Raw genomic sequence first — 144,179 nt, 5'->3', positions numbered from 1 at the left:
GCTTAAATAGATGCTAATCTCAATAGGCAATATATGATGGCAATTGGCAATAGATTCTTTGACTAGACAGAGGGGGAAATTTCACATCAATTGAACTTGTTAGGCACTATAACTAGATGTTGATCAAGAGGCAATAGATGATGGACATGCCAACAAAAAGGGGTGGCAAAATGAAAGAAACCTGTGATTGTTGAGATGGGCATGAGCATATTGAGAGGACAGAAGCTTCAACATTTATTTATGCAGAGGCATTCAATGCATCTATCCTTTGGATTGAACTACAATGAAGGTAATCGATGGGGACAAACACCTCTAGGGGCATGCACTAGGAAGAAGCCTATCATCAAGCACCTTTGGGAATTCAGTTATGATGCTTGGGTCCATACCCACAACAACACAAAGACTAAGCCAGATTCAAGGAGTAAAAATGCATTTTCATTGACTATGGCAAAGAATTGAAGGCCTATAGGTGATTTGATTCTATGACTTGGAATTTGATAATTAGTTGAGATGTGATCTTCCAAACTACCAACTTCTAAGCATCACTGAGATCACACTTAGTGAAGATTTAAATCTAGTTCTAGTGCTAGACCTGAATTCAAGATCACATGCTAGAGAGTCAAATTGGAACCCTAGGAAGTGAGAAGCTCTAGTAGCTGAGAAGAGGAGATTGATGTGATATAGGAAAACATTGGAAGACTTCTAAAATGGTGACATCTTGGAACCAAGTGGATATACAAGGTCAAGCACAAGTTTGATCGAAACACGACAAGTATAATGCATGACTGATGGGTAGTGGATTTGCACAAATGGAACATATCAATTATAATGAGACATTTGCTCCCACAAGGTGAAGGAGACAATCTAGATGGGGATGACATTGGCTAAAAAGCAAAAAGTCATAAAAAGGTAAATGAATGGTAATTTAAAATCAATTGATACATTACAAGACAACAACATGGAAAATGTTTGGCAGTGTTACAAAAACAATGTTCTTGACCTCACCATCAAGGCAAAGTCACAATTTCTAGAGTATGGATTTCTCATCAAAAACTGATGCATCTTTTTATGCATTACACATGCCCTAATACATAGTCTACATACCCTAATACACACCCTTGAGGAAAGTCATGCAAAGATGTGAATCTATAAACATACTCAAATGTGTCCATGCTTGTCACATTTATAACATCTCATGTTATAAAAATATCTTTCAAAAGGGCACTTGTTTTTTGTTTGAAAGCAAGCTCATTGTTGAGATTTATCTTCTTATGGTCAAGCAAATATTTGCTCCTACCCAAGGAAGATGTCAATCTTTTGCTTCCTTTTCCTAAGTTCCTCTTTGAGGATCCTAGTGGTTAGTATCTTCACACTTGAGATTGTCAATCCAATCCCCAAATGTGATTATCAAGGTGGAGAGAGATTTTTGAGAAAAGTAGTTAACTTGTTGTCTTCATCAATTAATGTATCTATGCTACTTTTTTATCAAAGATAGTGGTGAGATTTTTATTGTCTTGGGTAGTAAAGTCCCCAAGGTGCATTTTGATGTTTACATTTTGTATCTTTATTTACCGTTTTACCATGACCTACTTCATCTTATCCTAATAATCTTCATACATAAGTAATTGGCAAAGAACATATAACATTGTAGAATGTCATAAATGTACCAGGCTTGAGAAGGAAATCTAATAGTTGCAAAGCTATCTTGATGATTGAAGATAAGCTATCATATTCAAGGGAGGTTATTGCATTATCAACAAGGATCATGAAAACAAAATGTTGGAAAAGCTAAATGTAGAGACACTATATAACAAATTGTCATGGGAATCGATGTTGTGCATCATTACTTCTTAAAGATGAAACATATCATTACAGCATGGTGATCTCTAACATGGGTGTTTTGATCATGGTAGCCATGCTATGCTCATTCATACTTAAAGACATAAAATTGATATTAAAAGGTGAAAATTGAAATTAAAAGGAAAAAATTAGTTCATGTGTTGGACATGCACCACTTCAACACTAATCTCATTTATACAACTTGCCTTAAGGGCAACCAATCTTAGGTATAGAGCACTAAAAGGCTAGAGATCATACATAATATTTGTGTACAAATAATGAGATTGCCAAGTATAATTTGTCTTTGATTGATGATTATTAACATAAGGCTCTTGTGTATCTTCTAGATCTCAAAAGGAATGTATTTGAAATGTTCAAAATGTCTAAAACTAAGGTTGGAGACTAAACCAAGAAAAGCTCCTAACAATATGATGGTGAGGATATTGCTCCCATGTTTTCAATAATTTTTGTCAAAATCTAGATGTTAAATTGGAGCTCTCCAACCCTTATGTACCTCAACAAAATTAGATCACCAAACATCAATTGGGCCTTATCTAAGATGTTTTGTTCCATACTCTTAAGTGCAAGGCTAGGGATGGGTTTTGGGGGGTGCCCATGCATGTTGTTAGGTCAAAACTATAGAAGAACACACAAGCGACCACAATAGTGTATTATTGCATCTCGTGCCTCCTTTGGCTTAACTCTTAAAGAAGTCTTTAGTGGAAGGGAACCATATATCTTTCACTTTTGTGTTTGGTATATAAAGCCTTTGTTCATGTTCTTAATGAGAGGTATATGAAGATGGAGTCTAGAAGCTTTGAGTGTATGTTCATGGGATATCAATTGTCACTAAATGTTATAGATTTAAGTGTCCTTAAACGAAGAAAATAATATGAACTCATGCTAGATTTGTTGAGGTGAACAGACTATCTACATCATAGTAACAAGCCCAATCTAACTAATTGAATGCACAGAACTGAGAGTCACCCCCCATGGTGTTAAAAAATATGAGACGTGTGCCCTGCAAAGTATCCAAAAATGCACTTTACTTCATACCATTGAGTGGCCTTTGGAGCTATGCATATATGTGCTCACTTGCGACACTCTATACTCAATGTCAAGATATGTGTTGCATAGGTAAATGATGCACCCTATAACTTGGCTTTATAAAGTGGCATCAAAAGTTTCATATAGTCGACATGATATTTAAATATTACATTCATCTAACATTGGATTGTCGACGCTTTGTGGAGGTTTAGCTACCACGGGTGTGGCGCTTGTCGCACGTGGTTCCTCGTGTACTCGAGCATTTGAGGCAAAGTCCACTTCACGACCAAGCACAAACTTTGCGTATAGCATCTTTACAAAGTATTGGGGAATATTAGAGCAACATTTCTTTGCAAAAATCATCTCCCAGATGGTGGCTGCATTCTCTTTCATGGCTTGGTTATAACACTACAAAATGGGCCATTATCTGTGGTTAGCGGCAACTGCGCTCGGATCCCATATAGCCACTAAATCGTCATTCGAGATGAGGGCCTTTACAACCAGCCACTTCATTCCATTAGGGTTGTGGAAAGGACTAGCAATGGCAATTGCCTTTGTTTGCTCTTTCTTAGGCAATTGCCTTTGTTTGCTTGTAGTGGCATCATCCATGTCCATCATGAACTTCATCGATGGTATCATACATGGATAGCTAAAGCCCACGTTCAATTGGAGTTGAAATTGGCTCACAAATTTTCACTTCAACTCTATGTAAGAGCTCATGTATACACTTGGGCTGTTTCATGACAATGCCCTCTTCTTGGATTGTTTCATGACAATGCCCTCTTGGCCTTGGCATAGCTACACTTTCGAATTGTTTCATTTAACATCTCCCAAACTTACAACTGATCCTATGCGTTTTCTATCATAAAATCATGAATAGCGATTATCAAAAGCTCCTACACAAATAGATCATACAAATGTTCTAGCATTCTTGTCTAGCTCTTGACCTCAAAGTGGTCAAAGTTCACCCACATTTCATGTCCCTAATAGGCCTCATTCCAACAACCAAATCTACATATGAGGCTTCACTAGTCCTTTCATATGTCCAAGGCACAATATGATCTAGACATATGGCTACATGTAGACCCTTCCTTCATTAGTCCTTTCATGTGTGTGCATGTGCGTGTGTGCACGAGTGCATGTGTGTGTTGGCCTTGCACATGCTTTGCTATATTAACTTATAGTCTACTCATTCACATAGATAAAAAGAGATCTGCATACATAGCAATAGATGCTCTTTTAATAATCTATCAAAAAGTAACATTTACAAACATAATATATTAAAAGCTAGTATCTAGCTAAGTACATCATTACTTTGAGTAACAAGAGGGAGCGTTAGTTATGTAGAAAAAATATGTGTAAGTCAATGAATGATGCAAAAGCTAGAGGCTTGCGAAGAGTAGGCATGAATATAAAGGACTCTGTAAGTAACCTCATGTATGCTCTTGCATTAGACTCCATAAGGTTAAAATTTTCAAATGTCCTAGTTTGAGATAGTGGACTAATGATAAACAATCTAGTTTATTTCTTTCAAGCCAGCTTCTTATTTTCTTCTTTAGTGTTTCTCTTATAGGAAAGGATACCTATGGTTTATCTACTCCTTGGACATCCATGCCTTCATTGATATTTTGCCCTTGCCATTGGGTAAGTACTTTGCGTATTCGTTTTTTTGGATATTCTTCATTTTCAAGCTTATTCATGTCCTTGAATGAAAATCATGTGATTCTTTGACTTAGATGGACTACCATCAAGATCTGCATCTTTATCCCTTTGATTCGGATTGATTTTCTAGCTTGCCAGTACCTCAAACTTGTAAAAATTAGGGTTGACCTTCTTTGGGACTTTGTATGGTCCAATCTTCTCTTACTTTAGATTTTTGCATTTGAAGTACCTTTACTTGACTCAAGATTGTTCTTCTTTGTTTTACCTTCTCTTACTTGCATGGTTTTGATATTTGAGGTTTTGATTGTCAAGCTTATCATGGATTTCCTTGAAAATCACTTGCATACCTTCAAATACATTGATAAACAAATGCTCTATGCTCTTCTCCTCTAATGCATAATCACATGCCCACATTGGTACCTTAAATTTGTGCCATACATAATATACAATTGTGACAATCCTATAGAGCATCTTTGGCTACTATTTTGTAAATAACTCTGCTTGTGCTAGATTTGTGTCTGAACACTTGGAATGCCTTCTTGTATAAATCTCAACATATGGCCCAAGCCATATGTATGATAAATGTAAAAGTGTAAGTGCTCTCACATCGTATGACCATGCCAACTTCAATGATGAACCACACATAAGTCAAGGTATGTCAATTTCAGCAGCTTGTACATTTAGAGGGGAATTGTTGTGAAATCAAGCACGAAGTGAGATAGAAAATCATAGGAGGGAGCCCTTGAACACGTGGAGCCCTTGCTAGCGACTCGTAAGGAGGAGCACTTTGACATATTTTGGAATCTCACATTGCTTATTACCATATAAAAAATGTGTACTTGGTAGGTTTTTAGGTTTGATGAAATAAGGCCTTTACTTGGAGGGGTGACGAGGAAGGGAATGAGGAGTCAATAAGGTAAATAGGTGGAAATAATGAGCAAAAAGGCACAAAAGGGGCCAAGAGATGTATGAGTACGTGTAAATTAACACAAGACGCTTGGAGAAGCGTGCACGAAATTTCGCATAGGTTTACCTCAAGGACCTAAAGAAGCTCTGGAGTGTTAGGGACACGCTTGACATCTCCAAGGAATATCATGTTAAAGACATTATGGCATGTGTGCATGTCTTCTTGAATCGTGGGTACATCAATGAGGAAGAGTACAAATGCATAGAATTGGACGTTGAGGAGGAGATTGCGAGTGACCCTCCTAGTAATGAGGATGAGAGTGGGAGTACAAGTGACAACAATACAGAGGAATAGGGAGTTTATTAGAACAAAGTGAAATGCCTCGTTGGAACTCTATTTATGATTATGGATACTCTATGGATATACAGCTCTACAACTATTAAAGCATTTGCTTTTGTTGATCAGTGTGAAATGTGTTCCAAAAGGTGGTTTCCTCTATTTACTATTTTTAAATGGTTGCCAAATAGAGGTTGTATGTCTATTATGTTGAAGGTTAAAATTGTGAAATGGTTAAGATGTTGTGCTATTAATGTCCAGAAGGTGATGTGTATTATTACTATGTCTAGAAGTGATAAGGTTTGAGGTTTTCCGCATAGCAAATCCACATTTGACACACACACAGGAATATTATACGCTCGATGTAAGAGGTTGGTAGAGAGAGAGAGAGAGCATGTGTGCATGAGAGAGAGAGAGTGTGTGTGTGTGTTGTAAAATGGTAGCACTTCCAATACGATGAAGCAACATCTCACAAAACTTTAGAGGTCTCACGGATAGGGATGTTGTGTGCAGAGAATCTATCCTTGATCAATGTATGGCATTCCCGACATCAGTACCTGCCTTTGAGGCACACTAATGCAGAGGCAAGCGGCATATTTGAGATGTTCTTGAGATGAGAATGCATATCGTATTGACTCAGAACATGACGATCAACATCCACGAGATCCCTCCTGCAGCATGATGATCAACATCACTCTCGTTGGCCATGGATGCCTTTTTGTGCAAAACCCTCCTGATCGTCCTTTTGACCAATGAGAGCCTTCAGTGGTTACCTTTGTTGGATCCACGAGCACAAGGCGTGTCAAGATGGGCACATGTCCCATATGCGAGGGTCCAACACTACATAATGGGAGAAAGTAGCCGAAGCGACTTCCCCACGATGTTTATGGTAGTCTCTTGTCACAAGAGGGTTCTTGGTAGCATGTCAAAGCCCAACAGACGGAGTTGGATGGAAGAAACCATGTAATGAGTTCCAAAATTGTAGTCCCATCGTGCATAATGTATACATTGTGTGTTTTAACCCTCGTGTTGACCTTGAGACTATTTTGCAGATATTGGTGTAGCTTTGGTCCTAATGACCTTCGAGAGTGTCAATCTCGAAATATTATGGCTTCTTCCAACCCACCTAAGACTAGCAAGGGTAGTAGGCTACGGAAGAAAAAAGGCACACACTGCCATGGCTGCACTTGCCATTTCTCTGTTTTGCCAGCTCTATCTATTTCAAGATGTGGCATCGATCACGTACTTTCAGATGGAGCATGTGGACAGAAGTGGACACATAGCCCATGGGTTGGGTTATGACGGTGTGTCAAGGACTGATGTGTCATTTGCTCCTTGGCTTTCATGGCAAATGAAGTCCTGGGTTCTCATGATGCTAGTAAGGGGTTTCACTCCACAACAGGTGTGGGATCAATACATTAAAGACTTCCAACAAGGTTTTTCCCTAGAGACCGTGGTAGTTGGGGCCCTTCGCATGTACGGTGGGATTTCAAGGAATTCAAAAACCAATGTTTGTGAAGTATTGCTAGTTTGTGGCTTACAAAGACAACTCATTAATAATTTTGTTGATAGCATGGGTTCTAACCTAACACAAATCATTCGGAGGTTTTAGGAGAATGATCACTTGTGGGACTGCATAAGGATGCCTCTCATGCAATGCAAGAAGTTGGGAGCATTTCAAATACCACTAATCTTGGCACAATCGCGATGGTTGAGAGACTTCATCATGACCTTAGGGGTTACATGACCGTGGTGGAAAACATAGCAGGTACAAATGCATGTCTTTGTCATGTCCTTCACTTGTATGGCAAAGGTGGGTGGGCCACAGGGGATTCACTAGTAGTAATAAGGAGACGTCACCTGCGTGCAATAAATATATGAAAATTCCCCTTATCTAACCCCTATTTACAGGACCTTACCTTATAAAATGTACCTTCCTTCCCTTATATAACCCCCCTTCCTTACACTCACGTGGTACCATATAATAAACCCTAGTGGACCCCCTGGGGGGTGGGCTAACTGAGGGTTATTGTTGGCCATGCTGCAGGAGGGAATGAGTTCCTTCTGTCTCAAGGTATAGCTATGATGACACGAGCTGGAATAGACCTTCAGGTTCTGAAGGCAAGGATGGAGGACCAAACCCTTCATCTTGTCACTATATTCCAAGCTATCGATGATGGTTTTGGAAACTCGATTCAAAAGGCAAGGCCTTTTATAGAGAAACATAGGCGTTGGTCTAAGACCTCAACTCCCATTGGGGCAACCACATCTTATCCATCTCTTGTGGCTATTGGAAAGGCGAGAGACAACCAAGAAGAGTATGCAAGAATACCTAAACGATAAGTCAATGGGTGACCACTGCACTAATACTTGACCGGGAATGTTTAAGCATACTACATGGTGTTGAAACAGAAATCATTGTTTCAAAGACATGCTTAAGTGTATATGTCGTTGCTCTATATGCTTATCTCGTTGCTTTTATGTTCACATGTGGTGTGGTTGCTTTTATGTTAACATTTATATATGTGCATATGTTCATACATTTATATGCCCAGATGTACGAGATTGAATGAGGATGGCATCCAAGCAACAAGTGACGATGAATCAGGCATTCAAACAAACAAGTGCTAGGATTGCCCATTTGTACTTAACGTATAAAGACTCATGGAGAGCAATATTTCTTGTAAACATATGACAATGTAAAATTGCAAGCATAGCTATTACTATTTTTGGAGCACATTTAAAGAGTCTTCCATGTCTCTTGTCTATTTTAACCTTTAAAATTTTTGGGACTTCAAGAGTGTTATAGTTTTTTACATCAAATTTTAAGTGGATTCTTTTGGATTAAATTATAGTAACAAGTCTTTTGCCCTTCCAGATTGGAGTTGTCTTCAAGTCAATGTGGATGATAGGCCACCCTAGTGGAACTTAATACCCAAAAATAACATTAACCAAAGGCACGTCCCGGCCATGCTTTTCCTCCACCTTGTTTTTATGAGGTGGAGGAGGAGGTGGTGGAAAAGGAGGAGTAGGAACGGGAGGTGGTGGAACGTGACCAATTCTAACTTGAGTGGCACGAAGAAAGGGTGTTGGAGGGAGACCATGATCGCGAATGCGATGGCTATCAATTCTTAATTTGCTAGCAAACACCTTTGGGAACTCAGGGGATTTGCGACAATCTAGTTTGAGATATATCTAGATTGTACCACCAGATCGGAGCTTTCTCTCCTCAAACTAAATGATTACACGAAGAAAATAAAGTAACGAATTACAAAATCTTGATTCAATGTACAACCCAACCAAATTTATATACTAGAACATATAAGATAAGAAACCAATATCGTCTACGCGAGACAATAAAAAGGTGCAAATAGCAAGAGGGGAAGGAAATGTGAAACTCACATCCTCCCCGTGATGACACAGTGTATAACTTGGTTGATCCGCCATGTTACAAGTGCCTTGAGCAAGCGGGACTTGCAATAAATTGGTACACCTGTGCAATTCTTCCAAACACCACTTCAATTTCGTCTTCCAAACACAACTTCAATAAGTTCATTTATTTCATGTGTACCAGGTACACACTAGAGAGAGCCGTGGAAGTTTCAAACAAGGAGAAAAGTATTACAGAAGGAGCAAATACCTTGAGAATTTCAGCTTGTTTGAAGTTTACTTTTGTCTTGATAGATTACAATTAAATTGTTTGTATTAAAGAAAAATAATGGTTACATTCAACTAATAGCATAACCCTAAATCCTAAACACATTTAAATGACATTCATCCCTTCCCTTCATTTGAACATAAGTATTTGGACATCGGGGGTCTAAACATAAGCCAATGTACATACACCCTAAAACACATTTGAATTAAACCCTTAAACACATTTGAATATGGCATGTTTCAAGAATATGCCATGGCACATCATCCGGCAGTAATCCCGCATTCTAGCAGCAGTAATCTCCCTGCGCCGCCAGCAGTCCTCCCCATTTCCATCGAGAATCTTCGGTAGTGAACCATGAGTGAGAGATTTATGTACTGTTGTAACGTTTTAATCAGAGAACAGGGGATTGGGGAGAGAGAGAGAGAGGCCATTCGTTACAGCTCATGTATGGAGAGGCAAACGTTGGGCAGCAGGACGCTGGGAGAGGCAAACGTTGGGAGCTGTAAGCACTGTGGAATTGGTGGGTGGCATGCAAAGGGACTGTGTGGAAGAGAGAAACGACTCGTAAGAATTGCCATTGATACTCTGCAGTGCTACTGCAATCCATGTCCACAATCGACGCCTCAATCGACTGAGGCATCTGAAACAATTCACAACATAAACCAGAATACGAAAGATAGAGTTCAGAGTTCTTTTCGTAAAAATTACGTAGAATGTATACATGCTCTTATAGAGCTTGATCTCTCAATCATCGCCTATGATTTAGGCAGCAGGCTTGTGCAATCTTTGAATGCTCAACCTCCCTCCATGTGATACAGGGTGGTGCTTGCAATAAATACGTGCACGATGTCATCACGTGAAGTTCTATCATCCCCCCCTCAAGCACCACCATCTTATATGTGATTCGTTTATGTGATGCCTTCAGAAGAGGATGGATGCAATCCAAGAAGAGATCTCAACATCTGAAATCGTGGACGAGGGAGTGGTTTGGTTAATACATCTGCTGGCATATCAGCTGTGGGAAGATGTTGAACTTGAAGAAGATTGTCCTTCACAAGATCCCTAATATAATGAAAATAGAGAGCAAAATGCTTGGTTCTTGAATGAAGAATTGGATTCTTGGTAAGGGCAATAGTGCTCTGATTATCACACCACAAAATTGTGGGAGTAGATAGAGAGCCAAGGATGTCTTCCAGCAGTCGTCTAATCCACACGATCTCACGAGAAGCAGTAGAAGCTGAAATATACTCAGCTTCAGTAGAGGAGAGTGCCACAACCTTCTGAGCTTTGCTGATCCAGCTGACAGCAGTACCATTAATCAGAAAACAACATCCTGTAATGGATCTACCTGTGCTCTTATCAGTTCCCCAATTAGCATCGGAATAGGCAGCAAAATCAAATGAACTCTGACGTTGAAACAGAAGCCCAAAACTGCGTGTGCCATGAAGATATCTGATGATACGTTTAAGGAGTTGCCAGTGAATAGTGGTAGGAGATGAATTGAATTGAGAGAGAGTGATGACAGCAAAGGCAATATCTGGCCTACAGCACACCATAGTATAAAGAAGACTACCGACCAAACTTCGATAAGGAAATGGTACTGAAGGACTCAATGTAGGTGAAGATGAGTGCAAATGCGAAAGAGCACTAGGATCCATGGGAATAACAGCTGGATTGCAATCAAGCATTCGGTACTTAGATAATAGATCTTGAATGTATTTACCTTGAGACAAGTGAATGCGACCATTAGAACGATCTCGACTTATCTGCATTCCTAGGCAATATCCTAGTTCTCCTAGGTCAACCATATCAAAGTGAGAATGAAGCTGCTGCTTAACTCGTGACATGGTAAAGGTATGATTGCTAAACAAGATGATATCATCAACATATAAAGCTAGGAAGAGCATGTGTGATGACTGTCTGAATAGGTAGAGGTTGGAATCTGCAGATGAAGACACAAAACCTAGACCATGCAAGAAAGAATCAATCTTTTCAAACCAAGACCGGGATGCTTGTTTGAGTCCATAAATGGATTTCTGAAGTCGACAGACTTGATGTGGGGATGTAGAACTTTCATATGCTGGAGGTTGGAGCATATACACTTCTTCACGTAGCTCTCCATGGAGGAATGCAGTCTTCACATCCATTTGATGGATGTCGAGATTTGTCTGAGCAGCATATGCAAGCAGAATCCGTATAGTTGTAAGCTTCACTACAGGGGAGAATGTCTCAAAGTAATCAAGACCAGCCACTTGTGAATATCCCTTTGCAACCAACCGAGCTTTGTACTTGGACAAAGATCCATCTGCATGAAACTTTTTCTTGAATATCCATTTGCATGGAATGGCATTCCGATCATGAGGTAATTCAGTCAAGACCCATGTGGAATTTCGAATGAGAGATGCATACTCCTCGTCCATAGCTTGCTTCCAGCAATGAGATTCTGGTCCATTAAGAGCTTCCTGATGATTGACAGGATCGGGTGCATTGTCAATGTTATCAATGCTGTAATGTACTTGAGCTTGAAACCAAGGACATTCAGCTGCATAGTAATTGCTTGCATTGTCAATGATCTTTGCAGAGGGCCTTCGAGATCGAGGTGGCAGAGTTCGTCGGTCAGATTCTGATGCTGACTCTTCCAGCTCACGATAAACATCATTAAATTCTGCATTCGCATCATCATTTGAGGAATCCGAGAGAGGAAGCGATGAAGAAGCTGATGGCAATGAGTTTTCGGATGACTGAGTAGAAGATGACAATTGAGAAGATGACGAAGTGCTCATATCTCCCATTGTAGCGGAGTCCTCAGAATTCATTACAGCATGTATATCAACAAGATCTTCTGATGAAGGAAGAAGTCGATCTGTTGTATCATCCAAAAAATCATAACTGGAAGTCGAATGAGGATCATTAAGTGTGCCAGGAAAAATTTCTTCTGAAAAAATCACATCAGTGCTGAGAATCATGCATGATTGTATTGGATCCCATAGCTTGTACCCACATCTATCAACAAGATATCCAACAAAAATACACCTTCGACTTCGTGGATCAAACTTGGACACTTGTGGAGATATTACCTTAGCAAAGGCCTGACATCCAAACACTTTAAGAGATGATACATTTGGTCGATGTCCCATCCATAACTCATATGGAGTAGAGTGAGGCATAGATGTTGAAGGAAGACGATTTTGTATGTAAACTGCAGTATGGACAGCTTCTGCCCAGAAGCTTGCATCAAGACTACTCTCAGTAAGCATTGTTCGTGCTGAATTATTTGTGGTTTGATTCTTTCTCTCTGCCAGTCCATTGAGTTGTGGCGTATAAGGTATCGTCAACTCACGTTTGATTCCAGATTGCTTGCAAAAACTTTGAAATTCAGAGCTCAAATATTCTCCACCATTATCAGAGCGAAAAACTTTCATTTTGTTTCCAGTATGTAATTCTGCCATGCTCTTGTATTGAAGAAAACATTGGAATGCTTCAGACTTTTTCTTGAGGAAGTATATCTCTGTCCATCTACTGGCATCATCAATGAAAGTCATATAATAGTGGCTTCCTCCCTTGGACATTACTGGTATCGGCCCACAGAGATCTGAGTGTACTAATGCCAATAATTCCTTAGATCGAGGTACACTGCGGTGAAAAGAACGTCTCTGATGCTTGCCAAAGATGCAAGCTTCACAAGTGCTCATGGTGGGACTGTTATCCAAGCTGAGACCATCAACTAACCCTTCAGAATGGACTTGCTTGATTAGTCTGAAATTGGCATGCCCAAGGCGTTTATGCCAGAGATCCGCATTGCTGTTGCTAGTGGCAATAAGAACTACATGCTTGATTTCAATTGCTTCTGTAAGATAATAGAGTGATTGTCTTCTCATACCTTTGGCAATGATGCTGCCAGTTTCTTCTTGGCGAATGAGGCAAGAATTTGCAGTAAACTCCACTGTCATGCCCATATCTGTCAACCGTGCTATTGAGATCAGATCTCGCTTGAGGTTGGGAACGTATAATACTCCTGATAGTCGAAATGTATCACCAGTAGAAAGTCGGAACTGTATATCACCTACTCCAGCGATCACATGTTCAGAGTCATCTCCCATTTGTACTGTGCGTTGAAACATGCATGGTTTATAGGAAACAAACCAATCATAATGGAAAGTCATATGTTGATTAGCACCGGAGTCAAGAATGAGATTGTCGACAAGATGAATATCACAATGATGATCTTCCTTTGTATGTACATTGTGCATACGTGCCTTTTCATGAGATTGACTGAAACCTCCAGATTTGAGTTCTTTAACCTCCTTCTCTAGATCTGCCAGTTTCTTTCTGCATTCAAATTCAAAATGGCCATCTATGTTGCAATAATGACACTTACCCTTGCGTCTCATGGGCCTGGGATTCATAGATGTTCTCGGTGCTGTATGGGAGATCATTGCATGATCGTTGCTTCTCGGTACTGTGTTAGAGATCAATGCATGATCGTTGCTTGAATTGGCTGTCTTTATAATACCCAAATCGATCCTCATAGTCTCTTCCTCATAGAGAGCATCTGCCGTTTGCTCCCAGCTGAGATTCTTGTTAGTCATCAAGGAACTTCTGAAATTATGCCACGAACTAGGAAGCGACTGATACAACTTGAGCTTCTGTTGCTCAAGGGGTACTTTGTAATCATCTCCTGAACAAGCTAGCTGATTAAAGAGTTCTTTCATCATGCGTATGTGGGTACGCAAATCCTTGCCATCTTCATAATGCAGATTATCAAGCTTATGAAATATATGCAATATTTCAACCTCAGAGTGTTTCTCATACCTCTGAATGAGCCAATCCCAGAGGATCTTGCTTGTGTCGCATGAAGCCTCCAGAATGATCTCCTTTTTCAAGCTTAGCCCAATTGCAGCTAAAGCTTTATCTTCTCTGGCCTGCCACAACTTGGCTTCTCCGTCAGCGTTAGGCTTCAACTCAGTTCCACTCACAATGGCGAAGTATCCTTCACCCTTGAGGTATAACATCATCATGCGTTTCCAAGCATGAAAGCTTGTTCCATCGAAGATAGGAACTAGGCGATGGAGGGAGCTGGACGTAGAGGACGACATGGCTCTGATACCAATGAAACAATTCACAACATAAACCAGAATACGAAAGATAGAGTTCAGAGTTCTTTTCGTAAAAATTACGTAGAATGTATACATGCTCTTATAGAGCTTGATCTCTCAATCATCGCCTATGATTTAGGCAGCAGGCTTGTGCAATCTTTGAATGCTCAACCTCCCTCCATGTGATACAGGGTGGTGCTTGCAATAAATACGTGCACGATGTCATCACGTGAAGTTCTATCAGCATCTACCTTGGAAGGAAGGACAGTCAGCAAATAAGTCGACTACGTCTTCACAGTAACCACCCACAGGACATCAAGAAAGGCGCTCAAGGAGGCAACGTCAGAGCATATAGCAAGTCGGACGCAGCCCTGGACCTGCAGGCTTCACTAAACCAAGCCCTTCCATGCGACAACAAAAATCCTACAGCGTGATTGCAGAGAGCGTACACAAAATAGTCTGCGGTTCCTGGAGGACCGCCTCCACGAGAATCAACGTGACGGATTTCGGTCCTGCAAGAAGATTTGGAAGAGGAGCAGGCCAAGATTCAAATCCGGGAACGGTGAAGAGGGTGGGCCATGTAGTGCCGGCTTTTGCAAAGTACGCCGAGAAAACTGAAGGACGCTCGAGGGCCCTAAAATTCTGCAGGATGCGCTCGAGGCGGGCTGCCACATGTCCACGTGCACGTGGGAGCATAACGATTCTCACTTGCTATGTTTTTTACTTTCCTAAGGTCGTCAAATGTGTCGAGACGTCCAGTTCCCTTTGCTGTATGCGATAGGAATACTTCGATTATGATTGTGCTCAGGTGCTCTGAAACTCCCAGCTCACCCCCCCTAGGGAGATGCAATGAAATGAACTGAAACTAGAGCATGAATATCGTATGATATATTCAAATGGCTCTAAGCACAGTGGTGTGTATCAGCTTGTGCTAGCCTGTGTATATTATTTGCTACGTACAATGAACTATGAATTGTGTACACATTCTCTGTTACGAGGGCCACTGGTCTGTTCTTCCTTCTAGTAGTCATAGATGGTGAAGCCGACAGTTAGCCCTTAAGATCTCACTTGATGCATATAATCTTATTAGGAGAGTCGATTATGCTATTGGTATAAACTTGGATAATGGACCTGCGCACCTACACAAAAATTCGAGTCTCCACGAGGTTGGCCAATGATGGTGCCCTATCCTGAGAGATGGTAGCAACTTTTGGCTGTCATCATTGCCATTATAGTTATAGAACTATTTTTGGCCCGTTCCCATAAGGTAATGTAGATAGTATGGGCTGATAGTCAGTTGGTCAAGCCAGACATCAATTTTTCGGGAAGGAAGAAACTCCACTCTTATAAAAGAGAAGGGAAGTTGAGCAGTTGATTTGTGATTTAAAAAGAGGGTGTTTACTCGTCATAAGAATGAGGCAGGGTATCTTATTTTCTATGCTATGTCGTTCATGATATACTAACGGTCCTATATATCTTCTTTGGGTCATGTGTTTTAAAGATCTATTTGATATCTTATACTTTGGTTCCACATGTTTTAGGAAATCTCCCATGCTCTCCATTTATTAATGAATAGTCCATTCACTTACACATTGATAAGGTGTGTTTTCCTACTGATTTGGATTAGATGAAGGAATAACTTTGGACCTATGGCCTACTAGTCTTGTATCAGTCCACAAGAATTCATCTATATTGCAGGCTTGGGGATTAAGTTTACTGCTCTTTTTATATAATAGTGGACAAGACCTTATGACATTAAAGTGGATAGTATGCCAGAAATAAGTCTTACTTGCAATAACCTTTGCTAGCTGGGTAAATTAAGAAAGACTATGGATGTAATCATTGATTTTGGATTTACAATATTATGAGGTTGATGCTTGGGAAACTTTAATTGGATTTGTTGATACACTAGATTGGCTTTATCAATATTTTTCTATAGAAATACAAAGTTTGAATTTATTAAGAAACTTTTCGATTTGATCCAACAAGTAGTCTTTAGTGTTATATCTTGCATATTTTACAAATGGACATGGATAACAACTGCACACCATTATTGAAGCATGTCTTCCCATTGACAAACTAACTTTCGTTGTTTGTGGTGGATGGTGACAAGTGAACTGGTGAACTTTTTTGCAAGGTTTGCATGATATTTTTCCTGGAGCCTACAGTTGGAGTTCACTCTAGTAGGACTCTATCCTTAGAGAATTGTCCTATACTACTCTTTCTTGACTTCTTACAGCTTTAGTCTTATAACTACAAGATGATTAGAAAGTTGATAGTGCTTGACTTCCAATTTTGGAGTATGTAGTAATGGATGCTCTAGTGTTAGCCTTTGGTGGATTTTTGACAAACTGTTAAAGAAAATAGACCAAATATTATATGTATATTTTTGGGATGCTTTTTGAGTACTGCTCTGACACAATGTGGGATATCTATTGGATGAATTTGTTCTACAGAGCAGGGAATACCTGAATGTATGCATTATACAGCTTTTATCTCTCATGAAGTTATTCTCTCTTTAGATTGGAATTGTCTAATGGATTCTGCATGTTGCAGAAATATGCATTAGTGTAATGTGGGTTACCAACTTGTCTGATTCTGCATCTCATACTGACTCTTCAATATGTTCCAAGCCACAGTTGCCTTAGATGTATCTGGTCACCGAGCATCGACCTCGATGAGGAGCAAGAAGCGGTGGAGGAGGTCGAGCACTCATTTTCCAATAAGAGGTGCAGTTGATCCCAGCAAATCGGCCTACATGTGAGTAGCGGTTGGTGCACCGAGTGCACACTCAGATAGTAGAAATGAAGTTGTAACAGGCAAGGAGGAGATCAAGAGAGTAGTGTGTCGAGTTCTAAACTTCCTCTAAGTTGAGTTGATAGGTTGGGGAGTGTTCATTGCAAGCCAAGGTGGCTTAGTTGTATAAAGTGACTTTGATTCAATGAATGAGCAATTGATTGTCTCCTTGGTTCTACTTATTGCAATACTTCACAGTGTTAAGTGTGTGTAGTAACTCGATATTCTCCTATCATTACATGGTTCTTCCCCGTTAGCTAGCAACAACCTCCGAGTGTTTATTGACACCTGCTCTGCACCCGAGTACCCCTGTCTTAGGATTGAAAGAGCGAGCATTTTCATGAAGTACAACACCGTTTAAACCGAGTGTTTCTAAGTTAGCAAGGTGAGTGATCAAAACCGTCAACATTTTGACTATCTTGCTTGGGGAAGGTCAAGTGAATTGCGAGTTGAGAAGCTATAAGGGTAGGAAATTTAGAGAACCGAGTTGGTAAGCTTAGTGTTAATGGGAAAAAGAAGAGAGTTCATGATAACCCATGATGAAGTAAAGCAATTGTTGGGAATCGTGGATTACTATAGGAAATTTATTCAAGTAACTCTAGGCGAGTGGCATCAACTGGTAGAGTGTTTAAAGACTGGGGTGTGGAATGTAGAAAGTACTCGAATTGCTCTTCAATTGCTTTTTGACTTAAGCAATGGATGACACACGTTCGGAGAGACAAAGAAGATATGTGGCGAGGCATGAAGAATATTTAAACCAGAGGCAGTGGCTACATCCAACTATGTGAGGCAGAGTAGTCTCGAAACCAAAGTTCAATGCCCGAAGGAGGTTGGCAGGTGCAATTGTCCAACAAGAGCGATGAGCATGAGAAGAGAGACTCGGCTATGCTACCCAGGGGAGGAAGTTGACTACTATGAAGAGCCAGAAGGTCAAAACAATGGTGTCGGCGGGCCGAGGCATCCTAGAATATTAGCAGAGGCCCGTCATGGCAAATGGAATATGAGCACTCATCTACAGAGAGTTTGTATTTTGAATGGATGGCCATTTCCTCGGTGAAACAACAAAATGAATGCAAAGACCAACTTAGAGTGCAGAGATAACGTCTTTGGTGATACTCGGCTATCATACCCAAAAGAATACAGCTAGGAAGGTATGAACCTAGAAGATCGGCTACAGTAGATGAATAAAGAATCCATCATCATGAAGACAAGCGTGCTTCTGAGACATCATTGTAGATCCAAGGTGAATGAAGAACAACTAAGGTAGTTTGCTCGAGTTCCTCTCACATCACACAGAGAACTTGCTCGCTCGACAGGTATACATCAAGTTGTACCCTTAAGGCCTAAAGATAGTACCAACCGAGTCAGGAGTCTACAACAACCTTACAATTATGGTGACAAAAGGGGCGGAGTGAGAGAGTCAGTTATTCCAAGCGGTAGACCTACCTACTCAGGTTTTGGGGTGGAAAAGTTCTAGTCTAGCTCCAATATCAAGTAAAGTTCCAAAATTTTAAAGGAACAAATGATACAGATCCTTATAGTCATTTGCAAAGCCTTTTGTGTGTCTGCCATATCCATGGTGCAACCATGGATGACGAGTATATGGACTATTTCCCATGTACCTTAATTAAGAACGCTCAAAGATGGTTCAATCAGTTTTGGATTGGGTATTTCCCCGATTGGTATGCCATGTAAGAAGCTCTCTTGCAAAGGTGCTGACATGAGATTAATGAAGAGGACGTGAGAACAATGTTAAATGAACTGAAGCAGAATAAAGGTGTGTCTATCCAAGACTTTGTACTTAGGATGAGAGATCTTATTAACCAGTTGAGTATAGTTCCAGAGATGACAAGTCTATGCGAGCCTGGTTGATCACAGAATGCACCTAGGTGGAATTGCATAAGCCAGAGATAGTCAATCCAACCAGAATCTATGAGGACCTGCTAAACTGAGCTGTTGCTTTGGAGAAAAGTGAGGGTTCAAAAAACAAAGTAAAGAAGAAGGATACTGAGAGTGACATGTTGGGGAACTGAAGGGAAAGCATGAAGTGAACACAAAATGAGAATGCTTGCTTATAGAATGAAGAAAGGTGAGGTCCTTATGTAGGCACCTCTTACATGATCACTGACATCACTGATGACCTCTAAGCTCCACAATCATCACCAATAACAATCACGCATCTCGAAAGTGAACAATTAGCTCCAAAACCTACACAAGAGTTAAATCTGGGAACACAAGATTACCTAGCCATGGTACTGGTAAGTGCCAATTTGTCTACCGAGCAACTCAGACTGACAAGGGATCTATTTGTCAGTATAAGGATATGTTTGCATGCAGTTACAGAGACTTGAGAGGAGTTCCTCTTGAACTATGTTAGCATAAGATACCTTTTGTTCTAGATGCTAAGCCAATCTGGCAACAAAGGTATAGAATGAATCCCAATTGTTCCAAGCAAGTCAAAGCTGAGTTGGATCAACATTTACAAGCTAGATTTATATATGCCATAGTCCGTACTAGTCAGCTTTTTCCTATTATAGTTGTGCCTAAGAAAAATGAAAAACTCAAGTCTGTGTGAATTATTAGAAAATCAAATGCTCAGACACAGTTCCAGATCCATTTCCCATACCGTTTACTGATGGAATTTTAGATCAAATTGTAGGCCATGAGATGTACTCATTTATGGATGGCTATATTGGGTATAATCAAATTATAGTGGCTCCTGAAGATCAACCAAAGATGCTTTTATTACAAAGCCTGGGTGCTTATGCTACCAAAGTAATGCCTTTTGGATTGAGGAATGCCCCTTCCACTTTTCAAAAGTTAATGGTGAAAACCTTTAGAGATTACCTCACTGAATTCATTGCAATTTACTTAGATGATTTTTGTGTGTATTCCTCGGATGTTGATCATCTAGGATATTAGTGAGAAGGTTTTTATGCGATGCAGACAAGCGGGTCTCTCTTTGAATCCTGCTAAGAGTGTGTTCTATGTCTGAGTTGGTATACTACTCAATCATGTTATTTCTAAGGATCGGATCAGAACCAAGCTAGGTAAACTAAAAGCCATATAGTATATGCATGAATCTCATAACTTATCTCAATAACATTCTTTTTGGGGTTTATCAGTTTCTATCGCAGGCTCATCAAGGACTTTGCTAAGATTGCAATGCCCTTGTATGAATTGACAAAAAAGGATACTAAGTTTGAATGGAATGCCGAGTTGACTATAGTTTTCAATGATCTGAAAAACCAAGCAATGGCTACTCCAATTCTTGAACAACCAAGATTGGATGTCATTTTTCATGTGCATGTGGATGCTTCTGGTTATGCATTGGGTATTATTCTAGTGCAGCTGGATGGTCGATTAGACTATCCAGTATATTATGCTAGTCAGTTACTTACACTAATAAAGTCAAACTATAGCACCACCGAGTGAGAAGCTTTGGGGATGGTTTTCAATGTGCAAAAACTACGGCATTATTTACTAAGGAATCCCTTTGTGTTCTATGTGGACCATTAGGCCTTACTTTATCTTATTAACAAGATTGTCATTCAAGGATGGCTTGTTCATTGAATGCTTCTATTGCAGGAGTTCAATTTCAAGATTATTCATAAACTAGGTAAGATCCATGTGAGTGCTGATTGTTTGTCCACATTACCCACACCCGAGCAAACTCAAGGAGTTGGCATGCACCAAATGCTGATTTGTTTGCAATCGATTATTGTGAGAATGAATATGCCGAGTAGGTAGATTACCTATCTAAAGGCACATTCCCTGACACTATGCCTCGAGATACACATAGGCAACTTGCTCTCAAGATGTGGAAATAGACTCTCATTGGTGGGTAGCTCTATCGACAGTGTGTAGATGGAATTCTTTGCCGATGGGTGTTACCCCCATGAATGTGCTGTCATCTTGCAGGAGGCTCACTCACATCCATCCAGAGGGCACTTTCAAGAAGAGTTAACTGCTTGAAAAGTCTTACAGGGAGACATTAATATTAAAAGATGCTCAAACCAGGTGTACACAGTGCGATGTGTGTCAACGCACTAGATGGTCATTGGCTAATTGATCTATGCCTTTGAAACCCATTAGGCCCTGGGAAGCCTTTCAACATTGGGTTTTGGATTTTGTTGGTCCTTTTAAACCCGCAAAGTTCACTCAAAACAAGTATATACTCATTGCCACTGACAATGCTACAAAGTGGGTAGAAGCTAAGGCACTTCGAGACAACTCGGCTAAGAGCAAAGCTAAGTTTGTCTATGCAAATATTGTATGTTGGTATGGATGTCCTCTACAACTTGTTAGTGATCAAGGTGCACATTTTCTCAATGATGTGATGAAGTTATTTAAAAAGGAATTCAGAATCATGCACAGAGTTTCCATTACTTATTATGCTCATGGTAATGGTGAAGCTGAGTCAACTAACAAGAACTTGAAGCTCATTCTCACAAAGCCAATACAATTTGCTAAAGGTGAATGGGATACTAAGCTCCACTCTGCTTTGTGGGTTCATGTGCAGCCAGATATTCAGCTGATATGCCTCTGATTGACTAGGACAATTTGCATAGGGCTCTTGACTAGGAAAGAGCTAAAATCCAAGAGCCCAAAAAGGTCCCTCGTTGGCTCCTTGACACATTAAAAAACAGCAAACAAGATACTCCTCTGCCAGCCCGTACTAGAGCAGCTGTCCGAAAAGGGCATGCTAGTTTTGTTAATTATGCATTGGTTGCTATAGCATGCAATGAAGAGCCACTATGTCATCAAGATCTTAAATCCAAGAGCCCAAAAAGGTCCCTCGTTGGCTCCTTGACACATTAAAAGACAGCAAACAAGATACTCCTTTGCCAGCCCGTACTAGAGCAGCTGTCCGAAAAGAGCATGCTAGTTTTGTTAATTATGCATTGGTTGCTACAGCATGCAATGAAGAGCCACTATGTCATCAAGATGCCTTTCAGAATGATTGTTGGTTGAAAGCTATGCAAGCTGAATTGGATTCTGTCCATCAGAATAACACTTGGGAGTTGTGTGATTTGCCTCCTGGCAAGAATGCCATTAGAACTAAGTGGGCTTATTGACCCTCCTTGCTCCTTTCCAGAATGGGGCTGGCTCCTTCCTTCAGGGGCCCGGCCCCTTCCTTCATGCCGCTTCCTCTTTCCTTGATTTGAGCTTCCTGGTTGCAGGCTCGACCCTTCTTGCTCCTTTCTTGAAGGGGGCTAGTTTCTCCCTTCAGGCTCCTTTTCCTCGTAGTCAGGCTCGGTCTTTGCCTTCTTCAATTTGAGCTCCTTGTCTTTTGCATTGTTTGCCCAAATGGCAAATTGAGTTGCAGCATCCACTTTCTCATCATAGATAGCTGTAGCAGGTAGTTTCACCATTTTTTACTTCAAAAATATATAAAAGTCTACTATGTTCTATCAATATTGTGAAATTAAATAAACTAGCTCCTGGTTGCAGGCTCGGCCCTTCGTGCTCCTTTTCTGAAGGGGGCTGGTTTCTCCCTTCAGGATCCTTTGCTTCCATTATACAGCTGGGAAAACACATTACCTTTCTAAGTCAGCAAGTTGCACTGTCCCATTGTCAAAAACTTTTACCAACTGATAGGGTCCATTCAACCCCAACTTAAAAGGGTCCATTCAACCCCAACTTAAAATTAGTTTTAATAGGTCCCAACATAGCATTATAGAGTAACATGAGCATTCCCTTCTTTAGATGCTTAGGCACAATATGTCAATCATGCCAGGATTTCCTTTTGCACTGTATCATCATCTGTGACCAGGTAGCTCGGAGGCATAACTCATCCAGGTGGCTTAGCTGATGCAATCATTCCTTGATTGCCTCTGATTCACCTAAATAATGATCGACATCAACTCGAAGACTCAAACAACACATTCCAAGGGAACAGCCGCCTCTAGGCCACAAGACATTCGGTGTAAGGTTTGTAGTTACCTTATAAGCAAGGAACTACAGATGCAGATTCCGATTGACCACATTTGGTCAGGAACTCTACTATTCAGATTCATTTGTACACTCGGTATTCATCATCGTCTTCATCGTTTCCAACATGTATCTGTTGTGTTTTTGTTTTTACACTTCCATCTGTTCCTTTGCACTTCCTGTTCCCTTTCAGCCAATCCGTTCTTCCCCTACAGCTTTCCCCACAACCCTCTTTCTCCATATCCAGCTTCATCGTTTTTATTATGATGGCGGATCGTCAAGTGTGATAAAAGAGGAAGCACAGCTCTCGCATCTGTCCTCCACAACCCATCAAAGATTTCTCTGTCGATGTCCTTACTGGCAGCGTAGCATCGAACTGGCTCCTGAAATTCGCTCAACTACCATGGAAAGACGTCTATGATGAGGTGGCAGAAGAGATTCTAGACTCATACGATGAGGATGACCATATCCTTGTCATCAACGAAACTCATCTCTGGATTACTTCCGAGCTCTTGAAGAAGGCATTTCGAATGAAGCAGCGGTCCGACCCCAAGAAATTGGCAGATGCCAAACGCTATGATACGTTTTTTGAAGCAGGCAGCTACTCAACTTCACAGGGATATCTTATAAACAAATCGAAGTATGAAGGGCTGAAGACGACTTGCAGGTTTTTGTTTGAATTCATCGGACTTAAAAATAGTGTAGGATATGTGTGTCGATAGTACATGGCCTGATTAATCACAATGACGATGGAGGACCAGCTCCCTTTGAACTAGTTTACAATTTTTGAGAGGGATTTTGAAAATCAGCTTCGAGCCATCAACAAGGATCAAACACATTGTAATCTTGGTCCCCACCTGTGCATGCTTTACCATAGGTTGATGTTAGAGCGAGTGCTGTGGTCTGGTGCACTACCATCAGGAGGAGTAGGGACCTCGGGAGCAGGTGGACAGGACGAGGAATAGGAGAAACAGGACGAGAAGGAGGACGAGCAGGAGAAGGAACAGAATGACCAAGCGGGACAGAATCAAGAGCAGAAAGGTGAAGACGAGTAGGACAAGGAACAACAAGATGAACAGGGAGAAGGGGCATGAGAAGAAGACAAAGAATAGCAAGGTGACCAGGGCAATGAGAGATAGGATGAAGAGAAGCCGAAGGGGAACATCGCTGAGGGCACCTCCGAGCAGGATAATCAAGGGGGGAACAACGACGAGGACACCCCTAAGGAACAAGAGAAATCAGAGGGGAACAACCAACATGGCACCTCCAATGCAAAGGAAATGGATGAAGGCGGGGAAACGGTGGATCTAAAACAGAGCAAGAAGGCAAGCTCGTGCACAAAGCCTAGCAACAGGGGGTTCGCTCATCACTCGCCCCTCTTACTTTGTCACCCCCCGCATCTCTTTAGAGCCTAGGACCCATAGAGCCATTTCCTCTCGACCTGCAACTCAGCATCAGGACTGCACTGTTGCAGAGAGTCAGTGGTAGGCGTTGAGAGAGAACATGGTCTATACAGCGCAGTCTTTGAACTATTTGGCCAACCATTGGATTCCCCCCACGTACTAGAGCATAATTTGTTCTTACAGGCTAAGTACTAGGAGGAGGTGACCAGGTTCTTCGAAGAGCAGACGGCCAACCTACATAGGGCCGAAGGTGACCTGGCTGCACAGTCTAGGTCCCTAAAAGAGCAGTTGGAAGGCAAACAGTGCAGCCAAGGTCCCTAAAAGAGCAGTTGGAAGGCAAACAGGCAGTTCATGATGACCTGATCCACTCTCATGCACAGTTGATCTGCAGTGTGAGCTTGAACGTCAAAAGGACCTCATGAGAGTAAGGCCCAGGGCACTATGGTGTCCGTTGTCGCCAAGAACGTGAGCATGCAACGTGCCCTACAGAAGCTGCAACAATAGGTCTCATCTAGCAAGTAGCAGGTGGGGGCGTTGGAACAGGAAAATGTGTGCTTGAGGGACACAGTCGCACAAGAGCAGACACTACATGAGGAGAATGTGCAGCTTCAAGCAAGCTAGAGAAGTGTCAGCACAACTACAACAACTCATCTACTTCCTCTAGGTGCCCGACAAACATCCCAGCAACCTGCCTCACGGACAGCAACACCAGATAACGATGGAGCTTATGAACAAACCGATGGGCTCAAACAATCAATTCCAAGCGAGCGGGTACATACCTCGGGCCACCATCCCTCAATCAAGGGGAGGAAGACACAAACAAAGGGGCCAAAAGGGGGCACGAACCAAAATTTGCTGATGCTGCACTCGAGTCAGGTAACATATACCGAGCATGCGATACAAACGAATTGCAATTTTGATGCGTCAGTGCAGATCCGAGAGTTTTGGCCGAGGTGTCAAATAAGGAGGTGTAGCGTCGATGCCGAACGATCTTAGCTAGATGCGGGTCTCTGGGTTGTTGTGAGGGAATTTTTGCGGGGCATTCCGAGTAGGGAGGAGATGCCCATCCATTAGAGGGTTTATCGGCAGCCAGAAGCGGATGAAGTATTTTACTGGAGCCTCCATGCACCAGGAAATTTTGGAGCCTGTAGAGCCGGTTATTTCAGTATATGATAAGGCAATTTACAACATATTCAAGACAAAAGGTTGATTCTTGCCCGAGTACGGCAGCTGCCCAAGCCTACGATGGCCCAGTTATCTGTCTACTACGGAAAGCTTTTACGGGAACTCGAGCAACTAATCGATAGTCATGTAACGGAGGCTCAGTCTATGTGTAATAACATACGCGATTTGTGTAAGGATCCAGGGATCAATTTTTGAGACGTTGTGTATCGACGTTCCATTTGAAGACCCAAGTCGCCAAAGACTCGACCCCGAACTGGCTTGTTGAACCTCACTGCCCATCCGTGGACATTAGTAGTGTCTATCCTTGGCCATCAAGGGGGTAACATTTTGAGCCACCACATTCCCCTCCTCAACCACCACCCATAGATGAAGCTCGGCCATCTCCACAACTCGTCTTTCTCCGACCGATGAAGGTGTCGACCACCCCGTGGGTTTAATCCGTGAGCATCTGCCTTCGAGCAATGTCTAGTCCCTGCCAATCCCTGAGGACATGGGAAAGGATAGCCGAGATGAGACGTTAGCTTCAGGTTAGGATAACTTGTAAGTGGTCACCGAGCATTGACCTTAGTTAGGAGCAAGAAGCCATGGAGGCAATCGAGCACCCGTTTTATAGCAAAAGGTGCAATTGATTCTGGCAAATCGACCTATAGGTAAGTAGCGGTTAGTGCAAACTCAAATAGAAGGCTGTTATTTAGGTAAAAATGGAGTTCTAATAGGCGAGGAGGAGAACAAAAGAGCAGTGTGACGAGTTCTCTTCCTCTGACCTGAGTTGATACGTTAGAGAGTGTTCATTGCAAACCGAGGCGGCTTATTTTTATTATTATGTTAGCCTTTTTTTTTGCAAAGATAGGAGAATTTTTTGTAATAGTAGGCCAGTGATTTGGTCATGCCAACATGGTTCAAATAAAGTAGAGGTTAGTATGCAAATGAAGGGCAATGTTTTATGAAAAGAACACTTTATGACTAATAGAATATGGGATGAAATGATATGTCCAGAGGAGCATTTTTCCTTGGTCAAGGTGCTATATCATGGTTGTCAAACAAACAGCCAACTGTTTCTTTGTCTTCGACTGAAGCAAAATATAGAGCATTCACTACAGGTGCATGTGAGGCTATATGGCTCAGAAGACTATTTTCAGAAACATATTACTTTGATGAGTCAAAGCCAACAACAATATACTGTGATAATCAATCGGCTCAAGCATTGGCCAAAAATTCAGTATATCACTCCAGGACAAAGCACATTGATGTCAGAGAGCACTTCATCGGAGAAAGAGTGTTACTTGGTGACATCACACTGTAGCATTGTGATAGCAAAGAAAATGTTGCAGACATCTTTACCAAACCACTCGGTAAAGAGCTTTTCAAGAAAGACCGATTAGCTCTTGGTTTGATGCAGAGGAAGGACATTCCCATTAAAGGGGTGTGATGGAATGTAATGCTCAGTCCTTCTTCGATTCCCTAGAATCATCATCTTGAGGGAAGGCCTACTTCATGATGTTGATCTTGAGGGAAGGTGTTGAGAGTTCACGCTCAACATCATGTGATCATGTGTGCACAGCACCATCACGTGATCATATGTGCATAGCACTAACCTTATAGAGTGCTATATTTAGCTAGCCCCGACATCCAAGTGTTAATTGTTGGCACCTATTCTGCACCCGAGCACCCCTATCTTAGGATTGCAAGAGCGAGCATCTTCATGAAGCGCAACACCGGGTTGGGAATTAAACCGAACGTTTCTAAGTTAGTAGGGTAAGTGATCAGAACCGTCAACAATATATTTAGCTTGGTGTGACTTTGGAATAAAAATGCAGGAGGTAAAATTGAAATGACTTGATCATATGGATAGATAAGTTTAGGAAACACACACACACACACACACACACACACACACATGCACACACACACATGTATGCATTGCATGCATGCATATATACCACATACAGACACACATGCATACATCCACATACATATATGTGTTGGTAGGTAGGCATAGGGCTATACCCTAGGTCCAACACTATGGCACTTAGCTTAAAGGGTGTAAATTGGTAGAGGCATTATATGATACATATGGTAGCAACCTTGTGGGTTAATCGTAGATGCTGTGAGTGCACCAAGGCTCAATGTGATACATATGTTCATAGTGGGCATTCCCTTGTAACTCCTTGGCTACATGTGGTAATGGAAATGGAAAATTATCTAAGTGGCTTGGAAGCTCTTGTAATAGGCCCTTTGAGCCTTAACATTGGAGTTGAAAGGCAACATAGTATTGGGTTGCAAGGGTCGTTCATTGATGGAGTTAATGATGGATATAGCAAGAATTGTGAAGGGATTACTTGGTAGTAGTAAGTTAAAGAAGGTGACAAATAGAGGGCTACTGTATAAGTAGGACCTAGGTAATGGCACATGGCAAATGATTTGGCAAATGTAGGTGCAATAACGTGCATTTACTTGTTATGGCGATTAGAGAAGGTCACCTGATTTGCAACTCTCTAATTGGTTGAGGAGTTTTGGTTTATGGGGGGAGGGCATTGGATCCTTTTGCAAGATACTCTCGAATTCTTTAAGGAGTTTTGGTCTCTAGGGAGAGAACACTAGACCCCTTATGGGTATAGATGCACTTTGATTTACAAGATGATGACACGTCGTGGGTTAATGCCACATGATTTGAGTGCATGAGACAATACACAATGGGATTTGGTGCTAGCCCTAGGTCATTTGGTATGAAATGGCTAGGTTCCAATGATTGGGGGACCCCTAGCACATGGCTCTGTATGATCCCCCCCCCATGAATTGTGTTTCCAATGAACCTATCACTCTCTTTGGAAAAATGATAGCTACTACCCATTCCACAAGCACCCATTTTCCCTGCTCATTTGTCCTCCTCTTTCCATTGAGTAAAGTCTTCCACATTTGGCTCCTTAATGCATATACTTGATGCTTGAAGCTAGCGACCTTTATTTTTTAGAACAAACTAAGTGTGAATGTAGGGTTTATGCATTTCGGCTATATTGGACATCATGCTTATTTATATTTGCGAAAGAGGGTTATTTTATGTAGTAGATGGAAATGGCTTTGGGAAAAAGTTCACATGATCGACATTCTTTGGGTACTATGTACCTTATTTGATATTACAAGGTGCATGATTACATAAGATCTAAATGTGATAATGGCCTTTCTTTAAGCGTGAAATTTACAATATGTATAATTGTAATACTAGGGAGGGGAATTAAATTTGATAGCAAATTGCATTTCAATTACACATTGTGATTATTTGCGTTTTCTACATAGTTCTTAAAATACATATTAAAGAAGTAGATGTGCATCATGGAGTTTTACTTTTTAAGCATAGTAGCAAATATGCCCATTGATTTATGGTCATAGTGATGGAAATTCATATGCATAAGGTTTTATTATTGTAATATTTGAAAGAAATCGCCCTCAATTAATTCACATTTTCATATGAGGCTCAATTTCACAATGTGTATTGTTGGTTCACGTCTTAAGTGGAAAAGCATAAGTAGGAGCAAAGTTGATTAGGTTCTTCCATAAGCTAATTATGATATGTAGAGTTAAAATGTTTCCCTTGATCTCATGAGTGGCTTGAAATGTGTTTGTAAGCTAAAAGATGACGTTGACCTCCATAGTTCGTTAATGCTCCAACTTGTTTCATGGCTCTACTCCTTTGAAGCAACATCATCAAAGGTAAATATTCATGGCTTTAATTGATTTCGCCCTCTATTTTCTCATATTGTTCTTCGGTAGCCTATTGTAAATGCCCCTTATTTCATTATATTAATCTAGCTGTATGACTTACCCTAAGGAAAGATCAATTTTGTTTTCATTTTAGAAACTACTTAATTTTTGCATAAAATGAAAACACATGACAAATTTTAGCACTAGGTTGGACAAAATTCTTGTAAGAAGGATGTAAAGAAATGGTCAAACTTGGAAATAGGGTGGAAAGGGGGAGGGGAGGACCCAACTCTAATTGTGCCCTCTCACACCCATGTCACTCTAATAAATAGTATCATGTCTTACATTAGATAGTATGCCTAATAAGAGGCACAAAGTGCGAGCATCATTGCCTTTATTGTTAATGAACCATGAACTCAAAAGGTGGAACAAGGAAAGCAACTCATCGACATGGCTTGCTCAAGAAAAGAAACAAAAGAAAAGGTTACACCTAAAAGATGGGTGCACAAAAAGGGAGACACACCAAGGCATGCATTGTAGCGCGAAAATGAACTAGCAAAACATTGTGATTTGGCATTTAGTAAATCACATTGCCATAATAGACACTTCAATATCAATGATGACCTTATCAAAAGTTAAAACATTTCCATGACCACTATCTTAAGGGCAATGATAGCATTAGTCTCTTTGTCTCCTATTCGTGGTTACTAGTAAGATATGTTTGTCATGATTATGCAACCTATCTAAATATTGCTCAAAGCTCAGGCAAGAAGAGAGATGCAAAATTTAGTATCATGTTGGTCAAGCCACCTCAATTGACAATAAAAAATGTGTGTTGTATTACAAACAATAAGACACTCACCCAAGCATGTACACTAATGACATAGATAGCTTAATTCAAGCAAGTAAATGAATGAAGCAAGCACATCAACATAGCCACTTCACACAATCCAAATTGCGTGCAAGTACAAGCAATGGCATCAAACAACCTCTCTCTCTCATAATATATGGCTCATATTCAAATAAATATACTGAAAAGTAAAATATGGCTTATATTCAAATAAATACTGAAAAGTAAAATATGGCTTATATTCAAAGAAATACTGAAAAGTGAAATACTCATGCAACTACTAAGAGTAAAAGTTTGCAATGAATTCCTTGCTACTCACACCTAAGCTACATGGTGTGTACCTTGTCTTGAGCCTTTCCCCAATTCCCACTCAATAACTATTACTTGTTTATGTCCCTTGCATGAATTGCTCCCATTGATGAGTAGCCTTAGTAGATGCCTTGTTAAATGCTGTAATTGGGAAACTTGTTCATCTCTATGTCATATGCGTGTTAACATGAATCATCAGAATCCTGATAAAAGTTTGGGAGCCTTCTTTGTAGACTTCGTCTTTAGAGTAGAGGTCCTTAGTCTATAATCACAAGGGAATAAATTTTTACATGCTTTGGGGTTGAATATGTACGATGGGTCATTGTTGTAAGCATTCATAATGTGTAGCTGAGGGCCGTAACGAGTCAAATTCACACACAAGATAGTCAACTTTGCTACTATCATACTCCACAATATTTACCCCTTAAAGCCCAAAATGGAAAATTAAAAACCAACAGTGAACTATCTAGCCTTCCTTCCACCACACCCCCACCCCCCCACGCACGCGCACATTTTTTTGTGTGACAGACATGCCACCTTGCTCTCCTAAAGACACAAATTTTAAGACGTCCCTTTGAGCTGTAAATAAACACCACTACTTTTTTTAAGGGCGAGAAGTAAAAAATGCAACTACATAGGCAAGGAGGGTGCTAAAATAAGCACAATCAGTATGGAGTGACCATATTAGTGGTCACTTGTTCACGGATCCATGCCATCCAGAGGTTGATGTTCAGGTTTAAATGTCCTTCCAGGTATAAATAACCTGCAAATGGACCTTCTGCAAACAGTGTTCTCAATCGTAATAATGATGAGTGCAAATAGAAGTTGGTGCCAATAATCAGACAGTCTAGATATTGAGTATACTGTTATACTGAAGTTGTCTGATTATTGGCACCAACTTCAGTATAACAGTATACTCAATATCTAGACTGTCTGATTATTGGCACCAACTTCTGATTATTCAGAAGTTGGTGCCAATAATCAGACAGTCTAGATATTGAGTATACTGTTATACTGAAGTTGGTGCCAATAATTGATTATTGGCACCAACTTCTGATTATTATTGGCACCAACTTCTGATTATTCAGAAGTTGGTGCCAATAATCAGACAGTCTAGATATTGAGTATACTGTTATACTGAAGTTGGTGCCAATAATCAGACAACTTCAGTATAACAGTATACTCAATATCTAGACCAATTGGGAAAAGATGCTTGCTAACATACATAATTGATCAATTAAGTATAGATCATACAGTCATTCTCACAATTAAAACGGGGACTGAAGATAAATCTATTACATTTTTGCTTATGGACCATGCACGGCATCAAAATGTAGAGTTTTTTCGACTCATGCCATCCCGTCAGTGGACACTTGCTAGGAGATTGTAGAGAGCGTCACTGCCTGCTATTGGAGATCTAGATGCACAAGAGGCTACTGATGGCACCCAGGTCCACCCAGCTCATATCTTGGCCAGCATTTGGACGGATATTGTACATGCCGTGACAGCTATTTGGTCTAGGATGCAGGGTTCTTCTAGGTCTAGGAGGACCATTTTCTCAGAATGTGGAGAGGCTGTCCTGGTTCTTCTCTAAATTTTCATTTGTTCAGACTATTTGAGTGGTATTTTAGCACGGGTTTTTCATGCTTTGCATAATATATCTTTGCCTTCAGTTTCTTGTCTCAGCTGTTTCTTTCAGACTTATTTACTCTATTTCAAGACAACAAAAAAAAACACAACTACATAAGCAGGGATATCATTGAGGTCTGGCAGGGTGCTAAAGGAAGCACAATCAACCAATTCTGGAGTATTCGTGCTGCTGAGCCGACTGCTTCGAAATCGGAACTGCGCTCCTATGCGCTCACGGCTAGATTCAAATGCATATCAAGATTCAATGTGATTCAGTCATAGCGTGAATTGTGAATTGATTCATTCATAGTATGAGAGAGGGACAGCAGCTAATAGCAGCGAATAGGATCCCCCCCCTCTCCCTATGCTCATGAGAACTTTGTCTCAAAAATTACATGAACTTTGCAATTGAATGAAAACCCACTAGTCATTGGTCAGAACACGATTGAAAATGAATCTGGGTCCAAATAATTGATCAATTAGGCAAACATAGTACTTTCAAATTATACGTGGACCAGAGATAAATTAATTCAGTTTTCTTATGGACCAAGTGAGGCTTTTACACTCTTGCTCATAAATTACCAACTTAAAACTGATCAACTTTGTATTGGAACTTCAGGAGTCGATGACAACCAACTCCTTTTATTACAATCGTTCCATTGTGTTACATGGCCAAAAACAGCCTCCATCGTGGTCACTGTATAGCTGTTCAACAAATAAATTGCACTAAGCTTATGACTACACCTTGCAAGAATTGGTTCACTGTGTTTCCTGCTTCCCTTCTATCCAATAAGCCTTAAAACGGGCTTCAACTCTTCAACCAATTTAGTTGCTGGCAATATTGCCAGTACACCCTTTACTTCCAATTACAAATTCCAGATACATATATACATACAGAGAAGAGTGATGTTTAATTGGTGCATTACACAGCTGCCTTGCTTGAAGTCGTTCTATTTGTAGAGGTCGTTCCTTGCAGCAGCAATTGTTCTAGTTCCAATGTTCTCCTACCAAAGGATTGAAATCTTTTAAGGCCATATATCAAAATACAAAACGAATCAAAATGTAGAATGTTAAGTAATGAATAACACAAAGCCTAGTTTCTTCACCCATGAGCACCAAGATGACAGAATACACAAAAGCATATGCAGCATGACACAAATGCATACCCATTGGTCTCCTAGAAAGCCTTTGGGAAACTCTGTGATCTGTGAAGCAGGTGTGACCACTGTTTCTCTCACTAATAATTGTGAAGACCAATGCCTCAGTTTAGCTAGCTGCACGGATTATGCTGGCATGCTTCCCTCACTTATGGTCAGAGAAATCCAAATAATGTAAATGACGGTTGTGCTAGCTCACGCTTTGCCACCTTTAAAAACAGCTTTATAAACCACCAGGAAAGGAACAATCTGCCTGCGAACACATTGACCATGCAATATAATAACCTTTAAAACAAACCTATTCTACAAACCCCAAAAAATAAGAAGCATTGAAATAAAAATATACAGCGAAACCCAAAAGATGAAAATGCAGGTTATCACTTACCAAAATTTCAGCATAGAAAGTTATCCTTATGAAGAGTCACAATTATGGCAGGCTGCAAAGAATGCTTTAGTCAGCTGCTTCCATTAGCTTTTAAGACATGTCTCCTGAAAGGCACCCCAAACCACCCTTCTCCTTTCCCCACCCTGAACAGCGATGAGAAATAAAACACCCTTTTGTGAGAGCATGCTTCAGTATTGTAGGTTTAATTATGTATTGACATCTATGTTTCAACTTGAGACTAAGAAAATACCATAAGAGCCATAAGAGAATGCTACGTGGCTAGTTGAAGAACCTGCTATGTAAAAGAGCTGTGGTGTATTGGGTTGCTTCTCTAAACTGTGTGATATTTTCCAATTATTCTCTTCCCCACAGACTCCCTTTACACCTTGAGCATTCATTACTCGTACGACACCAACATCATGTAAGAATGGAGAACCCATATCCATCAAAGTCTGTGACTCTGACCATGCTATATGACGGCTTTCGAGTTTAGTCATGAATAACTCTGGATGAGACTCTGCTTCACTGTTTACATAACTTGTAAGGGAATGCTGCCGGTTATAATAAAATACGACTGCAAAATCAATAATAACGCTTCCAGAACGTTTCCTCAAAATGTGCACATCCTTTATGTCGACGTCAGCCGTTTTTGCAATGCTCTGCCTAAAATCATTTTCAGCTGCATCTGTGAAATCAGAAAGCTTTGCACCTGGAAACGTGAGGCTTGCCTCTACAATGGTCACAGGCCCACATATGTCTGTATCACTCTCACTGAAGCCATCTGCCGCACTATCAGAAACCCACCAGCTTGAAGGGTATCTTTGCTGTAGAAAGTGTTTCAAAGTCTTGGAGTCAACTACTTCATCCCTTATATCAGCTACAGGCATATTCCATGTTGTATGGGCCCTTCTATTTTGAGGGATAAGCTTTTCCAACAGTCTGACAACTTCCATCCCCCTTCTCTTATCTGCACACATAACAGCCAAGCATTCAGCAGCACGGTGCTGCAGAATCATGTCAACACTGTCATCCACCAGTGATGCTAATTTAGAGACAATCCCCAAACGGAGTGCGACATCCACGGTAGTGCTACTAAGATGAGCCAGACGTAGCATAAGCATCAAGCTGCAAAGTCGAGGGTCAGTTCCAGTAAAACCAGCCACTGAAGGAGGGACATCTAGATCAAGTAAAGAGGCTAGAGTATGCATCAACTCTTCAGAACTCATGCAATCTGCAATGTCTGAATGAGTTGCAATGCAATGAAAAAGAAGGATTGCAACTTGAGTAAGACCCCGCCGTTCTCTGCTGCTCCCACCAGTGATAAAATCAAACACTGGGAAAAATATGTCGAAGTTGGAGTGGCGCAAAAGTAAGGGCGGCCGTAATTTAAAAAGTAGAAGTAATGACAACAGCAATCTTCTTCTATCATCAAAGTCAAAGCCTTCAGAATTGAAATTGCTTGTCTGTGCTCCAACAACTATAGTCTTTCGAACTTCCCTCACAAACCGTTCTTCTAGAGGGACACCAAAGTCGAATTCTGGGTTTCGTAGGAATTGGTCTATGTAAAAGCCGCCAAGGTATAGCTCCCGAGAATAATCAACATCTTCAGTATCCCTGTACAGAGGTCTTGCATCATTCTCTATTACAGTGGCTAAGGTCCAGCGCAAGAAGACTGGCTGGCCTTGTGTCATTGCCCATGGTGGAACAACAGACAAACCTTCATTTATAAAACTCTCACGTAGCTGTTCCATTTCATGTTCTATCCTGGACTTCAGGCGCAGCCTGGTTCCCTCGTCCCAAACAAGCCGTGGTGACCAATGATGCCCAACATACACATCGCATGCTTTTGAAGGTTCACGTGCTAGCATAGACAGAAAATCAATGGGAAAGAGCGAAACCATTGTCTTCAAAACTAAGGGATCCATATTATCTTCCATGCCTCGTTCGATGATATGTAAAAGCTCATACATGTCTGTTGCTTCTCCTATTCCTTCCAAAGGGTTCATATGGCGAGGCTCAGTTGCATTTGATCCTGTTCGACAGTATGCAAGGTCCTTGATGAGTTTTGTTCTCCTGCTTATACCGCTGCCAGCTAGCAAAAGTTGACCCAATATCTCAGCAGCCAGTAGTTGGCCAGCCTGGGGTATTTTATGTGGTTCTGCCTCATCTCCATCTGTCGATCTACTTCTCATGAGAACTGGTGTATTAATTTTACAAAACACTGCCAAGAGGGGAAGCAGTAGTCCACAGGAAGAGAAGTAATTTGTGGCTACTATAGTTGCTGGAATGCTCTCACTTAAAAGCAAGACAGCTTCTAATGTTGACATGAATACTCTATTGTTCTGTTTGATAGAGTCTTTTGAAGCTGAATCCCACAGTTGCAGAGCAAGAGAATTCATAACCTTTGACTCAAGAAGTAGATCCTGACAAACTTGACATTCTGCCAAAGCCTTTATGATTGATGCCAACTCAATCTGTACTTGAGGAAGGCTACGCCCCGATAGAACAATCTCTGCCATGAGAGAGAGATTGAAGTGAACAAGGATGTCTTCTCTTCCTGTCTTGGCAGCATGTTTCAAGCACTCCCTTAAAGCAGTCAGTGTACAAAGAGACTTTTCAACTTCCTTAGAACCGAGTCCAATCTCTTCATTCAGAGTCTCAATTCTTGCATGATCAACTAAAAGAGACTTTTCCACTTCCTCAATCTCTTCATTCGTAGTCTCACTTCCTGCATGATCGACTGGCCTTTCTGTGTCCTCAATGGTCTCAGGATCACCTTTTTGATCAAGGGAAAGGTCTGTTATTTCTTCAGTCTCCTCAAACATTGGCATCAAGAGATTACTCTTATGCAGTTCAATGTAACGTTGCATAATATCTATATAAAAATGACCAGGAGGCAGAATGAAGCCTTCCCATGAACTACTGCCGAGCCCTCTTACAAAGAGACCATCAGCAAGGACTTCTTCTGCCAGGCACTCATATTCAAAATTTTGCAGCCATTCAATTTCATCGCCAAGTGATATATCCCCTGTGGCTAGTGCAAGAGTGTGTTGATGTAACCTGTCACACAATCGCTTTAAAAGCTCTGCTCTCACGTTATTTGTCCATATTCCCTCTGGATGTGTAAACTCCGAAGAAGATGCAGCAATAAATTTCTCTGGACCGTCTGCTTGCAACAAGCTTGCGAGGAGAGGCCTCGGGATGAGTTTTGAAATAACTCCACGAATTGCTTGCTGCCTTGGTGAGGGTGAGGAGCCACCTGCTTGCTGCAGTGTACAGACTAGGGACCTGAGAACATCTGCTGAAGAGTACAACAATGCTGACTTTGAATCTTGTGCTTTTAAGACTGAGTCAGCTGGTGGAATGGCCAACAATAGCAAAGGCAAGTACCAACCCTGAAACAGAGGCATCCAAACGAAGCATCAATGAGGCCTCCACATCTGATAGAGAGCATTGAAACTAAGGAGGCTTGCTCAGATAAGAAACAAAAAGTTGCTCCCAAATCAAGCAGAGTTGGTAGTGGACCTGTTTGAGAATTCGATCACAAGAGGATTCATCTTCAGCAAAATGCTTCAGACAATCTAGGGCAGCAAACGATACTGGACTTGGTCCAATTGGTGGTTTAGCTGTTGCATCTCGTGCTCCTGAAATGAGAGACCACCAAAATCCTTTTCTCCATCTGATGTCATCCCGCAGAAGCTCCTTCCCAGCTCTGCCATCCCATCAACAAGACGGAATAAATAGTCAAATTTTATAAGTAGCTATCGTAGTTTGAAATATACGATCTGTTCTCACATTGTAAATAGATTCTTATAAGCAACACACCTTGACGATGCCAATGTTCCTAAAACAAGCAATGCACCTCCAACAGCACACTCCAGGCCTGAGTTATCACTGATTTCTGGAAATGCCCCATCATCTTCAAGTCTTGTACCAAGTGAGAGTACACTCAAAGCAAAGTTCAGAGAGGCCTGAGGCACTCCCACCTCCCTGGTACATTGAAAAACAGTATACAGTAGGAGGCAACAATTACATTTAGGAGGACAACTTCCACATTGTCAAAGAAATTTATGCCCTCATTGATATCAAGCAACCACGAAAGGAAGAGCTAAGATACTCTTATTAAGATGACGAAAGACAGATCACTGCAAGTACAATACAGAAAATAAACTGGTTTGAAGCTAGTCATACGTTTGTGTGCTGCTGCAGTAATGCCTGAGAATTGTAGTTGTTTGCAGTAGAATGTCAATCATAGGAGGAGGCGATTCATCCTTCTGTGCCAAACAGGTCCGAAGTGCAGGAGTTGCTAGATTGATCACCATGGATTCCACGTCACTTGACAATGGAAGCTCAGGGAAACGATCGATCAGATATGCCTGAATCCATGGATTTTCATTCATTTAGGAGGATTTCAAATAAATCCAATATCTAGTAAACCATTTAAAAACTCTGTCAAAATTTTATAACTTTATACATTAGAAATGTCTTTAAAGCAAGGGCAAAGCTCATTGCAACTGGAGTATCAATCATTTTCCTCAACCTGGGCCCGTAGCAGTAGGTGAATTCGAGAAGTTTCTTTCCTCCAAAAGGGACTTGAAGAGGTAGAGGATCCTGAATTCATCAAGCCTGCCATGCATTTTTGCAGATCCTGTCCAGTTTCAAGAAAGGACTTTTGATTACATCTGCAAACAACTTTGTATTTTCTGTATTTTTTTAAATCTATCATTCACACGAGACTTTGAAATGACCATTGCGCTCATGGTCATTTCTCAGTGACCAGAGCTACCATTTCTCAGCTCTGAGCTGAGAAATGATCGTTGCACCAAAATTGGAAACTCAAAAGCTCTCCACATGCCTTTCTGCCAGGAATTGCAGAGAAACCAGGACTCAAGAGACACTATGAACCATGGATATAAGATGAAACAGCCCAGAAATTTAGACAAAGAAAAGAACCTTCTATTAGAAAACTTGAGGGAATGATACAAACCCAGAAATGGTTCTAAATACGAGGCCTTGGGGTGAAAACAGGAACCCAAAAGCTGATGCTGCTACTACATGCAGGTATGTTTCCAAATAAAGGAGAAATTCTTTGGTGATATGTTCACTAAAACACTGAGATAAGAAAGGAAATTCAAAACCCCCACCACAAAGGGCTGATTTTACAAAGAATATTACAAAGATTTAGCCAAATGGCTGAAACAGTGGGTAGGGATATACCAAACTCCCCACAAGAATTAAAAATTTAATAAACTTAGCTAAACAAGTCCTCTTGCATGGAACAAGGACTTTTTGACCTCGGAGTAACACTGCACCTGCTTGGCCTACTTATGCACAAAACTTCACAAATAAAATGTAGACTGAAATCATTTTGTACTTACCACTTGCGTCACTGAGGAGAAGGTTGCAACCATGTAATTGTCACATGCTAATAAACAATGGAAAGAGGTCCGTGACTGAATCTGATGAGAGGAGAAAATGTACAGCCCAAGCCTAGCTTGCTTCACTAGGGAGAGGGAGAAGGCTACAAATTTGTGCATGCTGATAAAGATGGAAAGAGCTCACTGAGTGAACCTGACCCGGGGGGCATGTACAGCCCCAAGCTAGCTTCCTGCTTAACTAGCTAATCCTGTGGGCTGGGCAAGCAATCCTAAGAAGAAACTTTGCCTTCCTGGTTTTTGAATCCATTTCCATGTACTTCCAGCATCACAAAGGAAGTTCATCTCTAAAGAATTCTATAGCATCAAAGATGATCTCGACAAACCACCAAAATGTACAGAACTTCAAGAGCACACACACACCCCCCCCCCCCAAAAAAAAAACCAAACTAGGGCTATCCGTATGAAATTTCTCCTAGAAGAGGGAGAGAGAAAGAGTGTGTGTGTGTGTGTGTGTGTGTGTGCGTGCTGCTGGACTGCATATTAACTTTCAGAAGTCGAATCTTCTAGCATTGAAAGAAGCTGATTGGCATGCACTTCTCTGGCCAGGCCACATTATTTCATCCCATACTATTGTGAGGCATTTAGGGTATCCCATTGGCTGGAATATTACCCCTCAACAACAGCTTAAATGGGTGCTTCAAAAGATTAACAAGAAGCTGGAATACTAGCACTTGTCCACTTGGCCTCTACATGCTCGACTTCGGATAGTGCAGTCCATCATTATGGCATATGTGCAATTTTACTTGCCTCTTCTTCCCTGGTCTATTAAGCACTTGGCTTCCTATATGTCCCAGGCTATGGAGATATTTTGGAAAAGCAAATCTCACAAAAAGGCTTTGCGATTACTTCCCATGCAGTCTGTTTGTTCTCCTAAGACTCATGGGGGACTGAATATACTCAATCTTCAGTTTCATATGTTAGCAAGAAAGAGCACAATGATTGCTGATTTTTTTCAGCAAAAACAGCCATGGGCTATTATGCTAGCAGCTATGTGTGGAAACATGACGTCCCATGCATATGGGCATTGGATTACAGATCACTGGGGAGCAGTCATGACCACATTTCAGGGGAAAATTCCTGGTTGTCCTGTTTCTACTGCTTTTATTCATGATTGGAAGAGAATTCTTTCTAATGCTAAATGGTCAGGTGCTTCTTCCCATCATGGTAATTCTCTTCGCTTGGAAAGCATCCATTGGAGCAAGGTGTTTGAATCGCCTCTTGCTTTACAGGCACCTATTAAAGCATATAATATTATGAAATTGGGCATAAGACTTGTCGGAGACGTTGTGGATCAACATGGTTATGTGCTTTCATTTCCACAAGCTTGCAGGACTTTCCCCTTGGGTCTGCATCATAGACCCATTTGGAGAACACTTACAATTATGTTGCAGCCATTTGTTCCTGTTCCTCCACTGTTTGTACAGGACAGATTACTAGACTGGAATCTGATTTCCTCATCTTCTGCTACCTGTTCACTTTCAATGCATAATCTAGCTTCCTCGATGGTCTACAGATTTCTTCTTCCACCACCATGGATTGATAAGCATGCCAACACTCTTTGGAATTTGGATAGGCCTTTATCTTGGTGGCAATCACAACTCAAGAAAATTTGGAAAGCCAAATTGCCATTGAAACAGAGGCTTTTCCTTTAGAGATGTATAGTGGGAGCTTTTTCTCTTGGGGTGAAATTGACAGCACGTCATATTGCTTCCTCTTCCTGCCCCCATTGCTCTCATCCCCGCGAGACAGTTCCCCACTTGTTATGGTCCTGCCCGCACTCTCGAGTATTGATCACTCATGTCTCTCATTTGCTGCGGCTTCGGTTTCCCTCTATCAGATTCGGGAAACTCTTTTGGATGTTTGGATGCTTCTCATCTCAGATGTCTCCTTTCCTCCTTTTCTTTCACTGGGCTCGTTTTTGGCTACTATGGACCATTTTGACACAAAGATTGCATTCTAGGATGAGACAACAGTTTCCTCAGGCATATGCCTTCTTCAGAATGTCCCTCAAGTAATCTTTATATGATAGTTATGCTACGAAGGACTTGGATCTAGTCTTGAAGTGTTTTCTCACTGTTTTTGAGATCTTCCATTAGGCTCCTTTTGGAGTCTAATGCCATGTACATTGATTTCATGTTAATAATATAGCTACTGGTTTCACCAAAAAAAAAAAAAAAAAGTGTGTGAAGTGTGTGTGTGCTACCTAAAAGTAAGTGTGTGTGTGTGTGTGTGTGAGTGTGTGAGAGGTGTGTGTCTTGATGTGAGAGAGTGCGGCCTCTGCTCTCCAACCTCGCCAAGGATCCCGTACAGGCTCCCCTTCCGTCCGTACAGGCTTCCCTTCCGTACAAGCATCTCCGTACAATCCAGGCCTTTCCGTACAGTCCCGTTGGTATAATCCCCGTACAGTCTCCGTACAATCCAAGCTTTCCGTGCACTCCGTACGATCTCGTATCCTTTTCGTACGATTTTTGGGTCTTTCTCCTATGCATTACCATACAGTTCTCTTCCGTACAATCTCCGTACAATCCAGGCTTTCCGTATACTCCGTACAATCCCATATCCTTTCCGTACGATTTCTGGGTCTTGCTCCTATGCATTACCGTACAGTTCTCTGTCTCCTTTTCTTTCCCTCTATACTTCTCCGTACAGTCTTTCTTGCCTTGCCGTATTTCAATCATGGCTTCAGCTTCGGATGTTTGTACATATGCTCGAAAAGAAAGACCCGCAGATGCCAAGTGCCGTCCTTCACAGCCTGCATCACAAGATGATGAACTTACTATGGAAGCTCAATACGTGTTTGATACACTCAAGGATGACTTTCAACAGTCACGACAGGAATGGGGCAAATCAATTCCAGAGATCACATACAAATTGAAATTGCCATCCCTCGTGAATCCTCTCATGAAGTTATCTCAAACTGCGGTAATAATTTTCTTTCCAGGAAGAATTCCAGCAGCCAGTGATGTTGCCCAGTGGATTAAGTCCATCCTTGGAGGATGCTTTGTAGAGGGAGTATATTTTGCATCTAGAGGCTTTTATGAGGTACATTTATCAGATGCTTTGTGCAAGCAGAGGCTACTTGAACTTTCTCCCCTCTTTTATGGGAAGCAGATGGTACATGCTATGCCCTGGTCCCCAAACAAGGATTATCAAAGTCTTATACGACATCATTGTCCTATATGGGTTGAGGTTGTTAACTTCCCGGATTATATGCATGAAGAATTGCCTGGCTTGGCTGCTTCCTTGGGACGGGTCATTTGTCCTCCACGCCCTATGAGAAACCGTAACAGGTTCTACATTCTCTGGGACACTGATACACCTACCCCTCCTTCTATTGCAGTGGAATTTGAGAGAGTGCAATTGGGAAAAAAGTATTTTCAGTTGAAATGGGATGTGTTTGCAGGAGCTTGTTTTGCTTGCCATAAATTTGGGCATCTAGCCTCTGAATGCCCAATGGTTCTGCATCAGCCCCCTCCCAATGCCTTGCCGCCCCAGACACTAGAAAAGAATGAGAATTTGCAAGCTAAGACAGCAAATAGAAATGGAGCAAAGAATGCCAAACCAATTAATCAAGTGCAATCACTTGCTGGAAAAGGAAAAGATAAAGAAAAAGAGAAGATGAAGGAATCTGCAGGAACTGATCGGGATGGTTTTCAACAGCCTAAGAAGGTAGTTGTATTGAAGCAACGCCCCTTTCAATCTCGTCAATGGGATGCTTCTTCTCCCTCACCAGGACAGGCTTCTACTTCAGCTCCTGTCCTTCAAAATTGGGTGGGGGTTTTGAAGAAGGGCATCCCCATATGTGATTCTGAAGAAGGGGAGAATGCTATTTCTTTCATGGATCATGAGGGAATGCAGCCCATGCAGGCAAAGGCTTTGCCTCTCTGACATCTTGTTCTATCCTTATACTTTACTGTATATACCTCTTTCATGCATTAAACACTTTAGTGCTTTACATACAATGTATAGAGCCTCTGCAATGTCTCAAAGTGGAGGCTTTTATGGAATTATGTACATAAAATGCAGCCAAATATTGTGTGTTTGCAAGAGCATAATCAACACTCTAAGGTTGGTCATCATGATTATTTTGGCGGCTATGACATATACTATGCTGGTACCACCACCTACTCACGTGTATGCATACTGATTAGACATGTTTCTGAAATAGTGGAAATGGATGATGCTCTTACCTTGGAGAGGCCTTTTACTGATACAGAACTTGATAATGCATTGTTCCACCTCAGCAAATACAAGTCCCCTGGCTGGGATGGCCTTACGGTGGAATTTTATATTTCTTTTTGGGATGATTTGAAAGATATCCTCTTGCAAATGATCAATGTTGCCTGGCAAGAAAATCAGTTACCGCACTCTTGGAAGCATGGCATAGTTAAACTTGTGCCCAAAAAGAATAGTACAGTCCATTGTAATGTCCTATGTTCATTTCTTTTTGCCTTTGCTACATTGGTCATCCAAAGATATTTCAGCCTTTATGTCTCAAGCTATGGAGATGTTATGGAGGACAAAAACTGCTGTGAAAGCATTGAGACTGATGAAGATGGAAATGGTGTGCTCTCCTAGGATGCATGGTGGACTTAATATCCTTAATATAAGATATCATGTACTTGCAAGGAAGGCGACTATGCTCCATACTTTTTTCTGCCAACAACAGCCATGGACTTGTATGATAGCATCCATGTGTGTCAACATGAGGACTTCTGCTTATGGTCATTGGACTACAGATCATTGGGAGGGGAGGTTGTCATTGGGAGATTTGTAGGGAAGATACCTGGCTGTCCTTTCTCTACTGCTCTGATACTTGACTGGAAACAAATACTTTCTAAGGTCAAATGGGCTCCTGACAATTGCTCGGGGACAAACTCAATGAAGAAAGAAAGTATTCATTGGAGTGCCATCTTTGACATTCCACTAGCTTTACAGGAACCTACTCGGGCATACAATCTCATGAAATTGGGAATTAGATATATACATGATGTAGTCGATAATCAGGGCTATGTCTTATCTTTTTCTTAGGCCACTGCTTCCTATGCATTGGGAATGCACCATAGGTCGATATGGAAGAAAATTGCTGATTTGTTACATCCTTTTCTACCTGTTCCCCCTATGGTTGACACAGACAAGCTTATGGATTGGCAATTGCAACCCTCTACTACATGCTCTCATCCTGTTCCTCTACCTGCCTTGACCTCCATCAAAGCCTACAGGCTTCTTCAACCTGCTCCATGGATTCAGCAATATGCTAATACTCTGTGGCATATCAGGAAGCCCCTCTCATGGTGGCGGAAGAATCTCCAGATATTATGGAAGTGTAAAATGCCTTTGAAACAAAGACTTTTTCTTTGGAGATGCATAACAGGCACATTGTCAATGGGAGTCACACTTGCCAAACGTCGCATTGCACCATCCACATGTTTACGATGTCAGGCTCCTTCAGAGACTATCCCTCATTTGCTTTGGCACTGCCAGTGTTCTAGGAACCTCCTCGGAAGAATTTCAGATCATCTTCGACTCCGTTTCCCGAGTCACAGATTTGGGAAACATTTCTGGTTGTTTGGCAGATTTATGAGGTCTTTGTCTCAATACTCACTATTTCTCTCTTGGGTGAGATATTGGGCTCTTTCGACAATCTGGAGTGACCATAATTTGGCATACTTGGGTCGGCAGATTCACAAGTCATATGAATCTTTCCGAGCCTCATTGCGGCAATCCTTATATGATGCCTGCCATGAGGGTGATATAGATGCTTCTTGCATAGGGCTTTTCTTTTTATGTTTCTGATCTTTGGGATACTCTCTATTTTGGAGACTTCCCATCTTGTAAATTTATGAGCAAATAAATACAGCACTGGATATTACCAAAAAAAAAGTGTGTGTGCTACCATGTGTGTGTGAGAGAGAGATCCCATGCTAGCCCTCGTGCTCCCATGCTGTAGCTGCTTGTTTCTCCCTCAGGTTTGGCGCCCGTTTTGTGTCCGTACGCTCTGTCAGAAAATTTGATTTTTTTTTTGGTAATGTCAAAAATCCATACAGCCAGGAAAAATCCGTACAGTTTTGTCCGCATAGTCCATACAATTTCGTTTGTACACTTTTGTTGTCAGAAAAAAATTTAAAAAAAAATAAATCGTACTGTCAAAAATCTGCGAGCTTTGGGGTTTGGACCAAAAATGCAGTAAGTTATTTACTGGCTTTATAGAGATAGCAATGCAGCTTGCATTCTCTCTAGGGATATCTCTGATGAGTGGACTCTTCATTGTTCAGTCCGCCAGGGATGCCCTCTCAGTGCTTTACTGTATGCCATTGCTACTCATCCTATGCTGCAATATATTGATCATCTTGTGGCTACAGGATCACTTCATGGCTTGGAATTGGATGCTAATCGCAGCATGGTTGCTTTGTGTTTTTAGAGGATGAGTTTGGGAATGTTCCTGGATTCATCTAGGTATATACCCTTTGAGGTGGGAACTCACTCGCCGACAATAAATTGATTGGGTTTTGGCTAAGCTTCAGAAAAAGCTTGACTATTGGAAACTGGCAACCTGACCTTTGCACGTTCGTCTTCGAATAGTGCAATCCATCCTTGTGGCATATATTCAAATTTATTTGCCATTGATCATGTTCACTGAGGCAGATCTTACATCTTCCATGTCTGTCTTAATGGTAATCTTTTGGCGATCCAAACATGGCAGAAAAAGTCTCAGGCTGCTTTCGATGCATCACATTTGTTCTCCCAAGATGCATGGTGGATTGAACATCATGGATATTCATGTGCATATTCTTGCCCACAGGCGAAAAATGTTGCTGCAATTTCTGCAAGGTGATCAGCCTTGGGCTCTTATGATTAGGACTCTGGTCACTCATATCAGTATTTCTGCGTTTGGTCATTGGCAACTCGATCTATGGGATTTCTTTTTTGGCTGCACTGATGGCACTTTGCCTGGCTGTCCTTTTGTCTCCCCCTTGCTTCTTGACTGAAAGCATGTTCTTTCTCATCTGGAATGGAATGGATGGCAATCTTTGCTTGGGAATTCTTTGAGAGCTGAAAGCATTCACTCGTCGAAAGTCTTTTAGCCTCCCTTGGCTTTACAGGAACCTCGACGTTCCTACTTTGTCTCGTTTAAAGGCATCACCTCGGTTGCTGATGTTATAGATGATACTAGTACTGTGCTCCCCTTTTCTTAAGCAACCACTACATATGGATTGGGCTGTCGTTATCGTCCTTTGTGTTGACAAATTACTTCTATGCTTTCGCCTTTTGTTCCGATTCCTCCTTTGGAACTCCAGGACCGGCTAGAAGATTGGACTTTGACTTCTCCAGGGTCCTCTTCTCGTCCTTTGAGGCTATCTCAGATTACTGTACCTACATTGTATAAAATCCTTTTGCCTCAACCTTGGGTTTCAGAGAGAGGTGATTCTGTTTGGCGAATGCATCGCCCAGCCAAGTGGTGGAGGAAAAGATTACAGCAACTTTGGGCCTATAAAGTACCGCTTCGGCAACAGGTTTTCTTTTGGCTAGTTCTTTTGGGAATGTTTCCATCTAGACAGCTATTAGCTCATCGACACATTGCTCCTGCACTTTGCCACAGATGTTTTGCTTCTTCGGAGACTGTGCCTCACTTGTTTTGGCATTGTTCGTGCTCTCGTGAGTTTTTTTATTTGCTTCGATAGCGCCTGCGAGCGAGATTCCCATTTGTTCTGTTTGGGAAGTTCTTCTGGCTATTTGGGTTTCATCCATCCAGACCGGAGTTTCATCTTTTCTTTGTTTGGGTTTGCTACTGGGCACTATGGACTTTATGGACATATAGGAATTGTAAAGTCTTTGGTGATCCTACTTTCTCTCTGTTTGGCTTTTTTAGGCGTTCTCTACAGCAATCTTTCTTTGATTGCTTGCAGACCCGCTGCATAGATCATGAGGTCTTTTTGGCATATACTGAAATTTTCAGTTGATGTAATTGTAGCACCTTATTTTGAGGTTGCTACCCATATGATATAATCAATCAAAGATTTCACCAAAAAAGAGAGAGAGAGAGAGAGAGAGAGAGAGACAGAGAAAGAGAGAGAGAGAGAGCACTAACAATTCTACGTAAAAAATATGTATAATGTGTTTACACTGGCTGCAACACAAAACGCCAAGTACTCTCTTGCAAAACAACTGTCAATTTTTCCGGAGGGCATCCCACAGGACTCCTGAAATATCCCATATTGATTTGTCAAGTTTAAATCTTCCCATTGCTTTTAAGAAAGAACAAAGATCAAGGAGCCCTGGCCATAAATGAATTATCTAGAGGGCATTATCAAGCTTGCTATAGAAATATATCCAAGGAGACATGTCAAAACATTTATTCCAAAGGGAGAGTAGAAGGGCTACTTGAATGCATGAGTCCATGGTCGTCCATCTCTTAAAATATGAAAAGTTATGCAAAAGGTAATGTGCTAAGTCCAAACTGGACAAATGAAAAATCATCCAAAGTTGAAGAGTAAGCACACACCAGCATAAGGCTGTTTAAAAAGGTAACTGGATCATTGATCTGGTAGTTTGGAAACTGCTCAGTGTCAAGAAGGTTTTCCAAATAGAAAGGAGCTGAGAACACTGAATCTGGTAAGAAAGACGTAAAACATTGGGTCAGCGCAAACATCCAATCAATACCTAAAAATGAAAATCACACCACATTTGTTAGAAAACTTAAGTCGCAGTAAAGCTTGAAAAGATCAGAGCTAGCGTAAACTATCCTGGTAAATGAAAACATAGAAGGTTATCCTTCTGAAAAAAGGACAATATATTACTCTCCAAATTTAAAAAATACAAAATGTGCAGTTTCAAAACCAATGTAATGCATCATGCCACCAGCAACCTTCTAGAGGTTAATGAGTACGGTGTTCAAAGAATTCTTAGGAGATTTTCTTAAGGTATTCTTCGATGACCTCTATGTGCACTCTTTCTTTTCCCCCCACAATGCAAAGACTTCTATGAAGTATGAAAGAAACCCCAAGAGCAAAGCTCATGGCAGAAATACATCATGCAAGGCATGAGAAACATAACACCTCAATTGGGTAAAAGCGTGCTCCTCAAAGCGAGGTAGAAAAGCACCAAAGTGGAGGGCCACCTCTTCATCGGACTGCTAGACCATCTACACATTCATCTTTGCAGACTGCTAAATTATCACACTTAGTACAAATAGCCATGGGACAGCTCCACACCTCATTTCACTAGTTCCGCATTAAGATTGGACGAGAGTTCAAGGCCACATGTCATCGCCATGAGTTGAGACTTTCCAGCCTATGTGATTTGCATGAGGTCAAGAAACAGGTGCTTGAGATGCCCTCAATATAGCGAAATTTGTGGGAGGTACCATCGCCTCTTCGAGCATGGTTAAGTTATTGAACACTGAAACAATGATGCACTGCCTTCTCTGTTTCGCACATCACAATTGTTAGACAGACACTCTAAAAAAGGCTCACGAGTACCTCACTAGAAGCACTTATAGCAGTGGATCACAGACTTCTTCTAGATGGGAGATGACCCACTTAGTGGGAGTCTTGAATAGACAAAAGAAGCCTAACATCTGGATACACCAGACTAGTATGAGCACAACTTCCCAAGAGGAGAAGCTGTCATATTACAGCCAACGAAAAGGGTTATTTGATTTGGAGGATACACCGAATGATAGGTTTAAGATTTCCTCCATTCATTGGTGGGAGAACTATGGGAAGATGCTCCATTGCTGCAAAGTTTGGTCATTCACATACTCAGCCATTGTGCTAGCTTTTGGCTTGTTGAGAGCTTGTGAAGCAATTTTGGAAACATTGCATCTTGAAAGAGGAGCATGCTTGGGGTTCAAAAGGCAAATGATCTTGTATTGTTAATGCAAATTTGCTTGTGTTTTCTTAACAAGTTTAGGGCAGAGTGCACTCTTGAACCATATATTGGATTTCGACCTATGAGGATTATGACAGTGATGCGACAGAGGATGCTCTTGAGCAGGATGATGATGGGGCCCAACAACATGATGATAAGGCCTCTATCACTATGCCATCTTCAAACCTTAAGGGCTGACTCCTTGGCTCTCATTACTTGACTCTCAAGTCAGTTTTTTCCTTTGCTTGTATTTGCATATTTATATGCTCTATGATCTATAGTATTCTGCACGTCTATGGCATTCTGCACATTGCAATCAAGCATCTTCATCAATGTACATTTCAGTTTTCCATGCATTCTTTGTGTGGTTTTAAACGTTTAAAGCTGAAATGGAAGAGCTGTTAAAAGCGATTTTATTTTCATATCCTTTTCCAGGAAAGTTTTTTCTGACAACGCCGACGATGGAATCCGGGAGAGACTGGAATGATTTTACAAGGAGACTAGGCCATGGGGAGAGGACTTCAGTCAGCATTCTACCTGGCAAGACATAAAAAGTAATATATAGAGCCAAAGAAAAATGATGATTGGTGATAGGGGCTTCCAAGAAAGCGGTGAGGATTCCAAATGCACTGTTCCATGAGATTAAAGGTCCCATAGACCATTGCATAAATTTGACGAGGAGGTCACCCCCCTACAAGATGGGTGGGCTAGTTGGGCGGTTAATTCCATTCAACACAGCAGCACAAGCTCCAGTCCCTCACAATACAACGTAGGCAGGCCCTTTACGAGAGCAAGAAGGAACTCAGGAGGTACCTAGCCTCCGCTGAGCGACCCAGGGAGCACGAGTTGGGTTCTCAATGGCTAACAAACATCTACAAGAGTTGTAAGTTAGACCTGTGGGAGATGGAGATCCAATGCGCAGAGTACTCCTATTAATCCCCCACTACAAGATGAGTGTAGGAGGGATATAGGATGACAACACAATTGTTTTAAACCACAGGCTCCAGGTCGGAAGGGTCTCATCTTTGATAGTCGAGCGATGCAGAAGGCCAGATGCACTCGGACCTGCAGAATATCTTGGAGATCACTACCTCCTTTTACCTGCAGCTCTTTCAAGCAGAGGAGAAGACCCCTACGTGCTGGCAGCTCAGGCTGAGGCCTGGGCCGACACGCCCTGGATGGTCACCTCATACATCATGGCCCCTTCAAGGATGAGGAGCTTGAAGCCCTCACAGCTCTCCCTATGCAGAAATTCCAAGGCGAGGAAGGTTTGTCCCTGACATTGTTTTGCTGCTTTTAGAAGCACATTAGCACACCCCGCGCTCAACACTCCATGAGATTTTCAGCTCTAGGTAGCTCGCCTAGCCACTAGCCTGAGGTTGGATATGCCTCATTCTGAAAGGAAGAGACATCCACCAATGGTGCCTGATTGCCCTTTTGGACACAAAGGTCTTAGCTAAGGTCTTGAGCCTAGGGCTCAGTCCACATCTCCCCGACATAATCCATGATACCCATACAGATTTTGTTCAAGAGAAGCACCGTGGATAACATCTTCACTTAGGGGAAGGCATTGGATTGGGCATGAGAGGATCTGCCTCTTGCTATCCTCCCAATGGATTTCAAGAATGCGTATTAGGGTGGACTAGGTTTTCTTAAGAGGGCACCATGTAGGGGGGTACTTCCCTTTATGGAGGCACCTCCAGCTGGGTCCGCGGGGGGACATATGGGAGGCTTGTCACTCTCTGACGCACTGTCCTCCCCCTTAGCCCCATTCCTATTTCTTTCGCAGGTAGAGGCGCCAAGATACGACTCAAAGGAGCCACTTGGGGATGCAGGAGCTGCTCGGTGAGCTCCCCCCCTCTGACAGCGGCAGCTTGTAGGCTGCCCGCGGCTCCTGTTTGCCGCCCTCTGCCCCCTCCCCTTCCTCCTTGCCTTGCCCTCGCCCTCGCTCTGCCTTGCCCCTCCTCCCTCTCCGCTCCACCCTGCCTTCCCCGCTCCACCTCCGCCCCCCGCCTTGCCTTCTCCCGCGCCGCCTCCCCTTGCAGCTCCCCCGCCCCCACTCCACCCCTCCTTCTTCCGCCTCCTTGCCTCCCATTCCCCTCCTTGCCGCCTCGCACCTCCTCCTGCCCTTCTGCCCTCCCACCAGCGCGCCCCTCTCGCCATTCCGCCTCCTCCCCACCTTCTTCTTCTCCTCTTCTCCCACCTCTCCCGCCCTCCTTCCTCTTCTTCATTACTTCCTCCTCCTCCTCCCCCTTGCTCCCTCCTTCCTCTCCTCCCCTGTACTTTCCCTATCGCCCTCTCCTTCTCTCTCCTCCGCTCGCCGTCCTTTCTTTTCCTTTTTTCATTTGCCTCCTTGCAACGGGAGCATTCATGTTTGTTAAGGTGAAAGAAAATCTTGGTGGTGACCTTTGGTCTGGCTAGAGGGCCTCTATGGCAGCACCCTCGACTCCCATAGCCGTCAAGGTTCTTCTTTCCCCAGCTCACAAGCAACAAGTGCATCAGGCAGTTCAGTCCCTCCAGGACAAGGTGCTTGTGGGCAAAATTGTGGGCCTCACGCCTACACGGAGACAGCTATGAGAGTGGATCCAGGCGAGCTTGACATTAGAGGGCGACCACATCCAAGAGATCACCATCTATGGAGAGGCGTTTTCCTCATCTAGCTGAGCTCCCCTAACATCACCTCGACACTTGTGGAGTAGAGCCCCATACTCCTTGGCCCGCACCTTGTCTACCTCTTTCCTTGATATCATGAGTTCACAGTGGAGGACATGGATACGACACACCATGTTCCATGGTTTCCGGTTACACTCCGCTTCCCAAGGCTCCCCAAGGAGTATCAAGCCATCCTCCCTTCCATTGGTTGAGCATTTGGCACAGTGCTTGAGTCCCTGCCAGAGACGTCCGCCTCCGTTCTAGCAGATGATGGAGTCCCCAGGATCAAACTGGTGGTGGAGAGCCCGGAGTCCCTCCCAGAGTTAATCCTTCTCGAGACCCTGGAAGGGGGCACACTTCGCCAAAGGGTGGAGATCTCCGGGTTACCAGGCCAGTGTCTTCGATGCAAACAGATGGGTCACCTTGCCAGAGATTGCCCCCGTGGCCTCCCTCATGCGCCTCCCCCCCCTCCTCCACAGAGTAGGCAGAGTCAATAGGCCCGAGTTAAACGCCCTCTCAGGCTGGAGCAACCGGAGTCTTAGACCCCATGGGTTAAACCCTCGAAAGGGAACTGGACACAGGTTTAAAAAAAAAAGCAACCAAGCAAGCAGGCCTGCAAACGCCGCAGACAGAGGGCCAACCGCAGGGAGAGAGACAAGGTTGACCGAGAGGCCTCGAAAGAGAAACAGCAGGAGCCATCTCCCCCAGTAGTAGGGGCCACTGCCCATCCAACTGATCCTCCAACTTCGAAAGTTCAGCCTCCGCACCCACCCTTGTAGCCGCAGATGCTAGACCAACGAGGACCGTGGAGGAGCCGAGCCAGAGCCCTGGCGAGCCTAATCAGCAGGCGAGGCCTGAGGTCGCCCTTTTCCCTCCTCCTCCCCCTCCCTCCCCCCCAAAAAAAAAACCCCTCTCCCTTCTCTTCACTTCCCCCTCCCTCTCTAGGGTTCCCCCCGCCCCCTCCCCCCCCACGTAACTCCCCCTTCTATGGTCACTCTCACCTCCCGTCCCCCGCCCTTTGTCCCCCGCGTCCCTACCTCTCCCTCTCCCGCCGCCCATTGCCCCCCTCTCCGCTTCAGTAGCAGCTTCTTTCGCTTCGACACCCGTACCATTAGGCAAGGGAACGACGACGCCCCCTTCTGCTTCCTCATCGCAACAGCAGGTCCGCTCAGAGAGGGATCCTGAGGGACGAGGCTCGTCCTCTCGGCCAGCAGCTCCCAACCTCCAGCCTGAGCGTCCCTTACTGCAGGACTTCCAGAGGTTAGGACCCTTGAACTATCTGGAGATTCCGGACTCATACCCTCTACCATTGGAGGTCACACTCATGGTCCTTCAGCCCCGAAAGGGGGGTTTGATCAGTGCAGTGGGATCTCAGACACACCCGTTTGGAGATTTCCATTTGCCTCCACAGGGTTGGAGAAGTGGTCCCCGGAGGTGTTTGATGCTATTTTGGGTAATCAGATTATGCTCATGATGGACGACTGGATGGGACCACAGGGACTAGATCTTTGGTACGTCCATGCCGCGGATGTAAACTTTCAGCTGAGCTTCACACGCGAGGAGCCGGTGTGTGGTTTGGCGCCAAGAGTTATCAGATTGCCGATGGAGGCAAAGGTGGAGTAGGCACACTTCTGGCCTCTCCAGACGTGCGCGGAGTTATTCGGGGTGGAAGCCTCCTTCATTATGAAGTGGGCACGGAAGATCCGTATTGAGCCGGTATCCACCCTAGTACGACGCCGCATAGACACTGACTACTCGCCCTCCAAACCCCCAGCAAAATCACACAAGACAGTTTATCTAGGACAGGCACCCACTCACAAGAGAGCCTTGTTCCCGACTCCCCCGTCCTCATGAGCTTGACCATAGTGAGTTGGAACGTACACGGGCTCCACGACCGTGTTCGTAGCCAACCGCAGTACCTGATGCTCCGACAGATGCTGCAGAGGGCAGTGGTAGGGCGAGTGGACATCCTTATGATTCAGGAGCACATGTTTTCAACAGCAAACATCAGAGGATGCCATCACGTTCTTCTAGGGAGAGGTCCAGAGGAGTAGTCTCCCACAATAGGACGGAGCAAAGGGGTCTCCATCTCAGTCTCACAGACTTTGGCTTCAGAGGTCTATGATCATGGCGAGCTCATTCCAAGATGGGCAGTTTGGATGGGAGTTCAGACGGGAGAGTCCAAGATTGGAATCCTGAACGTGTATGCCCCAGCGTGTAGACAGCACCACCCGGCCTTTTGGAGGACGCTGTCAGAGTGTCTTCTGGATGTCGAATCCTGGATTGTTAGAGGAGACTTCAACCACCCGGAGTTTGGGGAAGAAAACCAGGGCAGCATCTCGTTCTTTGAGATGCCAGCAACAGAGCGTAGTACCTGGGAGCAGTTCATTTTCATGATCAATGGTAGAGACCCGTGGAGAGAGCCAGAGTTCAACAGGACTCCTAGCAGCTTCTCTTCTCCTTTGGACAGAGGAGACACGATGGATTGCTCGAGAGATTAGACCGTTTCTATGTTGGGGACTGGGCATTACACAGAGGTGGCACTACCGGGGTTTTGACAAGTACCACGATGTCTGACCACTCTCCAGTGGTACTTCACTTGGATCAGCCTCACCGAGGTCTCTCCCAGAAGGGGGTCCGCATTCCAGAGGACCTCTTGCAGGACGAGGAGATTCAGCAGGTTGTGGCAGAGATCTGGAAGCTCTCAGAGATGGCACCGAGTGAGGGCTGGGTTGCGTGGGTTGCCAATGCGATTCAGAGGAGCAGTGTGGAGCTACAGACTCACGCCCTTAGGCGGAGGAGGACCCTTCAGGAGCGCGAGCAGGCTTTGGGGAGAGACCTCACCCCCATCAAGAGGCTCAAGGAGCAGGACCTAGTGTCTCAGTGGCTTAGTGACAGATTGGAGAGCGCTCATCTCGAGCTTCAGGACACGGAGCTGCGACGGGCTGAGTTCTCCTACCATTCCTCCTGGGCCCGATGGGTACAGCAGGGGGACATGATGATGAAGCAGTTCTTTCATATCACTGGGCCTCGATCGACCGGCACACTGCTAGAGCGCCTCCGAGACTCGCAGAGCATCATGCACACTGACCCGCACGAGATTCTTGACATGACCACCATATTGTATAGCCAGCTCTTTCAGACAGAGAGGATGACCCCAGCTGGTCTTGTGGCCCGAGAGCTAGTTTGGGATCACGTTCCAACAGTAGTCTCGCGGGACTTATGTAGTAGACTTGAGGAGCCTTTCACATTGAGGAGCTCTAGGAAGCCCTTAAGGCTCTCCCAACCCAGAAGTGCCCAGGGGAGGATGGCTTGACTCCGGCCTTTTTCTGAAACTTCTAGGAGATTATCTCCACCCCTTTGCGTTTAGCTTGCCAGGAGATTTTCGACACGCCTTCTCCCTCAGTCCGTGCAAGGGGGGATCTGTTCGATCCCGAAAGGGGGAGATAGGCCAGATATCCGACAGTGGAGGCCAATCACTATGCTTGATACTGCATACAAGATCCTCGCCAAGGTCTTGAGTTTGTAGTTACGGCCTCTCCTTACCGACATCATCCATGACACACGGATCGGGTTTGTCTAGGAGCGCAGCATCCTGGACAACATCTTCACATTCTGGGAGGCAGTGGATTGGTCCAGGGAGGAGTCACAGCCACTAGCCATCCTTCTCTTGGACTTTAAAAAGGCCTACGACAGGGTGGAGTGGTCTTTCCTAGAGGGCACTATCAGGAGATTGGGTTTCTCAGACAGATGGGTCACAGGAGTTTCAGTGCTATACGCAGGGAGCTCTAGTTAGATGATTATCACAGGACACACACGCAAGGCATTTCCTCTCTCTCGCTCGGTCCACCAGGGCTGCCCAGTAGCTCCCTTCCTCTTCTTGTTTGTAGCGGAGGCTCTGGGCTACTATTTGAGATCACAAGTGGCGGGTCTCACAGGGTTAAGGCTCCCAATCAAACAGGAGGAGGAGCTCCTTGACTCGGAGTTTGCAGATGACACAGCCTTGTATGTTGAGGGCACCATAGCGAGTCTAGAGAGAGTTAGAGGCACCTTGGCTATCTAATGTGAGGCCTCGGGGGCACGGATCAACTGGACGAAATCCATAGGTTTCTTCACGAGCTTTGAGGAGACACAGGAGATCCGTGAGTGGGGGAGTACTTTGGTTTCAGATGGATACCGCAGGGCCAGACAGTGAGATACCTCAGATGCCAGGTGGGTATTGACATCACAGCAGAGCAACAGATTGCCTTAGTCCTCGAGAGTGTGTTCGACGCAAGTTTGTCTATTGGAGCTTGGCCAAACTCTCCCTCGTAGGTCGCGCCTTAGTGGCAAACCAAGTCCTTCTTGCCACTGCCTAGTATATTGCCTCCTGTTGGTGCTTTCACAGAGGATGCATTGGGCAGCTCCGACAGTTGGTACGAAACTTCCTCTGGGCAAGCTTAGGCGGCACGAAGAACACTAGGGCCCGAGTAGCTTGGCATACGGTGATCATGCCACAGGCACTGGAAGGCTTGGGTATCATTGATCCGGAGATGTAGAGCAGGGCCCTTCTGGGGAAGTTGGTGGTTCGTGGCCTCACCCCAGGAGCCGAGCCTTGGAAGCTCCTCTTACAGAGAGGGCTTCTAAGGAACACCCCACGCACTGGGGGACAGTGGCAGCCTTCACATAGATGAATCTTCTCATAGGCCCCCCTTACAGGGAAGGGCTCCCCCTTGATGAGGAGTCTTCACAGGGTTTGGCAGAGACTAGCAGGGGGTCTCATCCGTGCTCCGCCCAGATGCAGAGATGAGTTTGAGCACCAACCCCTTATGTGGCACCCAAAGGTCAAAGATCAAAAGGGACATATGCTTGGGCAACGGACTTACATTGGCTAGGCACAGTGGGACAGTGGTCCAACAGGGTCTTTTGGTTGCTGGAGCAGACTACCTATGGAGGCACAGGCGAGGCTTGACACTAGCACATCTAAGAGGGGCAAGACAGCAGATGGGCGAGATCGACTTAGCCATTCCTGAGTCCTGGTGGGAAGGACTTCACATTTGGAGAGACAACAGATGGTTGGGGCAGTTTTCCCGTACTAGTGTTCCCTTGAGAATTTTGATGTAGCGTGGCAGCACGCACCCCGACTTCTTCCGTGTAGGACCTGGAGACCTACTTCAGCCCCTCACTGGGAATGACCCTGAGATGGATGGGAGTCTTGATGGGATACACTGGCAGATGATCAGAGTGGTAGGACGCTTGGGGAAGGAGTGGCACATTGATCCTCCCAGTATCTCAGAGCAGGACGCCTCTAGATGGCGCCTCTAGCTATGGGAGGGTAGACCCCTAAGGAAGGTCCAGTGGGACCCGGGGGAGTGGTTCAGTTCCTCCAGAGGCGGCCTAGCTGAGACACTAGATGAGGTGCCTTTCTTTTCCTACACCACACAGATTGGCAAGAGACTTCAGATGGACTCATCGAGGTGGACTCCCTCGAGGGAGAGACACTGGGTGACCCAGAGAGTGCCCCGGGAGGTTCGCTCCAAGTTTTGGACGAGGTTGTGGTCCAGCTTGCGGCCGAGGAAAATTTCATACTTCTTCTAGCTGGCAGCCCATGGAGGCTTGCCCATCGGCCTATGGTTGGAGCAGATGCGAGTGGAGGGGCAGTGCCATTACTGCTCAGATGGTGTCCTGGAGACTATCCCGCACTGCCTATGGAGCTGTCGTAGTGCAACGAGGATCTGGATGTGTGCCCTCAGGATCATGACACGTATGCAGAGTCTCCACAGAGACCACCTGGGGGATGGTGGCTTGGTTGATAGAGGGAGGACACGCGTTTCAGATTGATGAGATCTCCCCAACCTACCGGATACAGGGTCAGAGCATTCAGAGGATTGCACTCCACGAGGCAGTCCCCCCTGACACCCTAGCTCCTCCTCCTCCTAGGGAGGACAGCGTGTGGGAGGTCGTAGCCAGCATCACGGCTCGGAACATTTGGGTGGCTCACTACAATCTTGTGATGGGAGAGCACCCCGTTCCACCCTCGGCTACCTTGGTTGCCATCTGGCAAGATATCATTTACACTCTACGGTCCACCTGGTAGCGTGGGACTCCAAGCTCCAAGGCGACTATTGAGAGGCATGCTCGTTTCTGCAAGGCTTGGCCTACAGGTGTTTTCTACATCTCCACTCCGCGAGGGATTCGCTGGCTGTATAGTCCCCCCACTTGGCTGTTAGCCCCAATTCCAGAGATCCCCGAGGCAGTGAGCTGGGCTTCTCTCAAATAGGCCGGTTTTCTTTCTTTCAGCCTTTTTCGGTTTTCCATACTCAGCATCTTCAGGGCTGTTGTAGTGTATGAAATCTTTCAAGCATTAATAGAAGGTTCCTTTCTTTGAAAAAAAAAAAAGAAAAAGATACGACTCAAAGTTTGCAAATGATACAGCCCCGTTCGGAGAGGGCTCACTCGAGAACCTAGAAAGGATTCAGCTCTCCTTGGAGGTGTACTGTTTGGCTTCAAGAGCCAAGATAAATAGGAATAAGTCAATTGGTATTAGCACACACTCTGAGGAGCTCTAGTAGTGGGGCACTGACCTTAGCTTCCATTGGATCCCCGAGGTAGAGGGCAAGATATATGGGCCGTAGGTCAGATTGAATATTTCACTAGAGCAACAGATTTCTATGGTGGAGAGTGTTCGGTGCAAGGCGGCTTTCTTTGGCAAGGAGGGCATTGGTGTTGAACCAAGTCCTTTTGGCAATGGCTTGGATCATCGCCTCATGTTGGTGCTTTCAAAGGGGGTGCATGGGGTAGCTCAGGTACTTGGCACACAATTTCCTTTGGGCAAGCTCTAACGGCGTACAATTTACCTAGGCTAGAATTGCTTGAAAGACAACCATTCTCCCCTAGGCAAAGGGAGGCCCAGGTTTCATTGATCTAGATCCATGTTGGGGAAACTTATTGTCAAGGGTCTACCTCCAAGCTTCGAACCTTGGAAGCTCTTGCTCCAGTAGGGGCTCCCAAGGAACGCACGAACAGTGTCAACATTCTCACTATTCGATCTTCATGGTGGCAGCCCCTCTCACATGGAAGGGGTTGCCACTGATGCAGAGCTTGATGAGAGTGTGGTGACCTCTCTTAGGCAGCCTCATCAAAGCTACCCAGTAGAGATGAGTTCAAGAAGCAACCCTTGCTTTGCCACCCGACACCTGACATAACAGGATCGTGCAACGCACGCACACGAGGTGGGCACAGCGGGACAATGGTCCTGCAAGATCCCTGAGGATATGAAGTCAGCTTCCCTAGCAGCCCCAGGAGAGGCTGAGTGCTCTTGCCCACTTTGAGAGGACTAGCAACAAGATGTAAGAGATTGAGGAGAACATCTTGGAGGAGGCATGGCGAAAGAGCCGTGACTGAACCCTGGATGCCACAAACTCTCCACCCTGGTTTGGGTAGTCCTCCATGATAGGAGTTCCTCTTAGATCTTCTACCTACAACAAGACCATGATGACTGATGTCATCAGCGCCCCAGAATCACATAATAAACCCCAGAATCATGAAAAGTGCCAAATATCCCAACTTTTACTTATAAACATGAGGGCAGAAAGGGATGGACATAAACCTGCAAGCTCGGGATAAATTAGAGGAGCTTTTGGAACATGTATGTACAATGCAAGAGGGTCAGAGGCCCGAAACTTCACATAGGGCTCCAACTCCACTTTCAAATAGTCCAGCAAGCGCTCCCGCATTTCAGCATTCCAGATTACCTCAGGATTATCGTTGTCAGAGTCAAACACTGAAATAAACGACTCCGCTCCCTGACAAGCATATATCACAGTTGTTGTGACACGATGCCTCCACAGCATCAAATCTATTAAATCAACCAACTTTCAGTGGATGCTAGACATACCTCTGAGATCAACTTTAAGATCATCCCCTCTGGTAAAAAGAGACGAAGGATGCTACCATGCCAAGGAAACCGTTCTTCAATTTTCAAAAAATCTCTCCCATTAAAGACTGAATCAGGATCCTGTTTAAAAGGCAGTAAGAATTTGCAAAACCAATGTCAAACATCTAGACATGAATATGCTGGACACTTGAAAAAGAGAATACAATCTCACCTGTAACAAATGGCATTGCCGAATAAAACCAACGATGGAAGTTTTTTCTACTTCCAAAAGGTCTCCAGCCAAAAGCTTCCATAGCAAAATCTCGAAAGCACCGAGCTTGTAAAGACGGTTCATAGCAGCCACATTCACCCTCACAATATACAGCAATATATCCAAAATTCTGCAAGCCCAAAAAGGTGTCAAAACATCATGAACAGGCTTGAAATGGCTTTAAATCCAACATTTCCTCTTTGAATTCACCAAGATTGTAAAGACGGTTCATAGCAGCCACATTCACCCTCACATTATACAGCAATATATCCAATATTCTGCAAACCCAAAAGGTGTCAAAACATCGTGAACAGACTTGAAATGGCTTTGAATTCTCCATTTCTCTTGAGCAAGACTTTGCAATTTAAGAAATCAAACCTCCCATAGATTGTTCAGAGGAACCTTTAGCTTTCAACAATAATTTTATGTGAGCACATTCTACAAGTTCCCATTTGTGAAGTTGAAAATATACCTTGAGAAAGCGATAACTTCACATAATGTGACACATAACGGAATGGGAAATTTATGCTGAATTGGACAAGACCCGCATTTTGACAAAAGAAATAAAACAAAGAGAACAGGGTCACTCAAACAATGTTTTATAAAAACCTATCCAAATGCATGACCTGCCCAGGTTGTTGATCAGTCAAGTAAATATATCCTGGTAACGTGTTGGCTGCTTCACAAATCCCTCTGAAACTTGAATTTACTGTCTCAGATGTGCATTCCTTAAGCACCTTCACAGATGGTTTTGAAACAAACCAGCCATGAATTGTATTCCACACTATAATGCAATGAAAAAATAACACAAGGATGGATCCTTCATGAGCATTTACAAGGTAATCCACTACCCATACATTTTGTCCTTTGCTGCACTTTTAAAGTGATATGATCTAGATCTTTTGACTGTCCTTCCAACACACTATGAATAAATAGTTCTCACTGACAAAAGTCAACATAGTATTCCATCACACTGGTGCAAACCGTAGACACGAGAAGAAGTAGATTCATGCAGCTCATCTTTGCAAATGTATTTGAGTAGGGTTAGCAATTCATCCTATGACAATTTTTGGATAATCATAAATAATGCCTGATGACATCTACACGCTCATTTAATTATCAGAAGTGTACCTCCCAAACACTGAGCCCTTCGCCCACAGAAGGATCTGCACAAGATGACAAAGCAACTCCTCTTTGGAAAGGTGGTAGCAGGCAGCAGATGGTGGAAACTGCTCGACGTTGCTGTCAATACCTGACAACCTAAAGATCAAGAGGATATACATGTCAGCATTTTCAATGTGCACAATGTTTGGCCAGCATAGAATCTTGGAAACTGTCTAAGGAGAAAAAACAGCAAACAGGGCCATAAATGAGAACCGTAGATTGGCTTCTAAAAGGTCTAATGCTAGACCAAGCTGAAGCTTTTCGTGTACAGTGTCATCCTGCCAACTGACACCCTCTTTTGCATCCAGGCTTCCATCTTGTTTAGCCTTATCCAGTACCTCATAAGATCTTCCAGAAGGAACTCGCACAGTTTTTACTTGCCCATTAGCACTCTTGACCAGAACTGTCTCATGAGGGCGGGAGAACCTGTGATCTGTCATGTCCCATCCATCACATTCGAATGCATACTTGTCCTTACAGCACTACAGTTTTAAAAAAGTGTGTCATTAAAAAGGTCCATTACCGTCCAGTGCCAAATCATGTTGCAATATATATAGAACATCTGACCTTGGCCAGCGACAATACTATCAAAGGGACCAAAATTGTTGCACCGCCAGCTCTAAGAAAGCGGAGTGCGTTGTCCTTGCCCCCAATCTCCACAGTTGCAAGCAAGAAAACTACCAACTTGAACACAAAGACTTGATGTTCTGTCTCAATCACTTCCCGCAGCATCCCCACAATCATCTGCATCTCATTAGATAAACAGAATTATCAGCTTATAACTTTTCTATAGCATGACAATAGAAAAGAGAAGACTGGGTTTAATTCCTTTTGAGCACAAAGATCATATGGCGCAACAAAAACAGAAGTCATAAAGCATTGCTAGTAGTAACTACCAAATGAAATGATGACCATTAACCCTTCTCCGCAGCGCAGAGATTAAAATCCTGACCCTTTGTTGAGAACAACATTACATAAGCATACCTCAATTACATTCATCTTTTCCAGACAAAACTGAACATCATTTGCATGGCGTTCATATATCCAGCTCAACACATGTGCCGCCAACCGAAGATCAACTTCAGGCAAATTACTATGTCCAAACAAGGGGGTGAAACCTAAAACCATAGCCTGAAGAACGGATTGAAATGTTGATAGAGGATCCCCAAGCTGCACACAATAAAATATATTGAAGCATTGGACACAAGGTTGATATTCACATGTATAGGCCCTTGTACAAAAACAAGAAAGAAATCCCTCTTTCTGGAAATAATTTGTAGCCAGACCTTCCAAAACTGCAGCTTTGGATGGTTCACAGAGGGACAATTATCAACAAGAAGCTCAAGATGCACTCCATCAATAACAGAACCTGCAAAATATTAATGACAGCCATTCAACCAAATGTAAACAAACTGCTTCACAGGTATTATAAGGGGAAAAGCTAAAGACGGTTAAAATATGATCTGACCTGCTCCTTCACTTGCAGATGAGTATACAAGCTGTGTTTCAGAGCTATTATAGACGAGTTCTGCGTTGGCATCTGCCAAGGCATAGAAGGCTTCTATCTCATCTCTGAGAAACTGATTCATACAGTAGCAATAAACATCAGTGAGCTGATAAAAAAGTTTCCTCTGGAGTAAACATGTGCCAAGCCAAGCAAAAAAGATCACTTCTACCATTCACATTGTGTATCCTACAGCTAGTGATTGAGGTCAATGTCGCTGGGGTCAATGCCATTCTGAGGTGAATGCCTCTTTCCTTACACAGATGCCGGCCCCCCCATACGCTTGGCTTGGGAGATATCGCTTGTCTCACTGCTTGGCAAATTTGGAGATCCAAATGTGTTGTCACGTACTGTGTGATTCTTATGATTGGTAGATTATTTTTTAATTTTTATAAAAATCTGGGGACTGGAGGATTTGTGAAGTGATCCAAAAATGCTGGTTCTGTTTCTAATGCTGAGTAGAAATTACAATATCTTGAATTAATATACTTGTAACAGTAATAACTGAGCATTAATCATTAAGGAGAAGACTACTAGACATGTTCTCTTGGACCAAGAGACAATACTTCAGGATTGATACAGTAGCCAACAAGCTCATCTGGTGGGGAAGTTGGCAAATTCGTGTTAGAGTCTTGTGCTGGATGTCTCTTGGATGATAATTAGAAATTCTTTATTGATTTGTGCATGGTCTCTTCTGCGAAAAGGTTCTAGAAACGTGTTTCTAGAATTTAACAGGCGTTTCGTGGCAGGAAACTGCATCTTTATTGGCTATAGTGATGAAAAAAAGGGTTACAAACTTTATAATCCTGTAACTAGGAAGGTCTTTACAAGTCGGGATGTTCTTTTTGCAGAAAATGCAGATCTGCCCCTTGCTGTTTTGAACAGAAATCAGGGTTGATGGGCTGCTCTCCATTTCTTTTGATGCTGTAGTAGGATTCTAAAGTGGTTGATGTCTTTATTCAGCCTTTGTCTGATCCTATCACTCAGTAAGATAGTGAGCAAGCAACGGCTTCGACATTGGCTGCTCTGCACACGAGGATGCAAGCTTTATACACCTGTTCCATGCTGTACACGGAGTTGCACTAGAGATGCTGAGGATACCCACTGTTGTGAATCAGCTTGATCAGCAAAATACTTGAGGTAGATGAGCCTGATTGTTTTGAGGATGCACGTGATAATGGGCTGCAGGCCATGCAAGCAGAGTTGGACTCCATTGAGAAAAACCATACTTGGGAGTTAGTGGATTTGCCTACAGCAAGAAACCAATTGGAACCAAATGGATATACAAGAAGTCAAATGGTTCCTTAAACAGGTACAAAGCCCATCTCGTTGTTGCAAAGGGCTATGCTTATAAGAAAGGCATAGATTATGATGAGACATTTCGTCCTACTTCCCATAGGACCACCGTCAGGTAAAAACTGCATTCTTAAATGAGGATCTTCAGGAAGACGTTTATGTTACTCAACCCATTGGTTTTGTAGTGCCCGGCATGGATGCAAGTTAAAGAAAGCCTTGTATGGATTGAAACAAACTCTTAGAGCTTGGTATGCCAACATTGATATCTTTTTGACCAGCCAGGGAAGGCAGAATAGGTAACACGAGAGCCACCTCTATGTCAAGAAAGAAGGGAGGGATTTGCTCGTTATTGTTCTTTATGTCGATGACATCTTGCTCCTGGGACAAGCCCTGGAAAAATTTAGCTGAACTGCAACGGATTTTTGACATTTCCAATTTGGGGCTGCTTCATTATGACAGAAACATTGGATTATTGTAGTCCAAATATATTGGAAAACTCTCGGAATAGTTCAGATTTAGAATTGCAAGCCCATTTCCACTCCTAAGGAGCCATAGCTTAAGCTATCCATTCATGATGCTAGTGAACCGTTTGATGCCATTGTTTACAGCCTGCCTCATTTACTTGTGTAATACATGGCCAGATATTCAGTCTGCAGTGTCCCAGCTAAGCAGGTTTATGCACAGCCCTAAGACTTCCATTGGCAGGCTATGAAGCGTGTGTTCAAATATTTGCAAGACACCCAGTCTCTTGCTTTTCTCTTTCCCAAGGGAGCCTTTACATGCTTATCGCAATTCAGATTGGGCTGGTGACTTTGATACTCGGTAGTAAACCATGCATTTCCTGGTTCAGCAAGAAACGGTCTAAGGTTGCTACCTCATCTTGTGAAGCTAAGTATAGGGCAGCCTTCAAAACCACAGCCGAGTGTATTTGGATAATGAATTTGTTGGACGATCTTCATGTGCTAGTCTTCTGCAGAAGGTGGCGGATCTATTCACCAAAGCATTACCACATCCAAATTTTGAGGCTTCTCGCAAAGTTTTGAACTTATATCCGTTTGGTGATTTATATTTACCTTGTAAACTGTGATATTGTCTCTGTAGGGGGGTATTAGAAATATTTATCTATATACCTTTGTAAGACTAGAATAAATCCAATCCTACAAATTCTGTATAGCTTTGTAAGACTAGAATACATTTATCTATATTTATCTATATACCTTTGTAAGACTAGAATAAATCCAATCGTACAAATTCTGATTTTTGTTGTTCTAAAGACCCAAAAAAAAAAACACGCACTATGAATTTTTAGTTGTTGGGGCTTTTGCACCCGTGTAAGATATTTCGATTAAGTTGAACAGCTGATCATCACTTGGACGGAAATTCGAAGAATTTAGATGTCCAACTAGAATACATTTATCTATATTTATCTATATACCTTTGTAAGACTAGAATAAATCCAATCCAATCGTACAAATTCTGATTTTTGTTGTTCTAAAGACCCAAAAAAAAACACACGCACTATGAATTTTTAGTTGTTGGGGCTTCTGCACCTGCGTAAGATATTTCAATTAAGTTGAATAGCTAATCACCACTTGGACGGAAATTCAAAGAATCTAGACGTCCATTAAGGTGATAGAAAATATACCTTTGTAAGACTACAAGAAATCCAATCCTACAAATTCAGATTTTTGTTGTTCTAAAGACAACAAAAAAAAACACACACACAATGCTTTTTCAGATGTTGGGGCTTCTACAGTGGCCAATGTTTATATTTTATATTTCCTAAGCAGTGGCCAATGTTATGTAATAAGACACTAGGGGCTCCCTTTATTAAGGTTTTTTACTCCTAACCTCAATTCGAGGTTGAGTTAGTCAACACACATGTTTTGACCCCAGTTAGGGTCCACCCTAGGGTTTTCTCTATGACCATAGTTGCATCCATACGCGTATGGACGTTTTTTCGTACGTGTTCCGTACGGCTTTCCGTACGAGGTCCCCCCCCCCCTCTGGGGGTTTTGTTTTTTGGGTGTGGTTTGGTTTTTTTGTTGTGTGTGTGTGGTGGGGGCCCGCCGGGGGGGGGGGGGGGGTTGTTTGGGAGGAGGGATCGATTTTGTGCCTGGCCAAAACCTTGGAAAACACATTTTTAGCACTATTCTAATCCGTACTCCGTACACTATTGGCCAACTTTGGCTGTGGTTGGCCTCAAGGATGGTCTCAAGGAGGAGAAGGATGATGAGGAGGAGGATGGCACTGATGCAAATGATGATCAGGATGAGGATGAGCAAGAGAATGAGGATGAGGATGAGGATGAGGATGCAAGCTGCAGCTTGAGGCTTGAGCCTCATCGGTTGTGAATCGTGATACATTTCAATTTTCAGCTTTATTTCCGGGCTGTGGCAGCCTTTTCTTCTATGATGTTTTGCCTTTGATGTTTTGGTGTAGTACCTACTTCCAAGTTTCTACTACCTACTACCTTTGATCACGATGTTTGGTTCTATCATTGACACTATGTATCAGAATCCAGATTCCAAATGACTCTGGTCTCTGGAGAAAGTTTGTAGCTCTATGTCAATGTAATGTGTACAATGTATATCTTTCTAAATGCTTTTGAGTAAAATTAGGGTCACATATGTTTCAACCCTAGGGGTCGAACCATACTCCAATCATACTTCCATACTCGTATGACGTATGCGTATGGTAACGTATGGAAAAATCTATGTCTATGACTACCCTAGCTTTGTACTTTATTGGCGCTGCTCCAGCTTCCTTCAACTCCATTCTGTCGTGTTCTCTCACTTCCATTTCCAATAGCTCGCACTTAAAGAGAACCTCCAATTGTACTCAACCCAGAAGGCTAGCAAGGAGAAGATGAGTTTGAAGCCTATTGCTCTCTCTAGCTTTTTCTCTTTTTGTTGTCTAGCTTTGAGGTCGATTGACATAGATCCTAGTTTTTGAAATACTTTATGAAAGCAATTTTTCTTTTGCTTCTCTAAGGCCAGGATGTATACTTTTTCTTGATTCCATATATCCCCTTATGACATGTTCAAGTGGTTGTAACCAAGGTTCCCAATGGATATCGAACAAGGGTGGGATGAGCATATTAAACATGTAACCTAGAGACTTTTGACTTGTATACTAGAGACTTTTGGCTCGGGAGCACCCGCTATTAGCACTAATGTAGTCAAATGTAGACAGTGGACTCACAGCCCAAGCAAAAGGTCCCAATATCCCACCTACTATAGGTTGGACTTTGATACAACTTTCTCATTGGGAAGGTCACATGATAGTTGAGCATCATTTATTTTATGAGGAGACATGACAACTGGAGTGCTCAACTAGATCTAACCAAGAGAGTTTATAAGCCTTACTGACGAAATAAAGGACTTCATACAAAAAGAGATCCTACTATGTCTCAGCAAGCTGGAAAAAGGCTACTAATGGTATGGATTGCATAAAATAAGGCATACCCTACAAATACTGATTAATATGAGAACATACAACCCATAAACTTCAAATTGTCTTGTCACATTCTTTATTAAAATTTGAAGTCAAATCATCCTCAAAGAAGATAGCTACGGTTCTTTGATTTTCTAGAACACGAATTTGAAGTCAAATCGTCCTCAATACAGTTCTTTAATTTTCTAGAACACAAGAAAGAAAAATCCGCTAGAGCATGACCCTTCTGCAATCTCTCCAACCCAAAGCTACTTGTCTTTATTTCTACATTTGATGCAGATATGAGGCAACCTATCATAAAACTTGATTTAAAAGACATTCAAAACAAGAACCAGCTGACCTTCTTCAACTCCATCCTCTTCATATCATTCCAAACCAGAATTGGAGTCTCATAGGTGTCTTTCTGCAAAATCTCCAAAATCTCCATCCATGCAGAGAGTCGCCTTCCAGTTTTCTCCTGCAAGGCAGGTATTCCATTGTGCCATCTGTGACATGTCCATGAATCTTTTAAGAATACTTTATCTACAAAAGGAGTAAGAAGAAGCTACCTTCTCATGTGAAGTCATCTCGGCAACCTTCCCATCATATAATTGTATTATACCCTGTAACAAATTCCACAAACAAACTCAAAATATCTGTTCAAGCTGCACAAGGTACCTTCCCAATTACATCGGGCAGTATAATCCTAGATAGTGTAAAGAGGGAGCACCCTGACCTTTGGCAGCAAATTTTGTAACAACTTCTTTGAAACTTTGTTGCCCTCAATCATCAAGTACACAAGGTTTCCACTCAAAGATCTTGTCTCTTTATCCGTAGAAAATATTGCATCCTTCAAATGCATCAACATGATACAACGATCCAGACAAACTTTCTGTGACAGGAGGAGAAAAGGCAAACAACAATATGTTACTTTAAAGCTTTGCACTTGCATCACGTCCAGCAGTTGATTCAAACTCAGAACCAAAATCAAAAGGTTATCCACTGGTGCTAATAGTCGATTATAGAAGAGCAGCTCACTTGCAAATGGCTTGCCAGTTGAGGGGAACCCTGAATGAGGACAGCCCTAAGTAATAGAGAATTGCTGCCAAAAAGAGAAAGAGTGCATGAATTTATATGTAAGCAAAATGATGCTTGCTTGTCAAAGCGATTAAAACACCGATAAGAGCCTGTTGCATTTAAGACAATCATGAAGAGGACAAGTACATTGTCCCAAAATATACTCTTTTGTACAGCTAGAAAATAAACAGTCTTTCAATTGGGAACCATTTGAGAGAGAGAGAGAGAGAGAGAGAGAGAGAAGGTGGCCATGCAGGAGGGGGTGCACAAGATCTGGGGGAGTGAGGCAAGAAGATGCACAACCCCCAAAAAAAAGAAACTAAAAAGCAAGCATCTAGCAGGCACAGAATCATTTACAATCTTGTCCATACCCAAGCATAGCACCCATCAAAACATGCCAACAAAACTTTATGGCTATCGAAGCAGCTACCTGCGATAAACTACGGCACTGGGTGCCCTAAAGATTTTACAAAGGATTCCTGCAGTTGCAGCAATGCAAGTCTCAAAGGCCTGCAAAAGAAAAAGCAGGGGAGAAAAGGAGGATGATGTACAACCAATACAGTCTAATCTCCATCAGGGCACAATCGAAAGCTGCTATGAAAAGAATCATATACAATAGAGAAACTGACTTCAGCACCTTAAACCATCCCCGTCCAGGTTCCACCTCGTGAGATTGGGAACCTAATGCAAGGATAAAAGTCTGCAAGACTCCATATATCTGCAACAGCACATATAAAAACAACAACCCTTGAGACCTAGTCCCAAAACAGCTCACCCAGACTTTATACTTCTCCATAATAGCAGCCTTTTAGAATAAGCATTTAAAAAAACCCACTCCTTGTACAAAATAGGACCTGCAAAGCAGTGTATCTTGAAAGTGCGAAGGTATGCAACAAAGTTCCAAGCTGTTGCATATAATCCACACTCAAGAATTGTGATTTGTTTGCAAGCTCTAGCTGCATGAGGAGAATAAAGTATCGTTAGCAACGCATCTTGTCATCCAAAAACTATTTTCGTTGGACAAGCATGATTTGTTTCTTAGGTAGGAGACTAGTTGTTTCTTCATCAACCGCTTGTTAGCTACAAAAGTCACGTAGAAACGAACCAAAGGGGTTGAGTGAAAACCTTTGCAATCAGCACTGCATCTGAAGATCCGGTCTCATTCATAAATTTTGTTGCTGCCCGTAATGTGACAGTGGCAAGGTAAATCAGTACAGCATTCCCTGAACGCATACACTGAATCAAGTACACAGATCATCAGCTTAAGAAAATATAAGATAATATCCAGAGCAGAAATACTTTATATTCAGCTTCCATATCCAAAAAAGCAAGGCATAAAGATCATGAAGAGCTGTAAATGTACATATTACAGGCTAAAGGTCTGTGGAAATAGCGTCTTGAATTAAACTTTGAACATGGGAATAGTGTAATGAGAATAGGAAATGCTTTGCATGACTGTAATCAGACTTATATCTTTCCTTGAAGGTCCTCTCTGGGAAGCATGCTACACCCTAAGGCAGAGTCACATAGATTTGCAGGATTCTTCGACCCTTGAAGGAAGTAGTGTTCCAAAATCATCACGGTTATTATGGCATTACCACATTTTCTTTTTACTTACTCCTATGTGCAGAGTTGTTTTTCTTGATAGGACATTCACATGTCCACTGACTACGTCCAAGGATTCTCGGAGCAATATTTGCGCAGAAGGTAAAAAATGCTGGGCTAAGTTCAAGGCCATCATACATACATTCAACTACCTTATTTAGCTATCATTTTTTGCGATGTTGATCTTCTTCTCTAATCATAGTTGATGAGTCTAAGCGAGTCCATGAGATTGATCCCATGCCATGGGCTAATTAGGGCACTTGGCTGCTGTTTTATGTTTCACCTTTCCTCACATCAATAGACCATACACACAGTCTGTTTGCAAGGTGCTACCCCAAATTGACCAATCGAGATCCTCAGTGTGTGTGCGAGATGAATCGAGGTCTAGCCCGATGGTTCGGTAAACCCCTCCTCTGAGACCCATAAGCAGCAAATCTCTATATAGAAGCTAAGTTTAACCGAAATGTCAATAGGTAGCGACCAAGTCCTGTACCATTTATCCCAAGACCTCCGCATGTCATGGCAGAAGTGCCACAAATATTCATCCACCAATTTGGTCACCCTCTCAAATCAAGCATTGGTCTCGGATGGTATGCCATGCTAGGAGTGAGTATGTGCCCATTGCTGTAAATAATTCCCACCAATAATGACCCATAAATGAATTGCCAGGCAGCTTGGGATGCTGAATACCGAGTCTTGTAGGGGACGAAGTGGGCTTGTTTGGTAAGCCCATTTTAACCAACAGATAATGATGTCCCATCCCCAGTCCGTAGATGGTAGTCAAGTAATAAAATCCCTCGCAATGTGTGCCCACATGTCTTCTTGGACAGGCAATGGTGGCCACAACAAAACTAGCCAGCAGTTTGTTGTCCACTTTGTCTTGCTGGCATGGCAAGCATTCTATAGCATACTTCACCACATCTTTCCAAAGACCTTCCCAATAGAAACTCTGCTTCCATTCATAAGTCTGGGAGATGCCCACGTACCATAGGAGATAAGTACAGCTCTCTCAACACCGACATTTTGTATTGTGAGCCTAGAACCAGATAAATTCTGTCATATGCAACTCAATTTCACAATGATCCTGGACTGCAAGATCCTCCAATCTGAAAATATGGCTGCTGCCCTCAAATTGTGCATGGTAAGCATCTGCTTCTACAATGAACGGTCGTGAAAACTCTAGACATACTTAAGTAGGGCATGAGTCAAAGCAAATTTCAGATCTTCGAAGCTGACTTGAGCTCCCTTCGATTCTTTCTTCAATAAGAGATCTATGAGAAGAGATGCCCTTTTCTGAAGTGACGTATGAATCATCTATAGAACCAGGCAGGGCACAAAATTCCTCTCAGGAGTGGTATTGCGTCTTCACAATGATCCTGGACTGCCAGGTCCTCCAAATCTGAAAATATGGCAGCTGAGCATCTGCTTCTACAATGAACGGTCATGAAAACTCTAGACATACCATAAGTAGGGCATGAGTCAAAGCTCATTTCAGATCTTCGAAGCTGACTTGAGCTCCCTTCAACCACAAAAGCATCTTTCTTCAATAAGAGATCTATGAGACGAGATGCCCTTTTGTGAATTGAATCATCTATAAGCAGGCAAGGCACAAAATTCCTCTCAGTTGAGTGGTAATGCGTGGCTAGGGCTATTCCCATACATATTACACCTTTGAGGGGTCCACTCTATTCCCATTCTTGCCCACAAGTGCCCAGATATTCAATATCTCGTGTCATAAAAGTGCATTTGTTGGACTTAGCATAGAGCTAATACTAGGGGTGCAAACTCCAAAACTACATCGGAAAGCTAAGATCTGCCTTGGAGACAGATGAGACAATTATGAAATCTGAGATGGAGGACTAACTGTGTGGGGGTGGGAGATGTGTTTGGCAGGAAGAGAATGGGAAGTGGAAAGGGCAGTGGAACACTAGGATGGAAAAACGTCGGGGGTGACCTAGGTGTAGAGTGTGGAGGGCATTGGGCTACGACAAAATGTAGTGGGTTAGTGGTTGCAGCTCATGCATACTTTCCCCGTCACTAGGATCTCAATGGGCAGCTTTAATGATCCTGTCAATAACTACAAAGATGGTCCTTTTGCAGTTGTAGCCTGTAGGGATATTTATAGATGTCCCATTTCAACCTAGAACAGGGAAGGGCTGTAGCAAGCTAGCTTTTAACAAATTAGCAATCCCCTCTGTTGGCAGGGAACACATTTCTTGACAAAGTAACACACATTTCCATAAACCATCATATTAAAAGCTTATATATACCTTTGTAAGACTAGAATAAGTCCAATCATACAAATTTAGAAATTTTGTTGTTCTAAAGATCAAAAATCTACAAAGAAAATAAAAGAGAAAATGAAAGAGAAGAAAAAAGGTAAACAAAAACTTTTATGAAAAGCAAAAGGAAGACATACTTAGCAAGCAAAGCAACACTTATGTCGCCATCAGTGCCCAAGCATAAGCAGCTATATTGGGTTTCTAAGGACCCGCGGAGTCTCTTGGGCAAACCCAGTGCTTACTAAAATACGTCAAATAAACAAAAGAGAATGAAAACAAGAAATAAAGAAGAAACGAAGCAGGCGACTTAAGCAAAAATAAACAAGCAAGTCAAGAAACAAAAACTTCCAAAAAACTAGAAACTCTCTCTCTCTCTCTCTCTCTCTCTCTCTCTCTCTCTCTCTCTTATTTAAAACATAAAAAGTTAAATGGCACTTTACACTTATGTCTCGTTTCTGCAAAGAGGCAAAAATACATTTCTAACTTAGAAAGCACAAGTATACTCAAACAAACTCTCTTTTGAAACTAAAAGAAAAACGGGCTATTCAGCTCCCCGCTTTTTGTTTTCAGCTTATGTTCAATCATTCTAAACAAACCTAAGGCCGAAACTCCATAGATAAAAGACTTCATATCTAAGAATGTGTGAACTTTTTTCATTATTTTCCTTGGATGATACCCCTTGTGTAATAGTAAAGTGATCAAATTACTACATTGAGTGATAAAAGACTCCTTAGTTGTACAAAGGCGGGAAAATCTATGGAATTGGGAAGAAATGACTCCATATTTTGCCAAATCAGAAATGTTTGAGTCAATGTGAGGCATTTTTATAATGTGTAAACCACTATATTCAGGTTGTTCATGTTTATCGTATATATCAACCTCTAATCCTATGGTAGATTGAGAAAGTCTAAGATCTAAGAAAATACAAGAATCCCCTCTTGAAGTGCAGTTCAGTTCACAAGAGTCACGAGGATAGATCCCTTCTCCAAAAGCTCTAGCGTCTTTGTACATAAAGTCTTGAAAGTTAGGTACATCTGGTACAAATAAATCATCTATAAAACGCCTAACTTGACTAAGCTTATGTAAAATGATAGGGCAGGTATTGATAGAAATAAGACGTTGCATAAACTCAAATTCATAAGTGAAAAGATAAAAGTTTGCTAAAAAGACCGCACAATTAGTGCCCATGGGGATTCCTATAACTTGTTGAAACAAAGAATCACCTATTGTGATGTAAAGATTATCTAAAAGAAAATCTATCCAAGATCATGAAAGGCACAAAATTTCAATTGTACTCTTTTAAAGAGTCTTGCCTTTTAAAAGCTATCGATAAGGGAATCTCAAAGTTTGTTTTGCAATTAGAAGAATGTTTAGGAGTTAAAAATATCTTATCAGAATGGAAAGGGAAGATTTTGAAGAAAGTTGCTTTGAAACTAGAAGAAGTCCCTTCGGTTATTTGCTCAAAGAAAAGTAACCATCTTTCTAAAGAAGATGAAACTCTTCTTCGAAAATTCCATAGGAATTTTGTCATTTGTTATGTGGACAAATGTTCCAATAACTTTGTTTTTATTTGCAAAAAGTTTTACTTGAAATGTCTTTTGAGAGAAGTGAACTCGTCTGCCAAAACTTACGCCCCTGCCTTAGTTTCTCAAAAGGATTTGATCTCAAAACATCAGAGTTTTTGCAAGTCTTCTGGTTTTGTTTGCAATCCAAGCATACCTTTTCTTTGTGCTGCTTGGAAGTTTCACAAAACTCCAAAAAAGCCAAGATTTTTTGCAGCTGCTTGTGAGACTACTTTGACGAATGTCTCTAAATGGCTAAGCTACTGCTTCAAAGCCATGTTGCCTAGTGTCCATGAACTTTGGAGGGACTTATTAAAAGAGGCAGATGTCCCCTCGAACTCAAGCTGGATTTTAAATGACTCTATAGGAGTAATTCCTGTTGTAAAATTTTTTAATTCCTCTCGAAGCATTCAGGAAAAAGAGTCTCCTATTCTCCTTCAAACCTATGATTTTACGACGCTTTACACAAAGATTGAGCTGGAAGACCTGAAGTTTAGAATTAAAGAGCTAGTGGCTGAAGTTTTCAAGCTGAGATTTGACAAAGATAGATGCAAAGTGCTAAAAGGTGAGAAAACAGCCTTATGCTTTGACTTTTTGTGGCTAAAAAATAAAGATCATGACATAGGTTCTAAAAAGAAAAGATACACAAAGGTAGTAAGTGTAGAAAAGGTCTCTTAGGTTACTAGAAAGAAAAATTGAGGTATCAGTTGTGACTACATGTTCTAAATCAGCATCAATAAAGCTTTGGAATCTCTTACTTTTACAACAACAAGGTTCTTTAAGGATAGAAGATTTTGAATGCTCTAAAAGCCTTTTACCTATCTCTTCATAGTTGAAAGCCTTTTGTCCTAAAGTTTTTACATACTTCCAAGCTACTACTGGATGCTTCCAAATTCTTCTCACAAAATGAGGGAGACAACATAAATTACTTGCGTGGCATGAATAGGACTAATAGAAATAGAAGTCTTGAGATGCTTGTTTCTAAGACGTCTTAGTTTATTAAGAATTCTTATGTTATTATTAGTATAATGAGTGCTAACTAATAAAGCCTTAAAGTTAGACCAATTAATGTTACCTTCCCCAAAATCATGAAGATTATTCATGTTTGACCTAGCTAAAAAGTTATACCTTTCTCTATATATGTTTCTTCTAACTTTTTTGTTTTGATTTACCGTGCTAGACCCAACTAAATCACCTACCAAAGAGACAAGACCATCACTAGAATTTCCAATGTTGTTCGGTGAGGTCAAATGATCCAACATTGGGGAACTTGCTTGCACTCTCCCTGCCCATCCCAAGGCAGTTTCTCCCTTGCTATATTAAAAGCTTCACTTATCCATCATATGTGTGACGTTAGACCAGACTTAGCCAAAGCTATCCAATGTTGCTTCACCTTACAGGCACTGAGAGCCAAGGTAAGCATGGGAAATATGCTAATTGCTCTGATTACGTAGAGTGCTTCAAGAAGAAGTACAGCACCCATGAATTTTGGGATGGTAAGGCCTAAAACTAACAAATTTTGCATAATTCAAGCTATCCAAAAACCTCACCAACCTCAAAGGGGACCGATGATGTGGCAAAGGGTAAATATGAGATCCAAAAGAGAGAGAAAAAAGCATACAATTTTGCTCAAGCCATCTTTAAATAGCTAACCCAAAATGTCTCATTTTTACAACTGAACAGAATTGTGTTCCACCCATCAGGCAAGCAGCATGCTTACCCAAAAGAATAAATAACATAAATTTGGCAGACCAATTTTGGAGCTTGACAAAAGCAGAAGAGAGAAATGAAAAGAATACAATAGAACCTGTAATAAAATTGATGGAACCTCAGACATGTTCTTCACGGCATCAAATAATGGCCGAGATGCCAATAGCCTTTGCAAAACCAAGCAGCTACACGTGGCAAGGGAGGGATTTCCTGCTCAAAAGGAAAGAAAGTTTTTGCTCAAAATACTGTTCCATCATTTTTAGAAAAGAAGAAACAGTACAACACGGGCAAATACTTCAAAGGCAGTACAATAGTAAAAAAGTGTAAATCTGGTCAAACAACAAACAATATAAGACAGGACCAACACAAAACTAGCTGAGGCTACTCAAACTGTTGAGCTAAAGTAGCAATGCTTATAAAAAATGCCAATTCCTGCATTGCAAATCCTTCAAGTTTGTTTAAAAGTACATGCAAAAGCATCTTGGTTCAAGATCCACATGCAACGGTATCTTATATAATCACTTGCAACTATGGACAAGTGAAAGACCTAAGACTTACCTGTAGAATTTCTTAGTACATCAGCTACTCTTTTCAATACTCTTGGATCAGTGCACTGGGAATCTCCAACCTGTGTACATATTGCAAGCCTTCTTAAAGATGGAAGAAACTTCATTCATATGTAGTGAAAGAAATGTAACATCTTACAGCGCATTGAAAGTTATAAGCTTACCTGAATATTACAGGCATACTCTTTTAAGATCTGGTGTAGACTTTCTAGATCTTGTGAGTCAGACGTTGCCAATAGTTGACTAGAATAGTACAGCTCACACTCATTCTGTATCCAAGTAAACATGGTGATCATATAGAAATTTGTGTGAAGTAACAGAAGCACCATAGGCACAGCTATCATCATATGCACTGGCAACCCCACCCTATTTTCAGAAAGTGATGTGTTTGCAGAGCAGGGCATAGCATGAATTGCTGAACAAAAAAGAAATTACCTGGTAAATCTGGTGAGGCTTTTCTGGAAATGTATGGGGCAGGAATGGCTCTAAGTGGATGTTTAAACTGTGCAGCCTCTCCGAGTCCATTACAGCAACAATACTTGCAATAAAGTCATCCCTTGCTTCAATCTCATATTGAGTTGGTCTCCAGGATTTAAATTCAAAAATGACTTCCTTGGAATTTTCATCCTTCATAATGATCCCTAGAATATCTTTCAAACTGAAACGCACAAGTTGCAATAGTGAGCCCTTTGAAAAATTGGCACAACCAAAAGGGTAAACAGTCTCACAGAAACATGGCATCTTTTGCTTTGTGCATAAGGAGGTGAGAAGACAAAGACAATATGGCTCTAGAGGAAGGGTTTCCATTAGATTGGCAGATTAGTAGGATTGTACCGATCCATAAGGGAGGAGATAAAAAGATGGCAAAGAATTATCAGACAATCATCGTAAGCAGCCTATATCTAAATGAATCCTGGAACATGCCCAAACTCATCCTCTAAAAAACACAACACATAGTGCAGTTTCAATCTCATGATAGTCACTCATAAGGTTGAAAACCATGAACTCCATCACGCATAGCGGGAACCAGCTACTATGACATCCCCACTGACGTCATCAACGCCCAACAATGGGTGTAGACCATAGTATAAACATATGCTCTCACATACAAATCCGCACACCCACACATACTTGAGCATCCATTTAACAAAGGTCTTCGTACTGAGTTTCTGTCGGCACTTCGGAGGTGAACGGCAGACTCATCCGTGACAAAGGCTAGCGCTAAAGGAGAAGGCTAATCAAAAAATAGTCCACATTCTCTTCATTCAAGCTACAATTGCATGTGAAGACTATACGATTTCACTCGGGTCTCTCCCATACCAGCATCCAAGAAAAAAAATGCTTAGACTAATGGAAAAGTTATATGGCACCATCCTTAAACAAAAAATCAGCAAATGTGCGGTGGAACAAGGAGTGAGGGCACCATCCCGAGCAGGGTTTCATCCCAAGCACTCAACGGTTGATCATCTGGTTGCCATAGGGCTGCAATTGAAAGAGCCAAACATAAGCAAGAGATTATCTACTGCTGTTTCATAGATTTCAAGAAAGCCTTCTACACAGTGATGTGTAAGAGGCTATGGGAAAAACTGGAAGTCCCTCAAGAACTCAGAAAACCACATACTAACTCTATGAGAAGGTCCTAACTGAGTTAGCACAGCTTCTAGTGGATGGGTCTTGCTCCAAGGGGAAAGCTGTAATAAGGAGTAACATAGGGGTTAAGCAAGGCTGCCACCTCTCAACAACACTTTTCGGTGTTTTTATCAATGTGTTGGAAGAGTAGATGAGAATGCACGGCAAGGAAGGTGTTCAGATTGCAAGGTACACTTTGTTAATGCTTACCTATCCAGATGATGTGACATTATTCGCAAAGAACAAAGAGAGCCTACAAGCACATTTGGATGCATTGAGAGAATTCTGCAAACACTCCGGAATATAGCTCAATATAGACAAGACAATGGTAATGATGATCGGGACACGTAACAAACAAGTGGATGTCACATTTGAAGGGGAGCCCCTGGAAACAGTTAACACATGAATATCAAGGACTGGATTTCAAGCTCATTCAAGGACAACTACAAATGCAATGCATGCGTGGAAAGGAGGATTCTAGGACGTTTGAAAGCCTCAATATCACTTCCAAAATAAATGCAAGAAGGCACACCTATGGAACTGGAAAATAAGAAAGTTTCTATATACCATGCTTGTGTAGATAGTAAACCTTTACGGATGGCCAGCTTGGGAGAATAGAAACTTTACATAAACGTTTCCTGATAGGGGAGTTAGGGGTTAAGGCACAAACACTCTATCCCATCCTAATGGCTAAAACAGGTATCATGCCTCTAGAAGGGAAAGCATTACGTCAATTCATGGCTTACCTCAACAAACTTGAGAAGATGGACGCCAATAGGATACCACACAAGGAGATGAAAGCTATGCAAATCATAGGTTGGCACAGAGAGGGAATAAAATGGATGGAATAACGGGGTATAACAGCCACTGATATACCAGAAGATGCATGTGAAATAAGGGAGATTGTGACGCTAAAAGTGCTACAGAAATTATGGCAAAACCTGAGGACAAAAATGCAGCTCTATAAACAGGAAATTAACTCAATGGGAAGCTGGAATGCAAAAATACCTCGGGGAAGACATATCAACATTTAAAAGGCATCTAATCTGCAAAATCAGAACTAGTTCACATGATCTCGAGGTGAGAGGGGTGGATGGGCAATACCCAGGATCCCCAAATAGGAAAGAACCTACAAAATCTTCCCCACAAGGGAGGTAGAAAACAAGCAGCAACTACTCCTAAGATGTAGAGCCTACGCACAGATCTAAGAAGGTTATGGGAACAGCAGAGATAATCTGAAAAATCTGCTGGAGCAGCCAGCCCAAAAGCCAGGAAGCTACTTGACAGAGATATTGGAACGCTGCAACAAGGTACTAGGACTGGCATACAAACTAGTTCAATACGTACTCACTACATAACAAGTTTGTAATATTTTCCCCCACTGGATGTAAGGGATCACTATTAGTTAATAGTGATAGCCACTCCCATAGATCTTGAAGAGTCTCACACAAACGTTAATACAATCATACCATATCATATCCTCTCTCTCTCTCTCTCTCTCTCTCTCTCTCTCCCCCACTGAGGCTTTTATGAGTCTACTTTTTTTGCGCACTTCGTCCCATAGACCCGCAAGGCCTCCCACGAACATTAATACATCTTTCTTTCTTTTCTTTCTCTCTCAGTAGCGCATAAATCCTTAAAAACATAATTTCTGGTTTTCCGCATCCTTCTGGTCAGTACGGTTTTCTTGAGCCTACAAAAAACTCGATCAGCCATTACTCCCTCTTACCTGTACAAGGCAGTGACCTCATCTCCAGACCTCTCTATTAAGTATAGTTTACTAATTGACAAGACCCGATAGCGCTCTTCCTTCCTTGTTTCTACTCTTTTCACAACTTGAAAATTGTATAAAATGGGAAAGTCGCCCTGTTAACAAATGTACAGCACGAGGTTAACAGTGTCACTTTAAACATATAGTCACGAACTTTCATACAGGCTAGACATCCAATATTAGCAGACTATACCAAAAGAAAAATTACATAAAAAATTCCCTACAATTGCCCTCCAAAAGTGAAACATGGCTTTGAATAACATGTTTTACAGACAGCATGAGCATTCACCGTCTTTCTCACAAATGCCGAAATGTTGCCAACCATTGCTGATGAGGTAATTCTTGATATCTCTATATCTCTGTTCAGAAAGCTCTGCAATCAACCACCACAACACTTCAAGCCAGCCATTTCACACGATGATTTTTTTCGGATGAACCATCATGAAGAAAATTAAACCAAGTAGCTTTATGCCTTATGTATCTCCCAAACCTATCAATGAGGAACAATTTCATCGCAATCATCATTGCATTCATGATAACATTATAAAGCTTCCTGCCAAGGTTGGTTGAAAGTTCTACAATGCTTATGTGCAGATAGACAAAGCGGAGAACAAACTTTTTTCTTATACGTAGGACACACCATGTCCCTTTGTGGAATAGTCACTCAAATCAATGATGCAACCTGCCTACCAACTAACCTAATCATTTACCTGAAACTGTCTGCTCAACAAAGATTAATCAAATCTAAAGTATTCCCATCTTTTCTCCAACCCATTTCAATAAACAATGCAACCATAGTAAGAAGCTAATAAATCACAATACCCATTCAGGATCTACTATTTAAGGCATGTCATTGGAAGTGCAAGCTTTTCCAATGTACTGTATAACCTGAAAACACCATCAAGCAGTCATACAGAGTAATCCGGATTTAAAAATGTGGGGTTCACACTCACTTTCATATTATGTTGAAGTGAGAGGAGGAAAGGTGATGTATCCTTCAAAGATAGCCTCATGATCCTGGACTTGAAGTACAGCAGAATAACATGCTCATCATCACTAAGAATCTCCATTCTCAAAATGTCCACAAAGTTCATCTTCTTTGCTGGATTAATCTGCAATTAGGATAGATTAGGAGTGTCAAGGGCATTAACAATGTCATTTCAAAAAATTAAAAAAACAAACAATCTCAAAGCCCTCACAGAAGAAAATACCTTGGTGTAAATGCAATAATATAGAAACAAAACTAAGAGCTTGGCAACCAATCAAAAGAGACATCTCAGAGGCACAACCCTCCATGGTAAATCCTTGTCTAAACAAGGTTTAGTCAATTGGTGAGTATACTCAAGACGTAAATGGCAGTATACACCTACAACTAAGGGTTTGATCACACAATCGGCATAATAACCAAGAAAGATACACGGATGTAACATGTGTGACCCTGTGCGTCAGCCGTGCATGTAGCATGAGCAGGGATCCCTGTCACCTAAATACAAATCACGCCCATCACATCCATTTACTGACCAGGCAGGCAAGTCACAGCTCCTAATTTAGACAGAACAGGGTTCTGGTGGCCAGGGTGAAACAAATGAGGTGTGCTTTCTAAAAAATTATGCATGGAATCAGGAAGCAACATAAGGGAAAGTAAAAAAACAAAATGCTCACATATGGAAAATTCTCACACTGTGGTAAATAAATGTACACATATGGATAAGTCTCAAAAAATCAGAGATTGAAAAATAACATCTCTTGCTTCAGTCCCATGAGGCTCCAGTCATGAAATCACCTCAGGATTCTATGCAGAGTCTCAGTGGTCGCCTTCTTTCTTCACAGCAAGGGCCAAAGATAGGAGGTGCTCCTCTCATGCTACAGTATCATCACATTACCGCAGGATGGGATTCTCTCCCTAGTAGTAGATGATTCAGATCAGATGACCCTAGTCACATCTTAGGTGGCCTTACTACTGTGAGTGCTACGCACGGAAGCAGCTCAGGCTCTCTTGCTGCCGCTGTGCGGACAGACTTGTCGCTCTATCCTGATTTTCATACATGTAACATACAAGGAGCATCTTGTAGGACTCACCCCTGAGTTTGTTGTTTTGCCCGAGCCCCAGAATGTCCAACTGGTCAAAGGTCTTATGCACACGTGGTCTCATAGTTTCTTGATAGGTTGGATGCTTGGGAACCGCTTCCAGCAAAGATGGTGCGAGACAGTCACAGCCCACAGTTCCTTCCACTGTTGCCATCCCTACTTGCCCTAGAGCCTCAACTCACTTATACCAAAAGAGGGACCAGGGTTCCCATGCAGTCTCTCTCTTCATGTCTTGCTTCCAATTTGGGGAGGGATACATTGCCGCAGATAAGTGTTTCCAAGACCAGTAGCAAGTTTGCAGACAGAGATCTCCCTTCTACGTTCTGGTCTCACTTGTCACCAGGAGCTGTGGAGGAGGGCTATTAGAGACTTCAGCCAATCACAATTTTTGCAGACAGTCAGGTGAGTCAGAGGAGTATCTAGGCTCCACAGTTTCTACTAGAGGGGGTCATACCTTTAACTGCACTTCAGGTGGTTTTGAATCGCATGGCAATAATGGACTTCAAAGCAGATTGATGGCAAGCTTCCAGGGCATATGATGCACAGGACACAGAATTCCATCGTCCATCATTTGGTTGGATCACAGTTCACTCACATCAGCGGGTACTTGGGTCGGGCTTTGGAGGACAACCATTGCTTTTTCTGTTTTTCATGGTCGACCGTGACATTCTCTTAGACCGTTTGGGTGCGCTAGTTTGACATTCAGGGCCTCGCTTCAAGACAGAGTACTGCTATCATTTGTGTACTGCTATCATTTGTCAGTTGCGTAAAGTCTGGCGCTCAGTCAGAGAGCTCTTGTGGACTGTTCCTTCCTCAAGGGATATCCATGTTAATGCCACTGGCACCTCCTCACTTCCAGCTTATGTCTAGACTATCCACCATTCCATGGAATGTGAGGGGCCTCGATGGCTGTAGATACATCATTCATCTCCCTGGGATCCCTTCCGGATATTATATTATTGAGGGCCATAAGCTGCACAGGCAAGGATTGGCAGATGCAGATCATTTACCAAGGGTCAAAGTAGGACTATTTGGAGTCCAACGGATGGCACTAGGTTTGCAGATCACTTACCAAGGGTCAGAGTAGAGCATATTTGGAGTCCGATGGAAAGTAGGACTATTTGGAGTCCAACAGATGGCACTTCCACTATACCAAGGTAGAGACGTGTCAGACTCTTCCACAGGCTCACACTTGGATTGTTGGAGGAGATTTCAACATGGTTAAATTCTTCGAAGACAAGATCAATTAGAGTGAAGGATTATCACACAAGAAAGGATGGAGTGGGACTATCTCTTGCTTCATGCTGGTCTTCATGATGCATCTCGGTTGGATAACTTTTCTCATCTGGTAGACAGACTACAGTTCTCCTTTTAGGGGGTCTCGGCTCACTCTCCTTAGCCAAATTAGATAGATTCTATGTCAGTCAGTGGAGCCACGCTAGAGGAGGGCACGTGGGTATTCTGTCAGGATTTGTTCCCCAAAACCATGACCCAGTGTTGACTTAGGTTACATCAGCCTCTAGACCTGGGGCACCAGTACAGTCAGAGTCCCAGATCTTCGGGGCCATACCAGAGAGGCATGGATGGTTAGGCTGGGTGGAGGGGGCTCTAGAGAAAGTCATGGTTGCATGCCAATTAAAAGCAAAAGGTGAGATAGCAAAGCACAATTTTATATATATATATATATATATAGAGAGAGAGAGAGAGAGAGAGAAAAGAAAGAAAGAAATATATATATATTAACGTCCATAGGAGGCCTCGCGGGCCTATGGGACAAAGTGCAGAATACACCAAAGGGAAAAACTCATACAAGGCACAAAGGGCTGGAGCAAAGGGCACGCTAAGGCCCTTGCTGAGTACTATGCTGAAATAAAGAGCTATAGCAAAATCAAGTACAAAACATATCATATCATGTACTATCTGAAGTACGATGAGAGCTGGAGCTGGAGCTGGAACTTAGAATCCAAAACCCAGCACTGTGGAGGCTGGTCTATGAGCGGCAAACATGTCTCGAATCTGCATCTGTCTAGTTGTCTCATGCTGTGGTGGCAGAGCGGGGCGTGGTCTCCTTGATCTCTGAACCCACTGAGCTATGTTCAGAGTGACCCCTCGTCTCAGGCAATCTCCTATGAGAAAAGTTGTGATAGGTCGGACCTCCATCGTTTGCTCTCCGTGTCACGGCTGAGGTAGCTAGAGAAAGAAGTTTCCGCGACTTCCTTTTCCTTAGAGGTAAGCTATTTGCATCACAGGAGAGACTGGAGGAGTTGCAAGGTAGGAGAGCTCAATTCTTCATACTGAGCTTTTATCAGCATTTCAGAGGTGAAGGGAAGATTCAACCATGACAATGACTAGCAAGGCTACCCCATGAATTGTTAATGCATAACCTTTGTAGTTACAATTAACTAGCACAAGCGAGATGGTTTTCTTACAAGCCAGGGGGACTCTCTTTCACAAGGGGAAACATCAGGCTTCGTCAAATCCATCTTTGTACCCCACCATGAGATGAATAGGTTGTAGAGGGTGGGGATGGATATTTCAGCACAGCAATAAATCACCTCGGATATAAAGAGTATCACAACAAGCTTTGATATTTGAGCTTTGCCAAGCACTCAATTGCATGGAAAGCTTTGGTGGTAAACCAGGTTCTATTAGCCATGACTCAGTACATAGCCCCATGTTAATGTTTTCATCATTGGTGTATAGGCTAGCTCACGTGACAGAACATGCGCATGTAATGGTTGAATCTAAAGGCATATGTGATATGCATGTGAGGGTAGCATGGCATCAATGATCATACCCAATTCAATGGGAGGCTTCGGCATCATTGACCTAGGCATGCAATATTACGATTTGTTGGACACGCATGTCATTAAAAGCCTCAATCTATGCGCAAAGCAGTAGAAGTGCCTTGTAAGCTTTCCCTACTGCATAGTCTTACTCCTCAATACAGCAAGATCTAGCAAGCCATGCCTTTTTAAGAACCCCCTATGATGGGAGGGTTTACCTATCATCCATAGTCTGACGAGGGTTTGGAGACACCTATGTTGACACATGCACACATGAAGGCACCTAGCTCATTCAGATCAAGAGGAGGACACATGCCAGTGGAGTCTTGAATCCTACCAGGAGTCAATCCAGGACTATCTTAGGCGAAGTCAAGTGGTTCAGTATATCTGGGGGCCAAGAGTAGAGAAGAATTGCTTGTATACTCTGCTCTCTAATCTTAAAGTGACTGCTGCTGGGCCCTTGCTGCAGCAAGTCCTGAATCCAAGCATCTGTAGGCCTCTTCTGCTCCTCCCTCTATGTTGTTCACGAACAACCAAGCTTATAAACCCCCACCTGGGCCTCCGGCCCTGAATTCGGGCTCATGGCTGGGCTCTTTCCAGTCCCACACCCAGCCCTTAAATGCAGACATTGGTGGCCCTTTGGGATGCCCCAAATATCATGAAGAAGGAATCCTTTCGCAACAAGCTCACGATTACTGCTCGCCTTTGCCGTGCACTGTTGCTTTTCACTTGGGGTATGATTGCCTAGAACACACAAGGAGTCTAGGCCTTTAAGGTCAAGGCAACCGGAGGCTCCCCTAACGAGATAGAGATTCAGGGCTTGGTGCTGAGGAAGAAGTCACTCAGTTCATATAGGTGCCCAATTAGTGTCCTCGATAACCCAAGGAAGACACATGGAACACAATGGCCAGTATATCAAACTGGCACATATCGGCCACCCATTGCAATTTAGTGATGGGTAGCCAGGAAGCACAGCCAGTGACCACCTTAATGAATGTTGTGGCCAAAGCAATTTTGCAAGGCTTGGCCTGAAGGCAATTTCAACACTCTCAACAGATTGTCTACAGCAGCCTTCAAAAGGTCACTACATGCCCAAAGCTATCAAGTATAATGCCATCAAGCAAATGATGTGCTTCTTCACAATATTTTTTTGTGTGATTAGGATAAATAAATAAAAAATCACATCCCCATTGAACAGCAGGGCAACATGTTTCATAGAACTTGCTTCTTTCTACTCGAGAGTCCCCAGGTATAAAAAGAAAATTACAAAACCTTTCGGCGCTCTTGTCGAATTCCCGTGTTCACCATTTTTACAATTGAAGCACTACGAACACGCAATATGGCATCCACCAGGCCACCACGCTGATGACTGTGTTTTTTCAGAGGGAAATCTGTGCCTGCATAGGGAAGAAAAGAGGGGATACATCAATATATTTGTAGCAGGGGGGAGGGAAAAAATCAAACTGATTTCAATTTTAGTTTCATAATATAGAAAACACATGCAATCTTCATTTTGCAGTTTTCCTCGCAGAACAAATCATAAAGATGATTATGCATAGCAAAGACTACATGCTATGATGCCCCATTGCGTCGTCAAGGCCTAAAATTGATTGAGGTCACACTAATAACGGCAAGTCCACTTGATTAATTATGTGATTACATACAAACCAACACCCCACATTCCTATTTTTGAGAGCGTTCCATAGCCATGACAAGGCTGGCAGCGCAGAGAAAAGCTTACCTTTGACAGAAAAGTGAAAATGAAAAGCTAGGGTTTCCTCCCAAGCTTAGCCCTGTAAACTGAAAGAAAAGTTTTGGATTGCAATGACCAAGCTGCGAAATTAATTATACATCTTCTTGTGTAATCAGTGCCATAACAACAACTACAATGACATACAGATAAACATGCGGCGTTTCTAATACTTCTCCCAAGGCAAAAAGCCTCTCTGGACTGACAAAGGCTGGCAGTATAGCACAAAGTCTACATTCAATAGAAAGATTTCAATGAAAAGCTATGGCTTACTCCCAAACTTTGCACTGTAAACTACAAAAAAGGTTTTGGAGAGCTTTGAACAGATCAGTATACATATCATATACAGTTTAAATACTACACTTTATCGTACGACCAGCACAGTACATTCCATACTGCATTGTTCACATACATGAAAATCTCCACCCCCCGGGCGCCATTTGGGTGTGTCTGGCCAGATGTATCCCCCTCCCTTTAAATGCATACTTGTAATTATAAAATCCCGAAGTTGCTTTAAACTGGGCTGATTTGACAATTGTTTGTGCGCAATTGCCGCCTCATTCTATCCAGTCCTGCTCAGGCTTCTCTCCCCCCCTCCCTTCTCAGCCCCCATCTCAAGGTTCGTTGCTCCCCCTTCACCACAGCATGTTTGTCTCTGCAATTCATCAAGAACGCCTATTCTTATGTACTGCAATAGACATCAAAATAAACTCACAACCTCTGGCATTTATACGCTCCCCCATCAATTGAGTCCTTTCCCTAATCAAAGACAAGCTTTGGCATGCGTGCTTGCTTGCATGCAACAATTGCCTCATCTTATTATCCATCTGCTAATGTACCCTGGCAATATATGATTAGGAAACTATTTTCCTGTGTTCTGGTTTTTTACCACAGCTCTAACACGACAGACTCAAAAGCCCTTGCTTATGCATTATGATCATATTATTATCACATAGGACACCTTGTGATACTTGCTGTATGCCACATGAAGATATCAAGGAAACAAAGGCCGCCATAGGCAAAGAAGAGTGCATGGCCCATATCATCGTGTCACATCATCTCGATCCATAAGTATCTATATCTAATGTAGCTGCCATGCATCAATCCGATGGAATTAGAACTTTTACAAGTTCTTTGGAGGACAATTTTACTTGCAATAAGAGGTGCTTCAAACAACCAAGAAGCTGCTTCCTAAGAAGTAAACTGAGAACAAGCCTGCATGATTCTCTGAATTGCAAGCCATAGATACCTGCAAAACCATTGTTGGGGGCTACTTACAGCTTGTACAAGGCTGTACACCTTCTACAAACTCATAGTCAACAGAAACATTTCTCATTTTGGCACTTCCAAAAGTTTCAAAAATAGGGCCCAAGTTTTGAAAACCCATTCTTTCTTTGAAGTATAATAAAAAGGTGCCCTTATATCCCATAGGCCCTACTCAAACATGCCGAAAGGCATGCTCGTCAGATGAAACTTGAGATAGAAAGTTCAAGCTTGAGACTTGGCAAGTTCAGTGATAGATCCATGTTTCTTTGACAATGAAAAGTTTCAATTTCAATGAAATAATTTATATTGTTACTAGCAAACTGTATGGACCCACTTGTAGAGCGTGCAAAGTCTCACAACAAAGGTGCTAGGCAATCCATACTATGTAACGAAGCGTGTCAATCTATGTTCCATACTGGTAACAAGTCCACAAGCAACATTCAGGGTACACACGACTACACAATAGTAGTCGATTGTCCAATCAGCACAACGGTACACATGATTACACAAGACAACCATACTGTATAAGGAAGTAGGTCAATTGCCATTCCATACAAATGTGGTAAACAAACAATGATCAAGTCACACCATTGTAAGAAATCCTAGATTTACTATATTTAAAAATGTGCTAAGGAACAGAAAGGAGACTGAGATAGCAGAGAACAAGGAATAATTGTATTGCTTGAATGTCTGTAGGTAGACGCTGTGTTATCCATACAATTGGGCCTCTCTTATATAGAGAGTGAAGAGTCACACATGAAAAGGTGTGTACTCCAAAGGGTATGTGCATGAAGAGGTGTGTACCCCTTGTGAAGGGTGTGACCCTTGATGAGAGGGTACATTACAATAGGAATGTCTCTTCAATAGGATGTCTCTTGTGAAGGGTTGTGCCTCTTAGGAAGTGCCCCGTCGAAAGGGCAAGGGTTGTGCCTCATAGGAAGTGTCCCGTCGAAAGGGCATACCCTTCCACAAGTGTCCATTCATCAAACCATCCATAAGTCTAGAAATAGAGAAAGGAATACGTCACAGATCGTGACATCCCCTCCCACTCAAAAGAAGACCCTAGTGGAGATAATGAACTGATGTAGAAAATATCACTGTAAATTCTGAAAATACTGCTGTAAAATGTCAGGGTACTGCTGCAAGTCTTCATCATTTTGCCAAGTAGCGTCGGAGTCGTCCAGATCTCGCCAAAGAACAAGGAATTCTGTGATAAGTCAATGTCGAGTCTCTCGCTGTCAATGGTCCAGAATACGCTCAGGAATAAGGAGAACATAATCGTCTTCGATTTCTGGGACATAATCATCTGCAGGAGGAACTGCTTCATCGCTTGGAATGTAGGTCTTTAGCCAAGAAATATGAAATGTCGGATGGATTTTACCCCATGATGGTGGTAATTCCAATTTGTAACTTTTTCTTGACGATCCGGAAAGGTCCATAGTATCTTGGTCGCAACTTAGGAAACACAGACTTAACCGTCTTATAGCGATGTGGGGCTGGCTACAAATAATAGCACCATGTCACCAGTGTTAAATTCTAGGCGACGTCTATGTTTGTTGACAGACCGTTGATACCGCTCTTGCGCTTTTCGCATATGATCCCTGACTTGGAGTAGAATGTCTTGCATTTCTTGAACCAGTTGATCAGCTAGGGCCACTCGATGTTAAAGTACAAATTCGTTGGTACAATCGGAGTGTGTCCATAAGCTGCTTGGAATGGAGTCATGCTGATGGCACTATGGAAAGAGTTATTATAAGCAAACTCAAGGAGTGGTAGATACTCTTCCCAAGCTGCTAGGCGTGACTGAATATAATGTCGAAGCATTTGTTCCAGAACTTGGTTGACTCTTTCAGTCTGGACATCTGATTCTGGGTGGTAGGCTGAACTAAACAGTAGAGTTGTACCCAAAGATTCGAACAGTGAAATCCAAAAGTGACTAGTAAACTTAGGATCTCTGTCGGATATGATATTCTTAGGCAATCCATGGTGTCGGAAGATGTGTTGTATGAAGAGTTTGGCTATGTCCGGAGCCTGGGCACTGCTTTTGCAAGCAACAAAGTGTGCCATTTTGGACAAACGATCAACAATTACCATAATCTAAGTGTTACCTCTGGAGGATCGTGGTAGTGTTGTAATGAAATCCATGGAAATACGTTCCCAACCTTTCAGTTGGAACTAGAAGAGGCTGAAGAAGTCCTATTGAAAGTCGTTGGCTTGCTTTCATTTGTTGACAAGATAAGCAAGATGTAACCATTTTGATGACGTCGCTTTTCATCTGAGGCCAGTAGTATGTTGCACTGAGTAACCGATAAGTCTTGTTGATGCCTGGATGAGCAGCATAAGGAACTACATGATGCTCCTTTAACAAAAGACGTCGAACATCCTTGTCATGTGGTACACAGATGCAATCTTGATAGTACAGAAGGTCGTCCGTATAAGAATAGGATGAGAAAATCTTCTGTTTGGAAGTCGAAGGGTGATCTTTTGAAAGAACTTGTACTGCTATGCCAAAGTCTTTATCATTGAAATACTTTCCTTTGAATGAATTCGGAACATCCACAGATAATGTAGAGATTACCATAGCTGATGCTAGAGGTAACCTGCTGAGAGCATCTGCAACTACATTGCGTAGTCCTGGTATGTACTCAATGGTCATGTGAAAGTTGGCCAGAAACTCAACCCAGCGTGCTTGTCGAGCGTTCATGACTGGCTGAGTAAAGATATACTTTAAAGAGTGATGGTCTGTTTTGACCACAGAGTCGGCTCCCATGAGATAATGTTTCCAAGGGTGATAAGCATGTATAACGGCAAGAAACTCCTTATCATATACCGCGTATCGGGTTTGTAAATCAGGATGTTTATGGCTGTCAAAAGCAATAACTCTACCTTCTTGCATCAACACTGCTCCTGTAGCGATGTCGGAAGCGTCGGTCATGACCTCAAATGGAAGGTTTGGGTCAGCAATAGCCATAACTGGTGTGGTAGTGAGTGCTTGCTTGAGTTGTTGAAAAATATACTCTGTTTCGGGAAGCCACTGAAAAACTGCGGAGCTTTACAATAATTCGGACATAGGAGCTGCGATTTCGGAAAACTGATAGACCTTTGTATGGTAGAAGTTTGTCAATCCGAGAAAAGAGCGGACATCATGAACATTCTTAGGAGTAGGCCAGTTTCGGATTACCTCGACCTTCTTGGGATCCACAGAGATGCCTTGAGCGGAAATAACATGTCCCAAATATTCGAGTTGGGTTTTGAAGAACTCACTCTTCTCAATGTTGATGTAGAGAGAATTTGCGCGGAGAACTTCAAAAACTTGGTGAAGATGTTGTTTGTGCTCATGTAGGGATCTGCTGAAAACGAGGATGTCATCGAGGTAAACGATGACGAACTTATCGAGGAAAGGCCTGAAGATGTCGTTCATTAGTGTCATGAATGTGGCCGGGGCATTGTTTAACCCAAAGGGCATGACCAAACATTCATAGTGTCCATACTTTGTTCGAAAAGATGTCTTGTATTCATTGCCTTCTCGTATGCGAATTTGATGATAACCTGAACGAAGATCAATCTTTGAGAATTGTGTTGCGTGTAGAAGTTAATCGAAGAGGTCATCGATGCAAGGCAATGGATACTTGTTTTTGATAGTGAGCTTGTTGAGCACTCGGTAGTCGATGCAGAGGCGCATTGACTTATTCTTTTTTTCCACAAGTAGTACAGGAGATCCGAAAGGGCTGCGACTGGGCCGAATGTGACCTTTGTCGAGTAGTTCGGTGACCTGTCTTTGGATTTCTTCATTTTGAGTGTAAGAAACCCGATAAGGAGGTTTCGACGGTGGATTACTGCCGGGAATAAGTTCGATTGGGTGATCCACTGGTCATCGAGGTGGTAACTGCTTTGGCAATTCCTGTGGAAAAATATCCAGGTAGGGCTGGAAAAAAGGTTAGTTGAGGTATTCATGAGGATCCTTTGTTGGTGTCTCCTCTACTGCCGTAACCAACAGAAGTGAAGTCTTTACTTGACATTTACGAACCCACTTCTTTACTTGTAGGGCAGAGGCAACTGGGGTTAAAGGAGAGTCCCTAGAACCAGTTAGCTCAATAAGTTTTCCCTGGTGGACAAACTGGATAGTATGGCTGCAAAAATTGATTGATGGATCATAGTCGTAGAGCCACTATTGTCCGAGTATGACATCGTACCGAGAAAGAGGCATGATGTCGAAGTTCAACTTGTCCGTATAATGTTGGATGCGAAAAGACAAGTTTTTGATCCTGGTGTTGCACAAGAAAGTAGTTCCATTCGCGAGTTCAATCTGATAGTCCATGAGACTAGGACTGGTGGTCAACCGGAGTTTGTCGACCATAGAGCTAGCTAGGAAGTTATGAGAGCAGTCACTATTGATGAGGGTAGTGACCATTGTTCCACGAATCGATCCTTGAACACAAAGTACTTGAGTGGCCAGGGAAGGTTCGGGGTTGCTGGCAAGGCTCAGGTGGATGGTATTCGCCATTCGCACAGCTTTGCCTTTCTTGTCTTGTGCTGAGATATCATCTTATCTTTGGGAAGTGCTAGGTTCCATATTGGAATTTTGCTTTGGTCGCTTGGGACAAGCGAACCATCTATGGTCACTTGTACAGATGGTACAAAGTCCTTTTGTGCTAGAGCTATTCTTCTTGTCAGTGGCCGCACCTTTATGTTAGGGATGTTGGTAATGACTTTGTGAAGAAGAAGAAGCACGATCCTTGGAGGAGTGCTTCTGTTGAAATCCAGCAAATGATTTCTGAGGCTTCTGGGGATCTTGAGACTATCGCTGATGATTGTCTTGCATGAGCACAGCCCCAAAATCCTGCACAGTAGCATTAGTAAGAATGACAAAGAAAGGTCAAAACTAGTGTTTGGGCCATTTCCTCTTTAAGTCGGTGGAAAGCTAAAGTGTGTTGCTTGACCCAGAGAATACACAAGTCTTACAGAGGAGTTTGATTACCGAAGTTTTTTCGAAACCTGGTGTTATCTTGAGGGCGAGCACCTTTGGCCATAGTAGAGTTCTGTGTGCAATTAGCACTCTGCTTCCCTATGTTTTAGAAATCTGTAATGCGCTCTGCGTAAGCAATAGCGCCAGCTGTGGTGGTGATGTTTGCTTTAAGGACATCAATGCATAACGAGGGATTTAGGCCTGAGATGAAAGCATGAAGGCGATCATCCTCAGTTAAACCATCAATCTCCAGTACCAATGTGGTGAACTGAGAGATGTAGGAAGACAGGGAGCCAGTTTGCTCCAACTGTCGGAGTTTTGAACGTGCTTGGAAGTCCGCATTGGTAGGTATAAACTGCTTACGGAGCACGTGTTCAAAACTTTCCCATGTTAACATACTTTTGCCATCCTTTAAGCGTCTTTGCCACCATAGAAAAGATGTATCCTTGAGGAGGGAGGCTACCAAGGCGATCTTTTTGCCTTCAGTGAGGTCAACAGTAGCAAAATACATGCGTATTTTTGCGAGCCATTGGTCAACTGTTCGGCGATTGCGTTGACCAGTGTAGGCTTTCGGAAGTTTGATGTCAAGTCTTTTAGTTTTGGAAGCTTGAAGTAAACGGTAGAGGACACATAGTTCAGTGTTTTCTACCTCTGGTGGGAATGAATCCGCATAGTCGTCTGGTTGCGTCACGTCATCCTCTGTATGTGTGGTACTTCGAGAATCTTGAAGTTGTTGAACTTTCTGGACCAAGTCGGAGATGCTGTCCTGAAGCTGGGATATTTGAAGTTGCAGTAGTGAATCGCCTTGTACATTGACTTCAAGGGTCTTTTTTGGACTTGAGTCTTTGATCTCTGGAGAGGCTTCACGTGAGCGTTGCGACATATCGGAGATCCCTGTGAGAAAAGCGCGAACTTGCGCTCTAGTTTGTACCATTCCTGGAAGAGGATTCGGGCTGCTCCTTGAGGTTGCTCATATTGGAGGGGGCAGGCGAGGCAGGATGGAACCACCAGTGGAAGTCTGGTAAAGGAGGTCCTGTCTGAGGTAACACTGGTGATGCCGAAAGTGGTGTTATTGCTCATGAGAGTACAGGAGTAGGTTGCAGAGTCCACGGATCTGAGAAAGGATAGGGAGCTGCTGTCGGAAATGGAGGATATCCAGGAGAAGGAGTGCCTTCATAGTGTAAATACTGTCTTGGGGAAGGTACAACCTGTATAGGAGGATATCTAGGAGTTGAAGGAGGTGGAGAGTACCCTGGAGATGCCGAAGGTGAGGGGTAAAATTCTCTCCAAAGATGGACAGCAAACTCTTGAGGAATATTGGGTTCTGGGTATCTTCGTGTCTCGTGGAACACAACCTGTACTGTGCTGAGGAAGTAATGTAACTGAGGTGCCTCACGCAGAAGATATAGGATGTGGTCCAAATCACTAGGAGGGCACGTGACACAGAAGACCCAAGATGCAAAAGCTCCAAAATGGGCTGGTTGTGCAATCTAAACACGATATTGTGTGGTAGATGGTGCCTGAGGTGTCCTTGAAATGTCGGGTGAATTACCAGGGGTTTCCATGCTTTAAGGGAGATTCTTTCATTTGCTGTAATTTGTTAATGGCAAGAGAATCCTTAAAAGCAGATTGGAAAGACTCCACTTGGCAATGATTTAATCTACAAAATTGTTGCGTAGAAGAAGGCTGCAAATCGCTGTCCAGAGATCCATGTTGCAGTGGTTTGCGAGGAGCGGATCGAGGCTTGTCTGGTCCAGGCTGTTAACAGGCTGTCTTCATCGCGAGAGGAGGCTGCTACTGTTGCTGATTTGGCAGGAAAAGATGGCAAAACAAGGGGGGGGGGCTGCAGGCTGTCAATGGCGAAAACTGGTTGCAGTTCCCAGGGCTGGACTTCGCAGATAAGGCAGAGCTGTCACGGATTTCACGCTGCAGGCTGGCAGGGAATAGCAGGTAACCAGGGCCGCAAATGGGCAAGGCTAGGCTGCCTATGGCGAGGCAAATGACTGCGCAGGGGGCTGGCGTGCTGGTGAGGCTAGGGCTGCGCAGGAATGTTGGCGTGCTGGCGAGGCTAGGGCTGCACAAGGGCTGGCGTGCAGATCCGTACGGTCCACGGGCTGAGGCGGCTACTGCTGCGGGGAGATCCGTACGGTGCAGGCCATACGGAATATCAAAGAAGGTGCGCCTCTTTTCGTTGGGGCTGCCTAAAATGGTTAGTTGCCCAAAAATTAATTTGGGGGTTTAGTTAACCCTAGGGTAGCTAGGGTAAACCTAAGGGTGGGGGATGGGTTTATTTTTTTTTCCTTTTTACCCCTCTAGGTACCCTTTTATAGGTGCTTGGTGCCTAAAAGGTGTGCCTATTCGAAGGGGTGTGACCCTTGGAATAGGTGCACCTTTACATGAAGGGGTGTGTCCCTATTTTTAAAAGGGGTGTCCCTACATGAATAGGTGTGTCCTTTTGTCCACGATGGGGTGTGTCCCTTGAGTGAAGAGTCGAGACTCTTCATCAAAAGGTGTGTCCGATGGTGGAAAAGGTGCGTCCCTTGGTTTTGGGACAGCCCAAGCACTTGAAAAGACACGATTTTTGTCGTGTCCATTCACATCAACTCGTGATGGGCGGGAGACGGAGAGGCCATAGATGACTTTAGGCAGGGTTGGCGCTAAAAATTTTTACGCTCATCCTCTCCATCTCTTCCATGCACAATGTGCATGGATATCCTTCTAGCAGAAAAGCTGTATCAGATCGGCGCTAGAAGGTGGGGGGCATTTCCAACAGGCAGGAGCGAATTTTGCTCTGATACCACTGTAAGAAACCCTAGATTTACTATATTTAAAAATGTGCTAAGGAACAGAAAGGAGACTGAGATAGCAGAGAACAAGGAATAATTGTATTGCTTGAATGTCTGTAGGTAGATGTTGTGTTATCCATACAATTGGGCCTCTCTTATATAGAGAGTGAAGAGTCACACATGAAAAGGTGTGTACTCCAAAGGGTATGTGCATGAAGAGGTGTGTACCCCTTGTGAAGGGTGTGACCCTTGATGAGAGGGTACATTACAATAGGAATGTCTCTTCAGTAGGATGTCTCTTGTGAAGGGTTGTGCCTCATAGGAAGTGTCCCGTCGAAAGGGCATACCCTTCCACAAGTGTCCATTCATCAAACCATCCATAAGTCTAGAAATAGAGAAAGGAATACGTCACAGATCATGACAACCATGGTACACATGACTACACAATAGTAGTCGATTGTCCAATCGGCACAATGGTTCATATATAAGTAGGATTAATATGATGCCTGAATGTTATGACCCAATTAAAACCAAGGAGAGAGTTCTCTCTGTATAAAAATGCTAGAATGTGCTGCACATGCATCAACATGACTGTTGCAATGTGCTGTATATTGTCTTTCAAGAGATGGAGCCCTGCCCAATGCACTTGTACCAATTGCTCTAGTTTCATTTCTAGAGCACCCCTATTAGCAATTTAGAGGATGAGGAAGTTGAAAATGAAGAGTGGCAGTCAGTGAAATAGGTCGCTAGACTCAATTCTAGACTCATGAGGCCCATTGATAGACATGGCTCCGACAGTGGGCTATCAAAGAAGAGCCTACACAGATGTGGACTCGCAAAGCTATAGCTTCTCCTCCCCATTGAGAACATCTGCATACTGGTTGCCAATTGCGGGCTTGCTATCTGAGGAGCTGCTGGTCTTGGAACCCACCTGCCCAGAGGTATCCTAATACTTCTTATTGAGAAGTCCTTTGGGTCCATGACCCCTGCTTATGACTTCTGAGGGAGCTCATAAGTGTTATCGTGCGTTGTTGGCCTAAAGTTACGGACATACCACTGAATGCCAGACCAGAGACTGTGAAGAAATTTAATAATCCAATCCTTGTCTGAAACCTACAGCTGAATGGCCAATGGGTGAAGTGATGGAAAAGAGAAAACAAGAAGCTCATAAGATAGAAGAAAAGAAGATTCTTAAGAGAAAAATAATTTGAGCATTAAGCAACAGGGAAACAAATAACACGGAAGGAAAGGGGCATGGGAAGACATGATAAAGTTTGTCAAGGACCTGTAGGAGAGTTCAGTCCAATAGAAGAATGCGATTCAATGTGGAACCAAAGAATGAGTGTCCACAACAAACGACCACCCAAAAAAGGTGTAGATGATGCTAATATAGGCGGTTCATATGGGAATGGGATGAACCGTAAGACTCATTGCAGGTCACACATCATTTAGAAGACAAACTTCATGTATTGAGAAGGAACAATATATTATCTCTGCCATGTTTACTATAACCCCAAAGCTCATCAAATAATACCTGACCATGCTGCAAGCAAGAGCATTTCTCTCTTCCCAATCTTCTTTTGTTGGATTGCGGCACATGAGATGCTAAGGAAAACTGCAGGATCATTAAGAGGAAGTCTGCAATTCATTCCTTGCACACATATGATAGTCATTAGCAATGACACGGGATCAAACAAGGCTATCTCCTCGCCAACTCAATTTGTCTTATTCAGATGAATTAGAAGATTGAATGAAAGCACACAGTGGAGGGGTAGTACAAATTGCTCGGTATGTCTATGTAGATGATGATGTTCTCGTTGCAAAAGGCAAACTCATATGGATGCATTAAGGTAAATTCTGCCAACACTTAGAGATGAAGTCGATACTGCAAAGACAAAGATCATGGTAATGAGAATAAGAAACAAGCAAATGCCCTTTACATTCAAAGGGGAATCCCTAGAAGCAGTCACAACCTACAGATACATGGGGCTTGAGTTTGAGAACAACTACAAGAGGAACACATGCGTGGAAAGAAGAGCTATGGCAGGTTCGAAAGCCTTATACAGCTTCCAAAACAAATACAAGAAGTATATCTATGGAGCTAGGAAATGAGGAAGTTCCTGTACACAATGCTTGTTCAAACGGTGGTCTTCATTGGATGCCTAGCTTGGGCACCTGGACTCTCCATAGAATACTGCAAAGGAATAGAAACAATTCATAAAAGGTTTCTCATAGGAGAGATAGAGATCAGCAGTGCTAACTCCCTACTCCATCATGCTATAAGAGACAGGAATGGTAACCCTCAAAGGGGAGGCCGTGTGTCAGTACATAACATATGTTCACAAGGTAGGAGAAGATGGAGCAAGAAAAATCCCGCAAAAAACCATGGAGGCAACAAGATATACAGGATGACACAACGAGGGGCTCAGGTGATGGAGCAATGGGGCTACATACTGTAAATATCCCAGAGGATGAAGGGTAAATCAGAGAGCTAGTAGAAAATGCTGCAGAAACTATGGCAAGACCTGGGAGCAAAATTGGAATTCAACAAGCAAGATACTAATCCAATGGAGAAGTACAAAATGCCGGAATAACCTCGGGGAAGATACCTCAACGTTCAAAAGACACATAATCTGCAGGATAAGAACCAGCTCTCACACTAAACCAAGAATTTCAAGGGAGGCAAGAATCTGTAAAATCTGCCCAACAGGAGAAATAGAAAATGAAGAGCACACACTCCTTCACTATAGAGCATACATGTATATCAGGGAAAGTACATCAACAATGCCCTTAGCCTAACAGTCCTTATGAATCAAACAGCCAAGTGAAGGAAATTTTGGGACACAGCAGTAAAATTCTGGACATGGCCGACTGGCTGGCCAAGCAAATGCTAACAACTTAGGAATTTTCAGTAGTTGGATCAGATGGATGTAAAGAGCTACCATTGTTTTGATAGTGGTTTCTAGTCCCATAGATCCTGTAGGGTCTCAAGTGGGCTTTTATACAATCATGACATCAGATTGTTATGGCTGAGTTTGGTGCATGTCCACTGCAGCTTGATGCAACATTTCGGGTCATCACATATCTTTACCAAATTAGGGAGTATGGCTCATGCACCTCAGGACGACGTAGACCACTGTGGCTGGCCCTATCTTCCTCCATGACCGTAGCAGCTGATGGTGTTGGAATGCACACACATGCAGGTGCTTTGAGAGTTTGGGGCTACACATGGATAGGTTACCCCCTTTCCAATATAGCATTGAGGCTCCTTCAGACCCACTCACGTATCACGAGGTCAACCAGGTCATTCATTTACGGATTTCAGAGGAGGGCTTCATTGATCCACCAAGATATACCCGGATCCACCCCCCACATTCGTTGAGGATATCGATCCGACAATTCCATGTCTTATCGCATTGACTCCATATTGAGAGTGGACAAGCTGAGGACATACCTCAGGAGAGCCGCATATGCACCCCGTGTGATTGCCATGATATCGAGTCGGAGGAGCATTCGCTTTTAGGTGCCCTCTGTACTACGAGATTTGAGGGGCATTATCACTTTCGATTCAGAGATGGTTTCGGGCTGCTCTCCAACTTCCTTTCTTACCCAGATCAAACTTGCCTCACTGCCTTCATACATGAGATTTGAAAGACACAGACAGCAGTTGCTCAGAATACAGAGATAGGGCCAGGGCACACAGCGAGACTCTACCCAGAGCATGATCACAGAGTTTTTCCAGCCAGATCATACAGACTGGCAGATCATGGGTAGTCAGTGAGGCCGAGATCCAAAGCCAGGGACGGGACAGACAGGTCATACTTGGGGATCTCCCATCCATGTTCACTTGATCAGGGGCATTACCAACGGGGGTTACAGTGGCTCATCACGTAGCGCAGCTGCTAGGAGAACAGTAGACCGCAGGCACAGACCGCAGTCAGTGCTCTATCATAGGTTTCCTCTCATCACAGCCTCATTCATCGCCAGGGCCCCCTTGAGCTTCCACCTCGGCCATGGGCCCAGATTTCTCTCATGTATCAGATCTGATAAGATTTGATTACGTTTGGGTGATAATGCCTGATTAAAGGCTCCACCCTTTCAGCTCGTTGTTGTATCAGGTTTCTTTCAGTCTCATAGACCCTTCAGTCTTTCTAATAAAAGCTCTCTCTCTCTCTCTCTCTCTCTCTCTCTCTCTCTCTCTCAGCATGCAGGCGACTGGTCAGCAACTTCAAAATGTTGCACTCTGGGTCATATTTTCTTGCTCTACGAGAAGGTCCAACAATCAGAAACAGAAAGCATACTAGTAGTTTGTAGACCTGCGGAAGCTTTCAACTCTATATCATTTGTGCAATCATGGCCTTACACAGGAAGTCATTGTCCTCTCTTTAGATGCTCTAGGAAGACCAAAGTCATCACTGGCACATACTCTCATCCAGATCTTGCTTTCATCATTATGTGCGGCTTTCAAACATGACACTAGAGATACACATCAGTGAACAAGTTAGTATGCAAGTGACTAGTCAGGCAGCCTTCAAATGCTCTCAGGATCAAATTTTTCACTCTCATTGAGCAGGCTAAACAACTACAGACACAACGCATGCTACTGCTTTTTAGCCTTCCAGATGGCTTCAACTCTGTGGCATAGGCCTACCTCAGTTTATGGCCTCAGACTCTGCATTGCACAAGATCTCACTTAGGATATTATGGCCTTGTACAAGTGATTCGTAGGCAAAGTGTACACCAAATAGGGCATGTCTAAAGAGAGTGAGAAGCATTATAGGTGTGAAGCAGGAGTGTTCCCCATCCCTTACCCTCTATGGGCTCTACCTTGATGAGCCGTCCTCTTTTCACATGCTCTTGAAAAAAGGGTCGTCATCACTGGCATAAACTCCTTGCTTTAGTAATCAACATAGTGCTGCTTTTAGACGTTTGCAGAGACACTTCGTAGCTTTACAAGTCTTCTATAACAGCCAGACATGAAGGTCAACCTTGGTAAAAGCAAGATTCTCCTCATATACAGCCTGAACAGCCCAAGGGCCACAGTATTATCCAAAAATGGCCTGAATCACTTATGGAGTCAGACCTCAATCACCCTATCAGACGGGATGCCTTCTAGCTGGTTGAGGCCAAAGCATTCCCTCAATCTGTAAAATAAGTCCTACCCCCCTTTACTCCAACAGGAGGGACACAATTACACGGGCTGCACACATCATGATCCATCTATGACGCATGCTTTATGCATAGCTGTCGAGCACATTAGGTCCTCTTCTCATACCTTCCCATTGACACTCGATGATACCAAGGCCGCATGGTTTGGATACCCAAGCAGCACCGGATATGCCAATCATGCCACTTGGATGAGCTCAAGTCAGAGTCAATTCCATTACTCGCTCTTTCTACTCGGTATTTTCTTCATTGAAAGTTTGGAAAGACTGGGATCTATTCTTTGAGTTTTGGACATACAGAACCTACCTTGCTTTAAATTTGCGGCAGACGTCCAATGGACTTGAAATATTTGATGGCATTGCCAGACACAGCAATACTGATCTGAGCTTGTAAATTGATGAGGGCAGCGAAAACTGCTTCGCTAAACTGTCCTAGAGTTGTATTCAATACATAGTTCAGCTCATAGGCGAGCTATACATTTTCGACCTGTTGGCATTAACGAAAAGCGATCTCCCTCTCTCTCTCTCTCTCTCTCTCTCTCTCTCTCTCTCTCATCACTTTGCCTTCGCAGAAATGGTGGCTTTGATCTGGTAATTTACGGAACCGCAAAATGTCATAATCTTTTATTAACAAGGAAGTTGTCGCAGAACGTGGTACATGTGAAGAAAAAGAGAGATGACTTCGTCATTTCAATTTGCGCATGCAGTGTTTCCAATAAGCAAGCGTTTCGCACGAGATTTATGAACAGAAAATGCAGACAAGTTTTGGATCCGAAACGGAAAAAGCGAGTAAATGCACACAAATCCTGGATCTGACTCAAAGAGGCGACGGGCAAAAGAGGAGAGTACCAATCCCATTGACGTCGTCCAGCTTGTTGAGAAGGGCAGTCAGGAGTGATGATCTGAAATCGCAGCTAAACCTCACTGTATCGTGCCCTCCGCCACTGCTATTCAGAACGTCGAACTTGAGCTCGTAATCGTCATCTGGCGATGGCATCACATTAGACATACGCTCGAATCTGTATTCTATAGGAGTGCCGTTGAGAGCGGGGAGAACCGGAGAGATCGATATTCCATCTTCTAAAACTCTAAGAATCCGAGTGACTCCCTTGACAGGACGCCCTCCGGATGTGGTGCCCGGGGGTCTCACAAGAAAAACCTGATAATCCATCGCTATAGCTTCTGCGCTAATACATTCTACAGAATATCGTCACAAAGAAGACTCTTTTTTCGCTTGTTGTTGTTAGGGTGCCTCGAATCCTCGCGCAAATAACAATACCAATCCTTCCCGGATTCCATCAGCTTGCATAGCGCTCTTTCATCGGAAAAATAACATTGTAGCTGAGCTCAATATCCATAATCTCCGATCCATAAATCTCTCATCGACTCTGTTTCGCCGCCAATCCCAAACCTTCTGCCAAATGACCTGCGCAACAGATTCGCGCAAATTGACGAGCACACCTGTTCGCTTCCTTGCTTTATTCTGCGCAGTTCAATCCAGGCTTGGAGAGCTCAACTCCAGCTATGTGAGAAGCTCACGCAACGAGCAACGATCAATCGAAGGAGTATATGCAGCCAACCCACTAGATGAAAAGGATTCCTGTGCGTCGATTTTGATGGGAGCGATCAAGGCAAAGCAGCAGCTGCAGAGTGCTGCTGGCGATGGCAAGCGAACTCAAATGCTGAAAAAGCTGGGAGCAAGCTGGCGAAGAGGGAGAAGGCAAGCGAACCCAAGAAGCAATAGCAATGACAGGGCTTGGGAAGAGGGTCGAATTGGATTGAATTAAAGAGGAAGGGGAGGAGGATCTACTCGGGAGACTCGGGGGCACATTGATAGAGTGGGGGAAGCGGGCTATCAAAGCAGATGACAGAGTTGCATTGATGAAAGAGGAGAGGGAGACGTGGGGATTCGCGAATCAAGGATCTAAGAATCGAGGTGAGCTAATTAATATTGCAGGGAATGGGTCGAAGAGATGTGGTGATGAAGCAGGGGATTTATGGCAGCAACAAAATTGCCGTGAACATGAATCTAATTGGGAGAGGAATTAGTCGAATTGGGAGAGGAATTAGTCTAAGCACGGAAACAAGTAGCTCTATAATATACAATCTTGATTCGATTACAGTTTGCAGATTGAAGTTCTTCTAGTCAAACAGGTACACTTCGTAATATACATCTTTGTTTTGAGATTACAGATTGCCTCCAACTTGGGTTTTTCACTGATTTGATTTGGTTGATATGATCCTCCACCATTGAAGGAGCATTCAGGAAGTAACAGTCGAAACAAACAGGGCATGGAGGAGGATTCATTCAGGAAGTTTGCTCCTTTCTTAAATGGGAAGGTTGCTTCCTAAAACTTAGTTTTCTGCATCTCTTTGGGTAGGTTCCTTCACAAGATCAAGCTTTGGTTAGCTTGCAGGAGAGCTATATATGTAAAAATATATTGAGGAGCTATTATTTGCTGCAGCAGCAAAAGCGAGCTGTGGCAGCAGCAAAAGCTGTTGCAAACCCAGTAGCGGCCAGTAAAATGTTAAGAAACAAAAAGCAGGGCTTGTTACAAGTGTGAGGAACATGTGAAAGCTATGAGCAGAGACAGAGGAATAGAAAGTGGTAAAGTAGAGCAGGGTGCTTATTTATCTGAAGTGTGAGTAAAATAGGGAAGGTTGCTAGTTGTGGAAGCTATGAGCACAGCACAAGTAGAGCAGGGTTCTTTAGGGAAGGTTGCTAGGTGAGGAAGCCATGAGCACACAGAGTGGAAAAACTATATGGTAAAGTAGAGCAGGGTGCTTATTTTATCCCGAAATGTGAGGAAATTAGGGAAGTTTCCTATGAGCACGAAAGTAAGTGGTAAAAGTAGAGCAGGCAGCTTATTTCTCTGAAATGTGAGCAAATTAGGGAAGCTTATGAGCACAGAGCAGCAATAGCAGAGGAAAAAACCAAGTGGTAAAGTAGAGCAGGCTGCTTATTTATCTGAAATGTGAGTAAATAAGGGGAGCTATGAGCACAGATAGAGAAAAAAGTAAGTGGCAAAGTAGAGAGGGTGCTTATTTATCTGAAGTATGAGGAAGTAGGGAATGTTGCTGCATGTAGAGAAAGCAAAAAACCAGCAAAAGGAGTAGTAAATGGTAAAGTAGATGAAGGTGGGTATTTGGTCCAAGGTTGAAAAGTTCAAGCTTTGGGCACCGCCATAAAAGCACTCGTCTTGAGCATGGGGGTAAGGCAGTTGGGGCGTGAATCGTTCATGGATGTGGGCTTACCTATGTATGATCAAACGTGGGAGGTGATGGATGTGATATTGTGATCTTTAGAATTTAGACTTGCTAAAGAAATAGGCAGACACGCAGTTCCCACTCGAGCCACAATTTGCAGCGTCCACAACACTCACAAGCACAAAGCCAAAGGAGGGCATCTCTCACCTCCACTCCAATGACCCCTCCTCTAGGGGTCACCACCAATCTCTCACACTCAAGTGCAATGGACCCCTCCTATATGGGTCACCAATTACAAGTCACAAGCACAAAGCCAAGGTCATCTCTCACATTCAAGTGCAAAGACCCCTCCACTCAGTGTCACAAGTTACAATTCCCACACCACATCATCTACATTGACAAGCCAAGCCAAGCCTTGCAAGTCTTTAAGAATGTGTGCTTGGGTTTCTACGTGGCTACCTCCATCTCCTCTAGCTATGGCTACATCCATTTTGTGGGCATAACTATGAGAGCGTCATCCATCCTATGCATATGGATACCTCTTACGAGTAAAGGCTTACAACCATTTTTTACAGAGGCAACTATAGGAGTGCCATCTTGTGCCAATATGGTTACCTTGTGCAGATTTGTGGGGGTACCAATGGCAACGTCATCTTGTGCTAGATGGTTACCTTGATTGGATAAGACAATGGGAGATTTGTGTGGGTGCAATGGCAACGTCATCTAGTGCCAAATGGAGACAAAGGCTTGCCCTCTACAATGGTATTCTCACAATGCCTGTGTAATTCCCTCATTTTTCATCAAGCCATAGACAAGTAATCATGACGTGGTTTCTCAACTCATGCAAAATGCATTCTCCTCTCCACAAGCCCAATGCTTGGTGGGGACCCAAGTATTGCAAGCATTACTTGCACTATGGCTCATTTCTTGTTCGTTTTGGTTATTAACCTAATTATGTGGATAAACAGTGTAAGGTCTTTCTATTTTTGGCCTACAAAGTAAATGCTTATGATGCAAGACCAAGCAAGAAATTCATGCCATCTCTTGGATATGATCACTTGAGCTTGGGAAGAGGGTGGCCTAGGAGTGCCTTATATTAGAGATGTAAGCATGGCTAAATGATGTTGTTGAGCGAATGAGATGGTGTGAAAGAATATAAACTTGTCGTGGTGCACAAGGGTTTTCCTAGAAATTATAGAGTGTGATGCATCAATTTATCTATGTGAAGCAAGTCTCTCCTAGTGGTTGGATGTCGATCCTATGCTTCACCCCTTTGGAATGCCTCAACAAAGGGGATGGCTTATGCATGATGTAATGACAAATAGGTCAACTAATAAGGACAAACAAGGTCTCAAGTCCAAATCAAGGTTTCACAAGTCAAGAAGGCTCATGACCCTAGGAAGAGCTATTTGCGCCAAGCCCCAAGCCATGTGGAGGGTGCCTCGTTATGCTAATGGTAAATGCAATGGGACATTATACAAACACAACCCACTTATCTTGTAGTGGTAGCAAACCTCAATGTGTTGACTTTGATCAAAGATGTCCTCTGATGATGCATATGGTGGAAAAAGATTAAATGTGTATTTCAAAATCATGTGATCGAAGCCTCTTGTTTTGGTGGTGATTTTGTTGTTTTTGGTTATTGTTGCCCGAATGGTAGAATTGTTCAAGGTGTGGTCTTTTTTGAATGGTGGAGGGAAATAGGGGTGTTGAAGGTTTTTTGGTTTCTTGGCAAATATGGAGTGAAAGTTTATAAAGTTCTCTTTATGACTAATTCCCTCAGCCCCCTCACGCCGGCAAAAAAAGGAAAAGAGTAGAACCCTTTTGGAAGGTCAAATACTTACAAATTTCAAACCATGAGGGGCAATCCCTGCCACTATATGGAGTAAAACATAAAAAGCAAGCACACAAGTGGCAACCCAAGTGGCTCACAACTCATGCAACATGTTATGCTCTCCACGTGAGTGGTGTGCCCATCACAATGAAGGATTAAAACCTTGAGCATGTCAAAAGGAAACCATGGTGAGGTTGACAAAGAACTGGCATGACATTGGGGCATTTAGAGTGGAAAGGCATAGTGACCAAGGATAGATTGCTTAAGCTATTCAAACACTAGTTTCAATTGAGCCATGGAACCTAAGCTATTAGACATTCTGGTTGGATACGATATTGTGGATGTGTGCTTAAGTTGTTTCCCATGTGTGTTTCAATTGAGCCATTCAAATACATTTACATTAAACCATTAGCCATTAAAGGGTGGGATACCCAATTGTCCTCAATCCCTTGGGTGTGCTTAAACATTTGCTCACATAGGTGAGGTGATCTCATGGTCTACATTGTGCCAACAACTAGTATTACTTAAGGTTAATATGTGCACTGCATAATAGAGGTCGAGTCAAGTGGAAACGCCTATGGATAACGTTTTAGAGGCGAGGTGGGACTCCTTCAAAGAGACTAGTGTTATGTTCAAGCTCAATCTTTTTTATAGTGCTATGCTAAATTCTATTCTTCATGATACGGGTCACAATTGGCGAACCAAAATGATTTGTTCAGGAGGGCTTTCACTGACTAATTGGGTGACATAGGTAGGTTCGAAGCTTCAGACACTATAGTTATGCAACTATACCAAAGTGTTTATCCAAGGACTCCTCTTTCGCCCAAACTTAAGAGACTCTGGGGTGTGAGGTTCCTAGAGCATGGTTGAAGGCCAATGGTACAAGGCTTTAGGGGCCACTAGCTATGGTCAAGTTCTAAATTTTTTAAATGAAAGGCGTTGTTTCATGAAAGGGTTGCAGCGCTTTAGGAGCCACTGGCTATGGTCAAGTTCCAAATTTTTTTTAATGAAAGGTGTCGTTTTATTTGCTTCTACTTTAAGGGAATCTTTCAAAGTTTCTTATAGTCAACCCACATTGCATTTTTTGCAAAAGTAGAATGGAAACCCCCTCTCATCTCTTTTGGTCATGTTGGGTGGTCAAGGGGGTTTGGTTCGACGGGATCTAGAACCAGTTTAGCTTACCGGGTTGATTCCATCAGTTTGTTGTTAGGTTTCCTTTGTCTGTAGCCTTTGTCTAGCATTCGGTGATGCACATATTGACGACTAAGGCTATATTATGGAGTTGTGCATTAGTTGTGGGAGGTAACTTCAGGAACGTGGCTTATCAGAGTTTGAGTCAAGTTGCAAAGACTATGGTGTAAGATCGAGGCCTTGCTTTAAAGCATTTGTAGAGCCCTCTTTTTTCTCCTTAAGAAGTATTTACTTTCCTTTGTATTTTAATTATTATTTGTTAAATAATGTTTATGCAAGCTAGGGAAATGGCAACACAAGTGCTACATACTGGTCGCATCTCATGTGAAAGTGGCTTGCATGAGAACATGTAGTTAGCAATGTGAGCATGGTAGCTTTGAAACCACATAGGTGACATTAAGGAAAGGCGAGTGCCCTATTCAGTGGGTAGAAATTCTTCTCACACAGAGCAACCTCTTTCTATGCATAGTGAGCTGTGGGTACAAATTCTTCTCACAGAGAGCAACCTCTTTCTATGCATAGTGATATGTGGGTAAGAATTCTTCGCCTATGCATAGTGAGTTGTGGGTAAGAATTCTTCTCACAGAAAGCAACCTCTTTCTATGCATAGTGAGCTGATCCTACTCGTGCCCTCAACTTCTCATGGCCAAGGTAAGTACGCCACTCAAACCAAAGAACCAAGGGGGTACAAATCCAATCTCACACAAAGCAACCTCTTTTATCTTCTAGTTCGTTCGAGCTATGTATGGTGAGATGATCCTAGCGCCATGCCCTCAACCCCTCATAGCCACACTCACTACTCTCTCTCTCTCTCTCGCTTTGTCAACTGGCTATCATAACCATCACCATCTTAAAGCTGAAGTTTTTTCACCTGGCATCATTCCCCGCCAGTCAAAAGAACTGCCACCTATATAGAGAGAATTGGAAGCAACTCAAAACTTCCGCTGCTGTACAGACTCGTTCGATTCAAAACCACGCTCCATGAAAACAATCTACAGCCCATCCTTGCACTTGTTGAACTGTCTTCCATGAGTCCTCCAGAATGCCGTCACTGATGTACATCATGTTTGCTTTGATTATTCCCATCTTTTGCGTTGTTCGATCCCAGCTGAACGTGCAAATATTCACCAAAATGGACCCTTCGAAAATTCAGCACGGTCCATAGATGGGTGGTACGTCGTTCAGCGAAATCGATAAATCAACTAATGACCAGGAGCACCGTAAAAGAGCTGAAAATGGCCAGGATGAGTGCAGCTTTACTTGATTTTGCAACTTATTCTACAACATTTTCACCCACAAATGGCAATATATGAAGACCCATCATGTGGATAATTCCGGGTGTGGGTCGCGAGGTACTTAAAAGAGCATCCACCACATGGAATTTGGAGTTTATGTGGAGTCATAAAATTCCCCTCGAGCCCACCAAACTAGGACTGACAAGGAGGTTGAAAATCTCATTCACATGTTTCACTTACTGAAGTTACAAAGAGTGATTGAAGCTACAAAAAGTATTCATTATCCTCTACATATGCAGTAAGGTGTTTCCCTTGACACCTCTAGACATTGGGAATATACCAATCGTCTTTATGCACGTGAGCGTGTGTGGCTCACGTGCACGTTTGTGTGTTACAAATTTCACCAATAAAAAAGTGTGTTCTCTCTAAAAAAATGTGTGCGTGTGTGTGTGTCGATAGAGATAGAAAGAGAGAGAGAGAAAGAGAGAGAGAGAGAGAGAGAGAGAGAGACTTTTGCCTGTATTAATCTAAATCATTATCGTTTTTGCCCCCTTACTCAAAAAAAGTTGAAAAGGAAAAGCAAAGAGATTGTATGGAAACTTATAACTTAAGCTTCTCCCACAATGACAGACATTTATCTTTACAAGGACCCCTACATGAAATAAGCCAATTTCTATTTAAGGTTTCGTTACTTCTTTTAAACACTTTTAGTCAACTTTTACAAACACGTTCATTTTTGCCAAGAGATTTGAGTGGTTTGATGGGTTCTTGTTCTTATTCTTGAACTTAGATTTTGTCCTTAAATCATAATGTGTGAATGTGAATGAAAATGCATTTAAGAAAGTAATTATGTGAATAAAATCTATGCGTGTAAGTGTCCTTGAGTTATCACAACTATATAACATATGCATTTAATTTTGAAATGTAGTTATGTATGTAAAACGTATGCATGTGAATGTCCTTAAGCCATTTATTACTTCATAAAAAAGTACTTTATTCCCAAAATTAGCTATGTATTGGCCACATGGGGAAATTGTCAGTGCTTGGTTTGAGATTTTGTGACTATGTTAAACTTAACAATCTACTTGTAGGAGTAAGAAGAAGATGGTTCTTTTTATGGAGGGACAAGAGGGGCCATGGGTAGTGGGAGGGGGGAGGGAGATTATATATTACTTATTAGGAAGAAATTATCTTAAGAAGCTATCAAGGATAGTAGGTTGAACTATTGATAGTAAAAGGGCAACGACCACTTTGTTTTCGAAGGATGCACAAAGCTTTAAGGAACCAACCAACCAAAAAGTCTAATGACACACAACAACACTAGAACAATGCGAGGCCTTTCTCGATGCTTTGTATCAATGCTTTTTTCACTAAATTGATGGGCATCGATAAAGCTGTCCAAAACAATAGCCGGAATAAGTGTCAAAATAATTATTGAAAAAAGCACCGATAGATGTATATTGCTTATTCTAAGATAAACTCTGTTGCAACTTTGCAAATTTCCACAAATGCCTCACTTTGACAAGATACATTTTACTGTTCATACTCTATTGTGTGGAAATTGTGTGTTAAACCTTTAGCCTTGTAGAAGCTAGATTTAAACCATAATGTATTTGATGAATGCATGAACTCTTGAAAGATGAGTGCAGCATAACAAATTTGTTTTTTGTAATCAGGTTTATGAATCAGTAGATGAATCTTCTTCAACATCCTCTAATAACCATCATGTTCATCATGTGCTAAGTCTTCTATGTCTTACACATCAAACACTAGATCCCCCACATCTAGGTCTAAGTAATGATCCAAAGAGCTTAAACTGTGATTATCTTCTGAAGGTTGTACAACCACTGGCCCATGAGGTAGAGGAGGAGCATTGCCTCCATGTTATCATTATGACTCCTCGACCTGTTCTCATTGATGAGGTATCACAAACGTATTTGTATGGTCATCCCAAATCTTGGTTGAGTTGATGGCAAAAAAACCATTTAATCTTTTCTCACTGTTGCTTGAGTCCCTATACACACAAATTTGAACCATTTCACATCCAATATAAACATGTCAAATTATCAAAACCTCGCTTTCATGATAGCTTGTATGGTTCCAACATAATCCAGCTCACATTCCACTACTTGGGTATCCCTTGCATTAGCTTGACGCTCTTGGGAGAAGCTTGCCACGACTCCACGAACGATCAAATGTGTTTTGTGTCACATCAGCCTTCTCTATGGGAAATTGACACGCACATTGCATTGAATGAAATATGTAAACATAAAATTGAAAGAAAAAATAGTATTTGAAATAAATTAACGCTAGAGCCAACTTCCCATCATGAGAACCATAAGTGGACGAGATCGCTACTTATGAGAAGATCAAAGCCCTTGGCAATTTTCATTCCCTACTACTCACAATCTCTCCCCTTTGACATGCCTCTGTAATTGCAAGCCACCAGTTTCACATTTGCTGGCAGTAAACATAAATCATCTGGATACCTAGCCTCTTTATTACTTCTTCTAAAGTTCTTTGGTCTTCCTCTTGCTTTCTTTTTGCCACTTTGCATCTATCAAATCCATTTATCCATCCCCTTACAACTATAGAGATAAAATGTGTTCACCTTTAACTCCAATGCAATTATAGGGACACAATGCATCTTTAATAAATGCAACACTCATTTTTATTCACTTGTATTTCCCTTGTGTCATGTTTCCTTCAACACCTGGATTGTCCTATCATCCTAAAGTCAAGGTACCATTGGATTCCATTGCAGCAGAAGAAACTCTATAACATAAAACAGTGATTCTTGTACAAGCCAACCTTCCTCTGTGCTAGCTTTTGCCATGCCCTTGGCCCCACAGACCCTTTCAACACTTTCATGAAATGCTCCAAGAAGAACATCCATCAACTATGCATAGTTCTTCCATATGCCAATTAATCCACTAGATGGACAACTAGATGAAGTTGAATATCTAAAATGCTTGTTGGAAGTGCTTTCTGAATCAAACATATGGCTTTGATGGCCTAAATTCTCATTAGCTTGATTGATGACTTTAAAAATCTCCTTTGATGATATGCACCTAAAGCATCCTCAAGATATTTAGAGATGTAATATGTATATGGAGGAAAATTAATGCACGTATAGGGTGGATCATAAATTTGAGATGCACACTCACAAAAGAGCACAACATGTAAATGGCAGTCCTGAACTCCTCCATTAGGCAACCCAAAGTGCATTTAGAAGCACATACCATTGCAAAGACAATGTATTTATATATGTGCAATGGATATTATTATTTATATATGTACAATAGATATTATTAAGATATGATTATGGCATGAATATATGAAATGCACCGAATAGATTAAAATTACCCGTAACATCTTATGCCAATCATGTGACTTTAAACCACTTAGTTTTCTATCAGCAATAGAAGCACCCTTCAAAGAATGCATGTACCCGCTTGGCATTTCATGCTTGTAATTATACTTTTTAAATATATAGCTTCCATTGGAGTTAAAACCCACAGCGCCTTTGGAAACTTCACCTTCCCATTTACCTCTATTGCACACATTCTCCTCTTTATCCCCCTATCCCTCAAGTCCTCTCACTACTTCCACTTCTCTTTATCTCCTACCATATGCTTTCACAAGCTTTTAGAAACATTTTTGAATATATACACTAGATCCAAAAGATACATGACTCTAAAATGTTTCCAATGAGGAAGGTGATTGAAAATATAAATTCTTATCATGCCAAGGAGAGTGGTGCCTATTGCACTAACCAATCCCCTGCCTTCATCAGAGGAGGTGCTTCTCTCATATCAGGCCCACCAAAAGAAGCATGGGTGCAGTAGCGATGATCCATAGGAAGATACTTGTGATGGTTGTGACATGCCACTTTTCCAAGATGTGCAAAGTGATAACTCTCCAAATTATCTCCACAAAATGGACAAGAATAATATCCTTACATTGTTCGACATACACAATTTCATAGCTTGCGAATGTGCTGCATGGTCCACATTAAAATCCCTCATAACTTTATGTCTCTTGTGCTAATATGTCACGAGTATCATAGACTTTGGTGCCATGCCACTAAGCTTGAATTTCATCTGCCAATGCCAAAAGACTCAGGGTTAGAAGACTGTGAGCAGCAGGAATTCTGGATGTACAGGGAGGTCTCCGCACAATTAGCCACCTACACACTTACCCCACACACTATCCCCCATACACTCCAAATGCACTTCAATGCCCTCTTATTTTCCACCTTGATCTCACAACCCCACTCCCTGCTTATGCCCTCCAAACCATCCTCTGCCGTAGTCTTGATCATTGGGATCATTGCCACCCCATTCTTGCTATCCTATTTCTTATTAGATCTTCAGCCATCTAGCCTCTCTCTCCTTTGCCCCTCTGACCTCCAAACTCTCACCGCCCATCCCATTTGGCTTAATTTCTAGGCATCGGGCCGCGTCATCTCACGGAGTCCACGAGTTATCCTACAGATGATTATGTGATGCAATTAGCAAAGCCCGAGGAGCTCAGCCCATGTGTCTGCACCCCAAATAGTTTGCAAGCTGACATTAATTGGATGCAGAACTACGGCCGAGCCTTCGTAATACAAACACAAGGGCAGCTTGCGGATTACCAATCCACTGCCTACGATCCCCTCGGCATAATAATCCTCTTTAACCGAGTGCTAGAAGCTCTCCAAGACTCACTTGAGTCCTTGGTGAGCCATTTTGAAACAATTCATGTAGCATATCCCGAGGAAGTTGCTGCGGAGGAAGGCCAAGAAGCCATTACATTATTTAATTCTACTGTCCCACCTGCTAAAATTCCACAACCACCTCCCCTAGATCCCACCCAGCCCACTCAGCAAGCCACCCAACCTCGCCCTGCCCCCTTCCTCACACCAATTTGCTTGAGTATTCTTCCAATGCCTCTAACACCACCACTGCACAGCACGGGACCTCCTTGTCCATCTCATCTACTGCTCCGGTTGACCTCCCAGAAGAGGCCCTCAACACATTGCTTAAGACAACCAATTTTGTACAAACGCCCGTCGATACAATGCCCATAGAGATAGCGAAGGAGGAACCAATGCCAATTGAAGATGATGAGGTTCCTCAAACTCCTCCCTCCTCCCCGCCCAAAAATGTATAGTGGAGACCCGACCTACAGTCGTTCCAAGAACTGTCGGATACTGCACTCATGCACCATTGGAAGCAGCAGCTCGAAGGCTTCCACCTCCAACTCTACGAAATCTTGGAGGTGTGGCCACTCATGAAGTTCATCACCCAGTCCTTCAATGACTGGTGACACGTCCATCCAAAGTGCACAAGAGGAGGTTACCACCTCGCCCTCGATGCTCCAGTTCCCTTGATCGATGCCGATGCCAGTCTATAGCCTCACTAGCGCATCCCCTTCTTAAAAAGGAGCAATTTATGTGATACTACCGCAGCGCCCATGTCGATCGCCGGATCCACCCCTTGTACATGCCAATGGAACGACAATGGACTTGGGCCAAAACCGCTATGCAATCCTCCAGACAGTCCTCTTCACACACCTCCTATAGCGTGATCCAAGGGCGGCTCAGCAACAAGAAGGGGGGCATGTTAACATCCACATAGTACAGCTCACAAAATGCAGGGTGAGGTGACTAGGCTTCATGATTCACTTCAACAGATGCAGCCATGGAAGGAGTACAGTACAAGCTCAGGGAGTTTGGCCGCAAATATCCCGATGGTCACAGGTTCAGGCTGCAAATTGCCACAAAATGTTATTATGGGTTATTTGACTCATGGGGGTCAAGCCACAGTAGCCCAAGATCAGCCTCGCCAATCCAAGTTTTGAGCCTCGTACAGGGGGTTTGAGCCCCAAATAGTTTCGGCCTCGAAGGCTTGAGGCTAACACAAGCGCTATTTAGCGCTCTTATATGGTTAATACAAGTGCTATTTCTGACACACAAGAGTGGAACAATAGGGGAGAGATGGAAAGGATAGCAAAGATACCTTGGCACCCTAAGGGCCCAAGAGCCTTTTAAATGTAAAGAAAGGGAGAGTGCTAAAAGGAAAAGGGTTCGCCCTCCCTTCAAAAGGGGACATGTATAAAAGACCAAATGGTTGACTTTGGTCTTCATTGTTGTATGCACAAGTTTGGAATACAAGCTCCCTCTTCTCTTCAAGAGTGTCTTTGGGTGTTCTCTTGTCTCCTTCGTAGTGCCTTTGTGTTTACCACTCCATCCCCCTTCACTCTCTCTTCCCCTTCTCCTACTCCCTCCCTTCTCCCCTCTCTTCTCCCCTCTCCCCCTTCCCTCTTTCTCTCGTGGAAACACACTGCAATAATCCGAAAGCCGCTTACATGACACAAGTGGATGACTCGTGCTTGCATTGCTCTCACAAGGAGTAGCTTGGAGTGGAGGCTCCAACAGCATTTCTTCAAGATCCCCACGACACGTGAGTCACCGTCGAGACAACACACATCGCTATCAAGTCTAGTACCTCTTGGTAAAATCATGCCTAAAAATACCATTAGCACTATGATTTTTACTTGTGGTACTATTTCTATTAGATTAGATTATAGGCGGTATATTGTGGCTGGGGTTACGCTGTCGCTCGTTCTGTTCCTGTAGAGACGTCAGTGCCCGATCCTACGCCAAGAGATCTTGCAATGTCTGGATCAGGTGTTCACAGCCCTCAGTCCATGCGTGTTGTGCCTCTGCTTGTGCCTTTTGCTCCATTGCCATTCAGAGGCCGAGACTTTGCTTTGTTAGCCTGGTCCATAAGCATTTAGACCAGGAATTCACTGGCAACGACGAGCTTGGTGAGTGACAACTCGAGCTCCTCAGCTTTTGTGCGGTACTCCTCTGCTCTATCTATCCTTGAGCTTGGTGAGTGACAGCTCGAGCTCCTCAGCTTTTGTGCGGTACTCCTCTGCACTATCTAGGGCCGTTTGTGTTGTGGCTTGGGCGGCGACCATTAGGGTGTGGCTGTCGCGCAAGGAAAGCTGGTGTGGGATAGCAAGATGGCAACGATTGTTGTGGGGATGAGCTTAATGCGTCGGTTGGTAGGATATCTCGATCAACAGAATACAAATATTGTGGCGGGCATGGGGATAATCAAAGGCACTGGTTGGTGGGATACTATTGTAGTGATGGTCATGGGGGTAGCGCTAAGGCCACGAGTCAACGATTGTCATACCGACGGGATAGCTAACTCTGACATGCATTAATTAGGGTGGCGGTTTAGACCATGGTTAGAAGTTAGATCATGGGGATAGGCGTTGTGGCCACGGGTTAATAGAGTTTGACTTGTGGGATAGGGCTATGGTGACGGCCAGCGGGATAGTGCTAAGCCATCGACTCGTGGGGATAGGAATGCACTATGTCACCGACTGGGTTTTTGATGCTTTTTGACAGATTTGGAGTTTTTGTTCATTCACGGTTTTTTGTGCTTAGGGGATGCTATACTACCTAGTCTACCTACTCAATGCAAAAAACATGGAAGAAAAACAACATTTGAGTGCAAAAATGAAAGATTTCTTGCGGGGTGACTGTTAACACACAAAACAACTTCAAAATTCAGCTTGATTCTTCATTTTTTGTTGATTTTTGTGAGATTTTACAACAAACACACCTTAGCAATCTGAGAAACTACCTTCCTATCATTTCAAAACTCTAACAAACCTAAAAAACAAGCTTCCTAAACTCAAAAATGCTCTTCAATATGAAATGATAGTTTTTCATCTCTTTTCCTTCCAACTCACACGTCCTTCCTCATTCCTCTACTAAAACTCCTCTAAGCTTGAAGCCTTGTGCAATGGGTAGATTATGAAAGAAAGCAAGTGCAAATGCAAATGCAAAAGCATACCTTCATTCCTCGTTGGCAACGACGCCAAAAATGTGGTCTCGATGGTGACTCACATGTCATGCGGATCTTGAAGGAATGCCGTTGGAACCTCCACTCCAAGCTACTCATTGTGAGAGCAATGCAAGCACGAGCCATCCACTTGTGTCATGCAAGCGGCTTCCGAATTGTTGCAGTGTATTTCCACGAGAGAAAGAGGGAAGGGGGAGAGGGGAGAAGAGAGGGAAGAAGGGAGGGAGTAGGAGAAGGGGAAGAGAGAGTGAAGGGGGATGGAGTGGCAAACACAAAGGCATTACAAAGGAGACAAGAGAACACCCAAAGACACTCTTAAATAGAAGAGGGAGCTTGTATTCCAAACTTGTACATACAACAATGAAGACCAAAGTCAACCATTTGGTCTTTTATACATGTCACCTTTTGAAGGGAGGGCGAACCCTTTTCCTTTTAGCACTCTCCCTTTCTTTACACTTAAAAGGCTCTTGGGCCCATAGGGTGCCAAGGCATCTTTGCTATCCTTTCCATCTCTCCCCTATTGTTCCACTCTTGTGTGTAGGAAATAGCACTTGCATTAACCATATAAGAGCACTAAATACCGCTTGTGTTAGCCTCGAGCCTTTGAGGCCGAAACTGTTTGGGGCTCAAACCCCCTGTACGAGGCTCAAAAGCTAGACTGGCGAGGCCGATCTTGGGCTACTTGCGGCTTGACCCCCGTGAGGCAAGTAACTACCATAACCACATTTTTTGGCAATTTGCAGCCTGAACCTGTGAACATTGGGATATTTGGGGCTCAAACTCCCTGAGCTTGTAATGTACTCCTTCAATGGTTGCAACCGTTGAAGTAAATCATGAAGCCTAGTCACCTCTAATCATTGGTTACCCTACATTTTGCTATTGTACTCTATGGATGTTAACACAATGGTATCATGCATAATGTCACAAGTGTGCATCTAGATGGTAGTATGCCTTTTATTGGTGGTAATGTTTTACTTACCGGTGGTATATGTATCATGGCGATGCTGCCAATTCATTTCAAACATTTTTTATTTGAGAGGAAATCTTATATCCTATCTTGAGCCCCACACCAAGGCCTATCCTTGAGAGTAGTCCCTAGCCCCTATGCTTACAAGATAGAAGAGCTAGATGGGACCACCCTTTGGGTGCGGGTGCCTGGGTTCTCTAAAAGAGGGAGGTGGTTTTTTATCAATTTTTAATTTGCATATAGCATGTTTTTTTTAATAAAAACAATGAAATATTTTCATGTGATCCCATTTAAAAAAAAATATGCATGCAATATGTATCATTTTACATGCATTGCAATCAGTATGCATGATGCATCATGTTGCATGCATGCATCCAACATCATATTGCATGCATTTCATGTTACATTTGTAAGTATTGAAATTTGCTTGGATCTGAGGCAGATTGATAGAATTGTAAGTATTACATTTGCATGAGGAAATTTACATGGTACAGTCGGAAGGATTTGAAGAAAAGGGCAAAGAGAATTTGTTTTGCAAGCTGAAAAAGAGTCTCTATGGACTTAAGCAAGCGCCTAGAGAATGTTATTAGAAGTTTGATGCTTTCATTTGGTCCCAGGGTTTCATAAGAAGTGAGATTGATCACTGCCTCTACACTAAAAGGGCTAAGGATAATAATAGCCTGATACTCCATGCAATTTATGTGGATGATATGCTATTGGCTAGCAAGAACACCTATGAAGGATTTGGGACCTGCAGGTCATATTCTTGGTATGTGCATCACGCATGACGGAGTAGGAAACTCCTTTGGCTTTCACAAAAGGAGTATGTTACAAAACTATTACAGCATTTCAATATGGAGGGAGGGAAGGAAGTAAGTACTCCATTGCCTCCATATGTGAAACTGAGTCAGGTAGATAGTCCCAAATCAGTTGAGGAGAGGGCCATGATGACCGATGTTCCTTATGGATCAGTGGTTGGGAGTCTTATGTATGCTATGATAGCTACTAGACCAGACATTGCATTTGTAGTGGGAGTTGTTAGTTGGTATATGACTAATCCAGGAAAGAGGCATTGAGAGGCAGTTAAGTGCATCATGAGGTACATGAAGGGTACCAAGGAATGTGCATATGCTTTCGTAGAGGAGAGATGTGTGTACTTGGGTACACAGATTCAGACTATGCAGGACATGTGGATAGCAGGAGATCCACTTTTGGTTATGTGTTCACCTTTGTAGGTGGTGCAGTGTCATGGATGTCTTGTGCACAAAAGTGCATTACTTTGTCTACCATAGAGGCCGAGTATGTTGTAGCCATAGAGGGTTGCGAAACAAGGAGGCTATATGGCTTAATCTGCTAGTGGGAGATTTGGGGATTCATACAGGTGTACCGACATTGCATAGTGATTCCATGAGTGCTATTCAGCTAGCACGGAATCTGGTATTTCATGCAAAGACCAAACACATTGAGGTGAGGTACCATTTCATTAGGGAGTTACTTGGGGACAAGCGCATAGAGCTTATCAAGGTTCATATAGATGATAACCCGCATATATGCTGATGAAGAGTCTGCCTAGTCAGCGGCTTGAGTAATGTTGTGTATTGATGGGCATTGGATAGTATGCTCACTAGTTGTTCTCCCTTAAAGGCACATTGGCCTTTAAGTGGGAGGTTGTGGGGGTTAAAGGCCACTGTGACTTAACCCTGGCTATGTACAATACTCAAACACATATAAATATGGATGACATAGAAGATTAGGGTGTTCTGCACCCAACAAACCTTGTGTGGATCTCTCTTCTAGCTCTCCCTCTATCTCACCTTCTTCCATTCCACTTCCGTTGTTGAGATCTCTTAGAAAGGCAAGGAGGTTCTTGTCCAACCACAATGCTGATAAAGAAAAACATACATTAGCTCAGAGCACCCTAGGTTGGGAGTACTAGAAAGCTTTGTGTGAGTGCACTTTGAATCAAGCTTCACATTCACAAATTGCTACTTTGAGAGAAAAATTGTGGACAAAGCTTGATGCATTTATAAAGTGGCTTAGACAAGCTCAAAGGTTTTTTTTTTAATGAGAGAGATTCAGGAAAGCATTGGGAGAATTCATATAATTGATGGTAGAAGCATGGGGGAGTCATATATTACATATTACATGGTAATACTCCTTAGATTAAAATCTTATGCATTAACCTTGAGTCAATCTTTGTTTCTAATACGACATTTTTCTTTACAACATATTGTTTTTGCACATGCACTATAGTTTGTGGAGCAATGGGGGCCTCTGTCCATTTGGAATCCTCAAGGAATGGTGAAATCACACTACAGAGCAAAGGCAACCTACTTCAAGAATACAAGGCGTGGAGGCGGTATCGCACGAAGCAATGTACTACACAAAATGTTCGACTTGTTTTATAGATGTCTAGAGCCAGGATTCTCAAGCATGACAAGATATAGGTCTCAAGACTCGCAAAAGTAGCTCAACTTGTCAAGAAGACAAGGAGATGTGATGCTTGTAAGTCCTCAACAGGGAGTCAAGGGATTTCGCTCTAGTTGCAACGTAGTGTCAAATAGGGGAGGCATTGGGTCCTAACAGAACCCCAAATGTAAAATGTTTGATGAATAAAGTTAACACTATTTTGAGTCAATTATAGATTCCAAAATTCACAAAATTTTTAGAAATTGTAGAGTTACATGTGCATGTGCATGTGCGACATGGCAGGGTGGAGAGTTGGGTGGGTTAGGGGGGCATGCTCGAAAAACTCTAATTTAAAAGGGCCTATAATTAAAAACCCTAAAGCACTTTAAAAAGATTATATAAAGCAGTTCAAATCCCTAAAATCCTTCATTTCTATGGCATGAGTTAAACAAACTGCTAGATCCACTTTTTGCCATTTAGACGCTACCCATTCTCCTCCTCACAACTCCATGGCCTTCGACACTTCGAGCAGATGGTAGTAGGTTATTTTGAAGATGCAAACATGCACTATCCACACCAAAAGAGTAACAATGATGGAAAAGGATGTTGCACTCGCCAAGCACATCTGCTTCGATCCCTCCTTTAGGCCCTAGATGTTGTTTAGGTTCACTTGGTGTAATGTGAATCATTTTGTAAATGTCTTCCCTTTGAAGCCAATGAGCAAAATATATTTTTATGTTCTATTATTGTTCCCATGTTATTATATATGTTATGTGATGCTTTCCATCACTTTATGCAAGTCAATGTGAATTTGAGTGGTCAAATGAAGTTTTTTCGACATGGTACAGTAGGGAAAAGTATTCAGCATCGTACGGGGAGCCCAAAAAAGTCAAAATCCACCATGGTGCATATGGAGCTTGTTTGACTTAGTGCCAGGGTGAGATTCTTGCTGGATTGCTAAAAAATGACCATTATAGTGCAAAAAGTTATCTGATAGAATGCTTTTGAACAGAAGAATGAATGAAAATATTAATGCCAACAACAATTAAAGTTACATAATACAATGACAACATAAAAGAAATTTTGTAAAAGAACACAAAATGGAACAATGCAAAAAAAGTATATCTATATTCATATAAAGTAAAAGTTCTATAAAATAAGGCCTCACAACCTTTCTCTGTTTTGTAAAATATTGAGAATATCGGGCTTTGAATTCCCAAATAGACTCCTAGCTCTAAACCTAATCGATAGAGCATCAAGGCTATTGTCGCTAAGGACATGGCCATTGCTGCTATTAATGCCATACCTTAAAACTTGGTTCCAAAGCATTGAGGGAAGCCATCCAGTTCACCAAAATGACCTTGTTAGCATTTCGATTGATGTTAGCATGACCAATCACTCATGACAAGGCCTTGCACTTCAGGAGGTCCTCAGCTCCTCGTGGCAAAAATTTTTAGTGGATAACCACAAAGTGCCCTTCTACTTGGCCAAGGTAATGTGCCAATGAGTGATGTTGGCCAAAGCTACTGCAAACAAGGCGTTGCCAAGATGGTTGACCTCAAATGCCTCATGCAACAATCCAACATTACATTAGAATGTCGATAAATCAAAATTATACCAAGAGGGAAGAAATTCAAAGCTCATAGTTTCTTACCATAATGGAGTCATCATGGTTGATCCCTTCCTCTTTGTCATCAATAAGGATGGATCTAGGGGTCTCCTACTATTTGAAGTAAGATGTGGAGGCTTCTTCTGGCACATTAGGTAGGTCGGAGTAGATCCATTTTTTTTCATCTTTGATTCTGGCCGGTGTGAAAGCAAGAACCTCTTCTGTTGAATCATCTACTCCCAAAAAACTAGTTTCTTGCATACTTGTGTCCACCTCATATCCACACAGGACACCGAGCTTTGTCCTCCCAAAGACTAAACATAACCTCGATGTCATGGAGAAAGAGGTATTGTTCTCCATCGACAAGAAGGGGAGCAAGAAACCATATCACAGTTGTGGGATCAACAGAGTTGGTGCCCGAGGTAGATGGGATTTGAGAAGTAGAATGGGGTTTAGGAGGTCTTTGGAGCACTTCCAAGGCCACCAACGTAGCTTCTTGCTCCTCAGCTTCTTTATCAATGGGCTCTTCATTGTAGATGTTGGGCTCTCTATAGAAATAAGAGGATCAACAAGGGTAGGGATAGGGATCGGGTTAGGGCTTGAGGTCGAGGCCTCCTCTTCCATTTTTCCCACCTAGAGAAGGAAAATAAAGGCCATTTCCGAGGATAGGAACCTATTTCCTGTGTTTTTGACGATGACTCCACATGCTAAGAGGTCATCAGTGTCCACCTCCCTACACCCTACGGGTGTGAGCTAGGCTCGACTCGAAAGCGATCTAAACACTTCATGAACTTGGGTTTTTGATTGAACAAATACTTCAAATAATCAATTGGGACCCATGTTTTTGTAGACTCATCAAGTTGACATGCAAAACTCGTGATGTGGTCATGCATATACTTGATGAGATCTTCAAAATCGTCTCGAGCTCCCAAGTAGGTGCCTAGGACATCTATGCTCTTATCAAAGACTAAAAATAACTTTTCCTCTCTATCAATTAATGGAGTGGAAGGCAGACCTAGCAAAATCCAGCGTAGTTTGGTAGCTAGGAGAACTATGGCTATGATAGTGTTGAAACTAAAGTAGCTTTACGATCTATATATGCCCAAATGTTCTAAACATAAATAATAAAATGAAATATTTTTTTTGGGGGAAAAACTTGACATGGACATGAAACAAAACCATTCAAAGCATTAAAATGGAAAATGTCAAAATCCACAATTGTTCCACCCCACATTGTTTACCATCTTCAATATTGCAGGAGGGATAAAAGTGGCACTATGCATGCACTTCTCTACACGCTTGCCTACCTTTTCACAATTTAAGATAAAATGGAAGGACTCAGACATGCCATCCTCCATGACCAATAGGTGCACCTATATTGGTAATCTAAATATAACATTTGGCAGGAGATGTGGTACTTGACAACCAAATTGTCCTTACATACATGGCATTGAAATAGATCACCCTTTTGTTCACTTGACTTGCTTCCCCAATTCACCCCAAGCAATTCCTCAAGGGCATTCTCATGTAGGCACTTGCATGACCACATGGTTTTTGTTCAGTGCATATGGATATTTTAAAAATAAGAAGAAAAAATGTGTAGAGGCATAAACCAAGACAACCTTACCCATTTAGAGCAAATATAAAATTCATGGCCATGCCCACATCCTTTGTAATCTTTTCCTTGTATGATTGGATTGTTCTTGTGTCCACCATGCTACAATCCATGTCTTCAAGTTGTGGTGTTGCAATGCATTGAAGATGGCCATTGCTTGATGCCCTCCTTGGAGTGATGTACTTGGCATTATATCAATAGACATTTCTCTGCTTTAAAGCGGAGGACTTCTCTTCGGCATGCAGTTGCCTTCCTAAATCCTCATAAATAGCAGTAAACTTACTTAAGAAGCACTCAACTGGTTCCCACTCCTTAAAGTTGGAAGGAAATACATCTGCTATGCACAAGTGCTATTTTAAAATACAATTTCAACTGACTCATTACACTTAGAAATCTTACACAAAATCATAGACTTACAATGTGATGGGATTGCCGATTGATTGCTTGATGGAGCAAGGCACATGTCCTTCCCCATGTAAATGTGTTGCACCTTTGCAAGCCATCCTTTCTTTCCAAGATTGAAATTCATGATGCGGCCCTTCCATTAATGCAAAAGATCACCTCTCTTGCTCTTGGGAAGCTTATGTGGACCCTTGGTAGATCCTCTCATGACTATCCAATCATTCAAGTTGTAGGTGCAAGGCACCCATTCACCCGTGCATTTTTTCTCCTGTGGGACACATTAACATGTATGGTCTCCTCTCCATGCTTGTACATAAGTGACAACAACAAGAGTGGACCTGAAAGAGTAGCTTGGAGGGAGAGAGTAGCTCCGATAGAGGAAGAGAGAGAGAGAGGGGGACAAGTATTTTGCTAATCAGGGATACATGAAATTCAATGTAGATCATACTCTCTACTATAAAGTGTGGGGGTTAAAGGTAACTGTGCCTTTACCCCGATTATGTACAATACTCAAACACATATATAAATGAATGAAAAAGAAGATTAGGGTGGTTCTGCACCTACTAAAACTTGTGTGGCTCTCTGTTTCTCTCTCTCCCTCTTCCGTTCTTGCTTCCATTGAGAGCACTCTTAACTGGTATCAGAGCCTGGGTGATCTAGCTGAGTGTGCGTGAATGCCTGGAAGCTCAATAGCTTTGTGGGAAGGTTTGTCGGTGACTTTACTTGCATCCGAGTGTGTAGAGACCTTGGAGGAACCTTTGGAAAAGTCACTTTGGCTTTGCGAAGTGGTTTTGAGAGCCTGTTAAGTGTTTTCAAAGAAAAAGTCATTTTTTGAGCTTTTCCCTATTCCGTTCGATGACAAAGACTCCGTATTGACTTGTAGAGGCAACTATTGCTTGCTTTTGGTGTCCACTTCACTTCAAGAGCTTGGAAACACCTTCATTCTTGAATCTGGGATCATTTTATTGGATTTCTGACTCATTGTGTCAGTTTCTGCGTTTTTTTGCCTGGGTGTTGGAACTCAAGTTTGGAGCAACCATTTGCAGATCTGTCAGTTCCGGTGGACTCAGGAGGTCTTAAAACTTCTATGTTGCTCATCATTCGCACTCCAGTGGAGTTTACAAACAGCTCTGTTTCCAAAAATATTTTTCAGTCTGTGTGTTGGACCCAGTGATTGAGAAGATATTATTAATGCATATGCCAGTGGACAGTGTTTATGCTTGAGTCATTTGGCACTTATTGGCATTTTGGATTGCCATTGCAGTTGGCATTTTCTTTTGGGTTAGATTTGCTCATATGGATGCATAGTATATGCACATGAGTCAGATGCATCTTTTGATGCTTTGAGCTTTGAGTTTTGGTGATATTTCACTCTATTGTGGCATACACATTTGGGTGCACCTGGTATTTGGTGTGATTCTCTGTTGTAGGCACTAGCATTTGGGATTTTGCTTCATTTGCATCATGGCATCCTCTTCCATGTCTAAAAAGGAGTTTTTCAGCATTAAAAAGTTTGATGGGACAAACTTTTCTTTGTGGAAAGAACAAATAAGGGATGTGCTTATTCAAAAAAAACAGATTAAACCCTTGGCAGTGATTGAAGCTAAGCCTGCAAATATGTCTGAGGACGATTGGAATGAGTTGGATGCATTAGCAAAATCTACTATCAGACTTCATCTTGCAGAGTCAATTTATTTCACAGTAGTAAATGAGCAGACTACGAAAGATTTGTGGAAGAAACTGTGTGCCACTTATGAAAAGGAAACTACCTCTAATAAAGTTTACCTCATGAAGATGTTGTTTGAGCTGCAAATGAAGGAAAGGGTCTCCATTGCTTCTCACTTGAATGAATTCAATATTATTTTCAGCCAGCTTCAGGCTTAGAAGATGAATTTTGATGCGGAGACTAAGGCAATATTTCTCTTATGTTCATTGTCATCCTCATGGGATACCTTCCATACAACTGTCAGTAACTCTGCATCTGGCGGAGTACTGAAATTTGATGATGTTGTGGGTAGCTTGTTGGCCGAGGAGATTAGACGGAAGTCTGTGCAAAGGGGAAGATCACAGTTTAGGGGGAAGTCCCAAGAAAGAGGGAAGTCTCGTAGCAAATCCAGGGCACGGAACATTGAGTGTTACCACTGTGGCAAGAAGGGCCATATGAAAAAAGATTGCTACAAGTTGAAAAGAGAGCAAAAGGATAAGAAAAGGAATGCAAATTGGGGTGCAAATCAAAAGGAAGAGAGTCCAAGGGAGGACAAAGGAAAAGTGAAGATCGAGGAGATCAATGCAGTCACACATGATAGTGACAATGATGTTCTCTTCATGTCTAATTTATCTGCAGAGTTGCTTACCACTTCAGATGATGCATATTCCCAGGATTGGATTTTGGATTCTGGTGCTTCATTCCATGTTACTCCCCATAGGGAATGGTTCTCCACTTATGATAGTGGAAAGACAGGTTGTGTGCATCTTGGAAACGACTATGCATGTGACATAGTGGGAGTAGGTGACATAAAATTTTCTTTTGCAAATGGGTCTGCATTTATTTTGAAACATGTGAGACATGTGCCTAAGTTGACCAAGAGTCTTATTTCAGTGGGTCAGCTAGATGATGCTGGTTTTCACACCACTTTTGGCTTTCAGAGTTGGAAAATTCAGAAGGGCTCTATGCTTTTGGCCAGGGGTGCCAAGTGTGCAACTTTGTATCCCTTACATGTATCAGGGGTATTTGATCATGTTGTTGCAATAACTGAGCAGCCAAGCACTTCTTTGTGGCATTGTAGGTTGGGGCACATGAGCCATAATGGAATGAAACTCTTATGCCGTTTGGGTTATGTACCGCATTCGAGTTTCTCTGATTTTGAATTTTGTGAGCAATGTCTCTATGGGAAGCATACTAAATCAGCCCATAAAAGAAGGGGAAAGAAAGAGTTTGAAAAGCTTGATTTGGTGCACGTGGTCCCATGCCTACACGGTCATTAGGTGGAGCTAAATACTATGTGATATTCATTGATGATGCAACTAGGAAAGTGTGGGCTTATGCTATAGCTCGGAAGAGTGATGTGTTCCAAGTATTTCAGAAATGGCTGGCCTTGGTTGAGAATCAGTCAGGTAGAACGCTTAAATGCCTATGGACTAATAATGGTGGAGAGTATCTCTCTCATGACTTTTAGCATTTCTGTGATACACATGGGATTAAGAGGGAGCTCACATCCCCTCGTACTCCAGAGTAAAATCCAGTTGTAGAAAAGATGAACCGTACCATTCAAGAAAGATTGCAATGCATGCTTTCCAATGCAAGTCTTTCTGGTGGTTTTTGGGTTGAGGTAATGAAAACTGCAGTGCATGTGATCAATAGATCACCTAGTAAGAGTTTGGATGGTGGTATTCCTGAAGAGGCATGGAGTGGCAAGAAGCCCTCTTACTCTCATTTGCATATATTTGGGTGTGAGGCAGAGAGGCTATGATGCGCGAGGATCAACACAAGTGGGGGTATGCTATGCAATCAGAGATGAGTTCACTTATGAAGAATAAGACTTGGGACTTGGTTTCTTTGCCACATGGAAAGAAAGCATTGCCATGTAAATGGGTCTACAAAATGAAGGTCACAGGTGATGACGTGCCTAGGTACAAGGCCCGTTTGGTTGCTAAAGGGTTCAAGAAAGAGAAGGGTGTAGACTTTGATGAGATATTCTCTCTGGTTGTGAAGATGACCACACTTAGTTGCATGCTTGGGCTAGTGGCATCAGAGGATATGGAGCTTATGTAGGTGGATGTCAAGACAGCTTTCTTGCATGGAGATTTGCATGAGGAAATTTACATGGTGCAACCGGAAGGCTTTGAAGAAAAGGGCAAAGAGCATTTAGTTTGCAAGCTGAAGAAGAGTCTCTATGGTCTTAAGCAAGTGCCTAGAGAATGGTATCAGAAGTTTGATCTTTCATTCGGTCCCAGGGTTTTAGAAGGAGTGAAATTGATAACTGGCTCTATACTAAAAGGGCTAAGGATAATAGCTTGATAATCTTGGCACTATATGTGGATGATATGCTATTGGCTAGCAAGAATACTTATGAGCTAGATGCATTAAAGGCCAAGTTGCATGAGGCCTTTGATATGAAGGATTTGGGACTTGCAGGTCATATTCTTGGTATACGCATCACGCGTGATCGGAGTAGGAAACTCCTTTGGCTTTCACAAAAGAAGTATGTTACAAAAGTATTACAGCGTTTCAATATGGAGGGGGGGAAGGCAGTGAGTACTCCATTGCCTCCATATGTGAAACTGAGTCATACAGATAGTCCCAAATCAGATGAGGAAAGGGCCATGATGGCCAAGGTTCCTTATGCATCAGCAGTTGGGAGTTTTATGTATGCTATGATAGCTACTAGACCAGACATTGCATTTGCAGTGGGAGTTGTTAGCCGGTATATGGCTAATCCAGGAAAGAGGCATTGGGAGGCAATTAAGTGCATCATGAGGTACATGAAGGGTACCAAGGAGATGTGCATCTGCTTTGGTAAAGGAGACATGCATGTACTTGGGTACACAGATTCAGACTATGCATTCAGACTATGCAGGGCATGTGGATAGTAGGAGATCCACTTCTGGCTATGTGTTCACCTTTGCAGGTGGTGCAGTGTCGTGGATGTCTCGCACATAGAAGCGCGTTTCTTTGTCTACCACAGAGGCTGAGTATGTTTTGCAGCCACAGAGGGTTGCAAGGAGGCTATATGGCTTGATCAACTAGTGGGAGATTTGGGGATTCATACAGGTATACCGACATTGCATAGTGATTCCATGAGTGCTATTCAGCTAGCACGGAATCCGGTCTTTCATGCAAAGACTAAACACATTGAGGTCAGGTACCATTTCATTAGGGAGGTACTTGAGGACAAGCACATAGAGCTTGTCAAAGTTCATATAGATGATAACCTTGCAAATATGCTGACGAAGAGTCTACCTAGTCAGCGGTTTGAGTATTGTCGTGTATTGATGGGCATTGGATAGTATGCTCATTGGTTGTTCTCCCTTAAAGGGACATTGTCCTTTAAGTGGGAGGTTATGGGGGTTAAAGGTCACTGTGCCTTTACCCCGGTTATGTACAATACTCAAACACATATATAAATGAATGAAAAAGAAGATTAGGGTGGTTTTGCAGCCACCAAAACTTGTGTGGCTCTTTGTTTCTCTCTCTCCCTCTTCCGTTCTTGCTTCCGTTGAGAGTACTCTCATAAAGTCCAAGGGAAAGACATTACTATTACACTTTTGTACATAGATGATTTGATTGTGACCGAAAGTCATGATATCTTCTTAAAAAAGCTAAACAAGACTTATCTGCAGAGTTTGACATGAATTGCACTTTTGTACATAGATGATCTGATTGTGATTGGAAGTCATGATAGCTTCATCAAAAAGCTAAAACAAGACTTATTTTCAGAGTTTGACATGAAAGATCTTGGACTTATGCATTATTTTCTTGGTATTGAGTTCTAGAGAGATTCAGACAACACCTTCATGAGTCAACAATAATATGATGACAGTCTCTTGAAGAAGTTTCATATGGAATAGAGTTTAAAACTTAAGATTTAGAAAAGCCTACCATCAATGAAAGGTATTATTGGTAGCTCATCGGATCTCTTATATCTGACTATCACACGGCCATATATTTGTTATGCAGTAAGTTCACTAGCATAGCTTATGGCAAATCCAAAATAGTCTCACTGGAATGAAGCCAAAAGAGTCTTGAGATACATTAGAGCTACAAGACAGTTTAGAATAGAATATAGAGGAAGTCATCCAAGGTTTCATGAAATACTGTGACAGTGACTATGCCAAAGATCATGAGACCAAGAGATCGACACAGGGATATGCATTTTTCCTTGGTCAAGGTGCTATATCATGGTTGCCAAATAAATAGCTAGATGTTTCTTTGTCTTCAACTGAAGCAAAATATAGAGCACTCACTACATTGCATGTGAAGCTATGTGGCTCAAAAGACTATTGTCAAACTTAGATTGCTTTGATGAATCAAAGCCAACAACAATATACTATGATAATCAATCAGCTCAAGCATTGGCCAAGAATCCAATATACACTTCAAGACAAAGCACATTGATGTCAGAGAGCACTTCATCAGATAAAGAGGGTTACTTGGTGACATCACACTATAGCATTGTAATGGCAAAGAGAATGTTGCAGACATCTTTACCAAACCACTTGGCAAAGAGCTTTAAGAAGCACCAACAAGCTCTTGGTTTGAAGCAGAGGAAGGACATTCCCATTAAAGGGATGTGATGGAATGTAATGCTCAGTCCTTCTTCGATTCCCCAGAATCATCATCTTGAGGGAAGGCCTACTTCATGATGTTGATCTTGAGAGAAGGCCTACTTCATGATGTTGATCTTGAGGGAAGGTGTTGAGAAACCATCTCAACATCATGTGTTCAATATTGTCTATAGCACTAACACATAGAGTGCTATAAAAGAAAGGGTTAGATGCCATAACCCGAACCCTAAAAGGGTTTGTATATATTCTACATTTTCAACTAAATCTAGTGTATAGTTAGTCATTTGTGGTGTGCTCTCTAGCTGTGCCCTCTCTACTCATCTCCACTCTTCTCCTCTCCTCTCTTCATATTTTGTCAGTGCCTTGGCTTGATCTCAGATTATTGGATGCACTATCTTCCGATTCTAGCTCAGCTCCTGGAATTTTTTTAGGCCTCAATAGCATGAAGGTAGCTCAAGGAGGGTGCTCACCAATAGGTTCAACGTGTGAGTTTTTCAGCCTCCCCCCAGACTGTTAACCCAGCATGTGCACTGGATTAGTATCCCAATGTGTGCTGGATGCTAACCCCCATGCATTGAGTTATTATATCGATGTGCACTATCTCGATGTGCATGGAGTTATTATCCCATTGTGCACTATTCTGGTGTGCATGGAGTTGCTATCCCAATGTGCACTATCCTGGTGTGTGCTAAACCGGCATGAGTGGAATTACTATCCCCACATGCATGGAGTTAAGGTTGACCCCTATTTTGGACAAGATTTGGTCATTAATTATGCTAGCTACTAGAGATTATGTTAGGTATCAGCTGTCAGACTAGGTCATAAGGTGTCAGAAATGCCAACAGTCCTGACTCGGGGGAGTCAACACTATCCTAGCAAAGTCAAATTTAACTCGATGAACTCAATGGTATCGTAGCATGGTCAATGCTATCTTGATGTATGCCAGGTTATTAACTCAGTGTGTGCACTATGTTAGGCTAACTCAGTGCTTCTTCCTAGGAACACTTTAGCTGACAAATTTTTTGGGATTCTCTGAGTTTCTTGGGCCTCTACGTAGTGTTTGGAGGGTGTGAGGACTAGATTTTTAGCTAAACTACCTACTAAACAACAAGAAACAACCAAAGGACTCAAGAATAACAAAAAACAAGCAACTTTGGACCAAGATGGAAGGTTTCCTCCCTAAGATGGAGTGTTTGTCATTCCGAAGACCTTGAAACTCAACCCAATCATCACTTTTCATCTTTTTCCAGTGGGATGGGACTTACTCCAAGGGTTAACAATTTTGAGACCTCCAATGCACAAAAACTACAACAAACTACTCCAAATCTTTCAAAAAATAGTTTGAGTTTTCCCCCTCTTCCTTCTCACTCATTTTCCTTCACTTTTTAGCTATATCCCTACACTAAACTCCACAATCAAGCTTCATGGAAATGGGAAATGATGGAAGAAGCATGTGCAAGCAAAAGCATACCTATATCTCCCTAGCAACAGAGAAAAAAATGTATAGTCTCTCATGGTGACTCATGAGAAAAAGGGATCTTGGAAGAATGCCAAGGGAACTCTCCACCTCCTACTACTCCTTGTGGGAGAAATGCAAGCCCCTGCCCATAGTGTCACTTCAATGTTTTTGGAGTTGCAACAATGTGAATCTTTGAGAGGGAAGGGAGAGAGAGCGATGAAGGAAGGGAAAGAGTGAGGAGAAGGGGAAGAGAATGCATGGATAAGGAAGGGGAAAGTGGGTGAGAGGTACTCACAAAGAAAAGAGCATGAGAAACGTAGACAACACCCCTTGAAAATAAGGAAGTCTTCTATTCCTCAAACTTGGCATGTTTACAAACTGAAGTCCAAAATTCAACTTTTCTAGCTAGTCTTATACATAGCCCCTTTTGAAGGGAAGGCCAACCCTACTCCTCCTTACCACTCTCCCTATTTCTTATGTTACAACCACTTGGCCATGTCAAGGCGAGAATCAATTCCTATTCTATCCTTTCTTTCACTCGCTCTTGGGGCATAACAACAACATATCCCCAAAAGAGATAGCACAAACACCTCTAGTTTAGAGTCAAGAAGGATAGGTATCTCTGGCTCAAGGACAAATAGTACATGCCTCGCTCTCTCAAGAACATGCAGATTTGGTTTAGAAAACTAGGCTTATAGCTTTGGTTTCTCCTCCAAAAGAGGTAGCGCATACATTTTTGGTTCATGAGTGCAAAACACATACATCCAAATCAAGACAAATAGCACATGCTATGAACTTTCAAGGACATGGAGATTTGATTAAGAAAATTGGGATTGAAGATTCATTTAAGGAACTTGTACATGAGGCATGACATGTAGTATTACATAAAGGACTTGCAAACATGGATGATGGCACTCAAGAACATGAAGAGGCAAAAGTGTTGGTTGCACATCAATCGAAGAAACTAGAAGAACAAGAAGGAAGGTCCAATGCGGTCATGATAAAGCCCCTTCAAAATAAACTATGCCAATGAATGTAGAAGGCTAGTAACCTACAGAGCCACTGTGCCAGTCGCAAGTACTGAAAAAGATATTTCTTATCAGCGTTAAAGGACAAAGGGAAGTTGAAGAAAAAGATAAGAATGTGCAGAACAATAAAGATGTAGTGACATCAATGAAAACTCTCAATCTTCATCTTAATGAGGTGGTTACTAAAGATGATGTAGGATACATTGACCTATCCTCCTATGAATTCCAAATTTGTGAGGGGAAAAGGCCTTTATAGTAATATTAGGATACTAGAGATATCCTTTGCTCTTGAATGCATTGCTGAGATGGAAGGACACCGGTAATATCAAATGTAGTTCTCTGTAAAACCCTGCTTATACCACATAGAAAGGCCATGGATGAAGCTATCCCTTTGAGAGGTCATAGAGAGTTTCAAGAAGTATTCACCAACTTCAATTTTAGTAAATCTGGGTGTTGGTACATCTGGTGTAGACATAGATGGACATCTAATGAGGCAAACAAAGAGAGATTTTTTAATGCATTATAGAATTAAGCCTATCAACGGTCAACATTTCACACATGCTTGTAATAGACTAGCTAGAGATGTAATCGACAAAGGAATAATTACCCAAGAGACCTTTGACAAGATTCTTAAATTTCATGTCTACATATGTACCTTTACCTTTGACTACGAGTACATATATCTGATTAAGTCCAAAAGACTGAATCATGATTCTATTACCCTGTGAAAGATTAGATCAACTTCAAAGATGTTAATGAATACATCCAGGCATCCTATAACCACTCTATAAAGAATTGCCACTAAGGAAGAAACCAAAAAGCTCATTACATTCTACACATGTATAAGTATGGTTGTACCAAGCGAAAATCAAGATAGAGCTGAGGTGATGACAAGCTTCAAGGTGGTAAGGGATAGATACCAAGACTACACAAGTATTACATTTTTGTCTTGATGATATGTTCTCCCAAATGCTCAAGACGTGTATTTTATGTGAAAAGGGAGAAAGAGTGAGAAAAAAGAGGTGACTGATAGGATGTGGAGACTAGTGAAGTATCTTCCAAATCCCTATGCTATGACAAGCCAAGAAAATTATGAAAAAAGAATGGTTTTCTAGTAAGAATGATAAAAATCATCGCATGGAAGAGTGCATCAATCTTTAGGTGAAGTGCGATGCATTGGATAGTGCAATAAAATATTTACTCTCTAAAAAAAACATCCCTAGATTGATAGTACTTTTGTGAAATAGAGGGCAACCTCTTTATCCTTAGCCAAGGAAAAGGCATGGGCACACAAATGGGTCAATTTTATAAGAAGACATAGTAGGAGTGATTACTGCGAGAGGATGAAAAAGGATATCCCACAACAAGTGTATACATAGATTCAAAATATGGAAAGCAAGTGGAATTTAAGGGATTTGCATGTAACTACTTCTCAAGTGATCATAGAGGATACAACTTCTCAAGTGATCATAGGGGATACAACTTGGAGCAAGCCTCAACTCTTTTTTATTGATGAAATATCAACTATAGATATCTCACGATTCATTGAGAGAATATTGCATATACCACAATTACTAAAGTGGTATATGCCATGTTGTCATATTTATTAGTAAAGAAGATAAAGAAGCCATGCTTTATATTTAGAAAACCAATACAACAAGGAGCGTAAGATAAATACTGGTGTGTATGCAATGAGGAAAGATAAAAGAGAATGTGTCTTGAAGATACAAACTTTTGAATCATTCATTGTGTTGATGAAGACTATACACCTTGACCTACAAAGTAATATAAGAGGCATTGCCAAGTGGCTGCATCTAATGTTTGAAGAGTAAGAAACCCCTAAATACCATCATCATTATCCTCTTTACTGTTTGGGTCCATCCAAAAGTGGTGATTTGTTGCTTAACATGATGGAATTTTTATAGCTTCTAGGATGGGAGGTCACCTTGATTCGGATGGGATATTTCTTTGACGGAAAGGATAGAGATGATGCATCACAATATTATGTAAAAAGACCATAAAAACTCCTATAGGCATGAAACCTAATCTTTTCTTTGTTCTTGATATTGTTATGAATACTATTTAAGGATAATTTAAACAATTTTGTAAAGCCTTTTATTTAAGGATAATAATATATAAATATGAATTTAATGAAATTTCTTGTTTCTTTATAGGTGGAAGAGGAGGAGAAGCAACCATGTTTGTAAACTCACAACTCTAAAAAGATTTATTGATGCTTTGTGATAGCATCAATGAAGTGGTAGACTTTATAAGTGCTCCAAAATCAGATCTTCCTATCCCAACAATATTAAAGGACACACTTCTATGAGCACTTATTTCTCCTTTAATTCCTACTAGATCTCTTTTGAATGCTCAAATTTGGCTGATCAAGAACCTAATGATGATTATGCTATATTGGAGACTGGGGATGAGGATTTAGAAGGACTTGAGAAGGAGGAGAGAAGGAGAGACAAGGATAGGAGGGAGGCTATCATAGAGATGAATTTTGCAAACATGAATGCATTGGTGAGAATGGGAAGCTCATTCAATGTGTTATTTGTCATTGGAAAAAACCCTAAGTATTTTCCATTTGGTATAGAGGAGATTCTGATCCTCTCTAATCCTAGTAAAGACATCAATACCAAAGTGATGATGGCCATTCTAAGGTTGGATTAAACACCCTCATGTCTTGATACTTGAATGATAGCCTTGAATCTGAGAAGCTAATGTTCATTTATTTTTTGATGCAGTGTGGCCATAACACAGTCACCTATATCAATCCAAATCCAAGTGTGTATGCTTGATTCTCTCCTTTCGACATTACTAATGAATAATGAAAAAACCATAACAGATGTTTGTACATGGTTGCCATCTATAAATTTCAATGACATGCGAGTTGTTTGTATGGCATATTGTCAAAAGTAACATCGCATACTCATTTTTTATGATGTGTGTGACAACTTTGCCAAACAATAATTATTCTTCATTAATGGTGTAGCTAACATTGGATTTTAATATGTGTGGACTTGGAAGCCGGAGAATGTTCCTTTCTCAATTCAATGGCAAGCTATCATGGCATGATTAAGTATACAATAAATGTTAAGTACCCTATGCAAGTATACTATACAATATCCATGCTAAGTATACCCTATACAATGCCCATGCTAAGTATACAATATCCATGCTAAGTTGTGTTATATATATCATGATGGAAAGGATGCAAAAAAGTCGATATATGCCATTGTAGTAGTCATGCACTGGTAGGGAGGTGACTTAATGAACACAATGGATTACATCCAATGCTTGATAGTACAACAAAGACACGGGCATGGTTGTGGGTGGAGAGTGTGCTGTAACTCCTTATTGATCCTCAACCACCATTTTGGTTTGAACTTATATCCCACCACTCTCACATATAGAGAGATATATCTACATGCATTTATAATAGTGAGTGTTCAAGACTTGATTGCTATTGTTAGGAAGCACCTTGCAATTTGAGGATGATATTTTGACTTTACTTGAAAATCAAGCGTATGATATTTTGATTGTACCTACGATTCAAGCAAAGGAGATTGAGTTTATGCCTATTGTTAATTCTTCCTTTTCTTTGATCCTTTCTTGTTTCTTATAATGAAAAATGGTGTCTTTATTTTATTTTGTAGGCATCCACAAGGTACCCTAATCCGCTCGGCATCTGAGCTCCAGGTAAGCAAATAGAAACTCTTTCTTTCCTCTCTATTTTGTTCTTGGTATGTTTTATATTGGATATTTGCAACATCGTAATTGTTAGCAAATGAGATGGGTGTAGGAACTCTTTCTTTCCTCTCTTTTTTGTGCATGATGTGTTTTATATTTTCCATTTTCAATGCCTTAATCGTTAGCAAATGAGATGGGTGTAGGATTTCCCTTTCTCTCACTCCCTCTTTCTTCCTCCCCTTCTTTTCTTCTCTTTCTCTTCTTCTCCTTCTCTTCCATCTCCTTTTTCTTCTCCCCTTCTTCTCTTCTCCTTCCTTCTTCTTGTCCTTGTCCTTCTCTTCTTCTCGTTCATCTCCTTCTCCTTCTCTTATATCTCCCTTCCTCTTCTTTTCTTCTCTTCCATCTCCCTTCCTCTTCTTTTCTTCTCCTTCTCTTACATCTACCTCCCTACTATTTTCTTTCTCCTTCTCTTTTCTTCTATTCTCCTTCTCGTTCTCTTCCATATCCCTTCTTCTTCTTTTCTTCTCTTCCATCTCCATTTCTCTTCTTTTGTTCTCTTCCATGTACCTTTCTCTTCTTTTCTTCTATTCTAGCTCACTTCCTATTTTCTTCTCTTCTTCTCCTTCTCCTTCTCTTTTATTCTCTTTCTTTTTCTCATTCTCTTCTCTTCTGCTTCACCTTCTCATGGTAGATAGGATGGCTTCCTCTAGTGATGGTGGCCTAGATAAGGTTTCTCTGTCTGTCTTTCCTGAAGCCCTCACGGCCCATCCCCCCAGTCCCTATCCCATCAATCTTGTTCTGTCAATCTAGAGTCTAATCAGATAGACATTAGTAGTGCTTTGGATACCGTCATGCAAGATCTAGCTCATGATAAGTGTGATACGGCTCTCCCGCCCTTCACTCTTCACCTAGATGAAAGTGACATTCTACAACTCAAACAAGGTGGTAGAGAGATGGATGCTCTGCGTAAGCTTCTTTCTGAGTTCAAAACCTCTTTGACTAGCAACTTCTTTAGTAATAGCCAAAGCGAAGACAAGCCCCTTTTCATATCCTTCGCTGCAAAGGGACCTCACCCCAGCCCCTAAGTCCACAGTGCACTAGGTCCCAAAAGGGAACCCCATGCCAGAGCTGTCAAAGAGCACGTATGTTGGTGCTATCAGTGGAGGAGGTAGAAGCCTTTTCAAGGCTTTGATGATGCTAAGATAGTCAGCCTAAGAGCAGCTCTCTCTATGAGCCAGGAGAATCTTCAGTGGCACCATGCCCTTGTCCGCTGCAAAATCTGCAAAGCTCTCTCTTGCCTCTCATCGAAATGCTACAAAGGCTATAGAGCCTCTCAAAGGTAAGCTTCCAATAGTAAAGTACACAATGGGCTGCTTAACAAAACGATAAAATGGATCTGTTCATGTGCTGTCATAGGATATATTCATGGCCCCAGGCCACTTGCACTTTTCCTAGAAGAATGGGTCCGTAATTTTTGGTCGCACAAAAGTCTGGTTGTCACAACCATTCATTTCCTTAAAAATGGTTATATCGTCTTCATTTTTGAAAAGCTGGAGATGTTAACAGAATTAGTTCAAAAAGGGACGAGTTCTATAAGGAATCAGCCTCTGTCAGTCCAGCTTTGGGAGCCTACCTTTAGCCTAGATTCCCTGCCTCCATCTAAAGCCCCTATATGGGTTGAGTTCCTTGACTGACCGTTATCTCTCTTTCCCCATATTGAGACTCTCTGTGCCCTGCTTGGCTAATTTCTTGGTGTGGAAATAGATAAGTTTATAAGCCCTCGAGGCAACCCTCAAGCCTGTGTCCTGATGGACCTCGCGCCTCTGACCCTCCTAGTGCCATCCGTATCCTCGACGGGGATGGATCTAAGCTTATCCAAAAAATTTTCTTCAAGAACATTCCTAACTCTTGCTTCCTCTATGGCATGGGAGGTCACTTCATTAAGGATTCACCATCCAGAAATAACAAAAAAAAGAAAAACCAAAATTGCCCCAACAGGACCTTGAAGAAACCAAGGACACACAGACCCCTTCTAAGCAATTAACCCCTTCTCTTGTCATAGAGTAGACAGAGGTTCAAAGCAAGGTAACCTTTGAGAGCTCAAGGGAGGCAAAAGGGAAAGGTAAAGAGGTCACTATTGAAAGGGAAGAACAGATGGAAGATAGTTCTGGTGAGGAAGAATTTGTGGTCGCCACCCAAGATTTTGAGGCACAATTGGAGCAGGCAGAATACGAGTCAGTTGGACAAATCACAATCATCAAAGGAAGAAAAGCCACCAGGTTAGGAAAGTCAAAGGAACAAGCTGATGAGGTAAACAATAGAGGAAATGAACTTAGCTAAATCAAAAGAGAGAAAAGAAGCTTCACTCTTTCCCCCCAGAATAGCCCAGTAAGTTTCAAGAAGAAGAGAAATAAAAACACTCCTCAATGATGTAAGAAAACTTATCCTTTCTTAGCATCAACGTCCAAGGCTTAACAAATGACCTGAAACTCGCCATCCTTAAAAGGTGGCTAAAAATCTCAAGCCTTAGACCTAGTTTCTTAGCACTTCAAGAGGTCAAAGTTTTTGGGGATAAGTTACATTGGCAAGTCAACCAAATTGATAATAAAAGATAGTGGTTCTGCACCAACCACATGTTGAGATATCGAGCTCCACTCGTGATATGCCAGGGTGACCGTTGTGCATTTATGTCATTGACTTGTTAGCTGCAGATGCAGTTGGTACACCACCCATGAATAATAGTTGGATGACAGCTATCTTTATGTACTCTAGTTAGTGGCTCAGTTAGTATGCCACCTAGGTTAGCTGAGTTTGGTTTGAGACCCACATATAGGATTCACCTATTCCTTTTGTACTTAGAGAGAGTTCTTTTGGCTTTCACAACTAAAAACTGTTTTCAGCCTCCACCTTTGTGTATATTCCCCCACTGTGTATGTGAGAAAGCTGCAAGTGAGACTCCTTACTTCTCTCCCACTCTCTTCACATGGTATCAGAGCTCGGTTCGTGGTAAGGAGCTCAAGAAAGCAAACCAAGTTCATGGTGTCTTGGTAAGAGGATCAATGTTTCTTTCCTTTTTCAAGTTTGGGAGCAAATCTCTGCAGGTAGCATAGTCGAAAAGTGCAAGAGTGCACTGTCTCAGATTGGACGCCCTTCATGGTATGGCAAGAGGGCATTATATGCTACAGGATGTAAGGGCAAAGCCCTTGGTGACATTATTTTTTTGATTCGAGGCCATTTTGGGGCCCGTTTTGGTAGTGAAAATTTTTCGCAGGCACTCAGAAAAGTGCCCTGTTTTGCTGTGCGACCACTGCTCTGTAGGTCGGTGAAAAGTTACTACAAAAATTGCATCGTATGCCTATGCACAGAGATATTGGGAGTGATAGAATCATTATTATTGCCTATTGATGCGTAATCGTCACTAGGAAGTGACTGTGTGGTCAAATACCACTCTCGTCAGTTTTGCAGATTTACCCTTGTGAGGCAGAAGAAGTGTTTTATTGCAATGACATAATATTTTGCAGCGTTTTGTAATGGCGTCTAATGCTCTTTCACAGATAGTCACTGAAAAGCTTAACAAGAATAACTTCCAAGCATGGAAGTTTAGAATGATGAGTTTCCTTAAGGGAAAACGCTATTGGGAGTTCATTACTGGAGCTAAACAAGAATCAATTATTCCTAATGCTCCCAATCAACAGGAGTTGCAGGCATTTAAAGGGTAGCATGAGAGAGCCAGAAAAGTTATGTACTGGCTATCTATCAGTATTTTGGATTCTATGATTGTGCATATTCAGGATGCAAGCACACCAAAGGAGGCATGGGATACTTTGACAAAAACGTATAGCACAAATACGCAAGCCAGGAAAATGCAGCTCAAGTAGGAGTTGCATAATGTGCAGAGAGAAAATATGAGCATCAATGACTACCACATGAAGGTGAAGAAGATTGCAGATGCACTTGCTTTTATTGGGTCGCCAGTGGAAGACGATGATTTAATTTCTGTGACCTTGAATGGTCTAGGAAAGGATTATGCATGATTCCGGACTTCCATTGCCATTCGTGAGAATTTTTTTGATTTTGAGGAGTTGATTGCTCTTCTAATTTCTGAAGAGCAAAGAAATGGTGGTGCATCTTCTTCAGGAGGAACTTCAAAAGAAATTGTCTTCTACTTAAATGCTAGAAGAGGTAGAGGCAGAGGTAGAGTAGGCCGATTTGGAGGCCATGGCAAAAATCAAAATATGTAACAAATTCAAGAAAACCAGTCCTATGGAGGAGGACATGGTAACTTTAGAGGTAGGGGGAGCCAAAGAGGTTGTGGTGGATGGGAGAGAGGCCAAAATGTAAACAGCAATGTTGAATGCTACTACTGTGGTAAAATGGGTCATATGGTTAAAGACTGCTATAAAAAGTAGAATGACATCATGACTGGAAAATTGCAGCAAGGCAATTATGCATCCTCTTGTAGACAAGGTGATGATAGAAATGAGCGTTTGGTTATGGTGCAGCACATGACCAATTTTATGACAAGTGTAGAAGAAAGCAATGATGTGTGGTATGTTGACTCAGGTGCATCAAACCTGGTGTATTTCATGTTCTGAATGCCATGAAAGAAATACTTGTTTGATGTATTTCATGTTCTAAATGTTACCAAGAACCTAGTTTCTATTGGTCAAATGGTTGAGCAAGGCTTGTAGGTCAGATTTAATCCTCATGGATGCATTGTTGAGGATATGAAAAATAAGGGTCGCTTGATAGCAAAAGGGAAGAAGAAGGGCAGGATGTTTACATTGGATGTGGACATGCCTGAATTGAGTGCAGCAATGTTTGCACATGGGACCAGTGTAGTTGCAGATATTGATATCTGGCATAAACGCATTGGTCATGTTAATGTACAATGACTTAAATTAATGCAGGCCCAAAATATTGTTGCAAGATTGCCTAAGTTCAAGGTTGCAGAAATGCATAAGGTATGTGAAGCCTATTAATTTGGAAAACAAGCAAGGAAACCATTTCCTAGACATGTTTAAGAGAGTAAGAGGCCATTGGAATTAATCCACTCTGACGTGTGGACTACTAAAGCTGCATCTATTGGAGGCTATCATTATTTTGTCACTTTTATTGATGACTACAGCAGAAAAGTTTGGGTGTATTTTATGAAAAAGAAAAGTAAAGTGTTTGGGCATTTCAAAGCTTTTAAAGCTATGGTTGAAAAAGAAACAGGCCTGCAAATAAAATGCCTAAGGTTAGATGGAGGGGGAGAGTACCTCTTGAATGAGTTTGCAAGTTTCTTGTAAGAGAATGGAATAAAGCAACAATATTCATGCAGTCATACCCCACAACAAAATGGACTTGCAGAAAGGAAAAACAGGCATATTGGAGAGGTATCTCAAGCCATGCCCAACGAAAAGGACCTACTAGATTATTATTGGGCTGAAGCAGTTGCTATAGCAGTCTACATAATGAACAATACTCTCACTGCAGCAATACATGGCATGATGCCAGAGGAGAGGTACACTGGTAGGAAACCAGATATTTCTCATTTGAAAGTTTTTGGTTGCATTGCCTATGTTCATGTGCTAGATGAGCTGAGATCCAAGTTGGATCCAAATGATGAGAAGTGCATCTTTATTGGTCATTCTCTACAGCAGAAAGGGTATAGATGCTATAACCCTTCTACTTGTAAGTTTACAGTGAGCAAAAATGTTGTTTTTGATGAGATGAGCAGCTAGTATAAACCAGTAAATGTGATTGATGATGTAGATGCACAAAATGATAATGCTGCACAGAATTCATAGCAGCAATCACAAAATATTAGTGGACATGTAGTGTCCTCTAGCAGTGGTCCACATACTTTGCCATGGACATGCAAATTGAGATCAAGAGGATCTCCTCAAAGCAATGCAGATAGTGGTATGCAAGTATCATGAAAAGGAAAAGAGGAAGTAGATCAGCCCATGGTTGATGTGAATGCAGGTCATTCTTATGTGGATGGTGAATTCAATGGCTCAGAATAGAGCCTTGATGATGAGTTGGGTATTCCTTCTATTGTTACACCTAGAGTAAGGAAGACAAGGGATGTTTTGAGAGCACTTGGTAGTGAGCCTATTTTATGCAGGTCTACCAGAGCTAGGTATCCTGTGGATAGGCTAAAATATGATGGATTTACAGCCATTCACTATGCCTATATGGTCAAAGTGATACATGAACTATAACCCACTTCTTTTGAGCAAGCCATGGGAAAAGAAAAATGGGAGAAAGCCATGGATGAAGAAATAGATGCCTTGGAAGCAAATGCTACATGGGAATTGGTGCCTTTGCCTAAAGACAAGAATGCAATTGGCTGCAAGTGGGTTTATCAGGTGAAGCACAATGCAGATGGTTCTGTGAAGAGATACAAGGCAACATTAGCTATTAAGGGGTATGCATAGACATATGGCATTGATTATGAAGAAACATTCAGTCCACTTCCAAGGATGGCAATCGTAAGAGCAGTCATTGCTATGGCTGCATCAAAGGAATGGTCTTTACATCAGATGGATGTAAAGAATGCCTTCTTGCATGGTGATTTGCAAGAAGAGGTCTATATGGAGTAGCCACCAGGTTATGTTCATGCTGTTCATCCTGAGTTTGTTTGTAGGTTGAAGAAAGCCTTGTATGGCTTGAAGCAAGCACCCGGAGCATGGTCTGGACAAGATAGGACAGTATCTTGTCACTATTGGCTTTTAGATTTCCAAGGCAGATTTCTCACTTTATGTGAGAAAAACAGAGAAAGGCATTATGTTGCTTGTCATTTATGTTGATGATTTGATCATCACAGGTGATAGTGATGAAGATATCCTTCATGTGAAAATGCTATTGAAGCAGAAGTTTGAGATGAAGGATTTAAGAGAGCTGCATTACTTCTTGGGCATTGAGGTGATTAGATCCACAAGTGGGATATGGATCTTGCAGAGGCAGTATGGATTGGACATGCTGTCCAAATATGGGATGATAGGCTGTAAGCCTATTTCAGTTCCTTTGGAGCAGAATGTTAAGTTGAGTGCAGATGCAGGTGAGCTTCTGGAAGACCCTACTATGTACAGACGCATAGTAGGAAGTTTGATTTATATGACTATTACCAGGCTAGATTTGAGCTATGCTGTTGGGTTGGTAAGTCAGTTTATGTAGGCTCTAAGGAAACCATATTTGGATGCGGCTAGACGCATACTGAGGTATGTGAAGTCCACATTGCAGTATGGACTATTTTATGAGACTAGGGTTTAGATACAGTTGCATGGATACACTGATTCTGATTGGGCTGGTAGTATTTTTGATAGACAATCTACTAGTGGATATGTGTTCTCTTTTGGGAGTGTTGTAGTCACTTGGAGCAGCAAGAAACAGCCTACAGTTGACTTGTCAAGCACAGAGGCTGAGTACAGGGGTGCAAAAATGGTTGATGTGAGGTAGCTTGGTTGTGTAAGCTACTTTATGATATGCATCAGTCTACAGATGGGCCAGTTGTCATTTATTGTGACAACATGAGCAATATACACTTGGCAAATAACCCAGTCTATCATGCTAGAACAAAGCACATTGAGGTGCATTATCACTATGTGTGGGAGAAGGTTCTAGTAGGTTTTATTGATCTAGTTTATGTCAGCATAGAGGATCAGGTAGCTGACATATTCACAAAGGCATTGGGTGCAGAGAAGCTGCGCAAGTTCAAAGACCTGCTTGGTGTGCAGAAATTGGGATTGAGCTTGAGGGGGAGTGTTGAGATATCGAGCTCCACTCGTGATATGCCAGGGTGACCATTGTGCATTTATGTCACCGACTTGTTAAGCTGCAGATCCGGTCGGTACACCGCCCATGAATAATAGCTAGATGACAGCTGTCTTTATGTACTCTAGTTAGTGGCTCAGTTAGTATGCCACCTAGGTTAGCTGAGTTTGGTTTGAGACCCACATATAGGGTTCATCTATTCCTTTTGTACTTAGAGAGAGTTCTTTTGGCTTTCACAACTAAGAAGAGGAAAACTATTTTCAGCCTCCACCTTTGTGTATATTCCCCCATTGTGTATGTGAGAAAGCTGCAAGTGAGACTCCTTACTTCTCTCCCACTCTCTTCACACCACAAAGAAGGGAGAGGTGGAGCCATCTTGGGGGTAGCTGCTCACCTTATTGAGGCAGTCACGTGCCCACTACCCCTTTTTGACTATGCTGGGATTGGTGTTGACTTCTCTCATCCTCAACTTTGGTGTCAGATTTTCTCCATCTTTGCCCCTGATGCCACGAGGGACGAGATCTTCTTTGGGAGGGAAAGATCCTTCATAATAATGCTATCTTACTAGGTGACTTTAACATGGTAGAATCCCATAGAGACAGATGGAATGACATAGGGAACACACTAAGAGGCATGGAACTTTCTTCTTGGACTGCCCTCAAAGATTATACGGTTCTCATTGTTTGATATCTCTGAAGACACCTCCTCCACCTGGACTAACAACCAATCGGCCCCCCTCCACAAGAAAGCAAAGATAGATAGATGTATTGCTCAAGAGACATCAGTGATTCAGCCCTTTATATCAAGAGCACATCCCTTGCTTCTCTTCCCTTCTCTCGGAACACAAAAAAATCCTAATTACTCTAGATAAAAGTCAGGGAAAGAGAAGAAAGTCACGGTTCAAGGCTAACCCCTTCTTCGTTCATCTTCCCTATGTCCAATAGAAGGTAGTCAGGATATGGGAAAAAGCTTTTGATGGCATAACCAATATAACTTAAAAGTGGGCTAGGGCTACAGAAAGAACAGGTACTTTCCTTTAAGCTATCAAGAAGCGAGCAGATATCGCTAGAGCTGGTAGCCGAACAAAAATTGAAGAACAAATCAAACTTCTGGAGGAGGATGAGAAAATCTAGGGACAAGAAAGATTCAAAGCCCTCAGAGTCAGAGCCAGAGTAGAAGCCACCATCGAGGTAGTGCAATCCAAAGTTTACATGAGAGAATGGT

General features: G+C 42.3%; 1 protein-coding gene across 3 annotated transcripts; it reads right to left on the bottom strand.

The window, feature by feature from the left end:
- Nucleotides 1-32,885: 32,885 nt before the first annotated feature.
- LOC147894408 (uncharacterized) lies at nucleotides 32,886-102,351 on the bottom strand. 3 transcript variants are annotated; one of them, XM_087384442.1, is made up of 35 exons: nucleotides 101,236-102,351; nucleotides 85,726-85,850; nucleotides 80,533-80,691; nucleotides 79,869-79,952; nucleotides 79,538-79,674; nucleotides 76,615-76,837; nucleotides 76,344-76,448; nucleotides 76,172-76,241; nucleotides 75,711-75,823; nucleotides 69,580-69,690; nucleotides 69,309-69,410; nucleotides 69,092-69,172; nucleotides 68,885-68,964; nucleotides 68,416-68,479; nucleotides 68,114-68,269; nucleotides 67,947-68,000; nucleotides 67,739-67,855; nucleotides 62,611-62,722; nucleotides 62,429-62,511; nucleotides 62,127-62,312; nucleotides 61,710-61,886; nucleotides 61,356-61,624; nucleotides 61,110-61,238; nucleotides 59,940-60,108; nucleotides 59,729-59,848; nucleotides 59,441-59,636; nucleotides 47,834-47,940; nucleotides 38,433-38,540; nucleotides 38,084-38,268; nucleotides 37,718-37,882; nucleotides 37,418-37,604; nucleotides 34,185-37,287; nucleotides 33,893-34,035; nucleotides 33,517-33,760; nucleotides 32,886-33,372 (listed from the first exon to the last, which is right to left on the bottom strand). In XM_087384442.1, the coding sequence occupies exons 1-33, from the start codon at nucleotides 101,555-101,557 to the stop codon at nucleotides 33,983-33,985; spliced, it is 7,452 nt and encodes a 2,483-aa protein (XP_087240568.1). In that variant the 5' UTR covers nucleotides 101,558-102,351; the 3' UTR covers nucleotides 32,886-33,372; nucleotides 33,517-33,760; nucleotides 33,893-33,982. The 3 variants fall into 3 exon arrangements, with proteins under 3 accessions (XP_087240568.1, XP_087240567.1, XP_087240569.1); XM_087384441.1 differs by having other exon boundaries at nucleotides 32,886-33,354; XM_087384443.1 differs by having other exon boundaries at nucleotides 32,886-33,354; nucleotides 33,893-33,944.
- Nucleotides 102,352-144,179: the final 41,828 nt, after the last annotated feature.

The sequence above is a fragment of the Dipteris shenzhenensis genome, chromosome 14 (assembly GCF_047967505.1).
Source record: "Dipteris shenzhenensis isolate YYH24624 ecotype China chromosome 14, Dip_SZ_1.0, whole genome shotgun sequence".
Classification (NCBI taxonomy): Eukaryota; Viridiplantae; Streptophyta; class Polypodiopsida; order Gleicheniales; family Dipteridaceae; genus Dipteris; species Dipteris shenzhenensis.
Note: the sequence above shows the minus strand (reverse complement) of the source record. Positions and strands in the feature narration are given on the sequence as shown.

What these genes read in the sequence shown, in the direction of transcription:
- LOC147894408 (XM_087384442.1), bottom strand. Translation starts at nt 101,557, where the DNA reads ATGGATTATCAGGTTTTTCTTGTGAGACCCCCGGGCACCACATCCGGA. An exon ending in AAGGGCTCAGTGTTTGGGAG is followed by an intron (nt 60,109 to 61,109) that starts GTACACTTCTGA and finishes TTGGGCTTGCAG; the next exon opens with AATTTTGGATATATTGCTGT. An exon ending in ACCTACTGCTACGGGCCCAG is followed by an intron (nt 38,269 to 38,432) that starts GTTGAGGAAAAT and finishes CCATGGATTCAG; the next exon opens with GCATATCTGATCGATCGTTT.